Source organism: Eubalaena glacialis, chromosome 1, assembly GCF_028564815.1.
Source record: "Eubalaena glacialis isolate mEubGla1 chromosome 1, mEubGla1.1.hap2.+ XY, whole genome shotgun sequence".
Taxonomy (NCBI): Eukaryota; Metazoa; Chordata; class Mammalia; order Artiodactyla; family Balaenidae; genus Eubalaena; species Eubalaena glacialis.
The window spans coordinates 17216201-17360379 of record NC_083716.1 but is presented as its reverse complement, the minus strand read 5'-3'; the positions used below and the strand labels follow the sequence as shown (position 1 = coordinate 17360379).

The following is a 144179-nucleotide window of genomic DNA, read 5'->3' as shown; positions in this document are numbered from 1 at the left end:
GCAGAGAGAACTTTTCCTTTTTTCTTCTTTTCCTTTTCCCCACCTCCACCCCTGTTTGCATGCTCTCACTGTGTACCCCCTCTTTGTAGGCAAGGTCAGCCAGTGTACCCAATCACGACAGGAGGATTCCGTCACCCCTACCCCACAGCTCTGACTGTCAACGCTTCCATGTCCAGGTGAGTTCCAAGAAAGAGGGCGTTCAACCAAGGCCATGGGTCACTTCTCAGAAAGTTCTCTAGATGCTCCCAGACCATCCAGGGACTGCTGCTACGTGTAATTCTAAGGGTATAAGACCCACAGTGCGTTAGGCTTTCCTCCTAGAAAATACTGAAAAATTGCCCTGAACATCCCAGGTAGATGATGGCAGAATTTCAAGGTTGAATTTCTGAGTCAATATATTTAAAAAAAAAAAAAAAACTTAAGGAAGCAGGAAGAAGTAATTAGGGCGTGTAGAGCTTTTTCAAGTGTTACTTCTCTGTTGCCCTAAACCAGGTAAGAAAGGAAAGGGTTCAGGTAAGTTTATTATTATACAAAGAAGAATTTGAGGAAAGGTTATCAGTCTTTTTAAAGCTCCAGACTCTTAAGCATCAATAAGAAAGGACACCCTACTCCCCCCACAACCCAAACACACCTCTCCCTGAAGTAGCAGTGTCCAGTAGAAATATAAGGTGAGCCTTATATATAGGGAATATACATAGGGAATTTTAAGTTTTCTAGTAGCCACATTTTTTAACAGGAGGAAAAAAAAAAAACCCAGACAAAATTATTTTTAATGATATATTTTATTCAACCTAATAGAGTCAAAATATTATTTATTCTGACATGTTATCACTGTAAAGCAACTATTAATGAGATTTTACCTTTTTTGTATTTAGTTTTTGAAATCTGATGTGTATTTCACACGTACACCATATTTCAGTTTGGCCTGGACACAGTTCAAGTGCTTAGTAGCCACATGTGGCTGGTGGGGACCACGTTGGCCTGTGTAGCTCTAAACTTTTGAAAGTTAAAAAATCATATGCATGTGCACATTCACATATCTTTCAGCATATAAATGTATATATAACACATACACACATATACCTGCATATGTGCACCTAAATCTTTCTAATCCCCATGTTCTCCTTTTCCCCCTTCTAATTAATTCTGGCTAATTTTTCAGCAACTGCTAGTTTATTTACAAACTGGTTGGCAGCAGTATGTTTAAGTAGTCACTAATTGCTCCTAATGATAGTTTTATTTTCTGTTCATCTGATTTTCAGTCAAGTTAATTAAATCGGTGGAGGTTTAGACTTTCCTGATGGGCTGCAACAACTAATCCATTTTGAGGATGGCACCTAATTAAATCAGCACGCATTACATGGCAGAGATGCCATCCCCCAACCTCTTCCCCCAATCTCTGTAGCCAGCATGAGGACCCAAGACCAGAGGAAGGGTTGGAAAGGCAGGCCGAGATGCCTCTTTTCCTACTTACAAAACAGTGATTTTTGGTGGAGGAAAGAGTAAGAACCACAGTCGTTAAGAAACACCAACTGTAGCATCTCTAACGTTTGTAATTATGCCATGGGTATCATGCAGCTAATAAAGATCCATGTCCCATATGTGATAAATCATCTCAATTTCTAAATACACACCAGTATCGGTTAGGCGGGGAAGTGCTCGTGGGTCCTCTTCTCCAGCGAGAAGAGGAAGGTTATCCTCATTAAATAATGTCATCACAGCCTCGCAAAGCCTGGGAACGAATAGGGAGCCTCCCAGGAGGAGAGCTGCTTCTGAGCACCTTATAATCCACAGCTCACCCTCCTCCGAACCAGCATTCATAGAACGCATTGTTTTTCGTGTTTGTTCCTTCGGTGCGTTCCAGAGGTTAAAAGCGGTGCAGTAATCGTAGGATAGGAATTGAGGTTAAGCTTATCAATTGAATTATCATTAGGAGGTTAGCCAATGATTTCGAGGTGGGCAGGGGGTGGAGGAAAGAAAGGGAACGGTGGGAGGGAAGTTTAGGGGGCTCGAGGTGCAGGGGGGAGGCGGCCGATTCCCCAGGTAGGCCTTATGAAAGGTAGCTAGTTAAAAAGAGTATACAGCAAATTAAATACATTATTGTGGTAATGGGGCGACAGAAGTATGGGTCTATTATACTTATGGCAGTTATAGGGAATGTAGGCAGCTTGCCCTGTTCCAGAACACCCTTTGATATTCATTCTCTTCAGCAGCAGGGCCAGGGCTTTTCAGAATTAAGTGATGGGTCATTATACTTTAAACACCATGGAGAAGCCTAGATTGGCAATTAAACAGCTCTTGCTGACACTCACTTGTGCCACCCTGTGACCCCCTTTAGATTGAGATGTTGGAGCTCCGGGCCCTCAGCCTGCTAAATTGGCACAAGGCTCTTCTCCTGACGAGAGCGGGCTCTGAAATCCGCCGGCTTCAAAGGGAGCGAGATCATGTATAAACCATAATGTGGGTGCACCGTGGCTCACAAAAAATAAGGCAGGAAGAGATGAAATGTTACAAGTGCAGGGGGGGAAATGAGAGAATAATGACAAACCTGATGCAGCTCAAAGCAGGCTTGTTGCACAGGAAAATGCATCCCACTGCCTGTGCCTGAAATCAAGGCCTGCAGATGATATCCAGTTAACAGAAACGTGTCAACAGTGAAGGAAAGTGGGAGTGAGGAAGGCAGAAGCCCCTGAGACAGCTAGAAACAAAAATTAGTTGTCCTTAAGAAGTTAAGGTTCATCATTATATTCTGGCTTGGAGCCATGAAAGCAGATGGGGGGATATAATGAGTGGCTTGGAATTTTTAGGGTGTTTATTGCATTGCATGAAATAGTTGTCTGCAGAAAGGAATTTCTTTTTTATTTATTTATTTTTTTATTTTTATTTTATTTTTTTAGAAAGGAATTTCTTACACGAAGGTATGCGTATAGCCCATACACACACACACACACTCATAACACACACACATCTCTTTCTCTGCTATACATTTCTCAGGTATAGGAATATGTATGTAGGTATGTGAACTTGGAAGTGTTTGGTCTTCATGGCTACACTGGAAATCTTTCCCCACCCCAGAATGTACTCAGACTGTGGTGTCTCCCTGTGGTGTTTGGTGTACACACACACACACACACACACACACACACACACAGTGTTTTTATCCCCCCACCCCCACCCCGTACACACATTCTCATTCAGCAGGAAGGGAACATATGTATTTGAGGAATGTCAAGCCTTAAAAATTCACAGTAAAAGCTGCCGTTCCACCCACCGCTTCACCCAAGGGCTTCGAAGAACACATGTTCTTAACTTATGTTTTCTCAGAGGCCTTCAAGCTCTGGGAAGGAACAGGGTGTAACTTGGGAACCCAAGTGCCTCCCAAGGCTTTACTTTTCATTTTTTGGGGGGCGTGGGATTGGAAGTTCTTTTTTTTCTTTCTCTTATTTTCTCGCTCTCTCTCAGGGTTTTTCTTTTCTTTTTCTTGACACCCTAAAAGAACTCGCATGGTTCTTATGAAAAAATGCCATCGTTACCAAACTTTGATACTGACTTAAACTGGGAAAGGCAGCCATGGGAGAGGGGCCACATCAGGGTAGAAATTCTGAGTCGAATGTCCACTCTGCTTCTGGGCCCCCTTCAAAAATCTGCATTATTCATTGACATTTTCTCTGTTGATCGATGCAGAGTCAGTGAGGACTTTAATTTTTCATAATTTTTCAAATGGACATTTGCTGCATTCTTTTGGTAAAATGGAAGCTACTTTCATTTCCAGTCCATATATGAAAAGAACCTTGTAGATAAGTACAGGATCCTCGTGAAATAACTGTCACAGCAAAGTCTCATTAGCACCTCAGTGCCCAGCAGAATTATTAGCTTCCTAAAGAACAGGTGCCCATTCCCTGTGGGGGGTACATGGGGTTGCTGTGGTTTGGATTTATTCTGAAAGCAACAGTTGCTTGATCTGGGATTCCCTTCACCTGAACTTGCGTGAACTTGCGTGATCTTGCCAGGGCGGAACCTGGGGGCCATTTTGTTTTCTTTGGGGGAATCTCCCCTTGTAGTCCCTCACCCCACTTTTCTCTACAGTAGTATTCGTTCCTTTAAGAGGGTGGTTCTTCTAACGCAGAACAAATCATGGTGACTCCAAGCATATCAGAAAATGCGAGAGCTGTTTGTCGGATCCTGTTGTCAGTTTGCAGATGGACCGAGAGCATTTTAAAATTAGCTCTGTATGTCCTGGCTAGTCTGCATGGTTGAGAAATGCCAATTCACGGCCTAAACTGTGTTTTAAAAAAACTTTCCTAAGAATAAACAGTATTAGAGGAAAAAACACAAACTTTACTTCTCTTCGTTAACAATTCTCATCATCATTTATAAGGCCTTTCAATGCATAGGCAGTGTTTCAAGTAAAAGTAATTTAGGAACCCTAGAATTTTAGAATGGGAAAGGACGTACAAATCAGAATTCAAAGCTTTATTTGTGGGTGTGTGTGTAAAATACTGCTTTGGGGTCATCTTTGATACAAACTTATTTAAAACGTTCCGTGACCTATGTTGAGAACCAGATAGGAACTATTTGGATTTCCCCCATCTTTCTGCCTCACTCTCTCCCATTCCTGTCAAAACGATGGGGGCACAGCAGCAAAAGAGAAATAAAAATATTACTGCACTCCCATCAACAGCATGAGGCCTAATGAGGCATATGCAGCATTGTCAAAAAATGTGTGTATACTTCAACTGCATTAATATTTTATTTAGCTGTCTATATGCAACAAAAGATTTCACCTTTTATTCTAGTGCTGATTAGGACTTAGGAAATAGTCTTCTTAGATGTCACTAATAATGTCCCCCCAAACCTGTGATCTCCAGCAGGTAGTCCAAGCCTACTTTTCCACCCAAGTATATGGGCTGAACTTGTGTTTTGCTAGAGATGTTAAAAATCATAATGTCTCATGTCAGTAGCAATAATGAAGGGGGAGATTGGCTTTAATGACATTATAAGAATCATTATGTTTAATTTATCGCTAATTAATGCTGACAGGTTTCATATGCCTTGGGTTGCTTTCATGTGAGTGTTACGTGCTGTTTCTTTTTCTTTTTTTTAAATTGTGTGTACACATCCCTCCCCATTCATTCATTTTGATTCTGACGATTTACACAGCTTTCTGTCTTCTAGGTTCCCTCCCCATATGGTCCCACCACATCATACTCTACACACGACCGGCATTCCCCACCCGGCCATAGTCACACCGACAGTCAAACAGGAATCTTCCCAGAGTGACGTCGGCTCACTCCACAGCGCGTAAGTGTCCTCCTTCTGATCGGTTTCTCTTTTGCCGCGTGTTTAGCCGGTGGCTCCTGGGTGGTGGCGCTCTGTCCAAGGTTGGCTGCGCTGGTGTGACTCCAGGAAACACCCAGCTTTACAAAGAGGGAGACACGCACCATGCGGGGCTTCACGGCTGGCACCCACTGCGGGGGAGAACACAACTCTTTCTTTGTGTCCTCGGATCGACTGGGATTTGCAGCCATTTCCCCGTCCCTGACCCCTCTCTGTCCTGCGAGCATGAGAGACACCAGCTGAGATGGAAACGGCCACAGTGTGCTTTCCCCTCCAGCTTGGGACAACTGTATATTTGTGAGCCTTGAGGAAGTGATAACAAAACTCTCTCTCACCCCTCCACGCGCCTCCCCAACCTATTTTTGTGCCATTTTCCAGGATGGAGAAGACCCAAAGTGGGAGCGCGCTTCTCCTTCCAAACTGCTAGGGTATCGAGGAGGCGAGGAGGTGGGCTTTCTGCTGCGGAGGAAGTTGAACCTTGCGATTGTTTATCGGGTGGTGTCTGTCTCTTTTGTCTCCATCCAGAAAGCATCAGGACTCCAAAAAGGAAGAAGAAAAGAAGAAGCCCCACATAAAGAAACCTCTTAACGCATTCATGTTGTATATGAAGGAAATGAGAGCGAAGGTTGTAGCCGAGTGCACATTGAAAGAAAGTGCAGCCATCAACCAGATCCTGGGCCGAAGGGTAGGTGGCTCCCCCGCTGGGAGAAGAGGGCCAGAACAGGACGCAGTGGGTGGGGTGGCACATGTCCCTGTCCCCACTGCTTTGGAGAGTCCTTTCCCTTTAGCCACACTCTGACTCCTTCCATGGCCAGCGTGGAGTTGGGACCAGTAACCCCGCGCTCGAGTGAGGGTCAGAACGGCCACAGCCTGGTCTTCCCCACCTGCAGAGAGAGCAAGAATAGAACAGCATAGGCAGAAAATCAGGTTCTGGCTGAGCCCTCCTGTTAGTGCCGGGCCCCTGCAGACCGTCGGCACCTGCAGATGATACCATTTCTGATGGAAGCGCTATCCATCCCCCAGCCACAGTGTGTGGTTTGTGACGATTCTGCATGTCTCTCTCTCCCCCCACTGTGTCCCCTCCAGTGGCACGCACTGTCCAGAGAAGAGCAAGCCAAATACTACGAGCTGGCCCGGAAGGAGCGACAGCTTCACATGCAGCTGTACCCCGGCTGGTCCGCACGGGATAACTATGTAGGTGGTTTCTTTTTCTCAGGACTAAGAGTCTGTAGAGATGTGTTGGTTGTCCATCTGGACAAAGGGAACACAACCTGCCAGCTCAAGTCAGACCTCAGTACCATTCAGTCTGCCGAGTCCTGGGACCGTTAGCATCTTACCCGAGCACCAGATTGGAGGATTTTGTCTGGCTTCCTGTAGGGCTCCCATCAGCATGGGATAGTTCTTCAAGGAAGAGGGGTGAGGCTGGTGTTCTAATGCTCCAGCTCAGGGCACCCGTGGGGTCAGTTTAGGGCTGTTCACACCTTCTTGCCCATGTCTTTGAAGAGACGTGGCTCCAGGTATACACCCAGTGCGGCTCATGTGCTTCTCAGCTGTGAGGGTGGCCTTGCAGAGAAGACCAGTGCGTAGGGGTGGAGGGAGGGCGTTTACTTCCTCACAGCTGTTTTAGCAGGGCCTTCACCCTTAAGAGGGAAAAATGAAACAGTTGCCTTAGGCTGTGGTACAGTAGAAGTTGGAAGCCTAGTTCATCCTGAGAGGGGCATGATGGAAATATCCCTGAAAGTAGCCAGTAGAAGTCATCCTTTGGCAGGACGGATGAAGTGACTCAGGGCCAACAGGGTAGGGAGAAAGTGTGTGTGTTGTGCCGTGTGTGTGTTCCTGGGCTCTCTTTGTTGGCTGCAGGATTTGCCTCATTTCCTCCCGTGGGTTTTAGAAAACACTGTAGGGTTGTTGTCTTCACTAATCACCGTGATAGTGACACTCAGCATTCTTCTCCTCCCGTAAACTGGCTCTCGTCCATCACCTCTCGCCGTTCTTTCTTATTTTGTATTTTGCCCAGGAGCTCAAGTTCTGGGCCCGCTCTCCTCGCTAAATGGATGAAATGTCTCTTATTTTGCCTCATACTTTATTACATGGCATTTGGTCTCATGAAGTGATTTTTACCATCCACTCTTCGGGGAAAAACAGAACCTGTCTTAATGCCAGTAGCAGCCTTCCCCTCCCAGTTCTTTCTTGTCAGTGGCACAGAGCCGTGGATGATTCTTCTACCCATCAGTGCTCCCTGACCTAGCTCTCCCCTGGCCGTCAGCCGTGGTGAGGAAACTCTCTGTGTATGTGGCTTGAGATCCGTTCAGTGATTGCTGATTGTGAACTTGACTGTGCACACAGATTGTGGAGCTTCAGAGTTAAATCAGAACTCTCTCAGAACTTACCAGCCAGCCATCAGGAAGTCACAGACATCTGCGTGGATATGTGGGTCCTGAGTGAGGCCTGTTTTCTGCTTGCTCTGAGTAGCTGTTTCATCACTCTTTAGTCTCATACCTATAAACACACGCTCGCTTCTCTGCTCTTTGCCATGTGGATGGGGGAGGACCGAGACGCCCATGTCTCCCTCACTGCTGCCACCCATATCCCCGTAGGTCCCATGCCTTTAGCTGGTAGCACTAGACTGTATTCCTCCTGGGAGTTGAAACAGGAATTAGTGCTTGTACTTCTCAGTGGCACGTTTGCTCTGCTCAGAGCCCTTGTCACTCACAGATGGTCAGGCACAGGGTCTTAACTGCTTGGGACCTTTCCATTTGTCCTCAGCATGTGTGCAGTGGGGAAGCCTTTCTTCTGGAGCTGAAAGGAAGAGGATAAGAAAGTTAATGCTCTCCCACAGGCTTGCTGCTTGCCCTCGCCTGACCTCGAGGTGGAGATTGCCAGCAGCAGGCAGGCTCTGCTGCCTCCACATATACAGCCATCTCATTTCAGGACAGCTTGCTCTCCTGGTTTCGGGTCAGAAGTTCTTAAGAGTTCATCTCCAGCTTCTCCCTGCTACAGACCCAATTCTTTGAGTAATCTAGAATGGTACCACAGAGAGGAATTCAGCTACACTATAGGTATCCTATCCCCGGTAGACATTTTGGGTCATAGTAGGGCCTTCATGTACAGCTGTGCAGGGCGTGCACTGCACAACTTTAGAGCGTGCCATTTACACTACGGTCGATGTACATGGTGCCCCCTGGAGTTGTGCAGGGTGAAATCTCCACAAAGGTACAAAGCTGACTTTGTGAGAGCTTCGAAAGAATGCTGCCATGGACTTTCCTGGAGTCAGACAAGGTATTGCCCAAGGTTTTTTGTGAAGTGCTTTCTAGGTTTCAGAAGAGTCATGAGACGCTTGCAATGACTTTAGCTCAGTTTTACATTTGGATAAGGTTTGGTATAGTAGGGGAACCCCTGAAAAGACTTGAGAGAAGTTTAGAGGTAGATCTGGATTTGGGGCTGTAGGAGCTTTACCTCTTGTAAGGGGTACTGTCAGATTCCTTTATCAGTGGCTCATTACACATGAGTTTGAACACACACAGCCCTCCTTTCCTCCCTCCCTCCCTCCCTCTCCTTCCTTTCTTCCCCCTCCTTCCCTCCCTTCTCCCCTCCCCCAGGAAATGGTCTGTGGAACAAGAATTAGAGTTAAACTGTTTATAGATTTGATTGTGGTGGGAACTTGTTAGTATTTTTTTTTAAACTGACTTGAAATAGAAGCTTATATAAATTACTTTGGGTACTGTAAAGTTTAGAAGGTTCTTGTAGAAAAATTTTCTGAACTAATCACCTTATCCCTCTTTCACGTTACTGCTTTTCCAGCCCAGTGGTGACAGAAGCCTTTATACACTATTTTAGTAAAATAGAGTTGAGTAAAACAGTCACATTTGGGTTGTTGGACTTGGTACATTCTGGAACACAAGAAGAAACATTTTGGTCCCATGGTGATATCTAACCTGTGGCCTTGTAATAGAAGTTATTTCCTTTCTAGCTCTTCTCCGTTAGGTTAACAAGATAAATCCCAGGCCATTTACATATCTTGAGTCCCCTCCCACCCCCCCGCCCCCACCATATTCGAGGCCTTTCCTTTCCTTTGTTATATTTAAAGAGATAATGGGATGGCCGCTTCCCTTGAAATGCATCTCCCTCTTCACTACGTAGTGTTCATTTCTTCATGTCCTCTTCCGATTAAAACACAACCCCTGTCCTCTAGAAGCCTTTAGTCTAAATGATCATTTCCTCAGTCATGAACATCTTAGTTATGTATCCTAAACAGACAGCTTCCCGGGGTAGCGGATATTTTCACGTGCCTTTCAGAACATATTGCAGGAGATTGGAAATGGGTGAGCCCTGTATTACAGATGACTGGGAAGCCCTTGGCTACATGGCTGCTGACACCACCTGGAGTTGAACTGTTTCTGTGCCCCGTTGAGATTTTCTTTCAGGTTCCTAAATAAACTGAAACTAGACCCTCCTGCCTGTTCCAAGATGGCCAGGTGGCACTTTGCTCCTGACACAGGAGAGACACAGATATGAAGATGGGCCGCTGGGGTTCATGAGAAAGCACACGAACTCCTTTTCTTTTTTTTAACTGGATGCCAAGGAACATGAAATGTTTCTGATGGAAACACTGCACTGAAGGCCCAGAGAGATTTCCCAAGAGGCATAGGCCCCCAGATCTGAGAGGCTTTCTCTAGAGCTGTTGGTTCTCAGCCCTCAGCTGGATCTAAAACTCAGTGGCATCTCTGCCTTGGGGTTCTCCTTACAGGGCCTTATGGATTCTCAAGTTTTCTACCAGTGGCTGTTCTTGTCTCTTCTTGAGTTGACGTCAACATACCCTGAGAACTTTTAGGCAAAGGTTAATATTTAGATATTCTGAAACAAATAGACATGTCAGACCACCAGTTCCTTTTGTTTGTGACACTTCATACATACCAGGCAGCTAATTCATCTGGGTGGGACTGGAGCTAACGGTGTGAGGGAGAACTAGTTTCAGATCTGGAAGGGGGCGGTTACCTCTACAGAGTTCTTCCCTACTCCCATTCCAAATCCACAGATGGGAACAGACCGTCAAGATATCAAGGAGGGTCAGATTGGAGAATGTGAATCACTCCATGCGGTGTATCACCCGTAATCCATTAAGAGCCTTCCTCAGAGGGCAAGGCAGTAAATAGGTAGGCAGTGTAGCCTAGCGGATAAGGGCTATGGAACCAAGATCGCCTGGGTTCCCATCATGGCCCCATCATCTGATAGCTCTGTCATCTCAGGAAAGTGCATGCACTCCTCTGTGCCTCCGTGTCCTTGTCTGTAAAATTGGAATGATGATCACACCTGGTGTATAGGATTGTGTGAGGATAAATGAGCCACTAGGAATAGCACACTTAGAATCATGTCTGGCACACAGTATGTGATCAATAAATGGTAGCTGTTATTACTAAGAGTATTATAGTCGTGACGTAAGTGGAAAACGGCGAGAGCCGAATGTTCCCCTTTATGGATGTCCACTCGGCAGTTTGAAAAGGAGCTCAGATGGTTTCTGGCTCTGTTTCACCTTTTTTCTCCCCTTCCGTCTTTAAAACCAAGGCCCACGCTATAGCGCCAAGAAAATCTCCTACTAAGGCTTTTATATTTTGATTCCGAATGAGGACCAGTTGGCCTTAATAAGAGATTTGTGCGGGGCAAGGAGGCTCTCACAGCCATCTCAACATCGTTCATTTGTCCCTTGGCTCTTGGGCCACTTCCAACCCTGTCTCTCCACACCTCCCTGAATCTTTGCCATCCAGTTCTCCTCTTCCCTCTTATGGATGCTTGGGGTCAGGTTTGAGGATGGACATAGATGTATGGGAAAAGAGGTCTTTCTTCTCCACCCTGCTGATCCCTTCCCTTCTGCTGGGCGCGCGTTCCTTCAGCTGGAGCACAATTGAAGGGCGCTTGGATTAAAGGGGGGTGGGGGGTGGGAAAACACTCAGGAGCCGGTGTGGATGGAGATGGCAGCCAGTGCCCCTCCTCCTGCCTCCTTTCCAGGTGAGCCCAGACGCCCTCCTCCCATCTGCTTCCTGAAATAATTCCCTGTGTTTCATCTGTTCATCATCTAGGGGAAGAAGAAGAAGAGGAAAAGGGACAAGCAGCCCGGGGAGACCAATGGTAAGTTTGAATAAGCAGGATGGAGAAAGGGAGCGGTACTCTGAAGACCACTCTTTTTATGTCAGGCTTCTATCTGGGGGAGGCAGGAGAAATTCAAGGCCAGGACATTGTGGGGGCGGGGACCCATCTTAGCCAGCCTTTTTGTTTATGCATTTTAATTAATTGCTTCATGACTGCCCTTTTAAAGCTAGTAACATTCATTGTTGCATGAAAAGCACATTGTTAAGTCTAGTGGAATGTGTTTTAAAATAACTGCAGAGCCTGTAAGTGGAGAGCGGTAGGCATGCCTAGGCGGGGATTTATACAGTCTGCTTATTTTGTATGTGTCTGAGTAGGGATAAGGAGGGGGCTAGGGGAGCAGAAGGGGTGTGTGCGAGTGTTTGATATTAACTGGGCTGTTCCTGAATGTTCTGATGCATGCCTTTACAGTGGTCAATTGCACCCAATTTAAATTAAGGAGGTTTGTCATTCTCTAGAAGAAATTAGAAATACTGCATAGGCAATCTCAGAGGTCCCTTCGAGAAGGCCAGGCTTTTACAAACAACGACAAAAACATTTTGAAGGCTTTGTATAATTTGTTCTTTTTTTTCAGAACACAGCGAATGTTTCCTAAATCCTTGCCTTTCACTTCCTCCGATTACAGGTGCTAATGTCATTTTGAGTCATTAAAATAGTTGATAAACTGTTTTTTTAATTTTTCTTGCCATTATAGTTTTATTAACATGAAACACGTATGACCTTTGAACATTCTTTAAAATGACCATCTACACGGTTTCGTATGTTTCGGTAGATTTTTTTTTCAGTTGCTTTTGTTGTTTTTTTTAATTTAATTTAACTTCTGCTTTGTTTATTTATTTTTCCCGTAACAGTTGTTTAAGCCGTGATGACAGTGATTTAGAGTTGAACTAACTGTGCAAATTGAATATGCAGTATTTCTTTAAAAGAGACTGGTAAAAAAAAAAACAGAAACCAACAACAACAACAAAATGGAAGGAATTCAGTAATAAACCTCCTTAATCTAATGGCATTTTTTTCATCGCTCCCACTAAGTTTTCTCACGCAAGCATGCATCCGCAGTATGATTATTTTTTCCTTTGCTTTTTTTTATTTTAGTTTTTTTTCCTTCCTTTTGCTTTTCTGCTCATAATTTGCAAATCCACTAGCATTTCACTGACTGTACCTGCTTAAATGCTGCTGTGAGCTTCTAACTAACTCCTAACAGCTCATTCACACAGCCTGTTGACCTTTATCTGTTCCTCTCTTAATATTAATGAAAATAGATTTACAAAAAGAAAAGATGAACATTCCAAAAGCTGCAATATCCCAGTACCACAACCCCTTTCTTTCTTTATTTCTTTCTGTTTTGTTTCGTTTTGTTCTGTTTTTATTTGTAGTTTTTTTTTCTTTTTTAAACTGTTGTACTCTGAGAAGAAAAAAGCATGTGACAAACTTAATTCCCTCCTTTGCTTTATTTTCTTCTTTAAGAAAAACAAATTGAGAGAGAGAGAGAAAAAAAAAAAGCAGAACCAAAAGAGGAAAAACATTATTTAAAACTTAGTTCTTCAGTATCTAACTTCCCTTTATCAGTTCAAACCGAATCGGAGAGACAGTCCTTAAAGAAGGGATACTGCAGCTTTATTTGCAACAGCTAATTTCACAAGTTGAATAAGAATGTGATTTTTTTACCTTTTTTTTTTTAAATTAAAGAAAGTTAAAAACGAAAGTCAATATTATGTAATTAGTAACCAGGTCATTGATTTATTCCCTTTTTTATTTTTATTTTTTTCTTATTTGTATCTTTCTCTTCCCCCTCCTCTCCTTCCCTCTCTCTCCCTCCCTCCCTCTCTCTCTCTCTCTCTCTCTTTCTCTTCTCTCCTCTCCCTCTCCCTCTCTCCCACGTCCTCCTCTTCCGCTCGCTTCTCTCTTGAACTCATTCAGACCTGAGCGCTCCTAAGAAATGCCGAGCGCGCTTTGGCCTTGATCAACAGAATAACTGGTGCGGCCCTTGCAGGTGTGTATAGATTTCCCAGATTCGCTGTGCTGGTTTGCAGCTGGTCTATTTGGTCCTTTCCCCCCTTCTCTGGCCTGTTGCTTTGTAGCTCTGTGTGTGGATCTTAGGAGACAGGAGGGCGCGGGACACTGCTCTGTGAGGGACGTGCTTGTCCTCGCTGCTGCTAGCCAAAATGCCACTGTAAAACAGCATCATTCGTGCCTCCTCGGGTCAGCGACAGCAAACCCCAGCGCGCCCCCTCCCAGGGAATGTTGCCTGCCAGCCCCTTCCTCCCGACAGCCCAGGATGGGGGCTCAGTGACATCCATCGTAAGCCTGGCCTAGGTAGAAGCAAATAACGTCACCTTTTCCCCTCCTCTTCTCTCTCTGTTTTTATTTTTTTCCTTGTTGTTTTTTGGTTTCTGGTTGTTGTTTTTGTTTTGTGTTTTATCGTTTTATTTTTTTTTTTTCTTTTGACGCATAGAAGTCCTTTCCTTTCATGTCCTTGGTGAGGGAAGACAGTCAAATAGAACCGAGGTGATAGCGAAGACAAGTCAGCTGTAGCTGAGATTTCACATCCAACTGAGCACGACCCACCATTGTGTTGTATTTTTTGTGTTTACCTTATGCTAACAGATGCAAATACTCCAAAGAAGTGTCGGGCACTGTTCGGGCTTGACCGACAGACTTTATGGTGCAAACCGTGCAGGTATATTCCCTACTGCGAGGCCTTTGGGAAAAAATCAAAGCATTCTGTCCTTCTGGTACCTTAGTGTGTCAATATATTTTGACCTCGTTCCCATCTACTTCCCCGCTGGCATCAATGACTAATGATCCTCATTCTTCAAAATTTCCTTGCTAATTTTATGCCGTGTCCTCTCCCTACTTTTCTCTTTCTCTCTTTCCCCTGCTCTTACAAGTAACATATCCCTGGTGGTAGGACCTAGACCACAGCCCTCACAGACCAGGACGGGCACTTATCCTTTTGCTTTGAAAGCCAGCATTCTGGAACTGGCCCGGCCCTGTCAATGCTTCCGTGGCATGTCTGTAGGACAGAGAGACAGCCACCATGTCCCAAGGTTTCAATGAGCTCAAATTGGCAGCAATAGCATTCCCATGCACTTGGAGTCCAGACACTTGGAGAAGGGCTCTGGGGCAGGCTTTTTTTGGTTTTGTTTTGTTTTTTTGTTTGTTTTCTGTTTCAAAACCACGTCTCTGGACAGAGGAGCTTGGTTAGCTGACATTGTTTTACAGTGCTGAAAAGAAGCGTGGCATTGAACGGCATGCACCAGCTACAGGGCTGCAAGCAGTGAGTCGTGCAGTCACGTACTGCAGTGCTGCTAGCCTGCAGAATGAAAAATATATATCTATGCATATATTTAGAGAGACAGAGAGAGCGCTGGTTCCAAAGTGAATCAGAAGAGTCCAAATTAAACGCCTGTGTTCCACCTGCAGGTTCCATCCAACCTGTAATTTCAGAGAAGGTGTAGGTACTTCCTTCTTGGTGGAGGGATACCAACTAGTTCCTGTCTCATTTCCTTTCCTTTAATGACCACCTTTGGTTAAATTTGTTGTTTCTTTGTTCTGATACAAGCAGTCTTTGAATTTGGAATATTATGATGGTAGGTATCTCAACACCCAAACACGCTCCCCTGTCTGTAGTGCCTCCCTTGTCACGTGTCCCTCTCCTCCACGCCCTGCCATGTGTTCTGTGTTTAGACGTTAGCTCAGATGTCCATTCCATTACGTGCATGCCCACCAGTCTCCTGTGTCTCTTCCCCCTCCCCTGACGCCTAACGAGAGATGGGCGAAGTGCCTCGCGTTGACCAAGTGTTGAGGGGAGAGAGGGCCCAAGAGTCTGTCTTGAGAGAGGCTGCCCTCCACAGGCGACCCTCATGCCCATTGAGTGAGGACCGGGGGCCTTGGGTGCACGTCCAGCAGGAGAGGGACCCCCCCACCCATTCTGTGAGTTGACAGTGTCCACGGAGGTGACAGATGGCCTTGCCACACAGTCCCGGGGTCTTGTCTGTGCAACAGAAAAGAGTTTCACGATGCAGTTGGTGGAGGGCGTTAGGCGTTTCATTAGGGCTGGCCTGGAAGATGGGAACTCTGCCGACCCTATCAGGCGGTGAATTTGTGTCAGATTTTTATTTGCACTGAGTGGGAAGATAATTAGCTATGGAATCCTGCTCTGAGTCGCCTGCCGTGGTGAAGGGTTAGCTGATCGCAGGGCCCACTCCTAAGGGAGGGTTTCTCATGCTTTGTAGAAACGCATAGCCGACACCATTGTGCGCCCCTCGCAATGTGGTTTGTTGCCTGGTTTGTGTATTTTATTTGTGGGAGGTGAGTGGTGGCTTATGAATCCCTTTTTCTGCTTTGGAAGCAGGTAACTGCAAGTTAGACTTGGCACTTTGGGGGATGAAAGTTAATCATGACCAACATTGACCAGACAGACGGTCCTTTCTCACACCCAGCTGCACCTTGCTTAAAGCGGAGTGTGGAGTCTTCCTCAGAGACGAGAATTTTCATGACATTTTTACAGAACAAAAACAAACCACCCCAAGCCTTCGGAGCCGCTTCATCAACATGGTTCTCTACAGTGCAGCTTGGGGGCGGGGTGTGGGGGGCCAGCTGTCAGTGTGGCAGCGCAGGTGCTCAGAGGTCCTTCCTCTCTCCTCAGCACCATCCTTCCTCTTTCCCGCCTCAGCACCCTTAGACCTTCCGTGGTGGCCATTCTTCCTCTGTTGGGGATGTCATTTCATACTCTAAAAGCTTTAGCAGATGCGTTTCTGCTCCTTTAAGTGCCTAATTCCAAAATAGGGTCAGGAAGAACTCTTACTTTCCTTTCAGAGTGAATCCATAGGAAGCTAAAAATGGATTTTTAAGGGGCCACCCCTTGCTGAGAGATGGAGCGTAGGTGGGGGAGGGTAAGAGAATGGGTTTTGTCCCTTTTTCCCTCAATGTTTCTTCTTGACTTTGCCAGGATCTAGCTTGATGCTAAATCAGTAAGACAAAATGTGCTTTAAAAAAAAAAAGAAGTTGCAAAACGAGGCATTTTCTGGCCTGTCGGAAATGTACGTGTTCGACTGCTGTCTGCTCTGCCACCTCTTAGAAGGAGCGGTTGCCCTGTCAACATAGTCTTCGTGTCCCGTGTTCAAATGCCCCCACTCATCCCCACGACACGGAAACTTCCTATCATGAGGAGGGCAGGAGGGGGGAGGGGAGCACCAGAAATGCTCCTAGCCAATCAGGGCTCCTCGCTCCCTGCACAGGGTTTCTAATTTTATTTGACATTTGAGGACATTTTAACAAGATTCTGTTTTGAGCCCACCAAGTTGCTTTTCCCGTCTTTTTCACTCTGCCCTAATATAGCATGGAACGCTGCTGGATGTCATTCCCTTGTTTCCTGTTATTTTTTCCCCTCTTTCTCTCTTTGTCCCTGTCCTCTCTCCCATTTGTCCCTGTTGCTTTCTCAGTTTTGCTTATGCCCCCCTCCCCACCCCCTTTCTTCTCCCATTTTTAAAATGCATGGACATAGTTTTTTGAGCATGTTTTGATCTGCAGGCTAAGGTGGTTTAAAACTCTGAGAGGCTTAATTATTTGTCTTGAGTTTCTGGGATGGGAGCAGAACCCACAGTCTATTTCAGTCTATCCCAGAGGAGAAAAAGGAACCTTGTCAAATTGAAGGTGAAGGGGGGCGCTGCCCTTGCTTTCCTAGAGTTCCTTTCGACCCAGAGCAGGGATGGATAGACCCTGAGGCCACCAGTCCAATGGGTCTTGGCCTCTGGGAGTCAGGAAGGGCTGAGCATGTGCCCTTTCACCCCCCCTCCTCTCCTCCCTCCTGCCATCTTGCGGAGTCCACACCCCACGCACTGAGGGGCATCATCAGACAGCTCTGGGGCACAGACCCAAGGAGGAACTCATTACACCCACTTCCTTTCAAAGGCCAGTGACATCTGACAGTGGTTGCCTTCAACCAGGCAGCATCTTAGTTGCTTTCCCATGACCGGAAGCCAGCCGGCGCTTACAGACAGAGTGTTATCAGCTGTAGTTCTGACTGTATTCTCCTTAGATCAGCACATTCCCTGTATCTGCATTACTTTTATAGCATGTGTGGGGTTGATCGCCAGGATCACTCTTCCTACCAAATATTATCCCATCAGACTGGGATGAATAATAGGAGAAGCTTTGAGGTCACATGCTCAATGTCTTGAATTGATGTCCCCAACTTTAGATGATAAGCAAGAGAGGCTCTGAAATTCTCATTCCTATTTCTTACATAAACAGGAAATGGAGAGGGGAGATTCTCGTTTTGGTGCAGGGCAAAATTAGTCTTTCTGGTTTAAACACTAATCCTGACGACCCCCATTCAAGAAGGTCCATGCTGTGATTCCCTGGCACTTCTTCTTTGTCATCACTTCCTTGTGACAGGCTGTACCCTGCATTCACTGGCCCCGGCATGTGGACCAGGGCAGGATGCCCCTCCATCCCATCCTCACTGTCTCTCCTTCTAGCCTTCTCACTATGGGGTGGGGGAGGGGAAGACCCCAAATCTTAAAAAAAAAAAATCAAGTTTGATTCATAATTTAATCCACAACCTGCAGGCCATACAACCAGTTATTCTTGTTCCTTTGGATCATTTTCTGTTTTTCTTATTCTTCCCCCTCCCCCACCTTTGTTTATCCTCTTCTACCTGTTTTTTGGTGGTTTTTTGGTTTTGGTTTTTTATTTTTTGTTTTTGTTTTCTTTTTGAGTTTATTTGGTTTTCTTTTCGTTCCCCTCACCCCTCCCCACCCCCGATTCTGACCTCTCTTGATTTGGTGTGGTTCTTAACAGACAAGCCCGAAAACTCTCTGGGCGCCAGCAGCCTCTGGTGGTGGTGGTGATGGTGGTGATGGTGGTGATGGTGGCGGGTTAAAACCTTTAAGCCTCTTGCTAGCACTGCCTTCAGCTCTGTGGGCTCAACAGTCAGCATTTTGAGAGTTTCAGATTGATACGAGGCACCTGGGGTGGGAGCTCTGTCTTTCTCTTTCACACACACACACCCACACACACACCCACACCCACCATTGGCGGGGTAGGGGTGGTAGTGGTGGAAATGGAGGAGGGTGGTTATGATGGGGAGTGAGGGCGTGTCTAAGCCAAAAGAGAAATAACAAGCTTTTGAGTTCATCTCAGTTTGCACCTAGCCACCTTCTGGCAAATCGGTGCCGCCGTCTACAGGTGGTACCCTTTCGCTTGCTGGCTTATATTTGGGCACGGGTGGGGCGCTGGGTGTTTAGTGGGGGCAGGGGAAGCAGGTAGGTAGGGAGTTCTGTGGTCTGACATACTTGGTTTGCTGGAGCAGGCTTAGCTCAGTGAGCGCCGCACCCCAGCGTGACTGTAATCGTCCCCTGGCCGCTGGGCGTGCCTCCGCAGGGCATCCGCTAGGTGACGTCACCTCGGCTCTGAGCGTTCGAGAACTCTCTCCCGTGGCATCTTTGCCCTTTATTCACAGATAACTCTCTTCCCCTGTTTCTAGGAGAAAAAAAAAGTGCGTTCGCTACATACAAGGTGAAGGCAGCTGCCTCAGTCCACCCTCTTCAGATGGAAGCTTACTAGACTCGCCTCCTTCCTCCCCCAACCTGCTAGGCTCCCCTCCCCAAGACGCCAAGTCACAGACTGAGCAGACCCAGCCTCTCTCGCTGTCCCTGAAGCCCGACCCCCTGGCCCACCTGCCCATGATGCCTCCGCCGCCCGCCCTCCTGCTTGCCGAGGCCGCCCACGGCAAGGCCCCCGCCCTCTGTGCCAACGGGGCCCTGGACCTGCCTCCTGCCATCCCTCCCTCATCTCTGGCGCAGCCGTCGACATCTTCCTTACATTCCCACGGCTCTCTGGCCGGGACGCAGCCGCAGCCGCTCTCCCTCGTCACCAAGTCTTTAGAATAGCTTTACCCTCCTCAGCGCCGGTTGCCCTGTTGTGGAGTGTTGCGTTCTGCTTTTCTTTATTTCCCGCGCCCCCTTCTGCCAGGTTTTTGTTTTGTCCTCTTTTCCGTTTGTGCCACGTGGCTACATTAGTTAATGTTTATCGAGTTCATTGGTCAATATTTGACCCATTCTTATTTCAATTTCTCCTTTTAAATATGTAGATGAGAGAAGAACCTCATGATTCTACCAAAATTTTTATCAACAGCTGTTTAAAGTCTTTGTAGCGTTTAAAAAATATATATATATACATAACTGTTATGTAGTTCGGATAGCTTAGTTTTAAAAGACTGATTAAAAAACAAAAAGGAAAAAAAAGAAGCAATTTTGAAACAGCCCTCCAAAAGGAGTTGGTTCTGTATTATTTGTATTAAATACGAGCTTGCGAACCAATCATTTTACATCTGGTTTTTAAACCATAAGGGCACAATGAATGCAGTGCCATTTACTTTTTTTTTTTTTTTCCTGTGTGAAACAACTTTTATTGTGATGTTACTTGTTATTGTTTAAATGTACAGAAACAAAGGGTTAAAATGTGTTAATATACCTTGTTCCATGGTGTTGTTCTTTTGGGGGGAGGGGGATGCTCTTCAACAATTAATGGAATCACAACGCTGTTGGACCAGTAGTATTTATTGCTTTAGAGGTTGCTTGTCAAACCTGTACGTTGTCCCTTTTAAAATATGTTTTCCTTTTTCTTGAAACTGTATAAAGTTTTTTTCCCCTTAGCATAAGCATCTTATATATAACAACTCATTTGTACAAGGTTTTTAAGTTTATATATAAAATGTGTATATATATATTTTTTGTTTCCCTTTTGGACATTTTTTTTTTTTTTTTTTTTTTTTTTTTTGCCGTATGAAACCCAGATGCCGCCAAATGGACATTAATAGTTGCATTAAAGGATCAGTAGCATTAACAAAAGTTGCTTTAAAAGCCATTATGTAAAACAAGACTTGAAAATTAGTGAGGGAATTTTAGCGACGCTGTACGAGCAGCAGTGGAAATTGTCCCGTTTCCCCTGTGAACTCGCAGGCGAGCGCCCTGCACCCTGAGGACATGGACTGACCATGTGCAAAACTTTATGTGCCAAAATTCTCAGTGACTTTAGCTTTCTCTCTCTTTTTGATGCTGTAATTTTTGTTCATCATGTTTTGCTGTGATGTTACATAGGTAGATTTGTATGTAGTTTTAATGTCACCTATAACAAGATGTGTTTGGTAGCAGATTGTCCAGAAAGCATTTTAAATGAAGAGGTATAAACCCTTAAGGGCCAAAAATTCTGTATATTAGATTACTCTTAAAGGAAAAACCAGCTGCCGCTTTTATGTACACGTATGACATACAAGTAGGTAGCAAACTTTAAAAATAAAAAAAACCTAGGCATGTTGATGTTACAAAATGCTGTATAAAGCTGAAACCTGTTCATTCAGTGCCATTGTAGTTGACATGAAGCGATTGTAAAACTGTCTCCGATTTTTCTCTGGTTTATTAAAATGCTAACTATAACATTTTTTGTGAATACTTTGAATGTTTCCTAACAGTTGTGATGTTACTGTTCCGTTTTATGCTCTTATTCCAATTTCATTTTTAATGGTTTGGAAGCCATTTTTGTAATGAATAAATGTTCATGCTGTACAGTATCTGTAGCATGCCGTTCTGGATTAATAAAAGCAACTTAGTATGTGCAGATAAAGGCTGGTCACTTGTTTCTGTAATTTGGGTTTTATTTCTGGGGAAGCTGGATCCGCCTTAACCAAGAGAAATGTGTTCCCAAGCTGGAACTTGAGACCCCGTGGTTGGTGTGGGTGGTGGGTGGTGACTTGGATACCAGAAATGGGCCTTGAAATCTTAAGAGGGGTTGCTTTCTGACCCTCCCCCCCGCCCCCCCATTCTTAATGTCCGTTTGCCATACTTTATGTACCTGGTTAGTTCATTTCTGAAAGCAAATGTCACTCTTCTGGCTATAAGACTGTCACTCTGCTATATCTCAGTCGGCCCTCTCAGAGTATCAAGCAGAAATGATTTAATTCCGGTTAATGAGACTTAGTTCACCAGGAGGGGATTTAAGAAACCGCATCATTGCCATTTAAAGGATCATTGATGTGAAAGTATCCTTATTTCTTTCTAAGAATTAACATGCAGGGAGAGATGCCAGGGTGAGCAATTGTTAAGCAAGAAGGTTTTTAGAAAATTGGATCAAGGTGCTTCCGTTACAAGTTTGCGTGGAGGACTCTTGCCATCTCTTGAGACTCAAGTTCAGGGCTCTGCCCTGGCCGGGGTGCGCGTTCATCCCCATCGTCAACCAGGGGCCACAGTAAAGATCTTCCTAAGGTTTCCACTGCATTCATTCCTCACGCTGGCTAGGACGGACAGATGGATGGATGGATGCATACGTGGTTCCACGTATCTGGACAGCCTCACCTGCAAAGGATGTGATTTCATTGGGCATGGAAGCGGTCTGTGTCACTGCCCTTGTTACATACGGTTACACGGTATTGTCCTTAAGGACTTTTCTTGGAAGCTCTGCTCTGCTCAAGTTGATTTTTGTTCGGTAAAATCTTGATATTTTGTTTTCATTTGCTTTGTATTCCCGGGAAGGAGTGATTCTGGTTGTCCTTCCCCATTTTATTTTGCACGCTGGGACCAGAGTGACCTTTGAAAACACAAATGACAATATCTGTTCTTTGTGGCAGTGGGCTAAGCCGCTGATGGGCATTTTCTCATTTCATCCTAACGCCTACCCCCTGAGGTAGATATCATCCTCCCCCTCCACTCTCTGCTTTATTTTCTAAAACTGGGTTTGGGAACTCAGAGTGTGTGTCTTGTCTAAAACTACACAGCCTGTAGGGTGGTGGAGCTGGGATTTAAATTCAGCCCTGACTCCAAACCCGTGCTCTTAATACCAAGTTATGCCTCCTTGCGTAGTAAAGATGGTCCTTCTCCCAAATGGAGTGATGGGATGGTCCTTTTGATGGCTTCCTTGTTTGCTCCACCCCTCCTCTGCAGCACACACTCGCTTTCCCCTAAAAGCATTTTTGCCCCGCTTTCAAAGATGCAGTTGCCCTCTGCCTGGGAGGTCTGCTCTGCTCCTGCAGCCTCATTCCTCCTCATCCTTCAGGTCTCCGCGTAGATGATAGTGACGATGTCTGTGATCTTCCAGCTTCCTGTCTTTCCCTCTCATTAACATTCTCATCCGCCATCGTGTCAATGGGGGTGGCCTTGTTAGGCCACTAATAACACCCCTCGGTTCTGTGGACCTTTGGGACTGGATCATTCTTTGCTGTGGGGGACTGTCCTAGGCATTGTAGGGTGTTAGCATCCCTGGCCTCTACCCACTAGATGCCAGAAGCACCCGCTTCCCGCCAGTCATGACAACCGGAAATGTCTCCAGACGTTGCCAGATGCCCCCTAGGGGGCAAAATAACACCCAGTTTAGACCCATTGCTCTAGGGAACCCCCCAGGAGAGCAGGATTGTGGCTCTGGTGATCTCTGTTTTATACTAGGGTTCTGGTTCAGTGCCTGGCACATTGAGGGTGCTCCATATATATTGGGGGAAGGAATGAACAAGGTTGGCCAACTCCACACCTGTATTGCGGGAAGCAGGAGAATAGAAACTTTCCATAATGCTTCCAAATTTTGTGTTCTCAGAACTTCCAAGGTCTCAAGTTACTTCCTTAATCCTTTCAGCCATGCTGGAGTATGAGTCATTGCCCTTGTTACAGAGGCCGAAAATGCCAGGTGGAAGGGGTGCTCTTCCTCCATCATCAGCCAGCCTGAGTACAGATCTCTTCCTAAAATTCAAAATGCGATCACCTAGCCACGTGCTTACTGCTCTTGAACATTTGAGCAATGCTTTGGGGATCTTCTCTCCACCCTAATATGGAACTTCCTTTCCCCCCAGGCTTGTCTAATTCTGCACAGCCCGGGTTCCAGTCAAATGGCAGGCCGAGTCCTTGCCCCTCAACTCTCTTCTTCTTCTTTTTTGTTTTTTTTAAAATAAATTTATTTATTTATTTATTTTTGGTGGCACTGTGTCTTCACTGCTGCGCGCGGGCTTTCTCTAGCTGTGGCGAGGGGGGGCTACTCTTCGTTGTGGAGCACGGGCTATAGGCACACGGGCTTCAGTAGTTGTGGCACACGGGCTTAGTTGCTCCACGGCATGTGGGATCTTCCCGGGCCAGGGCTCGAACCAGCGTCCCCTGCATTGGCAGGCGGATTCTTAACCACTGCGCCACCAGGGAAGTCCCTCAACTCTCTTCTTGACATCGGTTTGGTTTCTTCGTACCTCAGGAAGTTTATTTTCAAACTGAACATCTTTCTATTTCATCCATGAAAAGGATCTGTGGATTTTTTGTTGCTAAGGGACCCTAAGACAACATCTAGGAGCCCATAACCTCATCTCTGAGCCGTATCATTCCTGACCTCTGTTGGGACCTGGCCAAGGAAGTTTGCATGTTAGGAGGGTGTATTAGTTACCTGTGGCTGCTGTAACAAAGTAACACAAAGTTGGTGACTTCAAGCAATAGCTCTCACAGCTCGGGAGGCCAGAAGTCCAAGAGCCAGTGCGTGCTTTCTCCAGATGTTCTGGAGCCTCTTCCAGCTTCCGGTGGCTGCCTACAGTCCTGGGTGTTCCTTGTCTTATAGCCACATCACTCAGATCTCTGCTTCCATCTTCACATCGCTGCCTCCTCTGCATCTGTCCTGAAAGTCCCTCTGCCTCTCTCTTATAAGGATACGTGTGATTGTGTTTGGGACCCCTGGATGATCCTGGATAAGATGCTTCTCTCTAGGTCCTTAATCACATCTTCCGCCATATAAAATAATATTCACAGGTTCTAGGATTGGGATGTGGGTATATATTTTAGGCGGCTACCCTTCAGCCCACTACAGAGGCATTTGCCAATTCTGGGACAATTGCAGAGTCTTAGCACAGAATCCTCCAGAATGGACAGTTGTTCCAGTGTTGGTGGTGGTTTTGGACAAGTCTGTGCTGAAAGTGATTATTATAGTAGGTGGTTTTCCATGTCAGATAATGGAAGGTTCCCTTTTTATTCTGATGATGTGGATGCATGTTGGGTCAGAGGGCCTTTTGTCTGGACCCAGGGTGTGAAGAGAGGAAGCACCTGGGAGCAGCAGCGTGAACCTGAGCCTGGGGAATCCTCCATCTGACTCCCTCACTGTGTGTCCTTGGGTAATGCCTTCATCTCTCTGAGCCTCTCTTTCTTCAGCTAACACGTAGTGACAATATGTCATTTTGTCAACATGATAAGTGTCATTTTGACAGATTCTTGTGAGGGCTAGAATGCAGAGTGCCTGGAATAGTAAATCATAGTGTTTATTATGATCACAAAAGCAGAAGGTCAGTCATAATTATTTGTTTTCCTTATTTCTCCTTGGGATTCTGCTAGTCCGGGTCTTTAAACCCAGGTTAGAGAATAAAAGAGGTCTGGATGTGGCAGACATGTCCTCATTGTGGAGTCGAGGGACCATGGGCCTGGGATGCTGTGACTACCCATAGTCAGCCATTCACCTTATCTGGGACTTAATGACCCCGTAAATATTTTTTCTACCTTTTGGGGCACCGCAGCTGTGGCTGGCATGCTTTCTGTGGTATGTAAATATGTTTTAATTAAAGCCCTTTGGAAAGAAGCTAAGAGCCTAAAAGTCTCTTGTGCCTCAAGGCAAGTGCCAGAAACCGGAGCTGGGAATCACTACTAAACAAGGCTAGAGGTTTGATTCTCTAGAGGGTTCCCATCTGGAGTTGGCATCCTCATCTCCCATTTCAAATCTGGTTCAGCATTCCCAGGTGTGTGGCAATGGCAGAAGCCTGGGTGAATCCTGGTGTGGGTATGATGGGCAACACCAGTGCATTCTGAGTCTGGAGCATGGGGTTTTTTAAAGCTGGCATTTTGTGAGTGCACCTGATGGGAGCTGTAAGCACACTGATTCCTTGATTCATTCATTCATTTAACAGCTATGTTTTGAGCACCAATTTGCACCAGGTACTGTTCTAGGAACTGGCACATAGATCTGGGGGGAGTCAGGTTGGTCTCTGGTTTTCCCTTTGAGCTCAGTCCTGCATCGTCTTAACAAGACAGAGTCTTTAAGGAAAGGGGCCACCAACATTCCTGAGGCCTGGGCAAGCCACTCACCTGGAAAGTGGCTTCATATAAAGATAATGACCAGAGGATGTGCTAAAAACTCTACCCGTGTTGCCTCATTTAATCCTCATGGGAATTGAAATTGCTTTTATGTTCATTTCACAAGTGTAGAAAGTGAGGCTTACCGAGGTAAGTGGCTTTCTCAAAGACACGTATCTGGGAAGTAGTGAGCCCAGGATTTAACCCAAGGCAGCCCGACTCAGGAGCCTGCACAGCTAAATACCATGCTGTACTCCTCCTTGCGAAGTCACAGACCATCTGAGTAGCTGGAGAGAGGCAGAGGACAGAGCTAGTTTGATTCATGGCCTTGGGAGAGGCTTTCGCTATGAGATCACAGGGTTCTTTCCCTCTCTGTGTGCAGAAGTTTTTTTTCTCATTCTGATTCCTGTGCCTGGAATAATAATAAAGACAGTTAATAATTACATGGATTGCACTATTTTGTTTTTTAAAAAATGTATTTATTTATTTGGCTGCGCCAGGTCTTAGTTGCGGCATTCAGGATCTAGTTCCGTAATCGAACCTGGTCCCCCTGCATTGGGAGCGCGGAGTCTTAATCGCTGGACCACCAGGGAAGTCCCTGGATTGAACTATTTTGGACTCAGTGCTAGAAGTTGTAGAATCCTAAAATTAGAAGAAAATTAGAAGTATATGTATTATAATATTGTATATTATATTAGATGTGTTTCTCAGATTGTGGGTTGCAACCGGCTAGTGCATTTAAGTCCCACTTAAGAAATATATTGTCACTCCAAATCATGAGCATATTTTTCTCTCTTTTCTTCTAGATGCTTTATTGTTTTACCTTTCATGTGTAAATCAATGATCCAGCTGGTATCAATTTTGATATATGATATGAGGCAAGGGTCAAATTTCATTTTTTTCTGTATGGGTGTCTGGTTGACCTAGCATAATTCAAATGACAGTATGGTTGTGGATCTGTTTCTTGACACTTTCTATTCCACTGATCATTTTCTAGCTTGGTGCCAATAGCACACTGTTTTAATCACTGTATCTTTGTAATAAGTCGTGCTATATGGCATGTAAGTCCTTCAATTTTGTTCTCCATCAAGATTATCATGACTTTATTTGCCTTCGCATCTCTATATAAATTGTAGGATTAGATTGTCAACTTCCATCTACACATACACAAACACACAACCTGCTGGACTTTTTATTATGGTTGTGATGAACCTGTTCTACAATTTGGGGAGAAATGACATCTTAACAATATTGAGCCTTCGAATCCATGAACATAGTCTATCCCTTCATTTATTTATGTATTCCTTAATTTCCCTCAATAATGCTGTATTCATTTGCTAGGGCTGCCATAACAAAATACCACAGATGGGATGGCTTACACAACTGAAACTTATTTTCTCACAGGTATGGAGGCTTAGCAGTCTAGGATCAAGGTGTTGGAGGTTTGATTTCTTCTGCGGCCTCTCTTCTTGGCTTCCTGATGTGTCCTCACGTGGTCTTTCCTCTGTGTGTGTCGGTATCCCCATCACCTTTTCTGATAAGGACACTGGGGATATTGGACTAGCGCCCACCCATATGTCCTTTTTACCTTAATTATCTCTTTAAAGGCCCCTCTTTAAAGGGGCTTAGGACTTCAACATATGAATTTGGTGGGGGATGCAATTTAGCCCATAACAAATGTCTTATGGTTTCATGTATAGAGGTTTTGCATGTCTTTCATTCAACTTATCCCTAGATATTTTATATTTTTTAAAATTATCATAAGTGGTATTTAAAATTTTTTACATACTATTTGATTATTGCTAGTATATCGAATTATACTTGATTTTTGTATACTGACCTTTTATCCAACAGCCTTGCTAAATTCACATATAAATTCTAATAGATTAGCTATAGCTTTTTTGGATGTTTCTATCCACACAATTATGTTATCTGAAAATACTGATAATGTCATTTCTTCCCTTTTCCTTCCCTTCCAATCTTTATACTCCCTCTTCTGCCTTCTTATTTTCCCTTTATTGTGCTGGCAAGAGCCTCCAATAGAACGTTGAATAGGAGTGGTGATATTGGACTTCTTTGCCTTTTTTCTGAACTCAGGGAAAAACATTCACGATTTCACTATTGAGTATGTATAGTGTCCGCTGTTTTTGTAGATACATGTTATCAAATTAAGAAGATTCCTTTTTAGTCTTAGTTTGTTGAGAACGTTTCTCACAAACTCAAAGGGTGAAAAGGCAAGCCACAGGTAGGAGATAATATTTGTAACACATTTATTTGATGAAGGACTGATATCCAGGAATTAAAAAGTTCCTAAAAATCAAAAGAAAAGATAGCTTAATCAGTTGAAAGAGGGCAAAACCCCAAAGTAAGTGAAAATGAGACTAGGTAATTCACAAAAAAGGGATATCCCAATAACATAAGTTTACCTTAGTAGATGATCATAGCAGCTTCATTCATAATGGCTCCAAACTGGACACATCCACATTGTTCATCAATAGTAGAATGGATAAATAAATGGTGGTTTTCACACAATGGGTAGTTTTCATCCAAAGCCCTCAAGATCCCTCTGGACTTTTCTCATAGATGATATATGCTCCATTCCACTGAAATGCTGGGAATGATATTGGGTAGGTGAGGGGGACAAAAGCCCTCTCAGTTGTTTGTCTTGCATGGAGCAGGTATTAAAAGACTGTAGCTATGATTGCCATGTGGTCTACAGCCTAGGCCCTGAGGAGCGAGTCACCACAGCCAGAAGTCATAAACCAAGCCTTTTGAAAAAAAATGTAATGCCCCCCTATTCATTTGTTTTATGGAATTATGAAGAATTCAGGTTAAGCGATGTTAACTTCCTCCGGGTTCTCAAGGTAGTGGTGGTTACTACTTATAACAAAACAAGCTATGCACTGCCCACTCACCCACGTCCCTGTTAGCTTTATGAGACCAAGTGTGGAAGGAAATTCACAGTGAAAGATGCGGATGGAGTGGGGCTACTGGAATGGCCTCTAAGGATAAATAATATAGTAAAGCATTAAGTTCCTATTAATAACTTTTCACATAATACCCTACTAGAAACCACTCTGGTGTCTGTATTTGCTTTTCAGGGTGCAAGGGTTGAGGCGGAGGGTGGAAATGGGAAATCATGGGCTTGTTATGAAATTAGAGCCCACCCTTGGTGTCAGGGTGTGGGGGGGCCCCTGTTTAGGCCCCCACCCCTACCCAGGGCATCAGAATTCCCAAGAGGGAGGTGTGGAGACATGTAAGTACTAACCTTCCAGGTAGGAATTCCAGGAGGGCTTTGTAAGGCAAGAGCAGCTGCTCTAAACAGAGTCAGACTGTCTCCTCTCCAAGAGCTGGGAAGAAGGACCAGAGGAAACTGTAGCCCAGGGAAGGGGACCCAAGCATGTCTTGCTTGAAGCCGCACAGCTGGGTCCTGGCAGGTTCTAGGCTAGATGCCACGATTCCTTGCACTCTAGACCGGGGATCTTTCCAGTAACTACCCCAGCTTTGAATCCTCTACTGACTGGCTTTGAGGATGGGGAATTTGCATCCTACTGCCAGCTCCACGACTTGTTCCCAGTCTTGGGTCGGTGTCCAAGTTTGAGGACTCCAGTGCGATGGAGGGCTGGAGTGTGCAGCTCACAGGAATACAGAAGCCACCTGTTAGCGGACGCCCCTGACATGTTAGGCACCACACTAGGCTCCTGGGCATCTCGCACGGCACGCATTATTTTATTTGTTCTTCACCCAAATACTGTGATGGGAGTCTTCCTATTTCCATTGTCATAAGAAGGAGCTAAGCAACACATGCAGCATCAGTCAGCCGAAAAGTGGCAGAGCTGGAGTTAAAATTAGCCAATTCTCTTCAATTATCCTACGAATGAGAATCTTAAAGAGAAACTGAGTCCTGACATTTCTCTGAGGTTTTGGAAAAGCTGTTAGGACTAAGCTGGACTGGGACATCTGTCCACTTGGGAGAAACGGGGCTACCCCATGGGGAACCCTATGTCCTGTGGCTGCCATGCCCTAGGGTTAGGGTGGTGTGTCGTGGGGAGGTACTAAGTGGTCCTGACTCCAGGGCTCAGGACCTGGATGTTCTCTTTCTCTTGGTTCCAGGAGCTGTGACCTCACCTTGTACCACCAGCTGTGGTGAGCAGTGAGGTGAGTCCAATCGGACCCTGAGTGCAACCCCCCGATGGTCGATCCTGGAGGCCAGGTGGGTGCTGGATGGATGTCTGTAGTTACCAGGGCCCAGCATTTGAGGGTTCCTGAATGCAACTCACTGAGGTGGTACTGGGAAGTCTCTCGGGTGCCTCAAGGCTGGTTGTTGGGCATCTGAGGAGAAGGGCTCGGCCTTGGGGGCAGAGAGCCTGGCCTCTGCAGACAGTCTCTGTTCTCCCCAGGAAGGGGCTGCGCCACCGAGCCGCATCCTCCTGCCCAGCCCCCTCCGTTCCACCTCCACCTTATATAATGGCACATTATACAACATTGCAAAGCAGGTGGTATTTTTAAAGACAGCAAGTGAGCATTTTTTTGGCCTAAATTTGGGAATGAAACAGATGGATTTTTAAGACTCTGGGCTTTTCCTATGAATAGTAACCCTTGTTCTCCTCTGCTTTTAAACACCAGTTTCAAGACCACCTCTAGCAACCAATCAGCACTCTATTTAATTATAACAAAATTCTTAGCTCTGTCTGTTGCTGCTCGGACAAGTGGGGGGCACTGGATCAATTTCTGGAGCCAGGCAGACTTGCCAACAACAATTTTCTTTTTCCCAGAGGGCCTCGGAGGCCGGCAGCAGGTTCCAAGCCCTTCCTCTTCTGCCCGCTCGGCGTGGGCTCCCTGACAGCGAGTTTGAAAAGGGTTACAGAGAGGCAGATAAATGCTAGGCTTGTTGCAGCCTTCCTGACTGTGCAGACCCCCGCGCCAGTGAGCTCATGCCTGCCTCATTACACTTGGTGCCAGATTTTTTCCATTAACAGGTAATTGAGTAGAAACTAAAATAAGCGAAGTTTGTTTCATCCCCTGGATTTTCTTGCTGGGGTTTAAAAGAAAAACACTTTAGCTTCGTTAGTGGAGGAGTGTCCTTGAAAACGTATTTATGTTTTCCAAGTGATTTGTCGCTTGGTAGGTGTAATGAGCCCGTTCCCCCCGCCTCTCCCTTCTTGTTTTTATTCTTTAAGGGCCATAATATTCAGAGAATAGGAGCTGGTTTCCTGGGCCCCTGGCTGTCTGACACCCTGTTTTAAGAGTGGATGGTGAAGTATGTTCTGTTCATGGTAGAGAGCTAATTTTTCTCTCTCCTCTCTCTCTAGCGCAATCGCACCACCGCGCGCGCGCACACACACACACACACGCACGCACACACACACGCACGCACACACACACCTGGAAAATCACCCATAGAAGCCTGTTGATCACCCAGCCTCAGCCCGCAACCTACAGAGCCCAGGGGGCAGGTGCCCCCGGGCCAGCCCCGCCCCCGTCTCTGTGCCCTGCGCCTGCGCATGAGCTCCAGGTGGATGGCGTCGCCGGCTGCCGGAAGCAAAGCGAGGTTTGGTCTCCTTTTCTCTCTTTGCGGCTTTCTTTATGCGTGCCCAGCCCAGGTTCTAATTTCACAATTTGCTATAACAGGAACAGATGTTGTGTGAGCCCTGAGGTCTCCAGTCTTCCTGTTTCCCATCTCGCCGGGCTCCTATCTCAGCTGGTCTGTTTTCAGCTTCGAGAAAATTCCTCATCACTGCCCAGACGCAAGTTGTCCATTAGGGTTGGAGCTTGGATGGTGTGTGTGTAGTACTTGAAATCCAGAGAGAGAGACACAGAGACAGAGAGAGACAGAGAAGGGGGCACGGCCTCCGTACTTAGGAGTCTTCATCTTCATTTTACCTGGAGCATCAGAGAATCATGGCTTTATTTCCATCGTGAACCCTTTTGAAATTCTGGTGAGTGCGAATGCCCATCACCCCCCCCCCCCCCCAGTACACACACACATGCACAAATGTATATGCTTGATTACAAACAACAGGCTGCATATGTTTTCAGTAGTTAATGAGCCCCGGTGGCCCTTAGGATAAGAATCACTACAGCAGGCAGGCAGGGCCAATGAAGCAATGTCATTAAAGCAATTTTTTTTTCAGGAATTGTTCGCTCCTCCACACACCTGACATAGAAGTCTTTGTGAAGGAAAGGCAGCTCCAGAAATTTGTGACTTCTGGATGAACAAACTTAGCTCACATGCCTGTGTTCATTTGGCATTCTACCAGTAATAATAACCATAGCTAACATTTTTACATCTCTGCTTTGTGCCAGTGTGGGGTGTCCTTCTAACAGGGATGGTGTAGATTAGGTCCCTGCCCGCCCAGAGCTAACATTCCAGAGGAGGGTGGGGAGACACACAATAACCAAGTAAACAAAAGGGCACCTTGAAATTTCAGTAAGTGCCGCAGGGAAATATACCCGGTGACATGCTGGGTAAGAGCCTCCAAGCATTTAGGAGGGCCCCTCAGGGAGGTGCTGTGTCATCTGAGGCCTGAAAGTTGAGGAGTTTTTCTACCTCCGTCTCACTCTCCGTGCCTGACTCATTGCATCCCCACAGCCTCCCAAAGCTCTCTTAGCAGCTCCATTTCACAGATGAGTACACTGAGGCCCAGAGGGACCTGCCTGGGCCATGCGAGTGAGGGAACCAGACTGGAGCCAGGTCTCTCAGGCAGATCCCTGAGCCTGTGTTCTTCCTTTTTTTTTTTTTTTAATAGCTTTATTGAAGTATAATTTAAATACCAGAAAACTCACTTGTTTTAAGTGTACAACTCAATGACTTTGAGGAAATTTACAGAGTTGTGCAACCGTCACCACAATTCAATTTTAGAACATTTCCATCACCCCAGAAAGGTCCCTCCTGCTCATTTGCAGTCACACCCTGTTCCCACGCCCAGCCCCGGGCAACTGCTCATCTACTTTCTCTCTGTGTACATTTGCCTTTTCTTCACATTTCCTATACATGGAGTCATACATTATATAGTCTTCTGTGTCTGGCTTCTTTTATTTAGCACAGTGCTTCTCAACCTTTCTTTCATTATCATCCACACCTTCCCCAAGGGGAAAAATTATATTTAATTAAAATTCTCCCTAAAGACAGAAATTAAGTACTAAGGATTTTGTGAGGTAGGGTTGAACTTTGGAAAGCCACAAACTATTGTAATAGCTAAGAATTTTTTGCCCCCAACTTTCACCTTTTATTTTAGGGCTTATATCATCCGGCGGAGAATGTAAGATTTAGCGTAATATTAGGGGTTTTTTGTTTGTTTGTTTGTTTGGCCGTGCTACATGGCATGTGGAATCTTAGTTCCCTGACCAGGGATCAAACCCGCATCCCCTGCATTGGAAGCGTGGAGTCTTAACCGCTGGACCACCAGGCAAGTCCCGGCATAATGTTGTTGAGGTCCATCCTTGTTGTGCTTTCCTCTTGATCGTGTGTAGTATTTCATTGTATGGACTTGCTGCATTTTGTTTATCCATTCACCAGTTAGTGGGCTTCGGGGTTGTTTCCACTTTTTGGCTATCAAAGTCTTTGCCTTTACACACCATACTGAATCCCTCAGCCCGCTCCCCATTTGAGGAAGAGCCCTTGGGCATCTCAGTGCTGCTTTGGGAAGATGAAATCACCCTCATTATCTCAGTTTCCCCATCTGTAGACTGGAGGTAATAATCCTTAGGCCACAGGATTGTCATGGCAAGGATCTACTGCCACTGCCTAGTAGATGGCAACAGCTCAGTGTATGTCAGTGACCCTGCCCACCCCCTCATCCTTTCCGTGGGGAAAGGTGACCCCTTTGAAATCTCTCCCGCTGTGTTCCTTCCAGCTCCAGCTTCCATCTGTGTCTCCACGGATTATGTAATGTCTGACATTATTATTTCCTCCTTTTTCTCTGGTGTTATTCAGGTCAAACCCAACATTGTTCCTTAACAGGAATCTCAAGTATTTCTTTCCTCCTAGCACTTGTCTTCTGGTCTCAGCCGTTGACACATTTCCAGGGACCAATTGATTTCATCTGCTTCTAAGAAACTAGGCCTCCTGCAGGGGACTGGGGGGGAGGGTAGTGCATGCGGATGCTGCAGTAAAATGAGCACTGGACCGCGAGTCCAGAGGCCGTGCTTCAGACCAGCTGGGCTGAGTGGCCCAGGCCCAACCCCAGACGCATTTGTATTAACTTCCCTTTCCGCAAAAGGTATCCTCGTTAAACGGGCTGGCCTCACAGGATCATGAAGAGCAAATAAGAAATTGACTTGGAAAGTGCCTTGTAGATGGTGAGGCCGTTGAGAAAAAAAAAGACTGTGGTATATCCCCACTGTTGTTGGGGACCTGCCTGTGATGCTCTCCTGTTTGGGGGCCGCGGGCAGGGGGAGAGAGATGTGCACGTCCAGTGCCCAGGGTCTCGGGCTCCTGCTGCTGCCCCTTAAGACCTGAAACAATTCCACGCGAGCGTTGGGCCCAGTGTGTCGGGGAGGAGGGACATTGTAGACCGGGCCTGAGCGAGCCTCACCCTGCAGGGAGTGTGCAGCCCTGTAAACTCCTAGGCCTCGAGGGCCGAGCGAGTACCCAAAGTGAGGCAGAGGGGCAACAGCCATGTCCCCTGCACACTGGTTTTTCACCCCATTTCGGGCCTCCTTGTCCTCAGCCCCTACCCTCCTCTCCTGCCATTTTCCTGTTTTCCATTGGCCAGACCTGGGTGGTGGGGAGCCAGCTGGGTTTGTGTCCTTTGGGTCAAAAAGGATACTTCCTGGGAACCAGTTGAGCAGAGTGGTTAAGAGGGAGAACTCTGGAGTCAGCCTGGCTGGGTGTGAACCCCCGGTGGTGTGGTTTCCTGGCTGAGCCTGTTGGCCAAGTTAAGGAACTTCTCCAAGCCTTGTTTCCTCAGCCATAATGTGGAACTAAGACGCTGCCTATTTCTGGGAGGCTCAGATGAGAAGTGCTCGGGTCGACGTTTGACACTTGGGGTCTGTTCCATGACCACTGGTTATTATTACTGCTCCTGTTGCCCTGTGTTCTCTGGGGCAGACATTGGAAAAGATTGTTCATAAAAGGTCTTGGAATTGAAAATGATTTATTTTCCTAATGCAATATATTTTTTTTGAGTGAGAGACAGAAAAGAGGGGATGGATGAATGAATGCATGAATATGGGGTCAAGAAACTCAGAAGCACTCATGCTTTCATACAGTTTGTCTTCAAAGCCACGCACCATTCCATCTCTTCTCCCACTTGTTTCAGAGGGAAAGTGACTGGGTCTAGTGACCGAGGGGCTGGGCCAGACCACCCTGCAACCAGTGTACTGGTAAATGTTTAACTAATGCTTCAGGGGGGAAAAGCCCTGATTTGTAGCATTTGCCAATTTCTATGGTGTAATTACTCTACCATGGCCAATTTTAATCTATCCATGTGACACCATTACATATGGAGTTAGAAACAGATGCCCAGAAGCATGCCATTATACAATATTCCCATCGTATAGATACAGTAGATATACATCACCACAAGAGCATAGATAATGGTAAAATAAGTGATGCTTTGAGTGTTTATCACCTTTGCTGTTAATATAATTTATCTGGTTCTAAGTTTATACAACTTAATTTTAAAAAACTGACTCTTGGCACGCAGAGGGACAAACATGTGAAGTGTACAAGCTAAGAAGAGAAGCCTCAGGAGAAACCAACCCTTCTGGCATCTTGACCTTGGACTTCCAGCCTCCAGAACTGTGAAAAAAAATACATCTGTGTTGTTTAAGCGGGGAAAAAAAAAAAAAACTGGCTTAAAATCTGGCTTGCAAAATTACTGGAAATGAGGTCTCCCAAGCCAGTGTGTGCTGGATCCAGCATACTACTGCCTCCACCCCATGGCCAATAGAAGCCCGTGGAAAGTTCTTCAGACCAGCTCTGAAGCCTTCCCCTGGCTGGTCTCTGAAGCATCCACACTGCAGGCCCAGCCAGGATGGCTGTCCTGTTGTCAGCCCTTAGAGTTCTGAGCAAGATGGGAAGTTGCCAACTTAGGAAAGTATCCTTTGTCATGCACCATCTCCTCCAAGGAAGCCGGGTTTGTCCTGTCTGAGACTGGACTGCTTCAGAAAGAGGATTCAAAGATACCCAATTTTCAGCCTATTCGATACTTGAGAAAATTCTACCAACTCTCACAAAGGGACGTTCCTGTGAAAGGAAAAGTGCTCGTAAGTCCAAAGAAATCAGTGTGGGGAATTCCGGTTTCCTTCAGGGATATTGAAGAGAAATTCCAGAGGCCAAACCTATTCTCTTGACTTACCGTCAGGGCAGCGGGGCGCTATGGGTACACCCCCCCAGAACAAGAAGCCAGGTCAGGGCCGAGGCCCCCTGCAGGCTTGGGAGCCCCCCCTCCTTGCTCCCAGGCCCTGTGCTGTACCTGGCTGGAGAGCTGGGCGGTGGGGAGCCGTTCCTTTCAGAGGGCTGCCCCGCCTCGCCCAGGGCTCCCCCGCCTCGCCCAGGGCGCCCACCGGAGCATTATCCGGGAAGAAAGCCACCGGGCTGAAAGAGCGGCATCCGCTTTCAGCAGGAGCCCCTCTGCTGCCCCAACGCCTGCCTGGCTCCTGGCCCTGGGCCATTGTGGAAGGACAAAGCTGACACACACAACAATCCCACGACAATCTCCTCTCAGCCCTTTCTTCTTTATTATTGTTATTATTACCTTTCAAACACTCCAGCTTCTTGGGCTCGTTATCTCTGCTGAGGCCTTTGGCCAAAGTTCCTGGGAGCCACCTCTCCCTCCCCTGCACCCCCTTCGCCCTCCCAGGCCCAGCTTCACTGCTGCTGTCTCTTTGACAAAATACATAAAACCAATACGGATCGGTTAACATACATGACATCTTTAAACTTTAATCCCTTTACCCTCTCTCGACGCGGCGGGCCGGCCTCTGTAGAGGTGCCCGTGCATTGTTCCCTGTCAAAGCCTTCTTGAGTGGGTCTCCCACTGAGCAACTTTTGTGTGAGTCAAATCAAGATTATAGGTAGCAGAGAAGAAAAAGCCGAGAAGAGAAGGTTAGCCCCTCATTTTAGACTTTAAGAAAAATCTGCCAGCGGGGGCCAGTCGGAGTGGGTAACGCACATGAAAGACCAAGTCCAAGCTGAGTTGCCTGTGTCACAAGAGGAGTTTTTCAGGGAGAAGCACACAAAACACGCATTGTCGTGGTCGCACACAGAGACATAAATTTAGGAACATGTTTGCCCTTCTCCTGAACATAGTTAGCTCTGATAATGAGGAACAATGAGCCCGAACGAAACCTCCTGGATTGAGTTAGAGCATGACACTTACTCATTCTCCCAGAAAAGTGGCTTCTCTCTTCTTCCCCATCTTAACTCCTGCCCAGGGCCAAATGACCCTCTGCCACTCTCGGCTGTCCGCCGGCACCTTGCTTGGTGGAATGGGGGACAGGTCAGGTGTCCAACAGGAGGACAGAGGACCTCTGTGGCTTAGCTGGCTCTTCCACACTGGAGAAAAATCCTTTGGGGTAGCCAAAGTCCCTTTGAGGAAAGCTCCGTAGAGGTTACTGCTTAGACAACGGACAGGAGGTGCAGCTAGTAATTCTTACTCTCCAGACGGCAGCGGAAAGTTGAGATGGGGGTACCTGGGTTCAATCCTGGCTCTCCTGTGGGATCCTGGTAAATGACTTCATTTCTAAGTGTCTTATTTTCCTGTTGTATTAATGAGATAGTACCACCTCAAGGCTTGGGAGCAAGCTTAGATGTCTGTAAATTGTGTAGCACGTCGTAAGTACTCAAGAAGTGTTGACAATTATTATCATCACTGGCAGAATGAATCAATCCCCCGAGATAAAGCAGTTGAATTAGATCATGAAGATCTAAAACTCTAGGTTCTGTGATTCTCTTTTAATCTCCCCATTTTCATCTAGAGGTGGGTGAAATTGTCCGCTTCTCATGGATAAGGAAACGGGGGTCTGGAAGGAGTGAATGACATACCCAAGCTGACACAGCAAATAGTGACAGAGAAAGGAAGATGACCAGGTCCTCCAACTAGGGGGCTGCAGCTCTGCACAATTGTCAAGCATAACAGAGTTAGTGACCTGTGTACTAAGATATGATAATATTTTCAGATAACTGAAAAACATTTGTAGCAAGGGGGTTGAAAAAAATGATTTGTAGATTACCCTTCAGTTAATTTTTTTTTTTAAAAAAAGCTGTCTCCCCAGAACCTACTGTTCTCTAAATATCCTGGGGCATCCAGGTCTCTAAATGAAGGAGGCTTGGACCAGATGATCGTCAGCTTAGTGGTGAAAAAGCTGGTATTGAATCTCGACTGTGGCACTTCCTGGCTGGTTGCCTTTGGGCAAGTTACTTGATCTCCTTGAACTTCTGATTTTTTCCATTAAAAAAAAAAATCAAGGTTTAATTTGCAACTAGTAATGCCCTTTTGAGTGTGCAGTTCTGCTGGTATTGACAGACATACACAACGGTGGATCCACCACCACAATCAAGATATATAGAGAACATTTTCAAAACCCTCCAAAAATTCACCCATACCCCTTTATAGTCAATCCCCTCCACCCACCCCCAGCCCCTGGCAGCCACTGATCTGTTTTCTGTCCCTATAGTTTTTCCTTTGTGAGAATGTCATATGAATGGAGTCATACAGTATGTAACCATTAGATTCCAGTTTTCTTTCACTTAGAATAATGCATTTGAGATTCATCCATATTTTCCCTGTATTAACAGTGTGTTTCTTTTATTGCTGAGTAATATTCTGGGGGATTGAAGAACTAGTTTATTTTATCCATTCCTCTGTTGAAGGACGCTTGGGTTGCTTCCAGTTTTGGTGATTGCGAATAAAGCCGCTATAAACATTTACATACAGATTTCGTTTCACTTGGATAAATAGCTAGGAGTCGGTTTGCTGGGTCATATGGTTTGTGTATGTTTAACTTTATAGGAAACCACCAAGTTGTTTTCCACAGTGGCTGTACCACTTTGCCTTCCCGCCAGTGACGTATGAGGGTCGCAGTTCTGCATCCTCACCAGGGCTTGATATTGTTAGTTTTTTAAACGTTAGCCATTCGAATAGGTGTGTGAACCTTGGTTTGTAATCTGTAAGATGGAGACCAAGGGGACCTTCATGGTATTCTTGTGCACGTTATTTGACACGGTCCGTGTAAAGCACTTAGCACAGTGCCTGGCAGGTAAGGGGTGGGGGAGTGCTGAATGAGAGTTTATTTATTATTCTGTCCAAGTGCAACATTCTTTCTTTTTATTTTTTAATTTTTAAAATTTATTTAATTAATTTATTTATTTTTGGCTGCGTTGGGTCTTTGTTGCTGTGCGCAGGCTTTCTCTAGCTGCGGCGAGCGGGGGCCACTCCTCGCTGGGGTGCGCAGGCTTCTCATTGCGGTGGCTTCTCTTGTTGCGGAGCACGGGCTCTAGGCACCCGGACTTTAGGAGTTGTGGCTCGCGGGATCTAGAGCACAGGCTCAGTAGTTGTGGCGCATGGGCTTAGTTGTTCCGCGGCATGTGGGATCCTCCCGGACCAGGGCTCGAACCCGTGTCCCCTGCATTGGCAGGCGGATTCCTAACCACTGCGCCACCAGGGAAGCCCCAAGCACAACATTCTTGCACGTGATGGATATTGTACATTACGCTTCTCGAGGCCCCCTCCCTGTGTGAGAGCATCAGTCTGTATTGGTCCAGATTGCTGCAGGGCTCCGTGAAGAGACCACTTTGTGTCTCTCTTAAAACCGGGCTCTGTTTTGTCTCCCTGGTTCTCTGCAGGGACCAGGCAGCAGCTGCTGGCACTAGGCCAGGTGGGTCCTCGGGAGCCCAGAGGCCAGGCTCTGGTGGCCAGGGCATCTGAACAGCCCTCCTGCCACCACCTGAGGCCTGGGGGTTTTTCTTGGCCCGCTTCCACCCCTGCTGCTGGCCATTCCTGTCTGCTTGCCCTGCCAACACTGAGCCCCCGGCTGGAGGCATCCCTATTAAGCATGGATTACCAGAAAAAAAAAAAAAAAGCAAAACGGGTACATGGATCAGTCTCTGGGGGATTTGGCCTTGGAGGTATCATACAGGGAAACAAACCATACAAACGCTCCTTTCAAAGCCCGGCTGAGCCCTTGGCGTAATCACAGTGGTCACCTTTGGAGGCCAGAGATGGGGTCATTCATCCCCCTTCCTGACAGCAGCCCCTCAGAGCAGCGCTCATGTCCCGGGTAGCCCTGATGCTCAGCAGCAGCCCCAGGGCTTTGGGCAGTCTGGCAGCGGGCCTAGAGATATGACACAACAGGCTTAAATCATCCAGACAGCAAACCTAAAGAAATGTGGGGTGGCCCCCAAACTTCAGGAGGCCAGCCAGGCATTGGGCAACGTGCCTGAATAGTGCGAATGGTAGGCTTAAAGATAATGGTGACAGGCCTATAGACCTCAGGCTGTGGGCTTAAAGAAACCAAGCAAGCTCAGAGAAGTCAGAGTGTCAGGAACAAGGAGTACAGGTGACACGTCCAAATTGGGGTCACATGGCACTGCTCATAGGGTGCTTTTGTGCGAATGAGAAAAAATCCGTCCCTCTGGGCAAATGCAAATGGAGCCCTGGGGGTGCCCTCCTTTGGCGAGCAGAGCACCCCAGTGGCTGGACACGTCATGGGCAACCCACATGGCAGCTCTGGGCCCAAGGCCGGGTTATGTTCCCCTGACACTCCTCTGGGCTTCTTTCCCAGTGCTGTTTCGTGGCCCTTGGACGTGCCCCACCTGTGAGTGATGCTTTTAGCAGGTCCCCTGGATGCCTGGGACTGTCTCCAGAGACCGCGGCCCTATGATCTGTGGGGAAAGGCCACCAAGAAGAGAGCTCGGAGCCGCGCCAAAGCAAAGCCCAGACTTGGAGAGCCTGGCGTGGGCACGCAGAGGAGCCTGAAGTCATGTTGTCTTGGGGAGGCTGTCAGCAAGGCATCACCATCCCCAGCCTCCTCCCGTCCAAGGAGGAATGGGGAACCGTGGAGGGGCAAGGACCTGTCGAGGGCCACGTCATTTAGTCATTTAGTGCCAGGATGCCAAAGGAGACCAGGAGAGACGGCACAGGAGCACTGGTCCGTGGGGTGGGTGTGGCACCACTGAGAACGGGAGAGCCGAGGGGCAGGGCGGCACCTTTACAGGAGGACACAGGGCGGATTAAGAAGATTGGGGGTGGCAGGGAAGCAGGATTACAAAAGAAAGACAACTTGAATCTCCCTTTCTTTGGCTTCTGGGCTCCACACTGCCTTGGTTTTCCTCCTACCTCTCTGGCTGTCTCTTCTTGGTCTCTTTGCTGGCTGGCTCCTTCTCTTTTGTGGACCTCCAACGCTGGAGTGCCCAGAGCTCAGGCCCAGGCTCCATCCTTGCCCTGAACACTCTCTCTCTTCAAGTAACCTTATCCAGACCCATAATGTTAAATGTCACCTAAAGCAGATGATCCCCAAATCTCCGACCCTGATCTTTCCCCAGAACTTTTGTCTTGTGTGGTCAACTGCTAAGTGACACTTTCCTTTAGACATCTAATAGGCGTCTGAAAATTAACAGGGCCTAACAAATCATGGTCATCTATCCTAAGCCTCCTCCTCCTCCAGTCTCCTCTCCCCCTCATAGCACAGGACACTCCCATCCACCCAGTTTCCTTGAGTCCCCATTCTTCCATCCCACCCCTATATCCACTCCATGCGTACTTACTATCAATTCCACTTTCTAAACATGAGAAAGTCCAATCAATGCTACTTTGCAGCATGGATCCGTCCACTTCTCTCCATTGTCACCATGCCCATCTTAGCACAAGCCAACATTACTCTTGCAGGGGCCAGCACACTAGCCTCCTATCTGGTCTCTCCACCTCTGCTCCTGTCTGCCCTTCCAACCATTTCTACATGGTGGTCAGGCTAGTCTTTTAACAACATGAATTATATCACATCACTCCCAGCTTAAAACTCTCTAATGGACCCCATTCCACTTGACTAAAATAGAACCTCCTTTTCACGATCTGCAAGGCGCCACACAAACTAGCCCCTCCCTGCTTCCCCAGCCTTATCTCAAGCACACTCTTCACCCATTGCATTCCATCCCACTGACCTTCCTTCTGTTCTCACCTCCCATTTAAGCTGTCCTTCTCCTGGAATATTCTTCCTACTGACACTCCCAAGGGGCTCTTTTTTTGTTTGCTCACTGTTTTCTTTCAGTCCCATCTCTCGAAAGGTCTTCCCCATATATCCAATCTAAAATATCTACTAGGTCAAGCTCTATCCCCTTAGCCTATTTTAATTTTCTGTGTAGGACTCATCCTTCTCAGATTATTATTTTCATTGTCTGGTATTTCCTGTCCTTTCTATCTAGAATGCAAACTCCCTGAGAACAGAGGACTTTGTCTTTTTCCCCACTGTATGTCCAGCACTTGACTGTGTACTTGGCTTTTGAAGATGTTCAACAAGTATTTGTTGCATGAATGAATAAGTGAAGGGAGGAATGAGTGAATGAATGAGCACTGGACTCGTAGATGGAGGACTGGGCCCCATCCTTCCACTTTGTCCCTGAGAAATATTTACTTACTCATTCACTCAATGCACATCTTCCAAGGCCCTGCTTGAAGGGAGGCTGATGGATAAGAAGTGGTCCCTGATCTGTGAGCTCAGAGCCTGAGGAGAGGCAATCATGGACATAGGACATTAGAAGAACCCAGTAGAGGGGCCCCTCTCCCAGCCCAGAGGAGGCGGTATCTAGGTTGAGGCCTGAAGGACAAGCAGGGCACAGCTGGTGTAAAGGTCCTGCGATGAGATAGAGAAAGCACAGTTTGTTTCAGGAATGGAGAGGAATTGTCAATGATTGGATCCATGCAGCACAAAGAAGGAAAGAAGGAAGAAAGAAGAGAGAGATGGAGGGAAGGAAGGAAGAAGGGAGAAGGTAAAGCAGATGGAGAAATTGGAAGCTTATGTTCAGGAGCCTTCTGTTTGGAAATGAGGAAGGAAGAGGTCCTGATTCTGTCCATGGCCTTCTCCTGTCCCAGTCCTCAGGCCCTGGCCACCTGAACAGTCCCCTTTTGATTCTCCTCTTTGCCTGATGATAGCAACAGAGGACATCCCAGGCTACTGTAATCCCCCACCCACCAGACAGTCCTTTACAGTTAGTTCACTAGGCTCTTTGAACCTTCAAACAACTTTCCTTTACAGGAAACTGAGTCCCAGGGCCAGAGGGATTTGCCAAGAGCTGCAGAGCTGGGATAAGAACTGGCTCTTTGGCCCTTGGCTGTAGTCCTTTAGCTGCACCATGACCCCCTCTCTCCTGAAATGTGTCTCCTCGGGCAGACTCTTCGCCTCCACCCAGGGAGTGTGCTCCGGAGGTCCTAAAAGCCTGACCCGGCCCCTTCCAAGGGGCCTCCTGCTGCGTTTCCTCTGCTCCAAAAGCTTTCTCCACGCTATTGGTGCCACCGATGGCTCCGGGCCAAGCTGACTCATGTGTTCTGACTTAAAGTATTTATTTCGAGAGTCAAGTGTAGTTGAGCTGCATGTTTCTTGGCAGAGCCGGGCTGGCAATGGACTTGGCCTGTGGTGATGATGCCTGGCTCCCTGAGATGATGCCCGGGCTGTTGAGGAGACCCAGCAGAGGGTCCTGTTTACACTGAGAAGGTCTCATCAGCCCTGGATGAAGCAGCTGCCTTCCTTCCTGAGTCCCTGATGAAGGGCGTTATATGCATGACATACTATCAAGGGATGTGAGATGAAGGGAACCAGGATGGGATCATTCCACTTCTGGCTCTTTCAGAATCATCCCGTATCCTTGGACAAATTTCTGTTTCTCTATTTCTCTGGGCCTTGTGTGCCACGTGGAGACAGTGCTGCCTGCGTCATGGAGCAATGGAGCGTTGCTGAGAGAGATCTGTGACGTTGGAGAAATACAAACTGCTGGCCAATCAGAGAGAGTTACAATGATGGGTCAAGTGATGGGTGTGGCCTCTGCGGGTTCCATGGCTCTTGCCCGAAGAGACAATGACCCACTGAGACTGGTCTGCGAGAACACTGAGCGGCTGTCACCGTCCTCGGCAATAAGAACCACTGATGTGAGCCTTTAATACTAATAACGATTTTAAAGGCTAATGTTGTTAGGGACCGGGGTGCCAGGCACTGTGCTTCGCAGGCGTTGTGTAATCCACACAGCCAGCCCCAGAGGTCAGGATACGAGGCATGTGTTCCAGATAAAGAAAGGTGGCTTAGAGAAGTTCAGGGATATAACCCAGGTCTGTCTGATCCCCAAACCCATGTTCTTAACCAGTAATTAAAAAAGCAAGTGCACCAGCCCTGACTGCACTTTACTGAACATGGGATGAGTGTTTGCCAGCCTAAGGATCCACTACGGATTGACAGATTGCGGAGTGCTGGGGTGTGCGAGGAAGAAGTGGGGACAGGTGAGTATCGGGCACAGGGGGAATGGAGCTGTGAACTGGGAGCCGCAGCTGCAGTTGGGAGGGTTGGAGTCCCCACTTGGCCGTAATCTGTTGACCAGCAACTGGCTTAACCTGGCTAAGGGCTTGGGCTTCGGAGTCAGACATCGCTGCATTCAGATACAGGTTCTACAGCTAGATGACCTTGGGCAATTTACCGGAACTGGCTGTGCCTCATTATATTGGTAAAATGAGGATGACAGTTCCTACCTTACGAGTAACTCCTCCTGTTCTAAGGCGTAGAATAAGGTACCGCGTGTTCAAAGTAGACCAATGGGAGAAAGTCGTGCTTGACTCAGTAGAGTGCAGCCCTAACATCGGCTGCACTGCACCCCGCCCTTCCCACCACTCTTGAAACACATACACATACCCCACACAACTGACGTGAACCTCCCAGACCAAAGCTGAAGATGATTCCTTCTCAGTTTCTCTGGGATACCCAGGGCCATGGGTTTGCTTTTTGGGCAATTCCCATCACACATCTGCATCAGCCCTCCAACGTGGTGGCACTGTTGCACTTTCCACATAGGTTAAGAAAACTGGTTATGGGGACTTCCCTGGCGGTCCAGTGGTTAAGACTCCACGCAGGCGGCCTGGGTTCCATCCCTGGTTGGGGAACTAAGATCCCACATGCCTTGCTGCCTGGCCCAAAAAAAAAAAAAAAAAAAATCAAACAAGAAAACTTGTTATGTATTTACTTACTGGAAGCAAACTTTATTATCTAGGGTGAGGGTGGCTAAAAGGGACATTAGGTTGAAGAGGGACTTTAGGAAAGACCCATAAAGTCTACTTTTGAGGTAAGGACTCTCGAACAAGCAAACTTGAGATGAAGGGTTGGAAACATGCTACATGATGGAGAAGAGAGAGGAGTGTTTGTGTAGAGAAAGGACTCAGAGGGTGGGCTGTGGACTTAAAGTACCTGGAGGAGTGAGTGGAGAGGGGAGGGCTCAGGCCATTCTTGAGGCTTTAGGGGATGCAAGGTCCAGAAAAGAGAAGGTTTTCCTTTGTTATAGTTGCTTTAGCTTGGGCTCAGGGGACACTCCCTGTAGTTTTCTTTGAAAACGCATCCATTCTTTGGAATCTTTACAACTGTCATTAACGTGAAAGTGGAGACAGAGGAGGGTGCCCTCCACTGTCCGGAGGGTTCCTGCTTCTGGACAAAGGCTGCATCAAATGATCTTTTAAATAGGAATTCACGTGGGTTACTTTCCTGCTCCCTAAAAGACGCAAAATGCTGTTTATTAAAACAAAGATATCTGGGCAAGGGGTATAATTGAAGAATTTGCATTGGCAGACTCAATGGCTTAGAGGGCAGGCTATCAGCAATGTTTGACCTCCAAGCATCTTTTTTTTAAAACATCTTTATTGGAGTATAATTGCTTTACAATGTTGTGTTAGTTTCTGCTGTATAACAAAGTGAATCGGCTATACGTATACATATATCCCCATATCCCCTCCCTCTTGCATCTCCCTCCCACCCTCCCTATCCCACGCCTCTAGGTTGACCTCCAAGCATCTTAAGGGCAGGGACCTGGCAGCTGTCTTGTTTCGTCCGCAGCATATAGTATTCCAGTGCCCAGCACAATGCCTGGCACATAGCAGGTGCTCAATGCATATTCACTGAATGAATGAAGTTATATCATTATGTAAACATCCTATGGATATGTACTATATACTTTAACAAGCAAAACTGGGGACAGCCTTTCTGAAGCACAGTTTGATAGCTATAAATGAGAGTGGTTGTTTCCACTCTCTAGGTACTCTCATCATCTAGGTATTCTTTTAATTTTAAAAACTACCAATTTGTTAGATAATAGAATGGATCCTGCTTTTATATCTCTGCATATTTTTTAAAAAATAGAGTTCTTTTTTCCTAGTGAACTTAAAATTTTCTTTTTATAACTTCTACCCATTGGTCCAATTCCACACAGGATAAATTTCATATTTCAAGAGAGCTGTCATCTTTAAAAAGAAAATTATGTTCTTTTAAATCATGTTCTTTTTTCCCTGGCTAACGATTCTCATTATTTAAATGTTGATCCTCAGCTATTATGATATTCCAGATCTTTTACCATCCTGATTATCATCTTCTGGATTTGATTCAATTTGTGCATGTCCGTCAGCTGTGTTTGGTGCTCAGCGTTCAGTATTAGACTATGCGGACACCCACATCATAGAGGAGGACAATTTCCTCCTTTGTCTTAGACCCCTTCTCTTCAGTGTGTAGCATAAGAGTGTGTTGACTTTATCTGGGGGCGCTTATCCATTTTAAAATTAAACATAAATACTTTATCTTATAAAAGATTCAGTTAATCAGAGTATATATAGCAATGTATTAAATTTCTCAGTAACCTTCCCCTTATTCTCAATCCTGCTCCACCGCTAGAAAACATTTCTCTTCATTTGTAGATCTATCTATCTACATGCAAACATATCTACACTTGTTTTCTATAAACATATTTTTGTATAGCCATGTCGTTCAGCCGTTTGTTTTTCATTAAACAATAGTCCTTGGAATTTTTCATGTCTGTACATGTATTTTTTTAAATGGCTGCATGGTACTCCCCAGTGTGGATGTGCTATAATTTATCTATTCATCAACTTCCTATTTATTGACACTTAAGTTATCATTTTGTATTTTTACTATTACAAACCATATTATAGTGAATACTTCTGACATACATGCAAACATTCCCTTATCCTAGATTTCCAGAGTGGCTGTTTGGGCCAAAAATGTCCATTTTTAGATGTTTGATAATTATTGCCAAATTGCCTTTCAAAAAGACACTAGTAACATATGAGAGTGGCCATTTAATTGCATTCTCATTTGCACAGATGTAATCAATGTTTAATTTTTATTGAACTGATTGGCCAAAATTGATACATTAATAATTTAATAATATTGCTAGTGAAATTGAGTATATTTTTAAAAATATTTTTTCACCATGTATATTTCTGTTGTATATTTTGTGTTCATATTGAAACATTTCTAATGACATTTCTCTTTCTCTTGAATTGTTTTTAAAATCACATCCTTAACATCTTCCAAATTGTTCCTTCCTCATTCTTTTCTCAGGTTTACCCCTCCTGAATCCTCCATGAGCCTAATAAATATAAACTTACAGCTCTATAATATTAAGGCATAGCTGTTACCCTAGGACTTCCATTTATTGCACTTTTTGGTTGGTTCCACTCTTTTCTGGATTCCGTATTTTTCTCTTTCTTGGCTTACTGTCTTGTTTTGTTAGAGTACAACTTCAAATAACTTCAAAGAAGAAATGTAAGAGGTGAAAATTCCAAGTCCTTGTATGTCTGAAAGTGTTTTTATTCCACTACTCACCCTTCAATGATAGTTTGGCTGGGTATAAAAAGATATGACTAAAAGAATTTCGAAGATATTTCTCCATCATCTCCTGGTGTCTAGTGTGCTGATGAGAAATATGATGCCAGTCCAATTTTACTTCCTCTGTAGGCAACCGTTTTAAAAATGTAACTGCCCCCCCACCCCCGCCAGCCTCATTCTTTATTTTTGATGTTCTGAATTTTTTTCATTTGCCACTGTGTGATTTATTTCCCATTCATTTTCCTTATAATCTGAAGATTTGTGTACTTCAACTTTGGAATATTATCCTGTATTATTTCTTTGATACTGTTTTGCCTGGTTTTCTCTATCTTTCAGGAATTCCTTTTAGTCTAATGTTGTAAGTAGACTTTTTATTTAAGTCTATTATCTTGTCTGTCATATTTACAATGACAAAATTCTCTTTTTGATTTACTTTCTCCCATATTTCTTCATTTTTGGCTCCTGGTCTTTCTGTTGACATTTTAACTTCAACAATCATACTTTTGATTTCCAAAAGCTCTGATTTTTCCTTTCCTCATATTTTTGTTCTATGGGTGCAGTGGCTTCTTGAAATACTAGTTGTAGGCTCTAGAGGTGAAAGCAATGTCCTGATCTCTGGGCCACACCCTCTTTCTCTTTTGGTCCTACAGCCCTTCTAACAATATTATAACCACTGAAATATTTGTATTAAATCTCACTCTGTTTGAACTTAAAAGTTATTTCTGTTTTCCTAATTGAACACTGACAGATGCACGTACCATTTACAATACCAGTAAAGTCTATCTATCATCTATGTATCTATCATCTATCTAAATATAAATATTACTAGAAAAATCTAACAAAAGATAGTGAGAAGTTTAAGGAGAAAAAATATTATTCAGCGATATTAAAGAAAGTCTAAATAAATAATTTTTGACTCAATATTGTACAAGTGACATTTCTTCCCAAGTTGACCTATTTGCTCAATACAACTAGAACAAAAAATCCCAACAGGGTCCCCCCACCCCCCTGCCCCGAGGAACTTGACAAGCTTGTTCTAGAATTTATATATAAAAAAAACAAAAGGCCAAGACTAGGCTGAAGAAGAAGAAGGTTGGATAATTTGCTCTGCCAGATATTAACACTTCTTATAAAGCCATAATAATTAAGATAGTATTGATGTGGAAATAGACAAATTGACCAAAGGACAAGTGAGAGAGCCCAGAAACATACCCATGTGTATGTGGACACTTCACATACAAAGGTACCATTAAAGATTGCTTGAGAAATGATGGACTTAATAAATAGTTCTAGGATTATCAAATATGCATAATAGAAAAAAGAAATTGGATCTTCTATCAGAAGCTTTCAGGTACACTTCAGGTCCACTCATCTCTCAGCCTCACCTGTCTCTGGGCATTTTGGGCACTTGTTCCAGCTGTGACAACTATCTGCATGGCTTCTGATTAACTTTACATATATACATATAAATACATCTCCTATTATTTTCAACACTTTTAATCTGTTTTGGTCTTGGTGTGTCTCTTATAAATAGCATAGAAATAGGTTTTCTTTTCTTCTTTTTTTTTAAATCACAATCTGAGATCCTCTGAGTGCAATTGTTGATCAACGGGGAGAGAGACTCTTGGTGCTTCCTAGTTCACCATCTTCCCAGAATCCTCTGTGTAGCCACTCCTTCTTAGATTTCAATTACATGATATTTGATATTCTCCCACAGATCGCTGTAGCTCTGTTCATTTTTTAAAAAATCTTTCACCTTTTTGTTCTTCTGGTTGGATTATTTCTTTTTAAAAAAATTTTTATCAGAGTATAGTTGATTTACAATATTGTGCTACTTTTTAAAAAAAAATTATTTATGTATTTATTTTTGGCTGCATTGGGTCTTCATTGCTGCACGTGGGCTTTCTCTAGTTGTGGAGAGCGGGCGCTACTCTTCATGCAGTGCACTGGCTTCTCATTGCAGTGGCTTCTCTTGTTGCGGACCACGGGCTCCAGGCGCACAGGCTTCAGTAGTTGTGGCACATGGGCTCAGTAGTTGCGGCTTATGGGCTCTAGAGCGTAGACTCAGTAGCTGTGGTGCATGGGCTTAGTTGCTCTGCGGCATGTGGGATCTTCCCGGACCAGGGCTCGAATCCGTGTCCACTCCATTGGCAGGCAGATTCTTAACCACTGTGCCACCAGGGAAGTCCCAATGTTGTGCTACTTTCTGCTGTACAGCAAAGTGAATCAGTTATACATATATGACTGGATTATGTCTTTGCTCTAACTTTAAGTTCACTTACTAATTCTTTTATCATATCCAATCTGTTGTTAAATCTATTTTAAGAAATTTTAGATTTTTTTTCAGTTATAGAATTTTGATTCTTTTTTATAGCTTCTATTTCTCTGCTGAGATTTCTTCGTTTTGTTTATTCATATTCATATGAGCATAGTTTCCTTTGCACCTTTGGGCATAGTTACAATAGATGCCTTAATATCCTCGTGTGTTAATTTCTACATTAGGTTTATCTTGTAGGAGGTCTCCAATGATTGCCTTTTCTTTTGGGTATGAGTCACATTTTCATGTTTCTTCACATGTCTAGTAATTTTGGAGAGTGACCTGGACATTTTGAATGATACATTTTAAAGACTTTGGATTCAGTTATAATCTTCTGAAGATAAAGATAGTTTTGCTTTAGCAGGCATTTTACCTGATCAGACTCAAACTTCAAATTCTACATCCCCTATGGTTGTTGGCTTAGTTGGACTGTGTGGAGTCTGCCTCACGGCAGCATAATTAAGGACTTAATCAACAAAGTTTATAGAGTTAAGGCTCCCTTTTTCTGATTCTCTCCTTTCTGAGCCTTTTCCTCTTTAGCTCCTGTGGTCATCATGAATTCTGTCTTATGGATCCTCAAACCAGTGAGACTGGGGGTTTCCATTCAAGTTTTAATTGTCCTACCAGGTACTGTCTGTCTTCAGGTGAAGAGCTATAAAAATGGAAAACGCACTCATTGCTGCTCCCTTTTTTTAAGTGTTGATTCTCTTCTAGTTTCTGCCTGTTTTTGGTTACTCTTCATTATATTTATATATATATATATATATATATATATATATAATTATACATATAATTATATAATTATAATACATATATTATATATAATTATATGTATAATTTAAAAAATATATTTCATCCAGAGTACCATTACCAGAGGCTCTCCCCATACACTTTTAACACAAGTATTTTACCTTTTATTTTTCTATTAATATCTAGAGTACACACACACACACACACACACACAATGAATGTTAGCTTGCTTTCACTCCCCCTCCCCATTTCCTTATGTTCTCATGTGAATATCATTTGAGATTTTCCAAATATTAATTTTTATACATTTATGTATAAAAATTATTTGTATTTAATTATACATTAAGTAAAACTGTTATGAATTCTTCATCTACTCCTTGCTCGTTTTTTTTTGAAAGTAATTCTTTCAGAATATATAAGTGTGGTAAGTAAAGTTTATGATTTTCTATATATATGTCAGAAAAATATTTATTTTGTTCTCCCACTTGTAATTTGAGTGGATATGAGATTGTAGGTAAAAAATTATTTTCTCAGACATTTAAAAATATTGCTTGACTTCTTTTCTTTCAGTATGTTACTGGGACGTCTGATTCTAATTTTTTTTTTTTTTAACATCTTTATTAGAGTATAATTGCTTTACAATGGTGTTTCAGTTTCTGCTTTATAACAAAGTGAATCAGTTATACTGATTCTAATTTTAGTCTTGTTCTTTTGTAGATAAACTATTTTTTTTCTCCCTGAAAGCTTTATAGGATTTTTTCACTTTATACTCAGTTTTATAAAGTTTTACCTGATATGTTTAAAGCCATCTTATTTTTCTAGGAACTTAGTGGGTCCCTTCAATATAAATGATCATCTCTGTAATGGTTTTCTACTAAAATAATTTATTTTCTCTGCTTTATTTCCTGCACTCTTTCCATCTAGAAATCCTATTAGATGAAATTTGGAACAACTGAATGTTGACTCCACATATCAACTGGTTTTTTTCGTCATATATTTGTACTTGTTGTTTTAAGTTGTATTCTGCCCAAATGCTTCCTCTCCATTTTCTACATGATTAAATTCCTCTTCAGCCATTTCATGCTGTTTTCCAGCCCACCTACTAATTATTTTTGTTGTCCAAATTTTAATTTTCAAGATTTCTATCTGATTCTTTTTTGCAGACCTTAATTATACAAATTCTAAAATCTTTTTCTGTTGCCTGAATAAATTGTGCTTTAGTGTTAGTTTTCGTGTTTGAGATTGATACCTCTCAAATATTTGTTAATTCTCAATTGTCTGTTTTCCTTTATGTTCAGCAGGTTATGCGTGTCTGCTTCTTTTTTCAAATGTGACTTGGGAGTGGGATTTGGGAGGCCACTATGCTAATGCCTTATCTTGGTTTTGAAATACAGAAGCTATACTGTAAACTTGAGTTATGTCTTTGACACAAAACTTAAAAGACCTTAAATGTAGACATGTGAAACTCTACTGTCCAAAGGGCGTCTAGAAATTATGCGTTTTGAAAAATATCCGAAAATACTCATTTTTTTCCCCATATTGGGAAAATGGCACAGAAATGAAGTTCCCTGAGACTAGGAGAGGCAGCCGTCAGGATGTACTTCCAAGAAGTAAAGCTCTGGCCTTTGGCCAATGGTCTTTCTTATTTAGGATCATAACAGATTTTAATTCCTCGTTTGTATATGCTATTTAATTCACCAGCCCAGGAACATAGCGTAATTGGGCACAGCTGAGCATTGCTGGCAGGACCTGAGAACTTGATTGTCTCCCAGTCCCTGCCCTAGCATCTGCATTTCCCAAGACCTAAGAAGCATTGGAAGTGAAATGGGTGCTATAGTTGAACATCGCAAATTGTGGTCCTGCCTGAATTAGCATTATTTCTCTTGGCCCAGTTTCCCAGGGCATACTTCTGGGCCTATTTCTGTGCTGACATATTGTGCTGGGACTGCAGACCCTGAAGAGTACGGAAAGAACATAGGCAGTGTTCAGAGCATGAAAAGCCATTCATCACATTGATGCTTCTCCCTTATAAGATGGTCTTTCCCCCAGGATAGCATCTAACTGCTACTTGAACGAACTCACTGTCTTTACCTCAACAGCCTTGCCCAGTAGGCCATAGCAAACATTTATTATTCTTTGAGTGACAAAGCTCTTCCCATCTGTCTCTTCTGAATTTGTTTTTTTTGAACTTCCACTTCTGCCGCCACTCCTGTCATCGAGGCAATATCAAAAGTAGCAACATGCATTGATATTATCCACTCTGCTAAAGATCTTGTGTACTTCACTGATACCCCCTTCAATGCCCTTTTTGAAGTTGGAGAGATGGAGGATTTTTTTTTTTACCCTTTCAGTAACTTGTACAATTTTCTCAGGAAATCAGCATGATAGAAAATATTTGCTAACATCTGACTTCCCTTCAACCAAACCCACCTGTTCTGGAAAAACTGCCGGAGAAACACATTTCCAGAAGGTTCTTTTTGGAGACAAAATGGTTGTCTTAATTCCTTGACTATTTCTTGATGTGCTCAGAGGAAAGGAAGGAAAATGTCAAGTGTTTATTTTGATGATTCAAAGAAGAAGCTGAGGCAAGAGCAAGGGAACCTTGAAAATAATGTTTCTACCTGATAGGGATAGTTACAACTTATATGGAGTAGCTATAGTAGGCCAGGCCTGTACTATAATGTCTCATACACTCATAGTAACCCCACAAAGTGGGTCATATCATCGTTTTCCTTTTATAGGTGAGGAATAGAGGCCACAAAATAGAGGTAATAATAATAATACTGGTGGCTACCATTTACTGAGCATTCAAAACATGCTAGGCATCTGCCTTACTCTGTTCCTGTAGTCCTGGTCCTTGTAACAACTCATATGGTAGTACTTAATGTTATCCAGGGCTGTCTGGCTCTGATGCCCCATGCTTACCATTTTCCTGTCTGATTTCTTTGACAATTATTAAATCCTTTTGCATGGACTTTCTTCATTGCCTGATTTCCATTGACTTCTTAAATCCTTCCCCCTTTCCAGTGCACGGATAGGCTGAGAAAACCTTTAATTTCAGAAGGACTTGTTGTCCATTGTCTCACCTAAGTCAGAGGGGCTGGTCAAATATCAACTCCAAGCTCTAAGTTAAAAAAAAACAACAACCCAAATGTCAACCATGATGGCTACATCCCCATCTCAGGGTAGGATGCATGATCCTTGCTGGCCAATTAGAATCCTCCTTCTCCCCTGGCTTAGTGATTGGTTCAGGGATGGGCATGTGACCCAAAGCTAATCGGAATCCTCTTAGGACTTCTCTGTAGAGCCAACAGGAGGATAATCCCTTTCCCTTGGTTTTTTTTAAAGTTGGATGAATATGGATATGGGGCAGGGAGTTGCCATCTTCCTTGTCACCTAGAGAAAGTCTGTCTGCAGATTAAAAACAACATGGAGAAAAGCAGAATTGAAAGATGGGGAAAGAAACAAGGATTTAACAGTATCTTTTAAGCTTTTAGATCCAGCTATAGCTAAAGGCAATTCTATCCCTGGACTTCCTAGTTGTAACAACAAATACATATTCCTTCTTACTGAAGCTCATTTGAGTAGCATTTCTGCCACTTGCAACTAGTGGTGTGCTGGGAAAAAGAAAGAGAGAGAGAGAGAAAGGATTTGATATTTTGTGTTTACCAAAAAATTACCAATTACCATGGTGTAAATGCTCCCACTGTCGCAGATTTTAAGCTACCAAGGTTTAACAAGCAGCTTGCAGATTTCTGAATATCTAACAGTTGGCTTTTGTGAGCAGGTACCAGCCAGCTCCAGGACACCACTGCCTGAGACTAAGAGTCCGACTAATTTGCTTTCCTACAAGGCTATTGAGATGGGAGAAGTGGTAACCAGGGCCCTTGTCTAGGCTGCTTCTGCCCTTCTGCATCCCAGAAAGTTCTCACATCTCCACAGGTACTCCTCGAGGAAGAGGGAGAAAAGCTTAATAACACCAACCAGCGGACTTTCAATTTGAGGAATTAAAACTTCTGCGATTGCGTTTTCCAAAACATAGTTCGTGGTTACTTCCTTCTTCAGAATCACATACTGACGCAGAGTCTGCCCCAAGAGACTGCATTTGTAATGCGCTACAGCTGATGGATGTCCACCACACTCTGAGCCCTGCCCTTCTCCCTCTGGTTTGGTGCATGTGCTGTGAGCTCAAGGAGGGCTGAGATATTGTTCAACCCTGCATATGGCTTGAATGTGGCTCTTGAAAGAGCCCTAGGGTATTTTTATAGCACAGTGACCTCTGTCTCATATGCAGTCCAGAATTCCAAGGGGGAAAAGGATTCCAAGGGAGATGAGAGGAGAATGTGGTGGACCTTCCTTTCATAGATTCATATTTTTTCTCTTCTCATCCCCTACCCTCAACCTCTACCTCTGCTTCTTTGTGTTTTCCTCCTGGTTTGCTTTTCTTTAGCTTCTCTGAGACTCAGTCTCCACATCTATATGGGGATAGTAAGAATTGGATCAGAAGGTAATGGGGAGGAAACCACCATACCCAGCACCCAGCACCCAGTAGGTGCACAAGGCATGTCAATTTCACCTTGTCCTCCCTTTTTCTTCTCAGCCTTCTCTTGGTTACTCTCTGTCCCCTCGAGTTGCTATCAGCAACCCAACAGGCCTTTGAGCTGGGATGGACAGCTTTGAAATCGTTTCCAGGTTTCTAGAGGATGCACTTTCTGTGTTGATATTTGTGGACTCTGCAGTTGATTTTTTTAATAGCGACATCATCATATTGACCTATTTCCTGAGGATGTTTCCTTGGGCTCCACAGATGGTGAGGAAGGGGAATTGCTGCTGATAGACTGGGGGACTGGTCTGTGAGCCTGCTGCCCTTAGCCGTGCGGATCCCACTTCCACAAGGCCGGTGACTCACCCTGTATTAATTGCACTGCAATTATCCTGGGGAGCCTGAGTTTCCTCTTGATGTCTCCTGTCTGGTTGCCTTTTGACCTGCACAGCTGTCTAATAGAGATGGCTTTTGCGATTTCTTAGTTAATGTGGTTCATTATTTCCAGTGCTGCCTTCTGCCTTCAGTGGCGGGAGGTTTTACCGACTCTGACTTGGAGACTTTCATGAGTTGTGTCTTCAGTCAGGGCTTGGTGCTGCCTGCATTGTCTGTGGCAGAAATTGCATTTGCAAATCAGAGGAAGTTCACAGAGCGTGTCGCTGTGTTGCTTCTCCAGACAGTGTTTTCATCTTCTGTGCACCTCTCCCCAGTCACCTCCACGTGCCTCGGTTGAGGAGGAAAAAGTCCCTCTGTCCCAGACGTCAGCGTCAGCGAGAGCTGTGTAGACGGAGCAGGAAGCAGGAATCTGTTTACTCCTTAGCTGTGCTAATTATCTGCAGAGGGCGGCGGGACCAGGCGGTGTCTGTTCTCTCGACGTCTTGCCTTACGCTGGGTCATGCCATAGAGACCAAGACGTCTGGAGCCCTAGAAACTTCTGATGTCAAATGTCTTTAGGAAATCACAAAAATCAAACTAACTCACCTAAAACTTTCCATTCCCCTCAAAACTGAGCACAGCCTTGGGTGGCTTCAGGAAGTTTCTGCAGATCACTCTCATCCTTTACATGCTGAGGCCGAATATAGCCCTGAGCTTGTAATTTCTTGTTCTCTAACTACTTCCCTGAATCAAGCAGCCAGTTTTTATTGAAAATCGAACATCTTTAACTCTCTGCCAGAAACGGGAGGTCATTTAGAAGGAGGAGAGAAGCCTCTATTACCTTGAGGTTCATTGTCACCATCCAGAATGATAGCTGGCCTGGATGTAATGGGAAAAGGAGGCTTCTTGGGGAAGAAGGCAAAGGTGGCAGTGGTGACCGGTGGACACCAGCGGGGAGGACCCCAGATGCTGTGGATTGAGACGGACACCTGGTGATGCCTGGGGAGGTCACACATTTTCACATGACAGCCAAGGCAGTGAGAGGAGACAAAGGGAAAAGAGTGAATGAAAGGGGAAAGGGGCAGAGAGTGGCAGCAATCAGAAGCAATTACAGGGGCTTCTGGGGGTTTCGATGTAATGATGAGGGAACAAGAAACAGACTGGCACACAGTGGAGGCAGAAGTCAGGGAAGCAAGGAGAGATGCAGGATTGCTCTGTGGTGGGAACGCGGAAAGCCTTGCACACCTCAGTGGTCCCTGAAGATGCCAACTTCCACCACCTAGACTCTGCTCTGTGTCAGGACTCGAGGGCGGTTGTAGGACAGAGGTCAGAACTGGCAGCCTCTAAGAGTACCCTTGCGCCTTCCTCAAAGAGTTAAACTCTCAGCCACCCAGGAGACTCCTGAGATCTAGAACAATCTATTTCCCAACAGAGATAGCTAGCCAAACCTTTACTTCTGCAGACAGGATCCCTATCTTCAAGGGCCTGACATAAAATTGAACAGATACACACTAATAAAAACTATATAACGGCTGATTAGGGATCATTATCGAGTACCTCCTACATGTTCATCTTTGCGTTGGATGCTCTATTGACATTGTTAATGATTTATATACAACTTCATGAGGTAGGTATTGAATCAGCTGTGGGGATTCAGGGAAGGAAGTGATTATGATTGGATGGTGTGAGGATTTCCTTAATGGGATGGGACTTGAGTGGGATTTGAAGGATGAAGAGGACTCAGAGAAGGCTGGGCACACTTGGGGGTTGGTTTGTGGTAACTCTTAAATCATTCTTCCATATATCGGTTCTCCTCAAAAGTAGGGAGTGTATCCCACTCTCCCTGAGTGTTTGAACCACTACCTAGCTGGGTAATTTCTATCAGTCCCTCCTACAGACATCAGAGAATTGCATTTCTCTAACTTGGTGAAGAAGAAAGAAATGATGGGTGCTGCAGAAGTATTCCTGGTGGCAAGGCTACAGGAGGCCCGAAGAGACCGTCCTCGCAGCTGAGGCTCTTTGATGCTTCAGAGTTTTGGGTTGAGGTCCAAGTTGATGACAACTCTCGGGAAAGCCACTGACTAGAGATCACTGTGAAATTCCAGGCCAGACAGACGCTTCCTAGCTCAGGAACCAGGAGGCACAGTTTGAGTATTGGCTATACATCTATTACTTAGGTTTTCAAGAATGAGGATGGGTCTTCCCTGGTGGCACAGTGGTTGAGAATCTGCCTGCCAATGCAGGGGACACGGGTTCGAGCCCTGGTCCGGGAAGATCCCACATGCCGTGGAGCAACTAGGCCCGTGAGCCACAACTACTGAGCCTACGCGTCTGGAGCCTGTGCTCCCAACAAGAGAGGCCGCGATAGTGAGAGGCCCGCGCACCGCGATGAAGAGTGGCCCCTGCTTGCCGCAACTAGAGAAAGCCCTTGCACAGAAACGAAGACCCAACGCAGCCAAAAATAAATAAATAAATTAATAAATTAAAAAAAAAAAAAAAAGAATGAGGATGTTCTTTGTTTCTAAGGACAAACACTCATGAGGAAACCCTGAATGCCATCTTTGTATTCCAGGGTCAATACTGCCAAGTGTCTCTTGAACTTGCTAACAGGAAGAGACCAGAGGTGAGTTGGAGCTGGCTTCCTTTTCTTTTCTGAAGAAATGAATAGATGAAAGCTATTTGAGCTACTTCTTTTAAACCTAGTTCCCTGCAGAACTACAAAAAAGGAAGATGCGCTAAGATGTCCAGGATGGCTGCTGTAGACATGTAGACTATCCAGCTGCTGACCCTTTTAGTCCCAGAGACTGAGTGTGGCCAATTCAAGTAGAGAGCACTTATGGAGGCTGAGCTTTGTGCCTGGGCTGAGAGAAGACGCAGGCGTGATGCAGAGTTTACATCAGTACGAAGCAGAATGGGCCATGTGCCATGGCAAGGGCTCTGATGGAGAAAAAGTTACAACCAACTGGTGGAGGTCAGTGGTCAGGGGATGAGGCATGCCATCCAGAAAGGCTCTGAGGACAGGATAATGTTTGAGATGACACTTGAGCAATGGTAGGTTTCCTTTTGTTCACTGTTTCATAGCTAATGATTATTTATGGTACTTTTAAATGACACAAACAATACACGTTCATTATAGAAAATACTAAAAAACATAAAGAAGAAAAATTAATGTACTCATAATCCCAGCATCCAGAAGAAAACAGAAGTAACATCTTGGTGTATTTCTTCTAGACTTTTGTCTTTGTGTGTATATATGTTTATGTATATATGTCTATATGTTCACACACACACATACACACACACATACACATACGTATACACATACCAAGTTCACAAGATTGGGCTTATGTGGAATGAATACCTTAGACTTCTACTCACCTAACAGAATAATGAATTTTCACTTATCATTAAATATTCTTCAAAACTAAGGTTTATAAAGTCATTGCATGCTTGTTCAATAATTTATTTAACCATTTCAGTCCAATTAGACATTCTGTTTGTTTCCATTTTCTGAACAATAACAAGTAATGTTTTGCTGCATCTTCTTACCCGTCAATCCAATAGACAGATTTGATAGGCAGAGATCGGGGTCAGGGTGGGCTGAGGGTGGGCAGTGAGTGTTCCAGGAGGAGAATCAGCACGAGCAAGTGTGTGGAGGTGGAAAGCGCAGAAGTGTGTGTGAGAAGCATGACGTGTGTTTGGCTGGAGTATGGGTGAATTTAGGGGCACAGTGGGCATTAAGGATGAAAAGGTACGCTGGGGCAGACAGGTAATGACTGGCGGACATTAACAGAGGGGCGATGGGGAACCACTGATGGCTTCTGAACAGGATGAGGACAGAATCAGAGAAGTGTTTATGGTGGTGAATCTGAAAGTGTCATGAGGGTGGAGTAGAGGAGGGAAGAGGGGAAGAAACTGGGGTTTGGGAGATGGGTAAGGAATGAGGACACGGGCAGCTAGAAGGAAAAGGAGAGGGTGATTGGAGGCCACCACTCTGAGACTCAGAAACTGGTTGGGAATATGGCCGGTGAAGACCGAGGCATCATTTGGCCTCTGATTGTGAGGTTTACTAACTGGGAAAATTCCGAAAGCGTAAAGAAATGGAGGCCTGGCAGGTGGACTGACCTGTCCAAATTTGGGACCCAGTTAAAGGTAAAGCCAGGCGAGAAAACAGATGCTCTGTTTTCCCCGGTTGGAACAGCCTTTCCGCGGCGGGTGTCGGACATCCGGTTTTAGCTGTGAGACATGGTGGCTCCTGGAGCCCTGAAAGCAGGTCAGCCGGAGGTGAACGTCTGTCAGCTGTGGTCTTGGCCCTCATCTACTTGTTGGAACATGAGTTGGGCACTGTTCATAGATTAGGTAACGGGGGCAAAAATCAAAACAAAACAAAAACAAAAACATCAAACTTCTTACTTAGTTCTTCAAACTGAGTTCTTCACTAAGGCAGAATTGAGTGAGCAGAGCGGTAAAGAGCAAAAGTGGCAAAAAGGCCTGTTTGTCATTTCAAAGGTTGGACCAAAGCATGGTCTCCTGGCGTGGAAAGCCCTCTCTGGGCCCCCAGTCAGAGCGGCCCCAGGTTCTTGGCGGCATCTCCTCTCAAGGCATGCTGGGTAGCCGGAGCACATGGGGCCATCCTGGAAGGTGGTAAATAATTCGTTCCACTGGGTGGACATCTCGTCATGCATGTATGCATAGCTCCTTTTTATCTCACGTGTTTAAATTGTGGTTTCCCTCCTGTGATTAGTTTTGCCATATCAAATAGCTTTCAACAGCTTCAAAAATCAAGACCAGTGTATAATAACAAAAATAAAAATGAGAAAAAGAAAAAAAAAAAAAAAGCCCTCACCTGGTCTCTCCAGCATTTCACTGCTGCTTTGGAAATTGAGAGCCATGCGTGGGATATTGGCGGCTAACAACCATGGAAATACAAAATGATTTTTGATCTCAAGGCCTAATGTTATTCATATTTTTTCATAGCCTCAAACAATGTCTTCAGATAATTCAGGTAAAGGCGAGCCAGAAACAAAACAACATCATAAAGGCGTTATTACATACAGACACTTTCAGCTACGCTACATGCCTCACAGCATCTTTGAACCCTGTGTGATGAGAGAACTCTTTCACACTCCAGGGAATACTCTTGGAGCTGTTTTTACTTCAGCTGAGGGTAGCGAAACAAAATTCTCTGGCTTTAGAGACGCGTTCGGCGCTGGCTCCACTGAGCTTGATCTCTTCTTCTGTGTTTATCATCGGGACTCCATTTGGGAGGCCCTGGGAGGGGCTGTGACATTCCCAGGTGCGCCCCGCACCTGCAGCGCAGGGGCCTTAACCTTGGGGCCTGGAGGTTTGGGCCAGCGATGGGGATTACAGAGCTGAGAAGGAAAACGCTTTCATCAAGAAGAATTTGGCTGTGGAGCCTCTTCCAACCCTTGTTCCTCCCAAAATAACACTGACCAGCCTCATCAAATCAGACCAGGGCTGGGGACTGGAATGTGCTTAAAAAGGACAGAGGAAGCAAGAGAGGGCAAAGGAACTGTTCTCTTGGGAAACCTCTCACTCTTCAAACTGTCTCTTCTCTGGTTTGAAAGTGCCAATAGTGTCTCAGCCAAGGAACGAATTTTCCATTCCCTTTGGCCTCCTGTGTTTCCCTATTAGAGTTCTTTACCCAGGACAGGCTCTTCGGTGTCCTAGCTTTAAGTCCAAGTTTCATGTTCTTAAGTTAGACTTCCCAGCTGCCAGGACCCGAGAGGTCTACTCCTCTCCTCCCCTTCCATGGCATCAACAACCCCGGCACTCACCTGGTACCTACTGTATACTTCCTACGGTTGTTAGATTTGGCTGGCAGGGGTGCTATACATCCCGATCTTCGAGTAGACGGCCAGTTGCAAACGCTCATTTCACTACCTCTTTTCTTCTCATTTTCCAGCAGTATCTAACAGTGCCTTGCAGGGGGCGGACAGCTAGTTAATGTTTGCAGAGCATCTGAATCTCCTTCCTCCATCCCACAAAGAAAGCAAGGACTGAACTCAGTGGTATGAGTTCATGTAGGCAGTCACAGGTATGAGATTTTAGGAGTTTCGACACCCTCTAGTGTTACAGGCATTTCTAAAAGGCTGAAGACTTACCAGGACATGATTTCTCTAGCTGACATGTTTTTCAAGGTCCAGCTCAATGCCATCTCAGCTGAGAAGACTTCCATCTTGTCCTGAACCCAAAGCAATGACTCTGCTCTGAGCTCCTCATGTCTGTGCCATTCGAAAGGCACTTAACCCACCATCTCGGAGTCTAGATTTGCTCACCAGTCTCACTTTTGTTAATCAGCCTCAGGGAGATGAGGGCCAATTCTCACATGGTCTTCACACATTCATCCCACCATTATTCTTTGTGGAGCAGACACGGCTTTATCATGTTATATGCTGGCAATAACAGCGTGTCTAATGAATTGACCTGATCGCTTTAGTCTCCGAGAAGCCCACTGGGATTGCGTGAGAAGGGAAAACTCTATTTACCTAGAAATTTCTACAAACTCCTGGAAAAGCCAGAGAGACAAACAGTCTTGGTTTCCATTTCTGCCCTAGCCTTTCCTCCCCGAGTTGCCTACCGTGTCCTTCCTGTACCACTGGTCCGGCATCCAGCATCTCACTGCCTTTGCTCCTGGACAACATATTCCCTAGCCCTGGACTCAGTGTGCATTGAATTGGAACAATCCCTCTCTGGAATCTAATTTCTGTTCTACAGAGGTTAATTTATCCTTTTTCAGGCTATGTACTCATTTAAACCAAAATTACCCAGCTACTCGCCTTCTTGATAGCAATTACATCCCACGAAAGCAAACTACTGAGCTTCATGTATTGGTAATGGCCTTTCTTTCTATAGTTTTCCTTAGGGATAAAGTTGAATGGGGAAATTAGTCACATTAAGCTGGAAAAATAATGAACAAAATACATATTTTATATTTAAAAAAAATACCCTCCTGCTACCAATTACGGACTTTATTAGGAACAGGTATTTTCACATTATGGGGCTTGTCTTTATATTAAACCGAGCAAACCCAAATGAATAGTTACTTAAGAGGATCTTTTTAATAAATACTCAGGTCCATTTTAATATCTAATAATAGTGGCTGCCTCAAGTATTCAAATTTTAGCATAACCAGCAGGAAAACTGTTTGATGTTTTAATTATGTCCCTGAAAATGCTGAATGGGTTATAAAAAGCAATTTGAAGAAAATAAAAAAAGGGATTTTTAAAAAAATTATTAGTGGTTTGGGAGAAAAGACATTTTCCACATCCCATTAAAAACCTTTCTACATTGTAAAAATACTGTCTACTGATAAACGAGGCCAAATAAGCAAAGAATTTGCATCTGTTGTAAGTGTTCTCATTTGGGGGGAAAAATTTGGAAAATAAAAAGAGAAGACCTCAGAGGAACTGTATTCTAAGAAGGGGGGTGATGGAAATTGAGCATGCCTTGAAAGAAAGAAAGGAAGAAAATCTTTTAACTACATTTAAAATTAGCCAGAACCTTGTGCTTGTCCCAGGCAGATTCCTGGGAGGATTGGAACGTTTCTGATGAACGGGCTGCCCGGGCCATGGCTGATGTAACCACTTCAAGCCCCACCTGGAGGTCTGGACCTGAGAGGAGACTGTGGGGACGTTCCCGGGCTAGATCCTGCTGGCCCCGGGTCATTCTTCTGGGCAGGAATCAGGAAAGCTGTCCCCAAGGGGAGGGAAGCAATGAGAAGGGGAGACGTTTCCAAGGAACGGAACCAGATGTACGAGCCGCGGTGATGGTTGTAGGGCTCTGCAGTGGTGGACACATGAAAGCAGGGAAGGAAAGCCTGGACTGGGGCTTAATACTTCCTTCTCTCACGAGGTGGAGGACTGGCCTGGGTGCGCCTGGCTCTCAGACGACATGAGAGCTTCCTGCCCAATGGCCAGATAGGAGGTACCACGAAGAACTCAGGAAACTAATTTTCCATGTGGAAACCTAAGTCCTTTCCCTGCCTTGGCTGCCCCATGAAGGTCTAGGCAGGTCTCTCAAATGGGGCTGCATTCCCCAGGGATTATAATAATAATAATAATTATTATTTTTATTTTAATAATCACTTTGTCCAAGCTGCATTCCACACCAAACAACCAGCATCTTAGGGGTGGAATCCAGGTGTCAGTTTTTAAAAAAAAACTCCCCAGATGATATGCAGCCAACATGGCAGTAACTTGAGAACCACGTGGGCAGCTTATAAAACGCAGATTCTGCTCCAGCAGGCCTGGGGCGGGGCTTGAAATCCTGCCTTTCTGAACAAGCTCTCGGCTGATGCCCGCACTGCTGGGTCGACCACACTTTGAGTAGGAACGCCCTGCAGTTTTCTGCCATTTGCACTTGCTATTTGTGCCTTTTAGACTAAACATCATGTATTCTAAATGATTAAGTGGTTCTCTTCAGAACAGGGCCTTTGAGTCCAGTGGTCTGTATTTTTAGTACAGACAGATCCTGGGCCTGGGAGACATTTTATTCCATTTACCTGGAATGTAATTCGACCAAGCAGGCTTCTCACTGGGTACCAAGAAATGCCTCTGTACTTATCCTTAAGGACCTTAGTTTTGTCCATGGTGTCTTTTTGGAAGTGTTTTGGTTTGTTTGTTTGTTGCCTTGTTTTTGATTGTGCTGTTATTCAGAAAAGCAGGCTGGATTTGTTTCATTTATTTATGAACAAATATTGACAGAGTCCCTACTCTGGGCAGGCACTGTGTTGGGAGTGAGGGCATGACTGGCTGAAGCAGAGTCTGTCCTGGGTGTCACAGTCTAGCAGCGCGTGTCCTTTTATACGACGTAGATGTGTTGCTGATGAGTTCAGCTGCACATGTGGCCTGCGGGGCCATTTTCACCTTTACACAGAGATCTGAAATGCTTACCCTCTCAACACCACTTAACATTTATCTATTGAACCATGCGTACCCCAGAGATGATGGGAAAGAACCACCAATGTCACCTTCCTATCATATGCCTGACACTGTAAGAGATTTCTAGAATGCCATCTCTTGTAAGTATTACTGCAAGGTGGGTATTATTATGCCCATTTCACAGATGAAGTATAGAAGAGCGAAGTAACTTAAAGTCATGTAGCCAGTAAGTATCAATACTTAAACAGCATTATGTCATTATAACATTCTTTTTTCATTAAAGTAAGCTCTCTTCCTGCAGAGAACAGTTGAATATTGAAAGATGGTAAATGCTAGAAAGCACCTGAGAAAGAACTATTGCACCAGTATTGCCAACCCTCCTTTTTGCCGATGAGGTCATTGAAAGACATGCTCAGAAATATTTGTCAAATGAACAAACAGATGCATGAGTGAATTAAAGAAAACCAACAGTTAAACTCGAGAAGACATCATCCTTCCTGGACCCTCAGTCTGGTGAGCCTTCTAGATCATGAAAATCCTAAGAACAAATGATTTATTTTATTTTAATAATGATTATTATTATTAGGTTAATTGTCACAAATAATGTGCCCAGCACTATACTTTCTATGTGCCCAGCACTGTACCAATCACTTTATATACAGCACTCAATTTAATCTTTACTATAATCTTTACAGATTAAAAAAAAAGTAAGGTTCAGAGGGGTTAACTAGACCAGTGGCCCAGCTAGTAAGTGGCAGAGAGGAGAATCAAGCCCAGGACTTGCATTCTGAAACCAAAGCTCTTCCTGCTGTACCGCCACTCAAAATGCAGCTTCCTTAGTGGCCCCCAAGGGCTTTCCCCTCGAAGGTACATGAAGACTGTAGAGGATGCTACTGAGGTCCCCTGCACACATCCCTTGACCCCGGTGAGACCACCTGCAGACACTCTAGTGGCTTTGTGGGTCTCTTGGCCTGAGGTCTTTTCTGGCCTCCTGACTGCTTGGCCAGATCACAGGGCGAGCAGGAAGTGCCAGAGGATGAATGCCCCAGAGGGACCCTCAACCAGCGAGGGATGGGAATTGGTGAATAAAAACCCCAGCTCACTTGCCTGTCTGACAGAATATCCAGAAGCACGCTGCACCGTCTGCCGGGGTCTGCTGTGACATGGAGCCCCCGCCTCCCACAGAAGTACCCTCCTCACTAGCACACCCTTTATTGGTCTCACGTCCTCCCCCCTCAGAGAACTTTCTTGACTCATCTCTCAAATAAGCTGCTTATACCCAAATATTTTCCTCAGGGTCTACTTTTGGAAAAACTCAAGTTAAGAAAGGAACCACTTTTTCAATGTCCAGAAGCTAGGGAGCCCAACCATGGTGACAGTGGCCCAAGAATCAAAAAATGGTTGCAATTGAATGTCTTCTTTAATGGAAGAAAGATTTCCCTTTGCTTCTCCAGAGGAAAGACGGGCTGGTTAAGAGCAAGCACCCAGGAAGTCTCACCCCTTTGGAAGGGTGAATGGATTTTCCGGAGCCATGTGGCTTCTGCTGACATGGAGATTCCCTAGAGAGTTTTGGCAAGTGTACCCACATGCCTCTGCTCCTGGCGGCAACCACGTGCTGCGGATTTCCGTGTCAAGGCAGTCACTGCTGCAGTGCTTGTGAAGCCATGAAGTGGGGAGTGAAGATGCTCAGAAAGACCCAAGCATGAACCTGACTCTGCCGCCCTCCAGAGTGTGCAGAGAAAACACTTTATGCCAACTGGGGGGCGGGGTGGGAACAGCAGGACAAAGCAGAAAGAATAATTAACAGGGAGTTGATAGATCAGGGTTAGAATGCTAGCTCTACCATTCTTCTTCTTTTTTTTTTTTTTTAATTAATTTATTTTTATTTATCTTTGGCTGTGTTGGGTCTTTGTTGCTGTGCGTGGGCTTTCTCTAGTTGTGGTGAGCGGGGGCTACTCTTCATTGCGGTGCTTGGGCTTCTCATTGTGGTGGCTTCTCTTGTTGCGGAGCACGGGCTCTAGGCGCCTGGGCTTCCGTAGTTGTGTCACGTGGGCTTCAGTAGTTGTGGCTTACGGGCTGTAGAGCGCAGGCTCAGTAGTTGTGGTGCACGGGCTTAGTTGCTCCGTGGCATGTGGGATCTTCCCGGACCAGGGCTCGAACCCGTGTCCCCTGCATTGGCAGGCAGATTCTTAACCACTGCGCCACCAGGGAAGCCCTACCATTATTCTTTTAGTCACTCCATAATTATTAAGTGCCTACCATCTACAGGCTGGAGTGATATTCAAAATATTTAGCCATTATTATCCGAGTGCTGTGCCAGACATTACTCCTTTAGTCACTGGATTATGGGGTGGTCTGAAAGGTCCAGGGGAGGGGATATGGCTAGAATACCATGGAGCACGTGGGAGGTTTGGGGCAGTAGTTAATTACCACTGGATACAGAAACATTTCAATATTTTCACCACTGTTCTGGTCATACAGGTACAAATCACTGAATATATGCCTAGTATCTGGCACTATGCTAGGTGCTGGGTAAGAACAGTGAAACTAAGCAGACTTCATCCTTATTGTCTGAGGAAGTAGATTGTGTTCCTCACACTGATAAGCATATGATTATAAACTGGGATAAATATCCTAAAGGAAAGAAACTTTGCCATGAAAGCCTGACGCATAGGAGGCTCACCCAGTGTTGGGGATCAGAGAAGCCTTCCCTGAGGAAAAGCACAAGCCAAAACCTGAAAGAGAATTAAATGAGGAGTGGAACAAGAACTTTCCAGAGAGGGAACAGCATTCACCAAAAAGCCCTGGGGCAGAAGGGAACATGGTGGATAATATTTGAAGGATGGAAAGAAGGTCAGTCTGTGTGTCTTGAACAGGAGAGTTAGTGTGGGGTGTGGTTCACGGACATGCCCGGGGGGCCAGGCCAGGCGGGCTTTGTAGATATCAAGATTTGGGGTTTATCTCTAGGGTCACTGAAGGGTTTAAACAGGGAGGTCAACGTGATCGAATTCGGTTTTGAAATGATCGCTCTAGCTGTGGTCTTGAGAATGCCTGGGCCAGGGGTCATGGGTGGATGCTTGAGAACACTTAGGGATTGAGCAAATGATAGTGACAGCCTGCTCTAGGCTAGTGGCGGAGGGAATGGAGAGGACACTGGAGGTGACAGACTGGGGACAGATTGGATCAGGTTGGGGGGATGGGTGGTGATGGTGCATCTTGAGGTTGTTTCCTCGGTCTCTGGTTCCTTTATCTGGAGGGAGGGTGAGTGGTGCCCTTCAGTGGGATTGGAACACTAGAGTAGGATGAGCTTTGTGACCTTGGGGAATCTCATCTGCTCTCAGGGCTCAGTTTCCTCATTTGTGTAAAGAGGCATGGACTATACCATCTCCAAATGCCATTATCAAATGCTCCATTGCTGACATCCACAGACAAGGGCAAACTAACCTGCAGTGAAGGCTATGGTTGTCTTCAAAAGGGACTCTTGAGATGATGCAGTTTCTAGGTCATGGTTACCTAAAATATTAGAATATAAAAACCTTAGGTCTCCCTGTCCTGTCTCATCCCCAGAGGCAGACATACTAGAGATAGGATTCTTGAGTGATGCTGTTTCATTGTTTTCCTGCAGTGGACTCCACCTTCCGCAGGGGAAAGGAGTGGAATTACACAGCTTGACATGAATTGATAATGTAACCTCATAGAGTTGCTTAGCCTCTCTGGTTCTCAGAGTTCTTTTTTGTAAAAAGAGAGTGTTGGATCTGGTGGACCCAGAGGTCCTTTTCTGTGCTTGTGTTCTATATTTCTTTCACCTTGTTATCCCATAACAGTGCTCACTCGAAACTTCTAGTGCTTATAAACTTCTGGGAAGGGCTGGACCATTTTGCCAGGCAGGCTGGGAATCTCCCAGGATGCTTTGCTGCCTGAGAGGGGAGGCCTGCACCAGGTCTGGGTCAGAATCGTTGTTTGTGGGAGGCTGGCCAGGGAGCTACATGCCCCAGATTTGTGAGGGAACAGCTGCTACAAGTTCTTTGAGGATTTCAGAATGTGAAGGGGAAGGCAGAGTCAGGTCTGGCCTCCCAGGACCCCAGGTGTCCTTTGTCCTCACCGAGGTGAGGAAGGTTTTTACCAAAGCCTTAGTTCCTTACTAGTGCCTCAGAAGAAGGCTCTGGGACGTGCTGTTGCAATGCCTTGGGGCGGGGGCGGGTGGAGGGGGCTTTCCCCCTCTCCCTTTTTATGTTATTTAGTGTACAAATCCATTAGCATTACTTTTTCTTGAGCATCCAAGATGCTACAGCCTATCACTCGAGTCATTCACATGGCATTTCAGCCTTTCTTTGGAAGACAATTGTGTCTTCAGTCAAAGACCTCTTGACATGAGAAAATGGGAACCCTGGATGGAATAATGCAGCCAAGTGCTTGCTGTACACCTGCAGAACGCGACTCTGTGTGCCATTACGTCCCAAATTGTTGTGCTGAAAGATTTCTCTTGGTTACATCTCTTTATGCCCCAGCATTTAACCTTGGGCCTCAGCAGAATCAGTCCCCTCTACTCATCTTACCACAGCGGTTCTTTCCCAAGCAGCCTTCATTTTGTGTAATTATGTTGGGGCGGTCAGCATCATGTACATGTTTCCTTAGCGGCCGGGCAGGATGAGACAGCTGCCTCTGATTCTCTTCACTCTGGGAACATGATTTAGGTCATTTACTGATGCTAATATTTTTGGTTTCTTCAGAGACTGCATCCCCCTAATGAAAGGGAGAGGTTTCAAATGAAAGGTTTTTAAGTACCTAAAAACCTAGCAAACAAGAAGGCATTACAATTGACCACAGGTCATGATCTTATCCCAGAGGGCCCGTGAGGGTAGAAGTGACACAGACAGGTTAGAAAAAGTTGAAGGTGCCGACATGGCGATGATGCCTTGCTGGTTCTCAGCCTGTGAGGGTAGGTTTAAAACATTTTTTTTTTTTAAATTATGGAAAATCTCAAACATATACAAGAAGAGATGGAACACTGCTGGTGGGAATGTAAAATGATGCGGCTGCTTTAGGAAACAGTTTGCAATTTTTTAAACAGTTAGACAAAGTTAGCATATGACCCAGCAATTCCACTCCTAGGTGTATACCCAAGAGACATGAAAGCATATGTCCACACAAAAACTTGTACACGAACGTTCATAGCAGCAGTATTCACAATAACCCCAAAGTGGAAATAACCTAAATGCCCATCAACTTATGAGTAGATAAGTAAACGGTGGTTTGTCCATACAAGGGAATGCTATTCAGCCATGAAAAGAAATGAGGTAGTGATACATGCTACAACGTGGATAAGCCAGTCACAAAGGACATCATATTGTAGGATCCCATTTATACGAAATGTCCAGAACAGGCAAATCTAGAGAGGCAGGAAGTAGATTAGTGGTTGCCCAGGGCTAAGGGTGGGAATAGGGTGGAATTGGGAACTTATGACTAGGGGTTTAAGGTTTCTTTATGGGCTAGTGAAAATATTTTAAGATTGACTGTGGTGTTGGAGGTACAATTCTGAATATACAAAAGCCATTGAATTGTACACTTTAAATGGATGAATTGTATAGTACATAAATTATACTTCAATAGAGCTTTTTAAAAAGAAAAAGAAAAGGTAGAATAGTATAGTGAAGTATGGGTACCACCTCCCAACTTCAACAGTTACCAACTTAGAACCAATCTTGTGTCATCCTGCATTTTCACCCTTTGTCTCTCAGACATTAACATCATTTCATCTGTATTTCAGTATGTACCTCTAATGGGTAAAAGCACTTAAAGATATATAACAGCAAAATCATCATCACATCTGAAAATTTAACAGTTAAGTTCTTAATGTCATCAAATATCCAGTATTCAGATTTCTACTTTTCTTATATTTTTTACAGTTGTTTGTTTGAATCATGATTCAAGTTAAGTCTACTTATTGCAAATGATTGAAATGTTTTTGAGTGTTTTTAATCTATAATCTCTCCCTTTCTCCCTCCTTCTCTCTCTCTCTCTCTCGCTTTCCCCTTGAAAGTCATCTATGTAAGAAATCCAAGTCATTTGTCCCACAGAGTTTCCCACAGTCTGGACTTTTGTCGATTGCATCCCTGTGGTGTAGTTTAATGTGTTCCTCTGTCCTCTGTGCTACTTGTGAATTGATAGCTCCATCTGGGGCCTTGATCACATTCCTAGGGGTGTTGTGTTCTTCCACCAGGAGGCACTGGATGTCCGCTGTCTCTGTGATTTAGCAGCTCTCAATCACCAGGGCTTGGATCCATCAATTCATTAGTGGAGACAGGAATTAAAAAAAAAAAAAACATAGATGGATTCCCTCCCCATGTACTAAGTGAAGTCGTGCTTTCTAAAATCTCACTCTGCCCTGACTACTGATCTAGTGCTTTTCACACCAAGGTAGAGTCAGGAGCATGGATGTGCCTATGTTGGCTGCATGATCATGAACGCCATCAAGGAAGCATCTGTATCCTATTCATCTTTGCATTTTGTTTCTCTAATTTGCTAGATCTGTGATTTGGAGCAAGTTACTTAGTTTCTCTAACCTCAGTTGTCTTATCTGTAAAATGGGGCTGGCCCTAGGCCCTACTTTCAAGGGCTGTATCGAGGAGCGAAGAGCTATTGCAGGCATAGCTTTTAGCTACCTTTGCTGTGATCCCTAGGCTTAGTGCATTGCTGGACACTCACCAAGTACTTGTTGAATCACTGATGAGTTAATGAAATGGGATGTAATATTAAGTAATTGACAAATATAGTAAGTAAGATGAGTGTGAAAAGATAACAGGGCAACGTGGTGTAGTGAAAGGACTTTGGATCGTGAGCTAGAGGACTCAAAGATGCTAGATTCAACATTTGAACAGTGGGTCTCAACTGGGGTGATTGTGTTTCTCCCACCCAAGGGGACATTTGGTGTTGTCTGGAGACATTTTAGCTGTCACAACTGAGGGAGGTGCTACTGGCATCTAGTGGTTGGAGGGATGCTGCTAAAAATCCTACAATGTACAGGACAATCCTCTCTGCACTCTCCCCTCCCCCAATTAAGAATTATATATAGCCCAAAATGTCAGTAGTCCTGAGGTTCGTGAACCCTGTTCTAGAACCTTCCTACTCAAAGTATGGCTCACAGACCAGCAGCATCAGCATCACTCGGGAGCTTGTCAGAAATGCTGAATCCTGGGCCCTAGCCCAGACCTCCTGAATCAGAATCTGCATTTTAGCAAGATTGCCACAATGTGATGTGTATGCTCACTAAATCTGGAGCAGCAGTGTTCTAGAATGGTGCTTCTCAGTCTTGGATACCTGTCAGAATCGCCTGGAGGTAGTGGTGGTGGTGAAAATCCCAATGGCCAGGCCAATCCCAATACCGATTAAATCAGAACCTCTGCGGGGTGGAACCCAGGCACTGGTATTTTAAAAAAAATTCTCCTTATTCATTCCAGTATGCAGCCAAGGTTGAGAATTACTGATCTAGGAGCTCATAGGCTGATGGCGTAGAGGGAATTGTCAGTAGATTAAAGTGATAGGTCATTCTGAAAGAACAGAGCCCTGGTGGAAGAAATGAAGCCATCAGTGGGGACCAGTTTGTTGGGAGCTGTGGGAGCCCAGAGGCCCCACTAAGACAGGTGTGACCTTGAGCAAGTCATTCCCCACCCACCCCCATCTCCAGGGTTGTGCCAGTTTCTTTGTCTATTAAGAGAAGATCTTCAAGCTGGTCCATAGCATGGCTTAATGAGGGTTTGGTGAATGAAGGATCAAATGAATGACTGATCTTATACTAAGTAAAACAAGTGCTATAGAGAGCAGATGCTCCAGGGGTCCAGGAGCAGGACTCACTCATCAGTGATAGTTTCGCGAAGGAAATAGGATTTTAGTGGGGCTCTGGGGCAAGCCCTCCAGCGCGGGAAGAACGTACATCTCTTTCCTTTTGTTCCTGTTGGGAAGAGAGCCTCCTTGGGCTCAGTGCCTCCAAGGAGAAGCATTAGTCCCAAACATCTCCCACCCTGCTTTGTAATTAACGCAGGTCCCTATTTCAGCAGAGCTGTGAATCATTAACAGCCATTTTTAGAGGTCAGCAGGTAAGGGTTTCTTACCCCCCCCCTCACAGGGTTGGAGGAAAAAAGGTTCCCCAATTTTCCACAGCCCCTGCCTCCTGGTGCTGCATAAGGAGAAGGAGCCCAGTTCCTTGGTACCCCCTGTACATTAAAGCTCTTCACTGCTAAAAACAGATGATGGTTTTAAATGCTGGCTAAAGGGTTAGAAATGGATTTAACCTCATCAAACGCTTCCATATCTGATTTACCTTTGGAGCTTCGGATCACGGGCAACGTGAAAGGGTTCCATGTGTAGACCAGTTTTGAATGCGTTTTTCTCCCTCAGAATTTTGCCTGTCATGCCGGGTCAAGGAGCAGGATGGGGATGTGGTTGGGTGCTTGGTGATGAATGGCCCTCTTCCTGGTACTTGGGGAGCTAGAGAGATGGAAAATGTGCCCTCACGAGGCCTAGTGGGGATTTTTGCCAGCTTTCCTGGGAAAGCTATACTCTGGCAATAAACTGAGTTGAAAGAAGACATTTTCTTTTATTGGAGGCCAGCATCTGAAACTCCTTATATTTAGGGAATTTTCCACTCTATGAGTCTTGGAGGGGAGCAGAAGTGGGAAAGGGCAGTGCCCACTTCCTCAGTCCTCTTGGCAGCTAAGTATTGAGCACGTGACCTGGTTTTAGTCAATCAGACTCACCCGTCTGGGGAAACCCATTGGAAACTGTAGGATGCGGTGGCTAAGTCACAGCCACTTCCTCCCTTCCTCTCCCTCTACCGGGAAACCACCTTCCCCTCCAGCTACCACCTGGCTCAGAGCTGGCTCTGTCTCAGGGGACCCAAGTCTGGCATAGGCCACAGAGACACAAAGATCCTAAGATGAGGCAGACAGAGCTGGGACTAGGCCCTTGCTCACCCTCTTAGGACGTTTGACTTTTATCCTTCAAGCCGTAGGAAGCCATTAGAATGTTTTTAAGCGGGAGGGGTTTGTGAGTGCAGGTGGGAGATTTTGCCATCAAATCTGAATTTTAAGAACATTTCTGTTGGAGAGTGGATGCGTGGAGCAGGAAAGCCAGGGCAGTCATCTCAGTGAGCAGTGAGGTTGCCTGGACCAGGGTGGTGGCCCCTGCATCTCCCAGGTGCCTTTCTTCCACAACCTCCTCCAGACTCTTCCTTCAAACCTCCAGGTCTCCCTGCTGCCCCTGGGCATGCTTGTCTATCAGTGATGGATGCCCTAACCCAGAGGATGGGCCCTGGGAGGAGATTTGAGCCCTTGACCAGGTGGTGGGGGAGATTTTTGAAGATGGGGCCCACTTTGTCTTGGTAATGCAGACACAAACAAAAAGAACACCTGGCAAAATATTAGACTCTCAGAATCCTAAGATCTCCTAACTGCACGAGCTTTGAGTGTCTCTGAGCCAAGATGCCCAGGTGAGATCTTAGATGCCTAAGATCTCCCCTAACTGCACGGGCTTTGAGTGTGTCTGAGCCGAGATGCCCAGGTGAGGCTGGGCTCTCCCATGCCGCACCCCAATAATCAGTTGTGGAGTGTGAACGTGTTTGGCAACAGGAGCCCAACTTTCTCCCCAGACCATCCATCTCCTTTTAGGGAAATTCACATGGATTTTCTCCTTGCTTTTCTACTCTTCTGTGCCGTCCCCACTGTATAGCACTAACCCTTACATGGCTGCATGTATAGGTCTGGGGGCTGAGTCCTTTTGCTGATGGGACTGAGCCCAGGATTCATCTCACTCTGGGGTCCCCAGGCCATGGGATAGAGGGAAGCAAGCTCCGGCGCTGAGGGAGAATTGCCCATAGTCCTACTGCCTGGCCAAGGGATATCAAGGGGCACTGTAATCACCTTCCAAATGGCCCCTCCTGAGGTGCTAAACCTCCCCTTCTCTCAGGAGAAAGTGCTGACCAGAGTGAATCTGAAACAGAGGGGAGGGTGACTGGAGATGACCTTGGGCTGAAGATCCCCATAGGAAGCCATCAGCCCGTCAAATCACCTTCCTCTTTGGCTCAGGCTTTGATCTCTCCCGAAATCCAGGTCAAAGTCAGGCCTTGGGCATCTTTCCCGGAAAGCTGTGGCTGAGGCACCTTTGCCCACCATCCCCTAGGCCTCTGGACAGCATTGGGGACCCCTGGGTCCCCCCGCTCCTGCAGCGTGGCGGGGAGCTGCCCGCTGGCACATGGGCCGAGCAATTAAGAAACTGCATTTTTCTCCTCCTGGCTTCCCTAATTGTTATTTTTGTCCCTGCTTTCAAACCATCCTGGGTTTTCATTTCATCTTGCCCCAGCCCAGTGCGCCCGGCAGAAAAAGCCAGCTCGCTCAGCGGGGGGCAATTTTCCCAGCGTGTCCGGCGACAATTCCAGCACGACTGCTTTGTACATATAATTATAAAACCAGGGGCCACCAAAGTGCACCTATAGAGCAGAGTCTTGACTGTTCTTGGTTCTGTTTTAATTATTAAGCCTTAAAGCAAAAACGAGGTTTCAAAGAAAACTTTCTGTTCAGTCCTCAGTAGAGTTAAAGGAGGAACATTTTAAGCTGATGAGCTGACACTTGTAGAAGCAAATATATTAAATAAATCATGATTCGTTTTGGGGGCAAAGTCTGACTTACATCAACTCTGGAAAAAATGGATCTTAATGAGTGACAGTTGGGTGTTTTCTGTCACTTCCTGAGGTAATGGCCGCAAGCTGACTTTGCTCAGTGGGTGTCTCATGCTTCTGAACAAAAGTTTTTTGGAGTGAGATAGACAAGGTAGAAATCCCAAGGTGACTGAGAGGAATGTCTAATGAGTGGAAAGACATATTTACTGGCAGTCTGTATGTAAGCCGTGACAGTTGACAGGACTTGATTGTAACAAATATAGTTGATGAAGAAAAGGCTGACAGACCGAGAGAGGGGGCCGTGGTGAGGGGAGAGAGAGTCAAAAGCCCTGCCTCTGCTGAGCCCTGTTAATGGTAAGTTGGATACAAAGCTCAGAGTCATGAAAGGGAGCCGGGATCTTGCACTGATGTCTAAACACAGAAATGTGTTGAGCTTGCAGGAGGCGGTAATAGGTTCGGATGTGTTGACCTTTTTTGCCCATAACTTTAGAAGCTGATGTTTCTGGTAGCATCTGAGGCCAGAAGATGATCCCAGCTCTAGGGAAGTGTGTTAAGTTCTGTGACTTTGGGGCCCAGTGTACCCACGTCTCGGGCATAGGTGGGGCTTGGGGGCATAATTTATGGATGCCTCACCTGGGCAGCTACCGTGACCAAGAGCCACTGGGCTCTGGCCATTCCGCCCCAGTGGGCACCAGTGAGGCTCCCATGGGGGTGGGAGGGAGCTTGAGCCATAAAACATTCTGCAGTTGTCCTTTTTGTGTGCCCCTTACCCCCTTCATTCTTCTGTTCCCACCCCCCCCACCCCCCCCTCCCCCGCTACTCAATTTCTCCTCTGCACCGCACCTCTGCCCTCTCCCCAGCACAAAAGGAGTGATTGGCCTGGAAAAGGCAGATCCGACTGGCATATTAAATGATGACACTTTGTAACTGACTGGTCAGGGCTTCAACAATCGGCTTGCCGATGAGCTCTGCACTTCTTCCCCCAGGCAAATGTCACACTGAAACTAAACAGGATCTTTTTTCATCCTACATGCTGTTTTCTATGCCACATATTATTTTATAGTTGAAAATAGGCTAACTCTTTATTTTATTTTTTTTTTTTTAAACATCTTTATTGAAGTATAATTGCTTTACAATGGTGTGCTAGCTTCTGCTTTACAACAAAGTGAATCAGTTACACATATACATATGTTGCCATATCTCTTCCCTCTTGCATCTCCCTCCCTCCCACCCTCCCTATCCCACCCCTCTAGCTGGTCACAAAGCACCGAGCTGATCTCCCTGTGCTATGCGGCTGCTTCCCACTAGTTATCTATTTTACATTTGGTAGTGTATATATGTCCATGACACTCTCTCACCCTGTCACATCTCACCCCTCCCCCTCCCCATATCCTCAAGTCCATTCTCTAGTAGGTCTGTGTCTTTATTCCCATCTTGCCACTAGGTTCTTCATGACCTCTTTTTTTTTTTTTTTTTTTCCCTTAGATTCCATATATATGTGTTAGCATACTGTATTTGTTTTTCTCTTTCTGACTTACTTCACTCTGTATGACCAACTCTAACTCCATCCACCTCATTACAAACACCTCCATTTCATTTCTTTTTATGGCTGAGTAATATTCCATTGTATATATGTGCCACAACTTCTTTATCCATTCATCCGATGATGGACACCTAGGTTGCTTCCATGTCCTGGCTATTGTAAACAGAGCTGCAATGAATATTTTGGTACATGACTCTTTCTGAATTATTGTTTTCTCAGGGTATATGCCCAGTAGTGGGATTGCTGGGTCATATGGTAGTTCTATTTTTAGTTTTTTAAGGAACCTCCATACTGTTCTCCATAGTGGCTGTATCAATTTACATTCCCACCAACAGTGCAAGAGTGTTCCCTTTTCTCCACACCCTCTCCAGCATTTATTGTTTCTAGATTTTTTGATGATGGCCATTCTGACCGGTGTGAGATGATACCTCATTGTAGTTTTGATTTGCATTTCTCTAATGATTAATGATGTTGAGCATTCTTTCATGTGTCTGTTGGCAATCTGTATCTCTTCTTTGGAGAAATGTCTATTTAGGTCTTCTGCCCATTTTTGGATTGGGTTGTTTGTTTTTTTGTTATTGAGCTGCATGAGCTGCTTGTAAATCTTGGAGATTAATCCTTTGTCTGTTGCTTCATTTGCAAATATTTTCTCCCATTCTGAGGGTTGTCTTTTGGTCTTGTTTATGGTTTCCTTTGCTGTGCAAAAGCTTTTAAGTTTCATTAGGTCCCATTTGTTTATTTGTGTTTTTATTTCCATTTCTCTAGGACCTGGGTCAAAAAGGATCTTGCTGTGACTTATGTCATACAGTGTTCTGCCTATGTTTTCCTCTAAGAGTTTGATAGTGTCTGGCCTTACAATTAGGTCTTTAATCCATTTTGAGCTTATTTTTGTGTATGGTGTTAGGGAGTGTTCTAATTTCATACTTTTACATGTACCTGTCCAATTTTCCCAGCACCACTTATTGAAGAGGCTGTCTTTTCTCCACTGTATATGCTTGCCTCCTTTATCAAAGATAAGGTGACCATATGTGCGTGGGCTTATCTCTGGGCTTTCTTAGGCTAACTCTTTAAAATGCACAGAGCCTGCTGTACTTTTATCGTAGGCTCACTTTGGAGGAGAGGCTGGCTGGGGAGGGGCGGGGGGTAGTGGGAAGAGTATGTTGAGTGGGGATGAGGGTTTGGCCAACATCTTGACCTTGACCTTCTTATTGGATGAATAAGTGAAGGTAAAAATTTGAAAATTTTAAAGATTGCAAAGTGGATGGAGGTGATTAGAGCAAAAGAGACTAAAAAGCCATGAACTTCCTATATCAAGACAGGAAGTTGATTTGTCGTGATCATCATTTTTCTTGTTTTAATTGAGATTGCTTATTTCTGTGTTGATTTTATGTCTGCACTGTGATTTGGAAAATAGAATCCATGCCTGTGGATTCCTCAGATCCAAGTAAAGTGTCAGTTCCCTGACTTATATTGCCCCAGTTAAATGGAAAACTCTTTCTAATAATTTTGGCTAACATGACCCACTTTCTCTAGGTTGGTTCTTGTTAACTTGATTCACTGCCTTGGGAGGAGAGCTTGGGTAAGACCAGGCTAAATGGAGTCCTTCCCAGGCCATGAGATGGGGCCTGGCTCAGTGTCAGGGATACGCATTGACTTCAGCTCAGTGGGTTAGGACTTCCCATATGGACCAACAGCTCCTGAAAATGTCCTCAACGTGGCCCAGTCATGAGAGATGGGGAATTATGACTCATCCAGAAGCTAGGACTTCTGATTAATTGGATAGCAACTTTTAGAATAAGATTTGGGGAATGGGAGGAGGTGGAGGATTGAGGGGAGAAAGCCTTGTAGCTCAAGAAAGAGGATTTGATTTGAGATGGTTTCAGATGAGCAGTTATTTGGGGGAGAGAGGAGACACAACTGTCCCTCCCCTTTACTCCAGAGGCATAGGTTTATCATTATTTTTACATTTTCTTGAGCAAGTTGGTTTCTCTTTCTGAGCTTCAGCACCCTCCTCTGTAGAATAAAGTCAGTCTAGATAAACTTGGATGTCTTCTCCTACCCCCAATCTTTTGAATTTCATGACCTACCAAAGCAGGTTTCAGGGTCTTCTGCCAGAAGGACTTTTTACTTCCATTAATAACATCCTCATGGCCAGCTAATCAGCCTGGGGCTCCAAAGCCATGAGGTCAGACTCAAAATAATTTAGGGATGAGCACACCCCACAATATCCACCCGAAGCTGAGACCACCTGGTGTTGGCTCCCCACAGCTAACGGCCACCCCTAGATGTGCTTCCAACGCTGATGGCTGGTGCGGGGCAGGCCTGCGAGGCTCCTGGTGAGAAGGACTGGAAGGGGGGGCCGTCTCCAGGAATGCGCGTGGCCCACTTTTCTCCTGTAGAGGATACGGCAACCATATTCACCTAAGAGACAGAGGGGAGGGTCAGTGCACCTGTATTTAGTCCTACCTTTCCTAAAACAGGAAAGGGAAAACTTTTCTCAAGTCTCCTCTGGCTCAGTGATTTTTCTCTTCCCTCCCAGAACTGTTTTCATATGCAGATCCCACCTTCCAAATCCACCACTCAGTAGCCCCAATGCTGGAGTAGAGCAGTGCCAGTCGGCAGCGAGGGGCTCAGGTTCTGGCCTCTCTTCAGCTGATAATTAGCCGTGCAGGGAGGTCTCAGAGATTTCTGTGAGTCTCAGCTTTATCTTGAGTAAAATGAGGGAAATGGACAAAACCAGTACTTCTTTACTTTTAATAATAACTTTTAAAAAGTGACTTTCCACCCTCAAATAGAACCCTCTCTAGAACTCCTATATATATATATATGAATGACAAAATTGTAGGGTTCTGATTGAAGTGGAGGAGGGCCCTGTCAAGCTCTCTGGACACCCTCAACTGCTCTGAGGTGTCCCTCCAGGGCCCCCCAGCTCATGGGGAGGGGGACACGATGTGTCTGGATGGCAGCCAAGACCCCTCGGGCCCACCCCTTGGTCACACCTGATTCCCCCTCACCATCTGCCCTAACTCATTCTGGGGCGAGGAAGGCCCCCCTGATGGAGCTCAGGTGATTAGCAGGCAGACCGCGTTTTCCCAGTCTGTTGAGAAGTCTGCAAGGGGCCGCAGCGCGGACGGATTTTTCTCTTTACTTGGTTGTTGGCTGAGGAAGAAACCAGATTTCTGCTTTAATCCCAGATCAGCACGTTCTAGCCATTCGGGCTGTATGAGATTGCACCCCTGTCCCTGCACCCCACGTGTGGAGAAGGGCCAGCACCTGCTGGGATTAACCCTTCGCTCGCCATGCCTTTGTCTTCTCCAGGGAGAGCAGGCCTCAGAGGCCTCAGAGGTCTGCACCCGGGGCCTCAGGTCTTCTGAAAACCCTCCACGTTGGGGAACAGCATCCCTCGATCTGGAAAGCAGAGGTGTTGCCTCCAGCACAACTCGTCCAGGGGCGGTGTGGAGGGAATGCCGGAAGTCGAAGGAATTCTGGACAGAGGTGCCCTCCTCTATGCAAACAATCTGAATTCACTTCGGAAGCGTCGGTGGCTGTGAATATGGGAGCAAGGCAGCTCTGAAACGTGAGGCTTCGTGCGGCTCCTTGCACCGGAGCGAGAGTGACACTGGCATGTGACTTTAATTATAACGCTAAGAGCTCAGCCATACTGAATACTTAACTATGAGCCATGCCCTGTGCCAAGTGACTTAGGAGGTTTATCTCACTTAATACTCACTGCAACCCTATGAGATGCATCTCTTATCATCCTTGATTTGTAGATGAGGAAACTTAAGACCCAAGAAGTCCAAGAAAATTGTCCACGATCACACAAATACTAAAGGATGGAGCCAGAACTCCACCCTGGGCTTCTGCAACTCCCTGGTAATCCCATTCACTGTTCTTTCTCAACTGCTATGTGCCTTTGGCCCAAACACAAGCCAAGAAGATGGATTCTAACGGATTCCTGTCCTGCTCAGACGTTTGCTAGCTGTGCCACTCTGGCACAACAGTTCCTGCCTTATGGGGTTGTTCCAAGGACATGTGATACACGGAGAGTGCCTGTGCAGTGTTCACCAGCCATCCCATAATAACAGTGCTGGCCACTGGGCTGCTGACTGTGCATCAGTCCTGTCCCAGCTGTTCCACGTACATCATTTCATCCAAAGCTCACAATGGTTCTATGAGTTACTCATTTTTATCGCCTTTTTCTTGATGAGAAAGATAAAGCACAGAGAGGTTAGGGAATTTACCTGAGATCGCATGGCTAACAGCAGAAACAGATATGAAGTTGGGCAGTCTGACTGCAGGGCCTGCCTCCAACTTGTGTTCTCCTTTCACATTAGGTAATTAGTTCAACACGCATTTATGGAATATTTGTTATGTGCCTAGCACTGTCTTGGGCACGGAGGCTAAAATGGTGAGCAAAAAAATCAGACGTGGTTTCTACTCTTTTAGAACTTAATATTCCAGATGGGAAACAGCTCGTAATTAAATTATATAAATATATAACAAATGTAGAATTGCAACCATAGGAAGAGTTACAGAAGAGAAGAGAATGGTGCTCTAAGACTTGACCCGGTTGGGGAGGGCAAGGAGGACTTCCTGGAGGAAGTGACAATTCATCTGAGATCTAAGGGGTGAGTTGGAGTGAGATAAGTAGTGGGCAGTGTCAATGGTGGGGATGGGGTGTGTAAAAGCATTCCATGCAGAGGGAACAGCATGTGCGAAGGCTTCTGGCAGGAGGAAGCATGGGAATGTGTGTGGAGCATGGTGGAAGGCTACGTAATTTGCAAGGCCCAGTGCAAAATAAAAATGTGGATCCCTTGTTAAAAAATTAAGAATTTCAAAATCCTGAGAACAGGAACCTTCTGCATGTGGGGCCCGATGTGGCTGCAGACATCACAGGCCCATGAAACCAGTCTTGGCTGGAGACAGAAGGCTGGGGAGGTAAGTCAAGGCAGATCATAAAGCCCTCAAGGCCAAGTTCAGGATTTTGTCTTGCTGGATCTGTTTCTACAGGGTCACTCTGCTGGGTAGAGAAACATTTGGAGGGGAGCCAGATGGGTGGCTCTTAGCAAGGGGTAAGGGGCCAGGCAACGTGGGGAGGCCTGAAGGCTTCAGGGCTGAGGCGGTTTCCCCCCTCCCCAGACCTGGCCTGGTTTCTCCTCTGAGGGAAAGGGAGAGTGACGCCCACCCCCTTGATGACCAGAACGAGTGGGCAGAAATCTGAGCCTCGGAGCCTTTTCATGGTCAATTGCACGGGCCTCTTACAAAGGCTCCGCGACTTTCCCCCTGACCTCCCAGAGGCTGGTGGATGAACGTGACTTCCTCCAGTGTCCAAAGCCAGGGGGTGGGGGCCGGTTGTGTGTGGGAGTTTTTGAAGAGCTTTTTAAAAGGGGGACCCCAGACCTGAGGACAATGAGAGCTGAATCCCCGAGACTTCTGCCTTTGTGTTCAAGTCAATTCGAAATGGCTGCCCTGTGTATGTATGTATGTGTGTGTGTGTGTGTGTATATATATATATATATATATATATATATATATATATATATATATATATATATTCCAAATAAAGTCAAACCAGCCAGAACTGTTTCTGCTCTGAGCCACAGAGAACTTTGCTGAACACCAAACTCAATGGCTTTCCTCCAACCTGGTGTGTTGTATGCAGACAGACATTTTACTGTAACAATTATAATAGCTCAGTTGGAAATTACTGTCTGGTTAGGCAGCTGAATCCACGGCTGGATCCAGCTTCAAACGCAGGTGTCGGGGCCAAATTAGCACCGACATCAAGTTTTGGGTTTTCTAAAAAGTGCCAGGTTGGGAGAATAGAAGCATTATTGGTCCTGCAGCCGAGGGTGAAGGTTACTACTCTGGGCCTTGGCTGCCTGCGTCCGGGGCTCCCCTCTACCACACAGCACACTCTGAAGACCGCCAGGCACACTGAAGCTCATTAGATTTTCTGTCTTCACAGTGCTCCCCTGGAACACCCATCCTGCCTTTGACTGCTGTGGAGAAGGACCAGCCGTGAGTCCCAGGGTGCTGGAGACCAATCTTTCCCCTCCCGATGCTCCTCTCACTCTGAGGGAGGCCCCTGCCTCTGCCCAGGGGTCTCTGGGTCCGGATGGCTAAAGACCCCGGTGTCTTTGGGGGGCTCTCAGTTAAGGTTAATTACACAGACGACAAAGCATCGATGCCTCCTCTCCGGGATGGTTGGCAAACTTGACTAGACTCAAAATGAACCTCTTTGATTCCATCTGCAAAATTAGATCAGATTTGATAAAGTAAAGATGTACCCTTTGAAGTATTCCCTATCAACATAAGTGCTAAGAACACTTGAGTGAAGGAATTTGAACAGTTTTGAAAGCAGCAGCATGGAAACTTCAATGAGGATTGCAGCTAAGGGCATGCCCAGAAGGCACGGGACTAACTGCGTCTATCCTGCAGGCAATAAGCAATTGCTGAAGATTCCAGACTTCTCAAAGTTCAGAGTTCAACGCGTAAAAACTTTGCTGAACTTGTGGTAGGCTGGGCTCTGTGTTTTGCATCCTGTTTTCAGAGGCTCTCAGAGTCCCGGCAGTTTTTCTGTTTCTGTGCCGTCTCTGCACGGCGGGAACAAGGCTGATTTTTTTCTCTTCAGCTTCCATACCGAGGAGGTATGCATTAAACCCTCAGCTGCTTTCCTGGGGTATGGTCTCTCCAGAGCTGGAGGGCAGGACATCAGCAGGTGAAAAGCGTCTGTTTATCGAAATGAGAAGCAAAAGATCTGCGTGGAAGCCCAGCTCTGTCCCCGTCTTGCTGTGTGACGTTGATGGAGTCCTTCAGTGTGTCTAAGTCCCAGCTTCTTCCTCCGGCTTCTACTCCAGCTACCAGTTACCGAGTCCCTTCTACGTGCCAATAATACCTACCTCTCAACGGCACTGCACCCAAACCCATGACTGAGCCCATGCTAGGTGCTGGGGAGAGGATGCTAAATTACTCACTGTGTGGTCCCTCTTGGTCTAGCAGGCCACAGAGAGACCTGAACCAGTGCTTTAATGGAAAGTGCCAGGTGTGTTCATAGGGGCACATACCACGTGCTATGGGAGCTCAGAGAAGGGAGCAATTCATTCTTCCAGGGGGGGATCCAGGAAAGGCCCAGAAGTGAGAGGAGAGGATTGGAGCTGATGAGCCAGTGAACAAGAAAGCATTTTGCAATTTTGGGGGGTTAGAAAAGGTAAGCTCTTTTGCATTCTGATTTCAGGTAATACAAAATAGTGTGCAATCTGGATTCTTTTCTCTTAGCTTGGACTGTATTGATGGTAACTTGGGAAACTCTTTAGTTTCAGAAGAACAAAGGGATGCAGTGAGGGTTTAAATCCAATAATCAATGTTGAGGGGAAATTTATTCTTAAAAAATGAAAACGTGTGGGAGAGGCCTCAGACTGAAGTGCTGCCATCTGGGCAGCCTAGATATCAAGGGTGGGGCCTTGGTGCTGTATCCTTGAGGCCTCACTTGTCTTGAGGTGAGCTGGAGGTCCAGATGTTGGCTCCTATTGTTGGGAAACACAGGAAGGCTCAATAAGTACACCATTACCTTCACCCGCCGCCCCCACGCCCCGTATTATGTTGAATAAGAGTAGCAGGGATAGGTATCCTTGCCTTTTTCTTGATCTTGGGGGGGGAAGCATTCAGTCTTTTGTCATTAAGTATCATGTTCGTGTGTAGGTATAGATGCTCTTTATCAAGTTGAGAAGTTTCCCTCTATTTCTAGTTTGCTGGGAAATTTTTTATCACGAATGGGTATTGGATTTTGTCAAATGCTTTTTTCTGCATCAATTGATATGATCATATGATTTTTCTTCCTTAGCCCATCGATAAAGTAGATTACATTGATTGATTTTCAAATGTTGAACCAGCCTTGCATGCCTGGAATAAATCCCACTTAGTCATGGTATACAATTCTTTTTATAAACTGCTGGCTACAATTTGCTAATACTTTGTTGTGGATGTTTGTGTCTAAGTTCCTGAGGGATATCTGTATTGTCTTTGTCTGGTTTTGGTATCAGGATAATACTAACCTTGTAAAATGAGTTAGGAAACATTCCATCTTCTTCTATTTTCTGGAGGAGATTCTGTAAAATTGGTATTAATAACCCATTTTACAGGGCAGTTCTGATTTTCTTTAGTTAATCTTCTATACCCAACCCAGAGGTACCTTTTGGTTAGTGTGGTAGGGAGGATGGCTTTGTACCACACCCTGAAACCAGGGGACCATAGACCAGGTTCCCGCCCACTCGAGGAGTTGTTCTAATCTAACCCACCTTAACACGATTGCTCCTTTATTGTGCACCCCCCTTTACAGTCATCAGTTCTCATCTGTGTGTTGGTTCCTTCACTGCATCTGGCGCGCTGGGCTGGACCTGAAGGCACCGTTTGGAACGTGCCACCTAACCAACGAGCTCTAACCCCTCCCTCTGCTTCCTCTCCCTTCCTAACCCCCTTCCCTTCTTTCTCTATTTTTTCCTTCACCTCAGGTACCAAGCTGAGTATAGCACACTTCTCAGCACAGGGCGTAACATCACCTTTGGTCCATGTATGGCACTCCCTTCCTTTCCAGTCTTCACCTCCATTCCTTTTCCGCCTCTGGTACCCAAGCTAACGTGTTTGATGCTGTATGTTTCCTATTGCCTCTGAAACAAATGACCACAAGTGGGGTGGCTTAAAACAACACACATTTATTATCTTACAGCTCTGGAAGTCAGAATCATGAAATGGGTCTCACTGAGCTAAAATCATTTGTTGACAGGATTGTGTTCCTTCGAGAGGCTCTAGGGGAGAATCTGTTTTCTTGCCCTTTCCAGCTTCGAGAAGCTGCCTGCGTTCTTTGGCTCCCAGCCCCCTTCCATCTTCAAAGCCATGGATGGCTGGTCTAGTCTTTCTCACCCGAATCACTCTTACACTTGCTCTCCTGCTCCCTCTTTCATGGCTCTTGTGATTATGTGGGGCCCACTTGAATAATCCAGGATAGCTGCCCATCTCAAGGTCAGCTGATTAGGAACCTTAATTCCCTCTTGCCATATAATATGCCATATAACATGGCATATTCACAGTTTCCGGGGATTTGGATGTGGACATCTTTGGGTGTCATTATTCACACAGACATATACATTAGGTACGTGTGTATCACTGCAAAATAATACAATGTTATTTTGAATGTGTAAGGGTTCGTCATTTAAATGAATGGACTTGGGCTATAGAGCTCTTCCTGACTCTTAAATTTTACTCCAAAACTATGTTTTCAAGTTGTATTCATGTTGTATATATAGACAGTACATTACCCCAAACTCCTACAGTGTATTGCATAATAGACACCCCTCATAATCTTACTCATTTCCAAGTGATAGACATCTAGATTGCTTCCAACTCCCTACTGTTACAGACAGTGCTGTCCTGAATACCCCATGCCCATCTGCATGTGGACCTGGTTGTATTTCCTTACTTAATTTTCACTAGGTAATGTTAGAGTGGCTAACATTAGCCCCACAGGGGCTGCCCCTGTCCACACACCCCACCAGCCTCCTTCCCCATGCACTTTGTGCCTTTTTTGACTTTGACTTGCCAGCTCCCATCATTTCCCAGCTGAAAAGCAGCCAGAAGGGGGAGGGAAAGCAATATTAACTCATCACCTACCACGTGCTCTACTAGATGATGCTGTGTTGGATGCTCTATGTACTTTAACCCCTTTCATTCTAAGACAATCCTATGTGGTTGATATTATTGAACCTATTTTAGACATGGGAAAACTAAGGCTGAGAAAGATTAAGCTCTTAGCCCAAGGTCTCACATTTAGTAAGTGCCTGATCCAGAATTTGAATCCAAGCTGGGCTAAGTGTCTACTGTCAATGCTCCCATCATGCGCTGGGCACATCTTACTCTCCATATGCAAAGTAACTCTAAGCTAAATTCTCAGTCTAGGAGAGTGGTTAAGAGCATGGGCTTTAGAGCCAGACCTCACTTCAAACGCTGGCTCCATCACTGATTAGCTACATGATTTGGGGTAAGGAGCCTAATTACTTTAAGTCTCTGTTTTCTCATATGGAGATGGGATTATGTATGTCCTTGGATTATGTCTGTAAACCTCTTAGCAGTGTGTAGTGCATAGCAGGACTAAACAAATGGTAGGGATTGCTGCAGTATCAACCTATGTTGCCTCCTCTAGCCCAGACTCTGAGCTCCTTACAGGTAAGGACATCTATCCATTCATCTTCATTCATTCTTCATTGATCTGTGTACCAACTTCATGGCAACTAGAACAGTGTCTGTCATCAATAACTGTTCGTTGAACTACTCAGCTCCAAAGCTCATTCCAGTTACGGCTGGCAGTTTCCACAGCCCTTGGATGAAGGGTCTTGGATCTCCAGGTTGCTTATCAGGGTAGGGAGAGATGAGGGTTTCTGACCTCCAAGCCTTTAGTGATCTTTCTAGACCTTGCTGCTACCCTCTTCATAATATCTATTACTCCCGGTCCCCATCACTCTCTCCCGTCTCTTCTCTCAGAACCCTCTTTCACTCCCCTTGGGGAAACCAAAGTGTGATTCTCCTCTATGTTTCCCCCTTTGCTGGTGAGGTGGGGTGCACATTGCCATCAGCGTTGCGCCTCCTCGTCTGGAGGAAGGGAGCTCTACACAACTCGTGGCTTGCCTGTCAATTAGGCAGTTCTGTACCTGTGTGATTTCCTTGAGCGCTTAATAAAAATTGGGTGATTAGAGAACCTCAGGCAGCACTTTCTTAAACAGTCATTAAACAATCATTACAGATAGAAACAGCTACAAGCAGCTGCGGAGAGGGAGTGTGTGGCTCCTAACAACATAATTCTTTTTCAAGTCAGAACGAATATGTAATCAAAGCACAAATGGGAACAGTTTCAAAGTTCTGAGGCTTCTCAGGCAAACCTATAATACATCAGCCAGCCTAAACTGGTGTCCAAAATGTTCAGTGAGAATTGACACATGGTGTAGGGTTCTAAGTAATTCACACCTAAGCCAGGTTTTGTTTTTCCTCTCTCTCTCTCCTTTTAGGGGTGTCGTCACAGCCTTTCAAGTTTGGGTGCTGCTGCCTGTCTTAGCAAAGTTGGAGACGTTGTGGTTGAGACGGGTTATAACTTGGTATTGGAAGTAAATCCTCAGGAGGCTTTCTTAAGGCTGCTGGGGTTCAAGTGCTAGACGCAACATTTAAGAGCTGTGTGACCTTGGGGAAGTTACCTAATCATTTTGAGCCCCAGTTTCTGCATTGTTAAAATGTAGATGATTGCTGTATAGAAGCTGTATAAAAATGTTATAAAAATGTATTGTGTTGATGGAATTTCTCACCCCTGTTTTTTGATGTGGGTGCTCCTGGAGTGAAAAGTGGTCCTTTAACTGTGAAGCCTTCTCTGCTCAAAGATATCAACTCCTTCATATTCCACCAGTTATCAGACTTCAAGGTGCACAGGAATCAAAGGGGCTTGTTTAAAATGCAGATCCCTGGGGCCTACCAGGAACGATTCCGATTCTGATAGGAGTGGGGCCCAGAAACCCATAATTGTAACAGGCACCCAGGTGATTCTAATGCAGATGATTCAAAGGCTACACTTTCAAAAAGAATGAATTAGTGTCATTTAAAAGACACCCACAGGGAGAGCTAGGGCTATAGTCATTTATATCTTAATGTGAATAATTCAATCAGATTGCTTTCCTATCAATGCCTCTAACCAGCCATTCTTGAGGGAGTAGTATTTTTCATAGCTTGGGAGGAGAGAGGAGCAATTTTGGTCACTAGACATACCTGGAGAGAATAAGTTCTAGATGCTGCCCCTTGGGCAGTCAGAGGCATCCGTAGTCCAAGAGGGATCATGGTGAAGGTGGAAGTTCTGAGAGGTAGAGTGGCTAACTCGTAGTTATTGCCAGGATTTGCTTTGCAGCAAAGACCACCCTTTATGCCACTAAAGACCTTTTTGAGTCCTTTTGGTTGGCAATGGCTCTTTGAGATCAATGAGAACACTCTCTAACTTTCTTTATGGTTTTTCAGGCATATAAGGTGACTTAAGCAGAGATACCATTCTGGTTTATTTTTTTGTGGCCTGTCTTCCTGTAGGCATCACTTTCTCAGTACTGGGGCTGTAATTCCCAGGACCTCTCTGGCTTCAGATGTCAAGTCATTTAGAAGTGTACTATGAGGCCATTCATGGAAAAGTTCTGCCTTGGTCAATCCAGCAAGATGCTCTACAGGAGGGAAGTGATGGCAGTTGTGGTGGTAGGGAGAGCCCTAGTCCTTTAGGTTTCAGGGCAATATCCGTCCCAAACATCAGATGTGCAGATACATGTATTTTCTCACAAGGGAAGAGAATGAAGACTATTCCATTGTACTCATAAAATTACACAGTACAATGTGTATGTGATAAAACTAAGTTCATGTCTTGGATGAATTTTGTTGATTTGGGGTATTGATTGGACCGCATCTGATACTTAAGAAAAATTTTGTTTGAGAGCTGAGAGTAGGGCTGAGATGATTATATTATAACAAGAAAAGGTACTATTTACTCCATTATCTCTCTATTTCATAGCTGAAGGAATTGATTTCGTTTCTTTAAAATTTTCATTTCTGATTATAAGAGCAATGTATAGTCATTGTGGAAAAATTTGAGTATAGCCTTCAAATATATGTTGTTTTTTTTTTAACATCTTTATTGGAGTATAATAGCTTTACAATGGTGTGTTAGTTTCAGCTTTATAACAAAGTGAATCAGCTATACATATCAACACACATACCCACAAAGATTTTTATAAACATGAAATAATACTGGAGAAGTTGTTTTGTAGCCTGACTTCCTTTTTACTTATAATTATATTATGAAATTTCTCATTTTAATTTTTAATCCCCTATTTTCAATGGCTCTATTGCAATGTTTCACTATATTTAAAAGTGAATTCCTATTATTAGGGTTTAAGTTATTTGTATTTTTTCCTATGATACAGAATTGCTGTAATGAAAGTTCATATATGTAGATCTTTGTACACATTTCTGATTATTTCCTTGGGGTAAAATTCTTAGAATTGCTGAGTCAAAGAGTATGCTCAATTGTACGGTCTTTAGTACATATTTGTCAAATTGCCATTCAGAAAGGTCATTTCAATTTTCATTTCTACCAACAGTCTGGGAGAGCACCCACTTCCCAGCTTCCTTGTTGCCACCACTACTGATTTCTTTTAAAATAGCTTTAACTTCTTTAGACAACTCGTATAGTCAACTTATCATTCGCCACCCGATCTCCGAATGGTTGTCAGCTATAGTTTGAATGAAATTATGCATCATACCAGTTTCCTGAGGTGTGGACACGACAGCTTATATGAGAAATACTAATTTTCTCAACCTGGAGGAACAAGCATTTAGAATCATCCTGCCCCCTCCCTGATGAAGAATAACACATCTATCATCTCCTGATCCGCCTTGGACGGTAATCAGATTAAGCCATCCCTAACTGGGGTGGGAAAATTCTTTATTTGCAGAGGGGTGAACAGTCACGTAGACAGTGCCAAAAATAACCCTTGCATCTCAAAACACAGGGACAGATGCTCAGATGGAGTTTTAAGTGGGGTCAAGCAGGGTGTGACAAGAGTTGTGTAGTTTTCTCATCTTTACCGAAGTTCCCGTTTTCCAAATTCCAGACTTTGGAATTTGCTTGGAAAAGGGGTATTTGTGGCACCACAGGGTCCCCCCAGACTGCCCACATTGAACCCTGCCCACTCTGAACTGATAAGTCTTGGGTACCATGTCGATCCTGGCACCAATGGGCTGTGAAAGGGGATTAACACTCAGGACGAGCTTTCCCCTAGTCCACAGGAACCAAAGCCGACTATGGCAGCTAATGTCTGCACCCGCCTGTGATACAGAGGGTTAGCCCAAGCTGGCCTTCCTGAGGATGCCTTGCCGTCCTTTTCTAACTAAAGCTAAGAGTGGCAGATGAACGCAGAAGTGGTCCCACCCTCCCCTCTGGTTTTGGATGCATGAAAGCTGTAAGTTCTCCTACTAGGATATATTCCTGATGCCCTGGTTGTTCAGATTGGTAGCCTGGAAGTTCAAATCAGCACCTGCTGGTCAGCAGGGGAGAGAGAAATGAGATCAGGAGGGGGTGAGAACAAGTTCTAAAGTGCAGGAAGCCGGGGAAATGCCTGCTTCAAGTCAGAAAGAAGTTGGAGGAGACCTCAGTGGGGAGCCAAGAGGTCTGAGTTCTAATCTTAGCTCTGCCCCCAACCCCAGGGCTGTGTGACATCAGGTAAGTCATGAGACCCTAGGGGCCTCATTGGCCTCAGTGGTCAGCGGAGGACATTGTTGGCCAAGGTAAGGGACCTTACAGCTTTGACGGTCTAAGCATGAAAAAAAGGGATGAGGGAACATGTAGAACAGGAAAAAAGGAGACCTTTAGGGCAGTGCTCCCCAACCTTTTTCATGTCCTGATGCACATGAAGATAATACAATAACTGCCATGCTGGGGACACTGCTAACTCAGGCACACAAAGGCGACACTCGGTCACAGAGGAATTGAGTCCTGAAAAAATGGTGCCCACCTCCGACTACACTCCAAACAAATAAAAACTGTATTAAACCATGAAATAAGGGCCGGATAATCCAACTGTTTGCTCATAGTGACTCCTTTGATGACCTTTTGGGAAATATCAAATTCTCGCACTGTTTTAAAAGTCCCTGCCTGCTGCTGCGGCCTACTGGTGAGGGTGAGGTGGGGTGGCCAGGAAATAAGGTCCTTTGGGAAGAAGGGGGAGGAGGGAAGCCCAAAGTCCAAGAGACTTACTAACTTCATCTGTGCTTTCATCCGGAGAGCACCCCTAAATCATCTCCCTGCTCCCTTCTTGGGGATCGGCTGGGGCAGATCCTGTTCTCGAAGCCACAGGATTGATTAAAGGAATCAAGCCTTCCATTTGGGGTCCTGCCTGTCTCTTAGGCTTTTCCTATTTTGTCATAACAACCTTTTTAACGTGCCTTATTTATTTTTTCCAGCCACCCCAAGAAACGGTGAGGTAACTGGGCCGAGATGATTGCCAAACACCTGCAAGATGCAGGCCTGGTGCCGTGAGCACGGAGGAGCCCGGGTAAGGCTCGCGAGCACGCGATCAGCTGGCTTTCCCTCCCCGTCCACCCCCACCACCTCCCAAACACCTGCAGAGGCCTGTCACTTGGGACGAGAGGGCCTATTAGGGCTCTTGTAATTGAGATGGGGTGAGGGAATTTACAACGGCTCCGGAGTGGGAAACAGGGAGACGGCTTAGATGACAGGAAGCCGTCTCCTACGCTCTGTGGAGCAGACTGAGAAAGGTGGCCTGGGTAGTAATGGGGTTAGCTAACGCTGATAGTAAGAAGGGAAGGAGAGGCCGTCACCATAATCACGACTAATGGATTCCAGATGGAGAAAGAGAATTGTCCTCATTAGCGTGGTTGTACACACACACGCTCACGCACACGGACACGCACGCACACACACCCAGAGAGACCCATTCCGCCCGCATCGCAGACTTTGATAAGCCCTGCCAGGTAAGAATAGCCCACACCGCAAAGGTAGATGGAGAGCCTTGTCAATTACTTCTTCCCTGTTTTCCCCCCTTCCGTAACATCCTTGCATATGTAATGGTTTCATTAACCTCGAGACTTCTGCAGGTGGGTTGAAAACCCAGCTTACACGGCCAATTAGTTGGCAACGCGTCCTGCACAGAGTATGGAAGTGCCTTTCTCTTCCCCTTAAATACTGCCTGACTTTTTGGCTGTATTTCATAAGTGTTAATGTAATGTTGCTGAAAGGAAATATGGCCAAAGCAGGAAACTTTTCCCCCCTCTCTGGGATGCAGCTGTTCGTTTGGTTTGGGTTGTTAATTCAAAACACTCCCAGGTGTCTATTTCATATTATCTCTTGTTTAGAACAAAATAAAATGAAACTGTCAAAACCTTTCTGTCTTGCTTGGTCCTCGGCTCAATAGCCCCATAAAGAGACCGGTGCAAGGAAGCAACTGCTCACACTTGCCTTTCCTCGGTGAGAAGTGCGGGCCTTCCGGGTGAGGCCGCGACCTGCAACCAACCTACCTTCCCTCACAAAGGTCTTGTTGGAATCCTGCTTCGGACTCCCTTCCCGCCGCTGGGCCTTTGTTCCCAGCCTTCCTTGCCAGGAGTGCCATTTCCACTCCATTTCCAACTCTCTTGCAAAGCCTCCTGTCTGAAGCTTTCCCTGAGCACCCTGGTTTTCCAGTTTGAGCATGTAGTAAGTGCTCAATAAACGTTAGCTGTTATCAATATTTCTACTTCATGAAGCAAGTAGGTTGTTTGGTGCTCATGAAATATTGAATAGAGTGAGAACTCTCAGGTGGCTTTGCCTATGATTTGCATATATCCCAGTATGCTATTTATAGCCATGCACTTGCTTTTTATATAAGGAAGCCTCCCTACCATGGACGTTTATCTTCTCTGCTGTCTGCCCTTGGCTACTCTGCCCTCGTGCCGGAAGCAGGCACTGAGCTGAGGCTGGGGGTCCTTGCTCGGAGCCCCAGCGTTCTCCCCAGGAGAAGGGCGTGTGGCTTTTAGGAGCTAAGCTGTTAGCATGTTCACAGTGACTGCTTCTTTTTTTATGCAAAGTGACCTGTCATTTCTAGCAGCACAGGGAGAATGGCTCCTTTGGCTGACTTTATTTTCACAACCGGAATTTTCGGGGCTAGGATAGGTGGTACCAGGGACAGCAGGATTTCACTCCCTCTTAGTGAGAAATCGTCTCTTACTGAGTCAACAACAGTCTTGACTCCAGCCCCTGGTCCACTCGGGGCCTCTGATCACGGGGGTCCGCACGTGTCCCCAGCACGGCCCTGGCAGACCTTGGTCGGCTGTTGCTTGACAGGAAGGCGGTGGGTTCATTCTCCTTACTTGGTGGCTTTCTGGAAAGGCCACCCCAAAAGAACCCTGTTTCCATGCTCCACATGAGCCCCTGGTTCTCTCTCTCTCTCTCTGAAGTCCCCAGCTTCCGTCCTGTGACACATTAAGCAAGGGGAGGGTGAGGCCGATGTGGTCACAACCAGGCTCCATAAATGAGGGAGATTTCTGGAAAACGGGGTTTCAATAAACGGCAGCCTGTACATGCTAAGTGAGACGCCCCTTTGTTATTGTTGTTGTCATCTTCGAGGATCCTTAAAAGGATCGATCCCCTCAGACCGATGTCTGTGCTGTTCCTTAAACTGCTCAGAGACACGGAGCGTCCGTGCTCTGGAGAAGGAAGCTTGGCACCGTGTTTTGAGAGCACGTTTTGTATTTTGAGCCACTTTTTCTGTAGCCTGGGGCCTGATTGATTTTAGGTGCAGCCTAACGTCTTGGCCCGATATCCCGCGGAGAGTTGGAGGGACTTAAAGAAACAACAATTCAGACCCAAAGTCCTTGTTTTTACAGAATTGACCTTCCATCTGTTGACAATCAAATACTGAACCTATTAAGACTGGTGGTCCCCGAGCTGGGAGAAAGGAAGGAATTTCCCGGGTTCCCTGGAGACAAAGGACCTTTTGACTACACCTGGGGGTGAAGGGTGGCCAGCCCAGGTCACACTAATCTGGGGATCAGATGAACGGGAGAGCAGCTGGGGAGATGGGGGCCGGGGGTCCCCCTACCTGAATTCTGATTTGCCAGAGAAGGGGGAGAGAGGAGGAGAACATAATAGAGAGTGATTAGCCACGAGAGACTCCAGAATTCAGATGAGTGGCCCGTCGCCTCCCTGCGCCCTGAGCCCCTGCTTTTCCACGGTCCGTGTGCCTGCTTCTGCTCTAGACCTTCAGCTCCTCGAGAGCAGGGACCGTGTCTCCCTCTTCTTTGCACAATTGCATGACCTGGCCGGAAGCAGATATTCCTGGAAGAGATGAGAGTAGAGCACCGGAAAGGGGGCCGCTTAAAGTAGGGCTCATCGCCTTTGCATGAATTAGGAAGTCAGCCCCTGAAGGCAGACTCTGCCCGATGGGCACATGGCTTGATGGGTGAAGCACCCCCTCTCTTGGCTGAGTGTGCTCGTACAAGGCACATTCTGAGCAAGGACAACAGTGGCCAGCCCTAGATTTAGGAACTGGGGCTGATGTCCCAGGCCCCCGCCTTTAAGGCACCCTGGTCTGTGCTGGGCTGGTGGGTGGTGGTCTCTTGGGGAAGCAGGACGTGGCCAGAAGGCAACGTCCTCCCCCAGGTGGCAGTGCCCCCCAGACCTTAAGGTCTGCGTGCAGGCAGTCTCTCCCAGCAGGCTTGTCCAGCCTCCTCTTCTAGGGCTTTCCCTCTGTCCTGCCCCTTTACGCTGTCCTCTTAGGTCCCCATCGGGGCTCTCTTTGATGTCTCTTTAGCTAGAGAGCTCACAGTAGTCTTTTGGTTCACACAGACCTGGGTTGGAACTGCGGTTCACCCCTCGCCCACTGTAAGCCCCTGGGAAGATGTTTTAATCTCACAGAAGCAAAGTTGCCTCAGCCACACAATGGGGATGTGGTGAGGTTCTGCAGGACAGGGTTAGACATAGAAGTCCTTTCTGAAGTCTTGATTGGTCTGTACCAGAGGAGATGGCGGTCCCTGGAACCCACCGTGAGGGGTTCCCGCACGACCGTTTCTGTAGGTTCCATGTCTCAGGGTGGCCTTTACAGCAATCCTTTTGGAACAAAATCTTCCTGAGAACTTGAGTCATTTGCCCTAGACAGATCTCTCTGGTGGATGGGACAGGATGCTCCCCAAACTTCAGCAGGCTCCTGGAACCAGATGGGGCCACGGGAGTGGCTAGAGCCAGCTGGTCCTGTTGAGGTTGGGTCCCTGCCCCTGGATCTTGGTCCACCCAGCCCAATGATCTTTGTATTATGTTAGAAAGACTAGAGTTAGCTGATTTCATAAAAGGAAGTGAGTTGAAATTTACAGTGAAGATATTGGCTCTACGTGAAGGAAACCTTAACTCATAGTCATGCTGAGCCCAATACGTCCTTAGGAAGCATGTAGTCCTTCCCCCTTTGCTTTGCAAATGAGAAAACAGGACCAGAGGGGTTAAGGAGCTTGTTCAAGGCCCAGTATACCTTCTGTTACATCTGAGGGTCTCCCTTGACCGTGAGATTATTTAAACTCTAAACTTGCCCAGCTGTGGGAGTGTGTTATAGGAATTGTTGGAAATTCCATAGCAACCAGTATCTGAGATTCCTGAGAAGTTGGCATGCAGGAAAGCCCTGCCCAGCCCAGCCTCTCTCTCATGACCACATTTATCTCCCACTCTTCCCCCGCCCCTGCTTCTAGACCATCTCCAGTCTTCACATGCAAAGACACCACTTTCATTCTTCTTTCTAGGTATTTGCTCAGGATAGCACAGAGCTGGGACACTGGGAACAAAGGGACCCAGCGTTGACTGGAGGCCCACCATGTAATAGGCGTCACCCTGGGCTCCTCATACACATAAGTGTTCTCATTTACCTCCCACAAGAACTTCAAGGTCGTTTGAGAATTGTAACAGATGGTTATTGAATGAATGATTGAATGGATGACTAACTGTTAATTATACTTCTTCCTTTTTAGTTATCTACACATGGGCCATATCTTTTGCATCACCCTGAAGAATCCTTGTTCTTTTGCCACTTCTCTGTTTTCTTATCCCTATGGTGCCCATTCAGAATGACCCATACCTGTGAGGATCCACTGAAAGAACTGCATTCATTTCCCTGTCAACTCAAAGGAAGTAAAAAATCCAAAGCTCAGAGTACAAAGAATAGATTTTGTGAATTTCTCAATCCAAGCCCACAACCCTAGCGTATAAACAGTAATCTGTATATTTATATTCTTAGCTTTCCAGAGAGACTGTGGGACAGGGGATGTGCGATTCTTGTTCCTTCTTCATGGGAGTCACATTCTTGTCAAGCGTGCAAATGGAAAATAATCCTATACTCCAGTGACAAAGTAGAATAACATGCCGTGTCTGGGTAAGAATTTGTTTCTATTTCTCTCTTGGCCGGCTCTTTGTGTGATTTATCCCAGGCACTGAGTGACCCTTCCTGTTTCAGTTTATTCAGCTGTAAAATGGGGGTACACTATCTGCTTAGTTGGCTTCTAGGCTAGGATTTTTAAAGGATTGGCCTGTTTCAGCGGACCTTGTATGGTGCCCTGGGAACGTGTGCAGGGGAGAAAGGTAAATTGACAAGCCTCAGTGCTCGTCTTCTCTGATGCCAACTTCATACCTGATCTTCCATTTCCTGACTCAACTTCTCAGGGAGGACACTAGGGATTTCTTTCCAGAAGGCTCCCTGAAGAGGCCCACCCCAAGACATGGATCTGCCATTTCTTCACTTGCAAAATGGAGATAAGAACAATCCCTAGCCTACTTCCCTTTGGTATGGCTGTAGAAAATGAAATGAGTTGGTAGATAGGGAAGTGCTTTGATAAGATAAAGTCTTACTCAGACCAAGTTAGTTATAATGACATTCGCGGCCGTTGCTCATTCTACTACAGTTTCTTTAGTTTGTAAGTCAGTTGAAAATGAAAGTTTTGTTGTTCTGTTTCTCTGGTTTATATTTCGTGATTTATTTCTCAATCTGGCACGGGCAGATGGTTCAGGAGCATCCAACTATTTTAAACAAATCTTATTTCCCAAAGCCCTAGTCTCTGGCAGTTTGAAATGTTGGTCCAAGTTCACCTAGAGCAAGAGCATTCAGTGATGTCAGAGGGAAGAGAACCTTTTCCTCAAGGTGGGCCTAGGGTACAAGAAGGAAAGGGAGACAAAGGAGAGGAGGAGAATAGTGCCAAGTATTGTAGCTTGTCCGTGGAGTCAGGCCAGGGATGAATGAATCATGACATGCTGGAAAAACCAAACAAACAGAAGAACTCCACACCAAACAAAAGGGCCTGGCTTTCATTTAACAGTCAATCAAGTGGCAGAGAAACATTAGGCCTCCTTATGATGAGAAAGCCAAATATTTCATCTGGTCAGGTCTGCAGCGAGTCAAGAGGAAGAGGCAGCGTAATGACCACGCTTGTCCGTGACCGTTTGGCTTGTAGCGATCAGCAGAGCCTAGGACTGTGGGGAGGAAGAACCCGGGGATGAGCGGGGAGCCACACGCACGGCCCCGTGCTCCGTGCAGTGTAAACAGCCGGGACATCTGGGCGCCTCATGTTCTTGTACCTTAGAGTGGGGGAGAGACGAGGCCTCTGAAAGATGAGCTAAGCCTGGGAAGTGAGTTGGAAGAAGCAGCAGATGATGAAAATGTTTAGATAGTGCAGTGTCTCCTCCAGCAAGGGAAACAGGGCTGGATGGGTTGGATATCCCCACAGACGTGAGGTTTAAATTCTTTCTAAGGCAGCGTGCTCTGGCTCCATTCACTCTCCGTTGATGGTGGGGTTGAGTGGCAGGGGTGGCGGTAACAGCAGTAGCCACATGTGGGGGGTCTGTTGCTGCTTGGAGGAGCCATTTGACCAAGGCAGACAAAGTGAATGATGGTTATTGCTTCTGTCTGCTGAGCACACATGCTTTTTCCTCCTCTCTCTTTGATAACACAAACTGCCTTCTGTGCCATTGAGTCTGCAGCAGTCCTAATACTGCCTCTTCCTGGCCACATGATTGGTTAAGGAATTAGCATATGGCCCAAGCATGGCCAATTGGAGTCCTTCCCTGAGACTGGTCTATGGATGCTGGGAGAAGGAAACTGGCCCTCCTTCTGGTGGGATAGCTGAGCTTTGACACCGTAGTTTTGGAGTTTTGGGAGTATCTTTCCTACTTCGTGGAGAAATCCTGTCCACTGCAGGAAAGAACTGATCAACGTACAGAGAGAAGCAGAGCTGAGAAATGGAGAAACAGCCTAATGACATCATTTGAGACCCTGGATCCAATCATGATTGAGGCCAGATGCACCCTTACGTTTCCAGTTAAATGAGCCAAAACATTCATTTTGTTTGTGTAAGCTAATTTGAGCTGGGTTTCTGTCACCTGAACCTGGATAGTCTGGAGGACAGTGTAGGGGTGGGGTCAGGGGTAAAGGCAGAATTGAGCAAGTAAGAGGTCAAGAGAAAAAGGAAAGGAAGCAGAGGGGAGGAAACATGATCCGATAGCTCTCTTAGGGAGCTGGGAACCTGCTCTGGTTTTCTGAGGCTACGTGAAGCCTGGCTTCTGAGAAAGAACACTCACTGTAAAAGGCAGATCTGTTCTCGTTGGGGAATCAGCCCCATGGCTCCTGGAATGTGAGTGTCCACATATATTCAGGCCACTCCAGGGCCAGCCAAAAGAGACGCATCAGTAATGTCATTAGATATGATGCTGAAGTTAAGCTTGGGAGTCAGACAGACTTTGATTTCTGACTTCAGTCCTTACTAGCAGAATGGCCTTGGGCTCTCTATCCTCAGTTTCTTTGCCTCTAAAATGGGACTAATAATTATATCCATCGCAAAGAATTGTTGTAAGAGTCGCATCAGCCAATGTATGCGAAGAACTGTGTACTACCACCAGCCCATGGGAAACACCCAGTAGTAATGGCTATTCAGTTTCTCATGAGCGGGCAATGGCGAAGTAGATGGTAGGACACCCGCACTATAGATGAAAACTGAGTGATTTAAAGTATGAAGGTGATTTAGAATGTGGGAGAACCACATTAGTACACCAAGGTTTTCTTAAGTGACATAAACTTCAACAAAAAGTTAAATTTTTTAAAAAAGGGAGTTAGAGAGTACATACTCAAAATAATTGAAAGCAGGAACGCGAAGAGATATTTGTACACCTATGTTCATAGCAGCATTATTCACAACAGCTAAAAGGGTGGAACCATCCACAGAAGAATGGATAAGCACAGTGTGTCTAGGCAGCCCTCCGTATCAACCAACTGTAGATCGAAAATATTCGAAAAATAATTCCAGAAAGTTCCAAAAAGCGAAACTTGAATTTGCCACGTGCCTGCAACTACTTATATAGCATTTACATTGTATTTACAACTATTTACATAACATTTACATTGTATTGGGTGTTATAAGTAATCTAGAGATGATTTAAAGTATACGGGAGGATGTGCATAGGTTATCTACAAATACTACGCGATTTTTAGAAAAGACTTCAGCGTCTTTGGATTTTGTATCTGTGGGGGTATTGGAACCAATCCCTCACAGATACTGAGGGCGACTGGATCGATAGATAGGTAGATAGATAGATAGATAGATAGATACAGATTATTAAAAAGGAAGGAAATGCGGACATATGCAGCAACATGGATGAATCTTGAAGACACAATGCTAAGTGAAATAAGCCAGTCACAAAAGGACAAATACTGTATGATTCCACTCATATGAGGTATTTAGAGTAATTAAATTCATAGAGACGGAAAGTAGAATGGTTGTTGCCAGGGTCTTGGAGGAGGGGGAATGGGAGTTATGGTTTAACAGGTACAGAGTTTCAGTTTTGCAAGATGAAAAAAGGTCTGTGATGGTTGGTGGTGATGGTTGCACAACTATGTGAATGTACTTAATGCCACCGAACTGTAAAAAATGGTTAAAATGGTAAATTTTATGTTGTATTTATTTTACCACAGTTTAAAAAAGAAAGAGTCGTGTCTAGTAAGAATGCATTTTCATTTTAGCAAAAGTATCAATATATAAATTTTGTATATGTGTGTTGATGGAAGGAAAAAGGAAGGATGACTACATACCAAATTGTTTACAGTGCTTCTTTCTCTGTGGGGTTTAGTGGGACAGGAGGGGTCGGGTTACTTTAGGCCCTTTAGTACAATCTAAATTATTACAATGACCAAATGTTATTCTTGCCATTTCAATCAGTAATATTAAATTGTAACCATTTGCGTTATACTTTTACACTTTCAAAGTGCCTTTGTGGAATATATCAAAATAATGGTGCAGCCATTTTGGAGAACAGTTTGGCAGTTCCTCAAAGGATTAAACATAGAGTTACCATATAATCCAGCAGTTTTACTCCTAGTTTCATAGTGGAAACACATAACCACTCAAAAACTCGTGCATGAATGTTCATAGCAGCATGATTCATAATAGCCTCAAAGTGGAAACAATCCAAATGTCCCTCAACAGATGGATGGATAAACCAGTGATACATCCACAAAATGGAATATTATTCAGCAATAAAAAAGAATGAAGTGCTGATACATGCGACAACGTGGATGAAACTTGCAAACATTACGCTAAATGGAAGAAGCCTGACACCAAAGACCACATATTGTAGGATTCCATTTTTATGAAATGTCCAGAATAGATTATAGTTATTGAACATAGATTAGGACTGGAGGTGACAGATAAGGGGTGTGGGCTCTTAAAAATTCCAGTAATAAAAATGTCCTAAAATTGATTCAGGTGATGGGTGCAGAACTCTGTCAATATTCTAATAAGCCATTGAGTTGTTCACTTTAAAAGGGCGAACTGTATGGTATGTGAATTCTCTCTCAATAAAGCTATTATACAAGAAAACAAGACAAAAAACAAAGTCTCTTTGTAAGTCATGCAATTAGTTATTTACACTAAGTTTGGGAGGAAGATATTACATGAAGAAACAGACCTGGAAAGCTAACTTAGATCTCTTGAGGAGGAGAGGAATTACCAAAGTCTGGCTGGGCTTACTGTTTTTGTAATCCCCACCGATAAAATGTTCCACAAAAGACAAGATCAAAAGGACATGAAAGAAAGCAACCCAGATGTTCCTCAACTAAGGAATAAACCAACAAACTATGATCTGTCCACACAGTGGAATACTATTCAACAATCAAAAGAAACAAATCCCTGGTAGGTACAACCTGGATGAATCTCAAACACGTTACGCTCAGTGAAAGAAGCCACACTCAAAAGGCTACATGCCATATGATTTCACTTATATGACATTCTGGAAGAGGAAAAACCATAGAGACAGAAAACAGACCAGGGGCTTGATTTTCAAAGGCTCTCAGGGGGACTTTCTGGAATGATGAAAATGTTCTATATCTTGATAATTATAATGACTACATAGTGGTATGCATTTATTAAAACTCGCAGAACTGTACACTAAAAATGGTTGAGTTTTACTGTGTGTCAATTGTAACTTAAAAAATGTAATTGTAACTTAAAAAATTAACAATGTGTAAATTGTAACTTAAAAAATGGGGTGGGGGGAAAGGACATGAAGAATGCACTTGGATGTTCAGGTGGATGGACGGGCACTGAGAAGAGGTATGTGGCCAAGGAATGGGGGCTGTCACCATCCAGTGACCCTCGTGTGACCCATAGACCACCTTGGGCTTCCCTGTCCTTTGGAGATCCAGGGCTGCAAATCCTCAAAACCCTTGAGGTGATGTCTGTTCCTTCACCTCCAGCATCTGCACACATGTGGTCTTTTTGCCCCACATCCGCCTGCAATGGTCTCTTCACTGGTTTGCCCCAAATCCACCCACATCCACAGCCAAGCATCCAGGGCTTGGCTGACTTCACGGAAGATTAGGAGAAGGCCTGGGACCGTGCCACCCAGCTGCCATCTTTGTCTACCTCCTCTTCTCTTTCTGCCCCATTCCCTCCACCTGCTTTGCTCCTGGGAGCTCTGTATTCTTTCCCCTTTGTTACAAAGAGCAGTTGGGCTCTTCCCAGCTCCTTTCCAAAGAAGCTCTCCAAACTCAGGTCCTCAGCAGAACCAGGGCCTTCTTTTCATTAAGAATCTCTTTGGAATTACAAATAGCAACTGTTTCCCCTATTAGCCCTGATATTTGGGACCCAGATATCAGCTGGGATGGGCATGCCCCTTGCATCTCTGAGCTCTAGTCTGCCCAAAAGCATGCAGAAAGGACACAGCCCTCGTTCCGGCCTCTGCTTGCTGCTGGGGCTGCTTCCATAGACATGGCGCTATCGGTCCATGTACCTCCATGTACGCAGCCTCAGTGATTGTCACTTCCCAGTGTACTGAAAGGAAGGTCCCAACACAGGCTCTGTGACACTCCAGTGTTCTCCTACCTTGAGAAGGCTGCCTTTAAAATTCATTACAGCAGTTTGTACTCGGTATTTCCTCTTGTCCACGCTTTCCTTTATGCTCACCCCCCCAACCCCCCACTTCCTCCCTTTGTTATCTCTGTCAGAAAACAGGCCCTGATTGTTTCAGGCCCAAAGCTTCAGCCAGAGCCGCTCCAGCCAGGGCCCATTACTGGGCTAATCAACAGCCGCGCTGCAAGATTTCCAAGGTGCTCCCCGGGGAGGGCTGGCCTGCTCCCCATAGAGGCTGCTCTCTCTGGCCTGCTCTGCGGGTGACGCCGCAGCACCCCAAGCCTAGGCCTTCTTCCTGCTCCGAGCCCTTTCCCCTTGTCTCTCGGTGAGCATGAAACAATTTCCTCTTTTCACGGGGCGTCGATGGCAAGCAGATTAATGAACGCGAGCCCAGCCCAGAGGCCAGCCTGCCAAAAATGTTCGCAGTGCATTCAGCGGTCCCCATGCTGGGCCGCACGAGGGACATTCCCAGGCAACCAAAGATGCGGGGCCGTGCCGTCGAGTCCCCGGCAGCGGCTGCAGCTCTGATCTGACCCGGAGTTCCACTGCGGAAACGATCTTCCACCTCCTGCGCCTCCTTCACCCCCGTCCAACCACCCTCCCACACCCCCTGCAAGCATCCCACCCCCCAGCAGCCAGCTCTGAGGGTCTCTGATGCTTTGAGAAATAAAGAACCAGCCGCAGCCAGTGGCCCATGCCATAAACACCCAGGGGCTAGCGGGGTCCCCACTAAGACTCAGGCATGGGGCCGTGACAGACGGGAGCTCTCGTTAGCAGCACGCCGTTGGGCCCACCAATGCCATGTGCTCTGTGATAAAGCCACAGGTCCTGGGCAGAGCTAGCTGGGTGTGTGTAGGAGGCTGTTTCTTTTCTTCCCTTCAGAGGAGTTCTTAACGAACTGGTGTGTAGGACTCACTCCTCAAAATGGGAAACAGATGCAGCTAGCTAGTGTGGGCCTCAGGGATATTTGCTTTGGAAACACCCAGCACGACGGGTCTATGAAAAAAACTTCTCTGCAGCTGGGGTCCCGCAGTGCCCAGCCAGGTGTCCAGGGAGCCATTTTCTCCCTTAAGGGGAGCTGCCAGCTCTGGGGGTTCCCTGGAGGGCTTTGCAGCCCTGACCATGGTATCAGCAGCAGAACTTGGTTCTGTGAGCCATACTTCTCGATGGAGCGGAATTGTTCCTCCCCATTTTTGGGGTAAACTCCTCCCTCCCAAGGTTGATTTCTATGCCGAGCTCTCATGAGTCGGCTTTCTCACTGGCAGGATTCCCAGCTTCTTGGGATGGGTGCTTTTCTGTGTAGACACCGGTGGCTGAGTTGTCCAGCTTAGATGGTCAGCTCCAGGGGGACAGTTAGCTAAGGCCCAGCATAGCACCATAGCTGGGTGTTTACAAAAGGTAGTGGGATGGACTTACTTCCAAAAGCATTTTGATCACGCAGTCATATATGTGTGTTACACACACACACACATACACGAGCACCCCAACATAAACACATACTTCACAGATATTTCCATTATATATTTGCCATATTGATGTTCCTGAGCTAACATGTATTTTGACTTTTTAGAACCACGTAACTGTTTTCAGTAGGAAAACAGCCAACCTCCCTCCCAATCAGATTGTCTTATTTAATGCTTTTCATTTTGAATTCTTCTTTTGTCTAATATCAATATTACCATACCTACTCTATTTTTATTAGCATTTGATTTGTTTATCTTTTATCATTCTTTTCATTTTTAACCTCTTGGTGTCATTTTGTTTCTAGTTTGACTTGTGGATAGCATCAAGCTAGATTTAAAAAATCTGAAAATATTAGACTTCCCATAAAATAATTTTATCCATTCACATTTATTGTGATCATGGATATGTTTAGGTTTTTTTTCCTGACACTTTATTTTATGTTTTCTACTGGCTGTAAATTCTTGATGTCTGTTATTTTCTTTTTTAATATATTAAAATAGAATTTTTGAGTTTGGTTCAACTTATTTTTTTCCCTAAAGTTTGGAAATTATGTATATTATTTCTTATCTTCTGGTGTAGGAATGACAGTGCACTGGGAGGCAGGAGATGGGGCTCTATTCTTAGCTTGGTCATGAACTCATTGTTTGACTTGGGTAAGTTACTTCTTTTTGAACTTCAGGTGCCTCCCCCATAATGAGATAGTTGGATGAAATGATTTCAAAGGCCTTATGCCTGCAGTGTTAACATGTAGGATTTGGTGGTCGATTGAGGTCTAGAGCTTCCTAGGTCTGTCCACGGAATGTGCACCTTCAAAACGGGAGGGACCATTTCCACCGCCAGGCTTCAGTGAAGCATCTGGCTATCAGGCGAACTCAAACTTGAACCTTGTTGGCACAGCTCAGCTTTTCAGGGGAAAGTCAGGCTCAGCTCTTCCCTCTTCTGGGATGATCATGAGTGGGATGTTTCTAACTCAGCAGTGCCTGTGTAAAAATTCTCACTCTTGAGTATATTTTATTGTGTGATAGAAATAGTTATTGCTCGCCACCTACAATGTGCTCCCACGTATTTTCTTGCAGTTAGGTGGGTCATGGGACTCAGCCTTGCCAATGCACTGTGAGCCAAAGTGATTTCACATTGTGAAAAGTGTTTTACTTTTAGGTCAAAGCATTTAAGAGCTAGTACCTGATCCCCTAGCTCCCTCTTCTCCTGCTGCAGTGACCAAGGAGACATACAGATGGTGCAGCTCCTCAGCCTGAGTCCCTGAGTGACTGTGTGAACCAGAGGTCTCTGCTGACCTCCTTTGGACATGTAGCATTAGCAAGATAGAAACATGTTAAGCCACCGGGATTTCTGTTTTTAGCCACAGGTAACCTAGCCCACTGTAACTAATACAAAATATACTGAGGCCATTATTAAGCACATGCATTTTCTGTCTTTTCAACTTGGGTATGAGGGTTTGAGGACAGAAGATGGCTAAACTATGAGACTCATTCCTCTTACCCTGGCACTGGTGGCTTAAGTTGCCAGGACCTAGTCACATATACGTAAAGTCCCCCACCTCGGAAACCTCAGATTTGTTCAGAGCATTAGCCCAGGGCACTTCTCCTTTGGTTCTCCAGAATCTTCACTCAGCTTCTATTGCACATGGAGTCAAGTTCACAGTCCCTGATGTGGTCACTGGGCCCCGTGTGGCCTGGCCCCGCCTCCCGCTCCAGATCATCGCTCACTGCTGTCTCCCACACTTGCTTTGCTCCACCACACTTGTCCTCTCTCGGTTCCTCACACATGCCTGCCTCAGGACATTTGCAAAAGCTGTTCCCTGCGCCTACAATGCTGGATCCACGAGGGTAACTCCTAAGCATCTTTCAGGTTTTAGCTTTCTTCGGGGATTTTTTTTTTATGACCTCCCCAGGCTAGGCTATATGCTCCCACAGCATTCTCTGTTCCATGCCACCCTCATGGCATATCTCAGTTGTAATGAAATAATGAGTTGTGCAATCATTTGCTTAATGTCTGTCTCCCCGTTAGACTCTAAATTCTCAGGGTGCAGGGATGATGTTTATCCAGTGCCTAGGACAATTTCTGGCCCACAGAGGGCACAGAAGCATGAAGTATGACTAATGATGATGAATGAATGAATGGTCATTCTCAGCATCTGGAGCAATTATCCCCAGACTTTAGTGTACATCGGAATCACCCAATGGGCTTTAAAAAATATTTATTTTTAAATTGTGGTAAAATACACATCAAATAAAATTTGCCATCTTAACCGTATTTAAGTGTACAGTTCGGTGGCATTAAGTACTTTCACATTGTTGTACAAACATCACCACCATCCATCCACAGAACATTTTTCATCTTGCAAAACTGAAACTCCATAAACAGTAAGTCCCCATTTCCCCCTCCCCCAGCTCCTGGCCACCACCATTCTACTTTCTGTCACTATGAATTTGCCTGCTCCTAGAGAGTTTTTTAAAACACAAATTTCTGGGCCTGACTCACAACATTTCAGACCGGGGCCTGAGAATCTGCATTTCTACCAAGTTCCCAGGTAATGCTGACTCTGCAGGCTCAGAGACCACACTTTGGGAACATGGCACTGGAGGATCCCGAAGTTGATACCTCCTCCTAAGTTTTGTCACATCTCCTGCAGCCCCTGCACACATTAGGAGTTCAGAAAATGCTGGTGACAGATGGGTTGATTACACTCAACTGCCTGTGGAAGAAGTGAGTCCTTTTGGTTAAGGCAGAGGATCTCAACCCTGATCATTATATTCATCTGGGGAGATGTTTGCAAAATCACATATGCCTGGGTCCCACTGTAGACAAGTGTACTAGAACTTCAGAGTGTGGGACCTGGGCATTAGTATTGGTTGACACTTTCCAGGTGATTCTATCTGTGAAGCCGGAGTTGAGAATCACTGGGTTAAGGAAAAAAGCAGAGGGAGGAAGATCAGAAGAGGCATTTGGAAATCAAAAATACAAACACCTCCAGGGATGGGCACCCCTTGGTTTCTGCAGAAACACCTTTGTGACCTCAGCGTAGAAATGATTCTTTGCCCAACTCCCTAGGGGGAGGAAAGACACACCTTCCGAATGCAAAACCCAGTTCTCTGGGGACCAGTAATGCTGTTCTCAGAGATCCAGAGTAACAGGAAGAGATTTCGACACAGGAGCTGACCTCTTCCTAGCCGCTTCCCCTTGAGCTATTATTTCTGGACATCACCTCATATTTCCACATGTGTACAAAGGTATCTTCAGGTGTACGCTGTAGCTTTCTATCTCTGCTCAAATTCACAGGCATCACCTTGGAGTTTTAAAAATTTATCTATTGATGTAAAGTAGGGAAACCCTTGATTAACATGTAGCCCACGGGGCCGAATGAAACCTGGGTAAGGCTTCATTCTGCAAAGGACTCTACTTACCAAGTCTTCCTACTCCGGACACTGACTCCTGGCAGCGTTAGTGTGGTCCACAGACTGGTGTCAGCCAGGAATGGGTTCCATTCTGCAATGAGATGGATACAGAATTGGAAACTAAATATTTAGAAATTTGTATGGCAACCCAACAATATGCAGTCCCAGTGTGTGATCAGCAGACTTTTCTTTGGTGAACAGGGGATTGACCAATTTAGGTATTGTTGACCTGCGTGGCGTGTTGCCTGTGGTTGAGCTGTGGACAAGTGCTGCGTGGGTGGGCCACATGTCAGTCTGCAATTAAACTCAGCTGATCTTTCCCATTTATATATCGTAACCAGGATGCATGGTCTTTTGTTGTGAATTTCTTTGGCATTTCCTTGATGACTGTTGAAGTTGAGTTCCTTTGCTTATGTTTATTGGCCTTTGGTGTATCCTTATTTTTTTAAGTGATTGTTCAAGTGTTTTGCCCATTTTTCTATTGGATTTTCAGTCTTTTGCTTATTGAAGAGTAGGAGTTACTTTAATATTCTGAATATAATTCTTTTGTTGGATATATGTGGATGGAAAAAAATTTTTGTAAAGGTCCTTCACCCAGATAACTTGAGGAGCAAGACCGTGAAGATTAACGCTGTGGTCCTATCCATGACAATGTATGGCAGATTTCTTTCCAAAGGTCAGAGAGAGGAGTTAGGAATTTACACTTGATATCTTCACTCAGGACTATTAAGGAATAAGATGCCCAATTCAAGCTAGTTCAAGCAAGAAAAGGAATACATCAACTGACATAACTGTGATAGATTCATGTGTGGCTTGATCCAGATGTTCTCTATGTTGGCTTTATTTTCTGGCAAACTCTCTTTCTGTTGGAGAGAATGGATCCCAGAAACTCCAGACTTACATGATTCTTGTCTCAGTTTGAGAGATACCCTCTGTTTCCCAGTGTTTATATAAATTTCCCCAAAGGACTTTGATGGGCCATGCTTGGGTTATAAGCCTACCAAGGGACCAGTGTGAGTTCTAGACAACCCTATAGCAGAGGACACGGAATCCTGAGCCTGAGATCCCTACCAGAAAATGCATGGATTAAAGGAAGGTCAGTAGCCAAAGGGAAGGGATGCAGAGTGGACTCACAAGTAATAGGTGTCCACTACTTCAACTAGGAGGGCAAAGAGTGGAAAGCTTTCGAGTGAGGCTTAGTGGTGTGTATGTGGTGACAGAGGAAGAGGGAGGTGTAAAATGATTGTTGCTGTGCTGGAGAAAGATGTATCTGACATTACTGGATGGTAGGGAGCAGCAACTGACTAGTGTCAAGGAGAAATATTAGGTGACTATACTTTTAGATATATGGTTCTCTCTTCATGGTTATCTAATTCATTTATTCATCCACTTATTCATGCAACAAATATCTGTTGAACACTAATTCTTTTGCCAAACTTTCCTACGTAATTATTACTGTAATACATGAGACAGATGTAATCCCTGACTTCATAGAGCTAATAGTTCAGTTATATAAACTCCTCAAAAGTGTTCTTTTCTAAAAAAGATAATGCAGCCTTGTTCCTATGACAGGATACTGAGCAAAACAAGTGAGTTGGGCCATTCTAAGAATTCAGAGATCAGCAGCTTTTATCATGAGTAATATTTTCCACCAGAGACTAAGGATGAGGTAATCCCTGCTAATAGGTATGGAATTTATCTCTGAGCTTCCTGGCAGCTAAGGCAAAAAGGAAAATCTGTTTAATGACCTCACTCTCATTGATGCCAATTCATTTTGGAAAGACAAACCTTTTCTTGGGTCCAAGTACTTGGAGGAATTTATTAAATGGACCCATATATAAAATATATTGAGTAACATCATAAAATCATTATTTCCTAACCTGACAAAATGACCAGGGGTCCCACACAAGTATTTCAGACAGCAGCATTTCGTGTCTACCTGCCTCAAATTTCTCCCCAGATCAGCTTCAAACAACATGGAATCAGAATGACATCACGTTCCTGGGGAGGAAATGCTTTTAGGAAAGCCTTTTCTGACTTCTTCAAATAGAGGTTTGGTTTTTCTTTCTATTGTTTCTATATCCTGTTCTATATACCTTTGGCTCCCCTTACTTATCTGCATGACCCCAAATTCTGATTATTTATTAACATACCTATTCTCCTGATCTTCCCTCCCCACTAGATTTCAGTTACTTAAGGCAGGTCCCATACCTTTAAAAATTCTGTGTTCCTGGTATCTATCACTGTATCTGAGTAAGAGAGTGAGTGTAATGGGAATGGGAGGAAGGAAGAAAAGGAAGGAAGGGAGGGAGGGAGGGAGGGAGGAAGAAGTGAGAGGGAAAAAGGAAGAGAGAGGAGAAGGTGTCTCTTCAAGGATGGGAGAGAAGGGAAACCTATCAGAAAGGTCCCATATCTGGGCTGAAATAGGCCAATTTGGTCTAATCAAGTGTAGGCAGTGAGTAATGCAAGGGAACTTGTGGGACAGCCATTTAGGGATGTGTGAGGAGTCAATGAAAAGAATAAATGAAAAATTGCTTCATTTTAAGAAGACTTTAAGAACTTAGCATGTTCCAAAAAAAAAAAATCAATACCTAATGGAGATTTCCATTAATCAATTATGATGAAGATGAGAAAGTCCTGTTTTTACCCACGACATCTTTCTATTGCTCCCAAGAGTCGCGGTGGTCCTGGGGGTCGCTGCTCAGGGCCAGGGAAGGCCAGGCCTGTGGGAGTGGCTGTCTCCGTCTTGTCACCAGGCTTGGACAGCGTGCCTTAGGGTGGGGCTGATGAGCACCGCGGCGTCACGTACAACCAGAGCCATCGTATGTCCCAGGCATGCTCTAATTTTGGTAGTCCCACCTTCCATCATGTCAAAGATGTTAAAAGCACCCACGTTATAGCAAAATTTATTTTTCGCTATAAGAAACTTCGAAGGATTTTTATGATTTTGCTTTGGAAACGATATGGCTCCAAGTAACTCATTTATTTTGTAATTAGTCATGGTTTCTCAGGTTTCACAGCTAATTGTGCACAGCAAAGCAAGGAAACATAACCTCAAATTGTATTCAAATGCTGTAAAACTTTAATGCATACTAAATTTAACATGTAACGACATTCGTATATATTAATTAAGCATTTGCTTGTTTTTACTTTGCACTTCTCATTTAGCATTTTGGAGCCAAAGATATTTCAAATCTCAAGCATCTTTGTGAGCCCTTGCAAAGAGTGCAGGCCATGGGCACAGTGCCTAGAATGCTCCATGGCCTCACATATGAAGGGCTGGACAAACATCTCTTCAGATGTCAGAGATTTGATGTGGAAAGAAGGGCACATTCCTTATGCTTTGAATTCAGGTCTCACTAATGCCTTCCTATCAGTTCAGGGCCTCATTAATAAGGAGTGGTAAGCTTTGTAGCCACTGTCTTGTTATAAAAGAGTTCCGCCGTGGGGACAGCAGACTTAGCATTATAGACCCGAGTTCACATCCTGGCTGTGCTGCATGTAACTGTGTAGCATCAAAGAGTTATTCCAATTCTCGGGGACTTCGTTTCCTCATCTGTGGAATGGGGCCAATGCTATCAATCCATCATCATTCCTGGGGTTGAGTTTCAAATGAGATAATCTACAAGAAAATTTTTTATTGAAAAACATAAGATATTATGACAGCTTAGGATGGTTGTTCTCATCCCTGCCTACACTTTAGAATCACCCCAGGAGCTTTTAACAAGTACTAAAGCCTGGGTCCCACCCGAGACCAATTAAATCAGGACTGCTGGGGAATGAGAGCAATGGTACTTTTATAAAGGCAACCCCTTCTGGTGATTCTAGAGTGCAGCTGATGTGGAAGACAGAGATGCCCAGAGAGGACAGCTGTGTCCACAGCTGGGAGCAGCAACCAGGTCGGCGGCACCTTCCAAGTTTCAGTGGCGGCAGCAGCCACGCCCTAACCGGACTTGTTCTGTTGCATGACTTTGGCTTGTTCTGGTTGCCCAGCCTCTTGACAGTTGGTTCTTTGAACTTGGCAGAGACTCTTAGGGCTCACACATACACGTGCTTTCCTGACACACAAAGCCAGGCTTTGCTTCCCACACTTGCAGTTATATGGGGCCATGTGGGTGCATTTGGGCCAATGGATGTGAGCAGGAGGGATCCGCACTGCCTTCTCTTGGCCTTACCTGATGTATCAGTTTCCCAGGGCTGCCATAACAAATTACCAGAAACAGTGGCTAAAACAATAGAAATGTATTTTCTCACAGTTCTTGAGGACAGAGGTCTGAAATCAAGATGTCAGCAGGGTTGGTTCCTTCTTGAGATTCTGAGGGAGAATCCGTCTCAGGCCTCTTTTCTGGCTTCTGGTGGCTCCAGAAATCCTTGGCTTTCTTTGGCTTGTGCTTGCATCTTTCCAATCTCTACCTCCGTCTTTATGTGGCTTCCTCCTGTGTCTCTGGGTCTTAACTCCTCCTCTTTTCTATTATAAGACACCAATCATCAGATTTAATGCCCACTCTAAATCCAGGATGATTTCATCCAAAGATCCTTAACCTAATTACATCTGCAAGAACTTATTTCCAAATAAGGTCCCATTCACAGCACCAGGGGTTAGGACTTAGACATATCTTTTTTTTTTGGGGGGGGGGGGCGGGGTGGTCGGGAAGGGGCGGGAATACTATTTAACCTAATACACCCAAAAGCAAAACAAAACAACCCCAAAATCCCTCAGTTGTCATCTTCTGACTCTCTCTCTTCCCCCAGGTGCTAGCTGAATGGAGAGCACTATGAGGTCTTAGAGGAGGGCAGAGCCACAGAATGGAAGGAGCCTGGGTCCCTTCATGACTATTGAACTGTGGTGCATGGGAGAAACTTTCATGTACTGAGGCCCTGTGATTTCGAGTTATTTCTTACAGCGGTTAGCCCATCCTGACTATACAGCCAGCTTTGACATCCTTCCAGTAAATTTATTTTCTGCCCAAACCAGCCTATTGAAACTAAGCCTTTATAATTTGAGACCAGGAATCCACACTATGATACTCCCCTAACTGCCTCTCCTACACCCTCCAGCTAGAGGCTGCTCACCATTAGCACAGGAAAGAACCTTGGAGACCATCTATTCCAAGTCTCCCATTTCAGCGATGAGGAAATTGAGGCTCAGAGCCAAGGTTCAGTAGTGAAGGAAGGACCCTGTCGTACCCCCTGTATTAGTTTCCTAGGGCTGTCGTAATAAATGACCACAAACTTGGTGGCTTAAAACAACAAGAATTTGTTCACAGCTCTGGAGACCAGAAGTCTGAAATCAGGGTGTTGGCAGGACCATGCTCCCTCCAAAGGCTCTAAGGGAGAGTCCTTCCTCGCCTCTTCTAGCTGCTGGTGGCTCCACGCATTCCTCGGCTTAAGACAGCATCACTGTAATCTGCTTCGTCTCCACAAGGCTGGCCTTCTCCCCTGTGTTTCTCCTCTTCATATTTTCTCTTCTTCTTCTAAAGACACCTGTCATGGGATGTAAGGACCACTCCAGGATGATCTCTCCTTAAGATCCTTAACTTAATTATGTTTGCAAAGACCCTTTTCCCAAATTAGTTCACATTCGCCGGTACTGGGAGTTAGGACTTGGACATATATTTTGGGGCCACAGTTCAACCCATTACACACCCAGATCATCTGACTTTGAGGCAGATACCCTTTCTACCATCATCTGTTTAGCACTTCTTCCAATCTCTTGTTTCTCATCCATGTGCTAACCTCTCATGGCAAGGAGAACGTGAAGGATGCTACAAGGATTGGACTAGACATTAATATTCACAGAGGGATAAAGGGAGGATTTGTTTTACATCTCATATCAGGGTGTGCTGCCTGGCTTACAAGAAGCCCACATTCCCATTGAGGATGAGTGAGTCATGCGTCTACTAACCTCCCGCCGTGCTGGTACTGTCATACGTGTTACTTCACTTGGCTCTCAAAACCACCAGCAGGATGGTCGCTGCTATCACCATTTTTCCACATGAGAAAATCAAGAATGAAATAGTTTGCCCCACAGACCCTAAGTCAGCAATTTGAGTGTAAGTTTATTTGGGTAGTGATTCCACAAAGAACTGGGAAGGGATTGGAGAAGTAAGATGGTGGGGGGAGCTATGGGAAGCGGGGGACAGAGAGGAAGCCAGTACGAAGAGCGATAATGGGCAAGTTACTGCTATGCACTCAGGGTTCAATTCAACTGGGGACGTCTGGGAGACGGTGTAGAGCCCACCTGAGACGGATGAAGAAGTTGTACTAATTCACCATCAGATCCCATCTGATATCTGTCTAGGGTTCTTTCCAAAGTGTTAACTCCCTGACTCTTCCAGCCTGCCTTGCTAATGGGCAGAACAAGATCTGATGGCCAGAGAGGCCCTCAGACAAAGAATTGCAGGGGCTCATGATAGGAAGCCACTGGGGCCAAGGGAAATGGACAGGGGCTGGGGGGATAAGTGTGGGGCACCAATGCTGTTTGCCTCCAAAGCCTTTGCTTTTTCCACCAGGGTCCCCAGTACCTTGTACCAACTGGGGGGACAGACCTGTGGCCTAATGCCCACCCCACTCCCTGTCCTCAACCAGTTCTCACCAAAATCCTGTGCTATTTGCAAGACTTCCTGAAGCATAAAGGCTTTGAGATCAAGTCCAGAAGATTCTTCCCTTGGATGCTTCCGCAGTGTGTGTTTTTGTGTGATGGGTTCTGTGTGACCCAGTGACATGCATCATACTTGAAATACTTCCACTGCTGACAAAATAAATCAGCTCTCCCCGCCGTAGCGCTCAGCTTATTAGGGGAAAATGGAAAAGGGACATTAAATATTAATACTGCATATTTTTCTCTCCCTTGGCACCTTCTATGCGGCTGATCACTGCCCAGCCAGAGCAGCCTTCTGTCTTTCTTCTCCTGATGATGATAGGGGACAGAAGGGACCTTTGACAAGGCAGTGAGGGACACGAGCATAAAATGGGGCTCCAGCTGACTTTCTAGCTTCCTGCTTGGGAGCACCCATGTCTCTATCAGATGCCAAGGACCACAGCACCATGAAACTTCGTCTGCAGTGGAAACCCTGCCCCTCTGCTAGTTTGGCTTGGAAGCATTCACAGTAAGGAGAGAGCGCAGTTTCTTGAAGGAAAGGTGGTTTCAGAGGAGGCGGCTTGGGAGAAATGAAGCTTGGAGAAGCAGTTAATAAGCCCTGAGCTAACTGACAGAAGAGATCACTGGCTTTGCCTCTGTGTTTGTTCATTTTCAGCAAACATTCAATAAAGGAGCCCTCATCCATTAGCCCAGGCCACTGAGGAAGTGTGTGTAGGCACCTTTCAGGCCTCAGAAAGAAACTCTTCCAGAAATGGTGGTGTTTCATTTGGCTGATTTGTGGAAACCTCTGCACAAAAATCAAAAATTAATCCTTAAGAGGAATTCTCTTTTAGAATGCTGGGAATATGGATTTCTTAGGGTTTATTTTTTCCAATTAATTTTTCATTACACAAGTAAGGCATTAATCCAATTTTTAAAAGTTAAGTCATTATGCATAAGGCTAGAGTGGCTTTGCCACTCCCCTCCCAGGTTCCAGTGCCCTCCCGCACCTCGGAAGTAAGTACCGCCAGGACCACAGCACGGGATCATGGGGAGGAGCGCTGAAGTTTCTATGTTTGTTTTCCATGCTTCTTCCCCCGAAACGCTGCTGTTGTTTTCAGGTGAGCTCTACTGGGATTTGGTCCTGTGACTGCTCTCTTTTGTCCCCAGATGTCCTCCTTCCTCTGCTCACACCATCTGCACACGGGCTCAATAAATTTCTTCCAATGGCCATTTTAATCCTCTGTGTCTGAGCTCAGGAGCCCTCGAGGGACCTATGTCCCATGGCATCAGGGCGAGCGGCCGCCTGGCTTTCAACACTGTCCAGCCTGCCCCTCCCTGCCCCCTCCTGTCTCCCTGCCCCTGTCCTCCTGTCTCCCTGCCCCAGTCCTCCTGTCTCCCTGCCCTGTCCTCCTGTCTCCCTGCCCCTGTCCTCCTGTCTCCCTGCCCCAGTCCTCCTGTCTCCCTGCCCCAGTCCTCCTGTCTCCCTGTCCCTGCCCTCCTGTCTCTGGCCCTGCTCTGATCCTCTGGGGCAGCTTAAACACACTCCGCGGGGCCAGCCTCCGGACATTTGCTCATGATGTTCCCTTCTCCCTCCTTCCCTCTTGATGACCCTCTTGTTTCAAGACTCAGCATCCTTTGTGAACCTTTCTGTCTGTGCTGGCACCCTGGGTCTTTCATCTTAGAACTCATCTCCAGTTAGCACTGGAGCTTTGGGAGTAAAAGTTCTCTGGGGGTTGGGTTTGTTCCTCTTTTCACCCTGGCCACAGGAACTCTTTTAGGCCAGGCTCTATTCCGCAGTCAGGTACCATCATCAGAGCTGTTGTTGAGACCTGCTGTTGGCCAGGATTTGTCTCTGGTGCTTCACATCGGCCACTTCTCTTTTTCCTATTCCTGTGTATGGCTGAGGATCTTGGACCAAGAGAGCCTGTGTCCCTTGTCAAAAGTCCCATAGAGGGTACAGGTCAGAGGCGGGATTCAAACCCAGGGCTGACTCCCAAGTGCTTGAATGATAAGCACAAACATGTGAGGTGCACCTTCCCTAATTTTGCTTAACCAGTGGCCCTCCTCTGAGAAACCCCGTATCCATATCCATGGAGGAGTCCTGAAGGGCGGGGCCTTGAGTGTGTGGCCCCCTCTGCCTGCCCTTTGTCCGGGCACTGGGAGAGCTACGATCTGGGATCTGGAGGGGGCTGGGGGAAGCTGCCTCTCAGGCGGGCGTGGGCCTCCAGGGACCCCAGCGGAGCCCACAGCCATTTAGGTTAAATGAGCATCCAAAGGCCGGCGCAGAGGAGAGATCATGGGAAGACATTATCCATAGTTGTTTACAAGTGACAGTGAGAAAGTCCTTGGTGACTTTCTTGAGGAGGGAAGACACGTCCCTTGAGGGAAAATTAGGCAAATCGTGTGCCTGTTTGGGTCACGCAGGTTCAAATCCTCATCGGGGAGATTAACTTGTCACCGACTTGGCTGTCACTTTTGCTTTTTTCATGGCTTCCTGGGTTTCAGCATCATGTCAGCCGCAGGGAGATGGGGATGCACGAGTCCTCTCATTCCACCACCGGCATCAGGGGCAATGGGGCTGCATCTAGGGCGCTTCGCCGGCTGCTGCTCGGGTTGTTCCCACAAAGAATAATAATAACTGTCCCCTCTCCTGCACCTGCCGAGGCCTCCGTCATCCTTGAGGGTCCATAATCTCCCCTCTCCTAAGCTGCTCTCTGTTATATCCGCCTCTCCTGATCAGAATGAAGTGCTGTGACAGAGCGTGAGATTCCCAGGTTCCAAGAGGATTTGCAGATGGTACGCGAAAATATGGTTCAGTGGTCCAGTAAGCGTGGAAGATGCTCTTGCAAGAGTCTTGCTGCAGGACCTCTCAGAGCCCTCGATGTACTACTAATGTGTTGAATAACTCTCCTAGAGGGGGTTGAGATCACTTTCTTGAAATCTTTGATCATGGAACTGTTTTCAGAATAGAACATCTGTTTCCAGAGAGTGATGGTCCATTCCTCACACCATAAGACCCACTGGAGCAGAGGAAAGATGAGACTCTAGAGCAGAGGAGACCTGGGTGAGGACGTTTCCTCCCCTGACTGCTGCAGGTCCCCGGTCCTCTGGGCCTCTGTTTCCCCATCTCAAAGTACGGAGGACAGAACATCCTCCAGGAGTTGTTGAGAAGATTAAGTGAGCTATGGTTCTTGGTGCCTACCGGGAGCGTGCTCAACTTTGGACTCTTTCCCCTCCCACCCGACCACAGTATTGTACCCCGAAACACTGCACACCCTCTAAGGGGGGCCTCTGAGGGTTGACCTGCACAATAGCTACTTTTATATGCATTTCCCCTCCCCGACAAGATTGTGAGCTCCATGAGAGCAGAGGCTGTATCTTGCTTCCTTTAGTCCCTTTCTGTCTCAGCCAGGCACCTGACACAGAAGGTGCTGACATGCAGTCAATACATTCATATTGAACATTGTCACTTTTTCAATTATGTGGAATCACAAGTCTATGGATTTCTTAGAGAGTCTTCAGGGTGGGGTGGGGCCTATATAGGAAATAATTTACCTAAGGAGGAATAAGTGGGTCCTCTTTTACTTTTAAATTCACTGAAAGTTTGCTGTGCCTAAATTTTAAACAATTTTTCTATAAAAGAGCTGCTCATTGTAGAAAGTTTAGAAAATATGGAAAAGCATAAAGAAGAAAATTAAACTTACCCATAATCCCAAACACTGCTAATATTTTGATAGTCTTTTGCCATTGACTTTGTGTGTGTATGTGTATGAATATATTATATATATAAACAAAAATGGATCACTTTGTTCAAACTGCTTTATAACCGGCTTTGTTCACTTAACAATATATTGTAAGCATAGGTTGATGTTATTAAATATTCTTATATATCATTTTAGATGGCTGCCACATATTCTGTGATGTGGGCATAACATGATTTATTTAACTAACCCCTTATTTTGGTTGTTTCCATTCTTCTCTATTATAAACAATGAACATCCATATAGCAATCCCTATCAAAATACCAATGGCATTTTCCACAGAACTAGAACAAAGTAGTTCTAAAAATTTTATAGAAATGCAAAGATCCCAAATAGCCAAAACAATCTTGAGAAAGAACAAAGTTGGAGGCATAATGCTCCCTGATTTTAAACTATACTACAAAGCTACAGTAATCAAAACAGTATGGTACTAGCACAAAAACAGGCACAAAAATCAATGGAGCACAATAGAGAGTCCAGAAATAAACCTGTACACATATGGTCAATTAATCTATGACAAAGGAGGCAAGAATACACAATGGGGAAAAGACAGCTTCTTCAATAAATGTTGTTGGGAAAACTGGACAGCTACATGTAAAAGAATCAAACTACCCCATATACAAAAATAAACTCAAAATGGGTTAAAGAATTAAATCTAAGACCTGAAACCATAAAGCTCCTAGAAGAAAACATAGGCAGTATGCTCTTTGACATTGGTCTTAGCTATAAATTTTTGGATCTGTCTCCTCAGGCAAGGGCAACAAAAGCAAAAATAAACAAATGGGACCACTAAATAAACCAGAAAACTTTTGCATAGCAAAGAAAACCATTAACAAATGAAAAGGCAACTTATAAAATGGGAGAGGATATTTGCAAATGATATATCTGATAAGAGGTTAATATCCAAAATATACAAATAACTTAGACAACTCAGTATAAAAAAATCTGATTAGGGCTTCCCTGGTGGCGCAGTGGTTAGGAATCCGCCTGCCAATGCAGGGGACACGAGTTCGTGCCCCGGTCCGGGAAGATCCCACATGCCGCGGAGCGGCTAGGCCCGTGAGCCACAACTACTGAGCCTGCACGTCTGGAGCCTGTGCTCTGCAACGGGAGAGGCCACGACAGAGAGAGGCCCGCGCACCGCGATGAAGAGTGGCCCCCGCTCGCCGCAACTAGAGAAAGCCCTCGCACAGAAACGAAGACCCAACACAGCCAAAAATAAATAAATTAATAAATTAATTAATTTTTAAAAAAATCTGATTAAAAAATGGGCAGAGGACCTGAATAGACATTTTTTTCAAGAAAGCCATGAGATGGCCAACAGACACATGAAAAAATGCTCAACATTACTAATTATCAGGGAAATGCAAATCAAAACCACAATGAGATATCACCTCACACCTTTCAGAATGGCTATTATAAAAAAAGACAACAAACAACAAGTGTTGCTGAGGATGTGGAGAAAAGGGAACACTTGTGCACTCTTGATGGGAACACAAATTGGTGTAGCGACTTATGCAAAAAAGTTTGGAGGTTCCTCTAAAAATTAAAAATAGAATTACCATATGATCCAGCAACTCCACTTCTGGGTATTTACCTGAAGAAAACAAAAATACTAATTTGAAGATATACGCACCCCTGTGTTCATTGCTGCATTTTTCACGACAACCAAGATATGGAAGCAACCTAAATGTCCATTAATGGACGAATGGATAAAGAAGATATTGTATGTATGTGTATACACACACACACACATGCATGCACACACACAATGGAATATTACTTAACCAGAAAAAAGAATGAAATCTTGCCATTTGTGATAACATGGATGGACCCTGAGGGCATTTGGCTAAGTGAAATAAGTCAGACAGAGAAAGACAAATACTATATGACTTTCACTTATATGTGGAATCTAAAAAGCAAACCAAAACAAAGCAAGCAAACAAACAAAGCAAGACAGAAACAGATGCATAGATACAGAGAACAAACTGGCGGTTTCCAGAGGGGATCAGGGTGGAGGGCTGGGCAAAATAGGTGAAAGGGGATTAAGAGGTAGAAATTTTCAGTTATAAAATAAATAAGTCAAAAGGATGTAATACACAGCATAGAGAATATAGTCAATAATATTGCAATAACTTTGTACGGTGACAGGTTACTAGACTTACCAAGGTGATTAATTCACAATGTATAAATGTTGAATCACTATGTTATACACCTGAAACATAGAATATTCTATGTCAACTATACTTCAGTTTTTAAAAAACATCTTAAAAGAATTTTTAAAAGGATAGCTATTTTGTCTCAGTTACCTGTCCCAGCATCTCTTCCTTGTCTACCTTCCTTTTAAATGATGGTGTTCCCTGGGCTCTTTTATTTCTATTCTGGCCTCTCTTTGGTTGAGAATTAGCACTCAACTGGCTGAGTGCCACCCCTGCCCCCATGCCGGTTTCATATGTAATCTGTGTATAGGAAACATCTATAAATTTCACATTATTACTTGGGGGCCAATAATATCCCAGTTTAGAAACTCATGTAAACTTTTATCCAAAGCCATCCAATGACTTTTAAAACAAACGTTAACTTTCCCCTTGCAAAATCCAAACTTATAATAAAACTTCTGCTTTCAAAAAACAAAATTTCTGTTTAAACTTACTCTCTTATTCCCTGCCCCCTACTCACCCCCCCCAACACACTCCCCAGCAGGTCTCTATATGTAGATAATTTCAGATACTTTCATAGGATTTAAATCTAACAGGAAAAAAAATGAGTCCAGTTCCTCCCGCCCAAAGAGTGTTTCCAGAAGGTTTGAGGCTGTATCAATCTCATCTTCCAAATCGTGGATCATCCTCCAAAATATTTAACTGCAATCAATTTTTGAGTTTTGAAATCTGGTTTGATTTTTCCTTACTTCCTAAAAGAAACAAGAAACAAAAAGGGAGCACACACACACATATTCCAGGAGAGTTGGCGCTTCTTACTGTGAGCCATTTATCATGATCCAAAAGATTTACTCAGAGGCATAATTAATTGGAACTTATTTCAGTGGAAGTTATTTCCCTTCATCTCATTACAGAAACAAAAGAAGATTATAGACCAGGGGATCCATGAGGTTTCAAGAGAGTCTATTGATGAATGAAGTTGGAAGGAGTTGACACACGGTCAGAGATGGTTAACAACCAGAAATTCTTACAAAGAAACAGCAATTCTTTTCCATTAATCCTGCCTTGCTTCTTTGATCTTGAATGGTACCATGGCTGTAAGTTAAGTGCAGAGTTACCCTGGCATTAAAGGCCCCCAAAGACCTTGCCTTGGAGAAGCATTCTTCGAGAATTTGGAAGATTAAAAATAACAATGATAATAAAAACAAACAAACAAAACAGAAAAAAATGTGAACAAGCAGAGACTCGGGTAGAGAGATTTTTAAGCTATTATACTGTAAATCTGCCACCTGTGCTCATTAGGACAAGCACATCTGCATTAATAGGGAAATGGATGATGTTGGGCCTGGAAAATTTGAGTTACGGTTGCCTTTTTCTGTAAGATGAAGTAATTAAAAGAAAGAGGGAGTTGGGAAAAGATACAACTGGAGAGACACTTCAAGGATTTTTTAGCAAATCACCTACTCATTTGTCTTTTTCCTCTTTTCATTTTTCCTATGGTTCTCCGAGCTTCTCCGAGGCTCTCAGAACTCCAGTAAGGGAACACGTGGATGTTTAAGAGCCCTAATATTTTCGGCAACTTTTTGAGATGCAAAAACCAAGACGGGGCTCAGGGGACCTGTCCTCTCAGTTTGTATCCTCTCGTGACCCAACGGACGGAGCCCCAAATCTTTTAACGTTCTTTTAACTCTGGAAGTGGCCCGAAGCCATTAAACATTCCTTTAATTCTGGAAGTCGGGGGAGAGGGGTGAATGTGGCTGGAGAGTGAGGATGTTATCACCCAGCACGGCTGGTGGTCAGGCTTCATGCTCAAAATTGTCCAATTAAAGAAATAAAAATGTAGGCTCTGTCGGGAAAAAATGCAAATAAGGTGGCTTGGGGTTAAGATTTTGAGTGGTTTGGTGGTTAAAATTACGCTCTTGTTTATGGGGGAAATGGATTTTTTAAAAAAAAAATCTATATACAGTGGGTAAATTAGGCAACCATCTATTATGTAATTGAGTAACAACATAATCCTTCATAATGATGAGGCAGGCCAAAGCCGGTGCAAATTTCGGGGACTTTTTCATGCTTCCTACTTTAGCTCTTAAAACAGCAACAGTTTTGGGGAATTAAGTCTCTCTTTTTTCCTTTCAGAGGGTGATATCTAACAGTGCTTTCTTGCAAATTGGAATTCTTAGGGGGTGGGGTGAGGCTGCAGGGACTCGGACAGGACCGGGTGTGTGTGTGTGTGTGTGTGTGTGTGTGTGTGTAATCCTGCATGTGCGTGCACCTGGGCACGTCCTAAAGTCTATTTATAGTGGATGCTATGGTGCACCCCCAGATTCCTCTTTAGAACGGGGGTGCTTATGAACTCAGCTGCTGGCAGGGATGACTGCTGGCAGCTCACAGCCAGGAACTGTCCTCAGCCAAAGGGAGCTGCTTGTTTGACTGTATGCCTAGTCCCTGTGGCATCTTGAGTTTAATGACTGGTCCACGTCGGGGTACACAACCTCGGCCCCCTGTGTGGGTTCAGGACAACAGCGGGGGGCCATCCTGGCTCCAGAGCCCCCGTGGGATCAGCAGAGGCCCCTGTAGTGACTGTGCAGTGGCCCAGCCTCTCCCTCAGTCCAGTCCCGCGTCCCTCCCTATGCTTCCAGGTGTGGATGGCGGAGCATGCCGCAATATGCCTCCCGCACAAGAACACCTGAGTCTCAGTCTGTTGTCCAGGGAAACTGCCCACTGACAAGTGTCTTCTCCTCTTCATTTCAGGTGGGTGGTAGATGAGAATTGGTGGATCTGCTGTTGTGTAATCACAAAGGCAGCTTGATTCCATAACTTCACCAGATGTTTCTGGAAACAAGGCTGGTCTTGTCGGGACCCCTGAGATTGCTGACTGTGGTGGAGCAACCTCAGGGGGTTTGCGATGTTGGAACGTTTCCTCTCGTGTGGCCTGTTATCCTGCCTCAAAGGCTACCTTTTTTCACTTGTTTCTTTTCACCAGATTATCCTGTCGCAAATCTCTTAAAGATGCAGTGTGGCTCTGTGGAGAGAGAGATCATGTCCGAGGCCCAGCTCTGCCACTTACCTGCTGTGTGATCTTGGAATTGACAGAGCACCTGTCTGGGCCTCAGGAGGTGGGGCTTCAGGGATGAGACCTGCCCACCTTACAGAGCAGCTGTGAAGTCGAGGAGATGCTGTGTGCAATACGGGGAAGGGACAAGGCCTCAACACACACCTCAGTTAGCATCTCAGCTGGACCTCAACAACCAGCCCCAGCCAGGCCCTGCCAGAGAAGGGCTCGGAAGAGAACTTAGGAGGGGCCCTGGGCAGAACCTCCGATTTGGGGACCAGGCAGAATCGAGTTCACATCTCACCTCTACCATCCATTTGGGCAAATTATCAATACTTAGCCTCTTCTGATTCAGCTTTCTTATACATATTGATATATTAGTGTAACTATTATAGGGTTGCTTGTGAAGAGGAAATGAAGGAATTTAGACAACGTGTCCAGAGCACAGTTTATGAACTCAATAAATGCTGGCTTTTGTTAGTGGCAGAATGGAGTGGATCTCCAGCTCTGTTACTTACCAGCCCAGTGACTTCAGGTGAAATAGTTAATAACTCTCTGAGCCACAGCTTGTTTATCTGTAAACTGCAGTGATGCTGCGCATTTTATATGGTGATTTTGGGGGCTAACAAGAATGTATACAAAGGGCGTGGTACTAACAGGGGCTCAGCTATTATTATTCATGTTGTTATTTGGAGGAAGTTTATCTTTGATTGAGGGTCCCAGATAAATAGCAGCAAAACAATGGGCCAATGGAGAAGTTAAGTGGACCATTATGTACAGAGAGCCCCAGACAGAACGGGTCACGGCTTTCTCACTGATGGTGGGAAGTTCCCCAGTGGCTTCGCCTGCCAAGTTATTTGTTTCCTAGCAGGGAAATAATACATGGAACTTGGCCACCGTAGGCTGGAGTCTCACTGTTTTCTGGGAATCACCTGATGTCAGGATTTGCAACCTGAGTGCCTGGTCCAGAACAGGGAGCTCTGCCAGGCCACAGACAAAGGTCCCTTTGGTCCCCAAGCTGGCATTAGCCACTGCCTGCTGAGGGGCTCGCAGGCATCATGTGACTATCCCTACTTAGATCCTCAGATAGAGACTTGGGCCATTTCTGGGCATTGTGTCCCATCCACAACTTTGTGAGGATATAAGAAAAATTATTTTTATACTACAAAAATACGTGGACAGATCTACTTAATACTAAAGAAATCTGCCTTATCCCAAGGGAAGAAGCAGACATTGTGGTGCCACAGAAAGAGCCCTGGGCTGGGGGTCCACCAGGCAGCCTGCGCCCTCTCTGGTGACTTGGCTCAGGGATTGCTGGTTGCAGAGAAAAAACCTCTTTCAATTTAGTTCAAATAAAAAACATCGGCCTTATTGTAAGTATTCAGGGCCAGCTCCTGGGACCCCCGCTGTAGGAAGTTCAGCTTGACCTCACAGCAAGTGGGAAGGCACCACCTCTCCCCGGCACACAGGGAAGCCTGTTTCCACAGCATCCCAGACATCCCAGCTCAACTCTCCTCCTGTGTATGACTTTCCCTACTGGGCCTACTTTCCGCTCCTCCTTAAGTTGTCTGCCCATGGCTTTGGCTGACCTCGGCAATGATTCCAGACTCGACACTCTCGATTCCTCACAGCTCACAGACACAGTTAAGACCAATGATCACTTGGTCCAACTTTAAATACTGAGGAGAGAGAATTTGATTGGCTTAATTTGGATCAGGTGTTGGCTCCTGGTCGGATCAACTGTGATTAGGGACAATGGTCCCATGAGGCCGTGGGCGGTTCCTCCTGGAACTGTGGACAGAGCAGGCTCTCCAGTCAGGGGATGTAACAAAGCAACCATGGACATATGAGAAAATTCCTTCAACTTTATGGGTTGTATTTTCTTCAACTGCAAAATAATAATAATTATTATTGTATTAGCCATTAAGTGTCAGATTAAATAATTTTACATATGGAACCCAGTTGACCTCCCCTCTTTCCTGCCAACTCCCATACCTGTTCAGTCATCTGTGGCCACATAACAATAATCCAAATCCCCATCTCATAGGATAAAGGAAGTCCACTCTCCAAGGAAGTTCCCTTCTCTAGGGTATTTCTGGGAACCCTGAAGAATGTGTGTATGTATGTTCCACAATCCTACCCAGGTGGTGGCTTGTCATCCCTACCAGCCTCCTTGCTCTGCATTATTGCTCCCCTTGAGCTCAGCTGGCATCTCTAGCATCGTGTTTTCCAGGCTGTTGACCCTCACCCTTGTATATCTGCATCCCTAACATGGATTTGAGCTCCTTCCCTAAGTCCCCAAAGCACAGCTAAGGGAGGATGGAAATGGTATAACTGCCCTCTCCAGCTTTATTGAGTTATAATTGACAACTAAAAATTGTATATATTTAAGTGGTACAATGTGATTTTTTTAAAAAATGGAAATCTTGTAACTTTACTGAATGTTTGGGGACAACAGAATTTAACAAAAAGACTAAGCTTGGGCTTGCATGGCTGTTCCTGGGCCTTCCTGAGGCTAGAGGACCCAAAAGGTACCCTCAGAATATTTCTGCCGAGGAGTTCAGGCTATTCTGAGAGAGAGGAAGGACTTCTTCCCTTCCAGTCCAAAGGCCACCTCATTGCCTTCACCAGGATTCAGCCCAATTGCAGGAAGTCTGAGAGTGGGAACCTCCTTTCCCTCCGGGGGAAACTCCCACTCCCACCTGTCAGGTTGCCATCTGACACACCCACAGTCACCACAGACCTTTCTGGTTTCATCAGGTCCGCTTCCTCAGCTTAAACAGTCCTGCTGGGGCAACTCAACAGCCTCAGCCCAGTACTGGGGGCCAAGCCTGCACCTCCCTCCTCATCGGGGTAGGTCCTGGCACTGGATCGCTCGTGAGCTCAGTTTTGGTCAAAACAACAAACTCATCTCCCAAGAGCACACAGTGATTTTTTCAGGCATTGGACACTGAAGTTCCAAGTTTTACATAAAAAAATTTCTGATTTTAGGATTCATCTGGAGAGTCTCCAATTGACATTTGTAAACGGTATACATTAGGATGGGAGCTGGCCTTACCAGTAGGACCAAAATGACTCAGTGATGTGGCCCCTCCTTAAACAAAGGGAATGTCTGTTCCAAAGACAAATTTACTTTTTTTCCCCTCATAAACTGCAGAGACTGTCTGAAATTCCTCAAATGGCCACTTTCCAGCCTCAAATATTTAAAGCCCTAGTCTCTTCCCGGTGCCTTGTTCTAGTAAATTATCTCCTTTGATCCTCCCAACAAATTTAGGAGGGAAGGTATGGTTTCCTTTGTTTCACAAATGAGGAAACTGAGGCTCAGAAGTGTGGGATAATTAGCCTACAAGTGGTAAACGGTAGGGTGGGATTCAAATCCAGCATGGACCTTTGTCCTACAGCACCCTCGTCCCATGACCCTTTCTCCTTCCGATGGTCTGCAATTCCGAGGGCCTTATGATACTGGGAGGCTCTGACCCTGGCCTGGGGGAAGGCAACTGTGACTCCCAAGACTTGACCCCAAAGGACAGTGCAAGCTGCCTAATTTGCAGGGCCCAGTGCAAAATGGAAACATGAGCCCTTATTCAAAAGTGATGAAGAATTCAACACCATGAGAGCGGAGCGTTAAACCAGGCACAGGTCCTTGTGAATGCCGGGCCCTGCGCAGGTGGCAGGCCTGTGAGCTGGCAGCCCGGACGAGTCGCCTAGCTCCTGGGAGAAGCCTGGGCCGCGGGGTGACCTGGTGCTGGAGGACACTGGGATGTTTTCCAGCAAGCCTGCTCTGCCCGCTCCCCCGTAACGTGGCATGATCGTCAAAGGAAGCAAGAGACCCATGGGTTGTGTATACCAGATAATTTTTGTAGTTTAACTGCTTTGATTCCTCCCCTATTGTTGTTTTGAATAATCTATGTGGCTTTTGAAGAAATTACTTGAACTGATTTGAGCCTTATTAAGATATGAAAAAGTCGCAGGCAAAGGGGGCCTGATGATGAAAGAGGAGTGTTCATTTGGCGCTGCAGGTGTCGGGAGCAGAGGAGCCCCGTGCTGGGTGCTCAGCAGAGGTTGGGGGGCTGTGGGGGACAGAGGCAGCTGTGAGCGACAGTGCTCAGCTCTAGACAGCAGAACGACAATCGGAAACATAAAAGCCCAGGTGGAAAGTGAGAAAGAAGCGAGCAAAACAAACCCTCAACTCAACTACAGCCGAAAGAGGGGGAACTTAAGAGAGGAAATGGCTCATCAGTATTGCAAATGGGTAGCAGCCTCTGCTGGAAGACGGGACCCCCCAGTTGTTTTCCCCAAGGGCAGAGGCATTTGGGCACTTGGCTGGGTTTCCCCAGGAGGTGGGGTTTGCTAGAGAGAGTCTATTTCTGGCCAAAGCCTCCCAAATTCTCAGGTAACTGGTTTGATCTCAAGTTTTGAAAGCCTGCTTCCAGCTTTGTGACTCTTACCAGGGTCAATGAGCATCCTGTGTGTAGTCTGGGGGCCAGCCTTGGAGTACAACGGCTAGCGGTCAGGTGTGGTCCCTGCCTCCTAGAATTCTCAGTCTGGAGGGGGAGTCAGGAAAATGAGCAGGCAGGTGGGCAGGCAAGGGAGGTGTTGGGGGGAGCACAGAGGAGGAGTGCCTCACCAGAAAAGGTCTCTCCCCAAGAAAGCCACGTTCATACAGAAATCTGAAGGATGAGCAGCATTTATCCAAGTGTTGGGGATGATTGAGGTGAGGAGGGGATCCAGGTTAAAGGGAAAGCATGTGCAAAGGCCACGAAGTAAGAAAGAGGTGTTGCATTTGAGTGATGGACATTGACTGCTAGGAGAGACCTCTCCATCCACACATGTTAGTTGAGTGGCTACTACCTGCTCAGTGCTAGAGAGCCATCCTATACACTTGATTGTGCCACTCTCCATCTGTTGCTTTTCCCATTGCAGACCCTTTCCTGCTTCTCTGTTTTCCTGATTCTTTCCATCTCATACTTTGATTGGCTCTCTCCCTTGGATGTATTCCATGTATTAGCAGAATACAAGTTCAGCTGCTGTTTCAAAGATGAAAATAACATTGGCTTAAGCAAGAAAGATGGAAGTTAATCTCACTTTCATGAGATTGCCCAAGAATAGGCAGTTGGTTGTTGAGGTGGCTCTGCAGAGGTGAGGACCCAGAATCTCTAGCTCTTTTTCTTCCACCATCCCTGAGGTATTATTCTTGAGGGCATGCTCCAAAGTGGCTCTCTACCATGTCAGATTTCCATGAGGCAAGATAGAGACAGAGGAGCACACGCTCCTTTCTTTAAAGGTCATGGCATGGAAATTGTACATATCATTTCTGCTCACATCCCATTGGCCAGAGCTTGGTCATGTGACCACACCTAGATGCAGGGAAGTCTGAGAAATGTAGTCCAGCTGGTGCCCATGCTCAGTGAAAGCTCAGAAGTAAGTGGATATTCAGATAACCAGCAGCCTCTATCCTATTCTATTTCTGGTTTGTGATCTTGGAGATCTGTCTTCACAGACTAATACCCCAGTAATGGCTCTCCTATTTGATTCAGCCCTGGGCTCCCCATCTCTCATGTAAACACTAGAAAGGCAGAGGACATCAATGCTGGAAAGCTAAATATCATCCTGTGCTCAGCTAAAACTTACAAAAGACAAATCAAGGGGTAAAACATTTATGGGATGTGTTAGGTCAATAAAAATTCCTCTTCTAAGGCCAGGACAAAGGAGGTCTACTCACTTTATTTAAAGAAGCTTTGTTGGTTAGATTAAATGCTGGGTTAGTCCTCTTTTGGGCCTTAAAAGCTCTCCATCCAGAAGAGATGATGAAGCCACAGACTTGCCCATAAGCCCTTAATCAAGGCTCAGCCTGAATTCCTCAGGCTTTGTTTCTTCGAAGGGCAAGGAAGGAAAAAAGTGACGGATTGACAAGGAAAACTGGTAGGTGGTGAATGTGTTCCCTGCAAAGAGCCTTTCGGAGCATGAGAGTGCTTATGAGTGAATGGGTTCAACCTGACAGAAGATCCAGATAATCCAATAAAACACTTCTTGTTTTTGTGACTAATCCAACTGTCATACTCCATTTCCAGGAGCTCGAACCATCTAAAAGTGACTCTGAGCCTTAAAGTTCACTTTCTGGTTTGTGCAGGATTAGATTTTCATCTCAGCCCTATCTCTAAGCCATCTACTTATATTTTAGGCAATAACAGACTAAGTAAGAAGAAATTAAGATGGGAGTAAGATCATTTTGTACACTCCAGATCTCAGTGCTTGTAATTTTGGGTTTAGCTGCTGTTTTGGATTATGAATGTTTCACAGTTCCCTGTCCTCTTACTCATACTGGATAACACAAAGGTTATTTGTGTACATGTCTACCTCGTACACCAGGTTAAGAGGCTTTTGAGGAACAAGTCTCCATCCCAGTTTGTGTGGCCTTTGCAGCATGCAGGTTGGTGCCGGGCACATGGTAAGTATTGAATCAGTGTTGTTGAATTGCTGACTTCATTCAGATAACCAACGTTGACTGTGGCTCTTTTTAGTTAATCTACTGTGCCATTGTTGGCAACATAAGTTATCAGAATGCCATATTTCTATCATATTTGCATGCTTTCAAGCTGTGACTCCATCTTCCCCTCCTTCCACCTTCACTCTAAGAGTCCACTGCAGTCTTTAAAAAAGGAAGGAGTGCTTAACAGAGGCTGGAAGAATCTATGCATCATAAAAATTAATGATATGGGAAAATTGTTTCATAGTTTCTTATCAACTAAACATACACTTACCTTAAGATCCAGCAGTCACTCTCTTGGAAATTTATCCCAGAGAAATAAAGACTTATGTTCAGACAAAAACCTGTACATAAGCGTTCATAGCAGCTTTATTTGTAATAGCCTAAAACTAAAAACAATCCAAACATCCTCCAATGGAATGGTTAAACCTTCTCATATATCCACAGAGTAGAATACTCCTCAGCGATAAAAAGAACAAACTTTGCAGAAATGCAATGTATTGGTTAGCTAGTTGCTGTAACAAAGTATCATACAAATGAGTGGCTTAAACAACAGAAATTTATTGTCTTAGTTCTGGAAGCTAGAAGTCCAAGATCAAGGTGTCAGAAGGGCCACGCTCCCTCTGTAGGTGCTAGGGAAGGAACTCTTCCCAGCCTCTCGCCTAGCTTTTGGCAGTTCCATGGCTTGTGACAGCATAACTCCAGTCTTGACATGGTGTTGTCCCTGTGTGCCTGTCTGTGTCCAAATTTCTCCTTTTTATAAGGATACCAGTCATATTGGACTTGGGGCCCACCCTGCTCTAGTATGACTTCATCTTAACTAATTACATCTGCAATGACACTGTTTCCAAATAAGGTCACATTTTGTGGCAGTAGGAGTTAGGACTTCAACATATAAATTTGAGTGGGACACAGTTTAACTCATAACATGTAACAACATGGGTAAGGGCATCATGCTTAGTGAAAAAAGCCAATCTCCAAAGATTTCATACTGTATAATTCCATTCATGCGACATGCACAAAATGACAAAACTACAGAGATGGAGAACAGATGGGTGGTTGCCAGGGGACAGGGACAAGAGTGGGTGGGGATGAGTCTATAAAGGACAGCATGAGGGAGTTTCTTTGTGGTGATGAAATAGTCTGGATCCTATTTGGTGGTGGTTATATGAATCTATATGAGGGATCAAATTGCACTGGACTACACCTCCTTCCCCCAGCACACAGGCGTGCGTATAAAAACTGGTAAAAACTGAACAAGGTTGGTAGTCTAGTTAACAGTATTGTATCAATGTCAATTTTCTGGTTTCAATATTGTACTAGTTACACAAGATGTCACCATTGGGGGAAGCCGGGTGAAGGGTTCATGGGACTACTCTGTGTACTATACTTACAACTTCCTGTGAGTCTGTACTCTTTCTAAAATAAAAAGTTACAAAAATTTAACAATATTGCTATGTCGGTAGATGGGAGGCAGGAAATGAGAGACTGGAGGTGTAGATTGGGTTAAAAAGTTTCTCTTAGGCTTCCCTGGTGGCGCAGTGGTTAGGAATCTGCCTGCCAATGCAGGGAACACAGGTTTGAGCCCTGGTCCAGGAGGATCCCACATGCCGCGGAGCAACTAAGTCCGTGCGCCACAGCTACTGAGCCTGCGCTCTACAGTCCACGAGCCACAACTACTGAGCCCACGTGCCACAACTACTGAAGCCCGCACACCTAGAGCCCGGGCTCCTCAACAAGAGAAGCTACCGCAATGAGAAGCCTGTGCACCACAATGAAGAGTAGCCCCCGCTCGCCGCAACTAGAGAAAGCCCACACCCAGCAATGAAGACCCAACGCAGCCAAAAATAAATTAATTAATTAAAAAAAAAAGTTTCTCTTGATATGCTCATAATCCTAAAAAGGTTCTTTGCTTCCTAAATTCCATGACATTTGAAGTCACACCACCTTCCTTCTCTAGAACAAAATGAGGAGCTATGTTTAGGTGAGATGGCAGCGGAGGGCAGAGGCCAGAGCACAAATATTTATTTATCTCCCTGTAGACTTCTACCCAGGACTTGATTTTCCAGATTTTCAGAAAGATCCTCTGACGGGACCTTGGCTTCTCAGATCAGCAATTGCCCAATGCCCACCTCTTTCCTTGAAATCCTTGTGCCTGGGGAACGCCTCACCTGCCCTGAAGGCCTGGGGGCCCAGCTTCATCAGTCAGGCTGGGGGGTCTTGTCCAGTCCAGCCCGCCCCCTGCCCACTCCCAGCTTCACTCATGCACAGAGGAGGGACACACTCCCAAGGCAAACTTGCTCCTGGTCTCACCTGGATCAAACCAACTCCCAGAAAGTTGGCTTTGCAGGTTCCAAGCCTTGGTTCGGATGACCCAGGTTCCAGACTGGCTCTGCTGCATGCCCTTAGGCAAGTTGCTTCTCCTCTCTTAGCCTCAGTTTCTTCAGCTGTCCAGTGAGAGTAAAGCCCTCCATCTAATATTGAAGTCTAGAATATCCTAAAGCTTAAACATTATAAATGATGGGAAGGTTTCTTGCAAATGCAAGGTTCTGTTATAATGATCTCATAATAATTTAATAGTTGTTAATTATTTAAGCATCTTCCACATATATTATATTATATATATAATATTCCACAAATATTACCTCTTAATTCTCATAAGTGTCATGGACCTCTTGGGATTATACCAAGCACATTCCATGCCTGCCCAGGAAATGGCCTCCCTGACCCTGTTCACCCTGGCTGTACCTCTAAAAGCTAAAGGAATCTTTGTCTCTGAGTCTTGATGCAGAAGACTTGGAGCTTTGTTTGCTTTCAAGAGCCCACATCAACCTTATACCAAAGATCCCTTGGGCAGTGGTGTGACTGAGCCAGCTTGATAGGCTCACGAGGGCTGAATGTGCTAGACCTCTTCCTGGGTCTGGGTCACTGACATCACGTTGGGGCTTGAAATCAGCCATGGTGAGAGCATTTACACTGTGCAAGTTGGCAAACACTACAAATCAAGGCTCCGTGTTTGTTTCTCCAGAAAGCCAGTCTTCCTGTCTAGTCAGATCCATTGCAAATGAGATTTCAGGTGGTATATTGGTAGATATCTACCAATTCCCAAGGTGGATGGGAGGATTTGGCCACCAACATAAAATAGTAATTATGAACATAATTGAGGAATCTGCTCTAGAGCTTACTAGCTGTGTTCCCATGGGCAATTGACTTATTGTCTCTAGGTCTTTGTGGTTTTTTTGTTGTTGATTTTTGGGGGTATTTTTATTTTATTAGTTTTTTTGTTGAAGTTGATTTACAATGCTGTGCCAATCTCTGCTGTACAGCAAAGTGACTCAGTACATATGTACAGACAGTCTTTTTCACGGTAGGACCTTGTTGTTTATCCATCCTATATATAATAGTTTGCATCTGCTAATCCCACACTCCCAGTCCTTCCCTCCCCCACCCCCCTTCCCCTTGGCAACCACAAGTCTGTTCTCTATGTCTGTGAGTCTGTTTCTGTTTTGCACACAGGTTCATTTGTCTCTAGGTCTTTGTATCTTCCTCTATAAAGATGAGGGTATTGACAGAGTCTACCTCCCACTTGTAAAGTACTTCTCATGTTAGCTTTTCTTTTTTTTTTTAAGATTTTTTTTTGATGTAGACCGTTTTTAAAGTCTTTATTGAATTTGTTAACAATATTGCTTCTGTTTTATGTTTTGTTTTTTTTTTTGGCTAGGAGGCATGTGGGATCTTTGCTCCCCGACCAGGGATTGAACCTGCATCCCCTGCATTGGAAGGTGAAGTCTTAACCACTAGACCACCAGGGAAGTCCCCAGCTGTTCTTATTGTACTTTTGGTTGCTACTATTTTTATTATGAGCTTCCTGGTCTCTATAAGAAGGTAGCTTTAAAGCACTTGACCATCCCACTCTTCTGAGAGATAATGCAGTATAATATTGAGAGGACAGACTCTGGAAGCTTCCACCTGGGTTCAAATCTTCACTCTACTACATATTAGCTATATAACCTTAGGCAAGTTACTTAACCTCTCTGTGGCCCAATTTCCCCATCTGTAGGGTGGAGTCTATAATAATACCTACCTCTTAGAGTCATCCCAAGAATAAATGAGTCAGTGTGTGTAAAACACATAAAGCAGTGCCTGATTCATAGTAAGTACTATTAGGAGTGCGTTATAATTATTCTGAAAGTGATTGTACTTGGGGTTGATTAGCATCCCCGAAGAATTCATAACCTTCCCAGAAGCTCCGAATGTGATCTTATTTGGGAATAAGGTTGTTGTAGATATAATTAGGTGAGATGACATACTGAAGTGGGGAGGGTCCCTCATCCACTGTGAGTGGTGAGAAGAGGCAAGGCACAGAGCTAGACACACACAGAGGGAAGGGATGTGAAGATACACGGGGAGAACACCATTTGATGACAGAGGCAGAGATTGGACTGATGCAGCTACAGGCCAAGGAATGCCAGCATTGCTGGCAACGACCAGGAGCTGGGAAGAGGCAAGGAAGGATTATCTCCTAGAGCCTTCAAAGAGCAAATGACCTTGTCAACACCATGATTTTTGATTTTTGGCCTCCAGACTAAGATAATACATTTTGTTGTTTTAAGTCCACCAGTTTGGGATAATTTGTTATAGCAGCCGCAGGAATCTAACACAGGGATGCTTCTGGAGAGGTTGGAGAGGTTGCATACAGATTTCCCCCACTCTCCAAAAGTAGAGAGTTCCTATGAAACTCGAAGTAAGCCAAAATGGCATAAAGTGAAGAAGAAATTACCTTTTTTTTGGTAAAAGTAAAAACAGGTACTCAAGTAGGTCTTTTGTAAAAGCAAAGTGGCATAAATCGAACTTTCGAAGAGTGAGGGATACCTTATCCACTGCCTTGCTTTTGAACCCACTATTTGTGTGTATTTTACGATCCTTTCTGTTTTTGCTCTGTTGGCTCTTTCCCCAGGGTCTGGGCTCCAATAGCAGCTGAACCCTTTGCAGCTACATAGTGGGGCTTGGGGGCAACTTGGCCCTTGCCACCAACTGTAATCAGCTAGTTGCTTGACCTACTCATGTTGCTCTTGTATTAATTACTTTAAAGCCTTGTCTTGTTATGTGTGTGTTGTATTGTTAGCTGCATATATTTTTTATTATGATTAGAAGAATTCTGGTATCTAACATTTTAGAGATTCTTACAGACTTTCTTTTTAAAAAATAATTTATTCAGGTGAAATTCATATAACACACCACTGACCATTTTAAAGTCAATAATTCCACGGTATTTAGTACATTCACAATGTTGTGCAACCACTACTTTTTTTTAGTTCCAGAACATCTTCATCACTCCAAAGTAAAATCCCTTTTACCCATTAAGTAATTTTTCTACATCCCTCCTTCCCACGCCCCCCAGCCCCTGGCAACTACCAATTTGCTGTCTGTCTCTACGGATTTATCTAATCTGAATGTTTCATACAGATGGAATCATACAATATGTGTATGTATCTGACTTCTTTCATTTAGCATAATGTTGTCAAGGTTCAACCACTATTGTAGAATGTATCAATATGCCATTCTTTTTTATGGCTGAATAATATTCCTTTGTATGTGTATACTATGATCTGTTTGTTCATCCATTGATGAACATTTGGACTTTTCTGCCTTTTGGATATTGCAGAGAATAGCCAGTGGGCTTTCTTGTATAGCATTCTGCTTGATTTATTTTCCACCAGGGATGTTACCAATGGGGAAGACTAAGTCTCGGAGAATCAAAGAAACTGCCCTTTGCATCAATTAGGGAGAAAGGAGGAAACAGATGGTCCACGTCTGGGGGGTGGGGGTGGGCAGGGAATGAGGAAGAGTTGATGAAGGTGCCATTGATGGAAGATGCCAGCAGGGGCAAGGAGACCAACAGGGATGGGGCAGCACCCAGAGCTGGCAACAGCAGGAAGCCATGACTGCCCCTAGGCCTGCAGGGTCAGAGGGAGAAGCTATAGCTGGCATCAGGAGAGGGTTGTGTGATAGGGCTGCCTGGCTGGGACCAAGCCCTGCAGAAAAGAAACCCATCAGCTAACAATCCACAGCCTGGAGGTGAGGGAGCTGGGGGCATAAATACCAGCACTGCCCTCTCCTCACACCCAGCAAGCTCCTACCTCCATTGGCCAAATCCAAATGGAAGCCGAGGGCAAGGGAGCCAACCTCCGGCATAGAACAGGGTGGGGAAGGACAGAGAGTGTCTGGGGGGCAAACAGAACCTATAAAGAATAGCTTTTGTCACACGGCCTGAGTTGGGACTTGAACTAGGGTCTTGGTACCCGGATCCCACACTCTTTCCAGTCCCATAGGTAAGTGCCAACTGGCGCATCTCAATGCATTACTCTCGTTCCTGCATTTCCCCTCCGCTGCCCTTCACTTGCCCCATCCCTCGGGGGCCCCCGGGGAGACGGGGGTCTGCAAAGGTGCCTGGTCTGGTCTCTGGCCCCTCTTCTCATCTTCCCTCTGCCTCTGCCCGCAGAGGGCTGCTCTCAGCGTCCAACCTCTGGCTGTGCTCCCGGGCTCTGCACACCAAGTGGGGCAGACAGGGGGCCCCTGGGGCCGGGGGCTTTTCTTCTTTCTCCCTTGTTCGCGGTCATTCCAAAGCCATAAGAGAGCTGTGGAGAGAAAGAGCTGAGAAAATCAGGGGCCGAGAGTCTGTTGTGAAAGGAGTCCACGAAGACAATGCAGCGAGTGCTTAGCGAGGCCTGAATGCAGGGCTTAGGGCGCAGAGCCCTCCCGAGGCCTTTGTGTGCCTCTCTATTGACTGCTCCTAAGCCCTCAATGTGCCCCCATTGTGCTCAGAAGAAACCCAAACCCACCCAGGCCCACAGGGTTCCGGCCACGTCTTGTACCACTCGCCTCCCTCTCCTCTCCACTCACTTTCCTGCAGTCCCCGCACACCAAGCCGATCCCACTTCCAGACCTTTCCACCTGCTGGATCTGCGGCCGGGGATGCACCTTCCTCTCCCCGGGTGTGGCTCCTGCTCCTCCTTTAGATCTCACACGAAATGTCACCTCCTTAGAGAAGCCTTTCTTGGCCTAAGCGAGATCCCCTTCTTCCCCAACCACCAATTTTCTCTCTTGGACCTCTGCACTGATCTATCTGTCTCCCCCACGGGGCTAGACGCGGAGCTCGCCGGTCTTGTTCACTGCTCTGTCCGCAGAACCCAGCAGAACCCAGCACAGAGCAGGCACGGGAGGTGTGTTCATTGGATCACAAAGTGGATGACATTTTTTTCTAACGCCTCCACCATTTAGATTTGACCTCTATTTGGATTTCTGCTTTCACATATGAACAACATACAAAAGCATCTCTGAACATTTGACTTGGGGGCTGCACACTGTGTCTTTTGTCAGCAGAGGTGCTGGCTTTTCCTCTGTGGTTTCCTCTATACAGACCCTCACTGACTTAAAATAGGGGTCTGGGCTGATAAACCCATCATAGGCTAAAAATATTAGGTCATAAATGTGTTTAATACAGTACACCTAACCTACGGAACATCAGCGCTTGGCCTCACCTACCTTCAACGTGCTCAGAACACTTACATGAGCCTACAGTTGGGCAAAATCATCTAACACAGAGCCTATTTTATAATAAAGTGTTGAATATCTCATGTAATTTACAATACTGTCCTGAAAGTCAAAACCAGAGTGGTTGTCTGGGTGCAGACTGGTTGTAGGTGTATCGGTTGTTTACCCTTGTGATTGCATGGCTGAGTGGGAGCTACAGCTTCTGCCCAGCATCATGAGAAGAGGATTGGACTAGGTATCACTAGCCCAAGAAAAGGTCAAAATTCAAAATTCAAAGTACGGTTTCTACTGAATGCATATCACTTTCACATGATCGTAAAGTCAAAAAATCATTAAGTTGAACCATTACAAGTTGGGGACCCTCTGTAGCTGTTAGGATTCAGGAATATCCATTGCTCATGTATTGTAATAGCAAGACTACTCATCACGGCTCTCTGTGGGTCTGAATTCTGTTACTAAACAGTCATGGGACCTTTTGATTATTTAGATCAAATGATGTGATGTTGACCTTCATCTACTGTACTAATAAAGAGTATCTTGCTGGCACCTGCTGGTAACCGGTAGTTATTGAACACTGATGGGTAATTTGCTACTGATTCTAATTTCTCAACTCAGTTCATCTTATTGTTAGGATCTGAAGTCTCTTCTAATTGAACTTTTATCGCGTGAACAGTGACCTGAGGGTTTTGTAATGGAGAGGATGGCTTGTGGGATACGTCACTGCAGGGCCATGGCAGGGGGGTGCTCTGGACGAGTGGCAGCCTGGGGAAGGGTAGATCAGAGCTTTGTCACAGTTGTATCCCTTCCAAGCTGAGAGGTGTAGGCAATCTCTTCACCTCTTGGTCTTTAGTTGCCTTGGTTTTCTTATCTATAAATGAAGATGTCTAAATGTCCCTTCCAAGGCCAAGGTTTCATCAACCTATCACCACACTACTTTTGTGTGATAGCTCTGCCTTCTTCATCTAATCAAGAAACGTCCAAATAGAGAGCCACTGTCAACATATCCGAGGCAAAAACAGACCAGGTGGAGAGATGGAGAGACTAAAGCCCATGAAGCAACCCCTGTCCACCAATGAATATACCTTCCTTTTCTCCTCTTCTTTCTCTCTCTCTCTCTCTCCATCTCTCTCTCTTGCTCTCTCGCTCTCCCCTCCCTCAACTCCTTTGCTTTCTTCTTCTTCTCAAGACTCAACACTTCCATTAGGACTTGTATGATCTGTTACTTAGCCCCCAGGCATTTCAGACTCAACTTGTGTGCTTTGGGAAAAACCTAAAAAGGCCAGGTTATGGTCCATTTTGCAGTTTAGCTGTGCATAAAGGAGAAATACTCCTGTCCTCAATGAAGTGCAGCTATTGTAATCTTGGGTAAAAGAAACAATTGCTGTTGTTCATATGGGCGCAGTTGTTTATATGCAATTCATTCAGTGTGGCGTTTAGCATGCAAGACTCCTTTAGATCTCCTAGCTCAGGATCCATTTAGTTTTACAAGTTAAGCAAAGTCCTTTTTCCATAAGTGCCTTTTCTTATTCTTGGATTAAAAACAATAAACCATGAAATATCTCTATTGAAAAATGATATGACCAAGCCCTCCCTGAGAATTCAGGGGTTAAAATGTGGTTTGAGGCGTAAAGGCCCATTAAGGTAATATTGGACTATGGTGAAATTCTTCTGAACGTGAACTTTACTGTATTTTGACTTAGAAATGTAATCCAGCTCCAGGTCCTCAACATACAGACGCCAAATACTGCTTTTAGAATACATTAGTGCTGATGAAGGCCGCAGCTTGGCATGGCGGCTTTAAAATATGATTCTTTCAGTCTCTACTTTCAATGACCTGGAAAGAAAACCATTTCCCCACTTGGCACTGGGAGAAAATGGTAACTTAATTATCAGCTAGGGAGTGTTATGAAATTAATATATGACACAGGTAAATTACACATGAATTTTCTTAGGACGCCACCATCTTGGTTTTGAAATATACATCATAAGATTTTGTTTTGAGTTAGTGGAAACTTTATGTCATCAAATCGAGTATTCACATTTCACACATGTGGAAACCCGGGCCCCACGAGGGAATTGACTTGTCCAAGGTCTCCCACTGGTAACGTCCTGCTCAAACTGGTGAAACTGGAGTTCAATGAATGTGATGTTTAGTACTTTTCAGAAGGAAAGTTTTACCCCAGGAGATTTTTTTTTTTTTTCTAGCAGTGAAGGACTGTGTTATAGTGAGATGGGAGAGATCGTACACTCTGGAGTTACACTGTCTTAGTTTCGAGGTTCAGCCCTGTCACTTACAGCCCTAGGTAATTAGAAAGATTCCTAATCTTTCTAAACTTTAATTTCCTCACCTGTAAAATGGAAATGATGGGAATGACAACAGAAGCTGCCTTATGGGTAGTGGTGAGGATTTAGTGAAACAGAGTAGTCAAGCTTAGCTTCATACATGGCAGGGCATGTGATGAAGTCGTGGACTCATTGATAGCATGCTTCTCAGCCATATCTTAACTAATTCAGATTTCATAAATAGAGTCAACAGTCTCAGAGAGGAATTAATGCTCTACATTGTCATGTGCTGCTGTTAGTCTCTGTGTTGAATTTTTAGAGGTTAAAATAAGAAATGCGACTTTACTCTGTATAGGGAGTTCATAGTGAAACCCTCCAAATAGCAGCTCTCAACTGATGCAAGATTGATGTTCATAATGGCCAGATGGGCATGTCATAGAAATTAAAGAATTTTTGAATATAAATGCCTGGCACACAGAAAGCAACCAACAAACGTCTGTTGAATTAAATTACATGGAACAAGGAGGCAGGGAGGTCTTGCCACCAGATTTAACAGAACCCAGGAAACAGACGCTCTATTTAAACCTTCTGATCCCATGCAGCAGGGATGGCAAATACCACTTTCATATTCCATGCCCAGAGCAGACATCACTAATCCATCCTAGCACTCTTATTCCCCAACCTGATATTTGTTTCTATGTGTGACTCTCCCATAAGGTGATGAGCCCTTGGAGAGTGTTGACTGATTTCAGTTTCTTCTTTATCTTCCACAAATCTCATAGAATAGATGCTTAATGCTTGCAGAATGGATGAGCTCAGAGGGGTTTAAGAGGTTGCCCAAGGCCCCACAGGAAGTTTGGCACTCACTGAGTCTGACACCGATTGAGAAATAGACATAGGAGTAGGCAGATGGAGATGAAAACGCCATCTTTCTTCCCTTCATAGGGAGGTTGGAGGATGTGACTTGGGTCCCACGGAAGCCGGCAACAGTGAGCTGTCAAGTAGTGAAACCCAGATGGAGACAGACTTACCCTCTCAGACACAGGCAAGCCTGAGGTCCAAAGCACACCTCCACTTAGTGGTCCCCCAGGAGCAGAGCTTAGCAGTTAAACTCAGGGAGTGGAAGGACAGAGCTGAAGGCGAACGCTCTACAAGCAGGCAGATCCCAGATAAAAGCAGGGGAAGGGGCGGAGCCGCGCATGCTCTGTCCTTCTCCCCCCACGTCCCACGGCCACCAGTTAAGTAGCTCTTCGTCGAGTGGAGCGGGCAAGGTGGGAAAGGAGGCTGGAAATGGTACCTGATGAGGAGGGGTTTCCCTCCAAACACTAGGAGGATATCAGTGTTCCCCTAATAGGCCCTGGACAATAAATCGAATACTCACCTGAAGGATTTAGCACGGTACTGGGGGCACGGTAGGTGGCTCCAAATGTTAGCTCCCTGCCCACACGTTACTGCTCCGGAATTCTTATAAAAGGATCCAAAATGCATGCTACTTACTTGGAAGTAAATTAAGAGCTTCCAATATTGCTGGGTCCGGTCAGCGTTTCATCTTTTTTTCTCCCACTTCATCATCTATAAGCAAAGGTAAAGCGGCTTTTTGCGGAGCCGGACTCCCGGCGAGCATGAAGACACAGCAGTTTGCCAAGCAGATATCGACTTGAGCTGCACGGGCGCAGCCCGATCAATGTGCACCGACCGTCCCAGCCGCTCTTCACCTCGCGGGGCTGCCTCGGCTCTGAGCCGCCGGCTGCAGGGGGCACGGGGTCGGATTGTTCTCCACTCCACAGCGGTGTCACAGCCGTCGTCTACAGCGTGGGAGGCTGTACTTACAGAGCAAAGAGAAGCCGCGCGGGGTCAAGGAGGGACACAGCTTCTTCTCCAGCTGGGCCTTGGCGAAGATCCTCTTCTGGGCTTCCTTTCTTTGGCGGATCATGTTCTTCACTGGCACCCGCATGCGCCCCACCTGTGCTCAAGCCTGGAGAAATAACAGGAGAGGTGATGCCCTAAGCTATCTGCCTTGCGAGGATCCTGTCGTATGTAGGGTGCGTGTGCGCCTGCGCGTGTGAGCTTGGATGTTGCCGGCTGGCTGACCCTCCACGTAACCTATCAAGGCCAACAGCGTAGTAGGTAAGAACGACAGCCAGCCCAGAAGCAAGACTGTCAAAAGTCAAACTTGACCCTGTACTCCCGGGTAACCTTGGACAAGTACCTCTTTATGCCTCAATTTCCTCATCTGTGAAACAGGAATGATAATACATGTGTCTACAATGTTTAAGATGTATATAAAGCATTTAGTCCTCAGCACATAAAAACAATCAAAGTTTAGTTTTTCCTGTTATACTGTTAAGACTGTCATGTCAGAATGAATTTGAGATATTCTACAGAAAGTACACACAACAAAACATGTAATTAAACAAAAATTGCCAGTAAAAGAAAAATGGTAATAAAAATAAGGCATGAAGACTAAGGCAAATTAAATTAAAACTGGAAGGGTAGGCTGTGGTGGGAGGGGGTGGCAGAGGAGGAAATAAGGAAATAGAATTTTAAAAAATTAGAGTATAAGATCATATACAGTTGTTATGATAAGTTGTCAATTTAGTTCCGAGCTTCCTTGCAGCCAAATCAAAAAGGGAACCAACTCAGTCCATGTGGTGCAATCTTAACTGAAAAGTTAGCATATAGAAGGATCCAGCTCACTCACTTTCTTTCCTGAAAGATCAAATCACAAAGTTAACAACATAGGATTCCTCCCTATTTCCTCTCACAGACAGTTCCCCTAAAAAATTTCTTGCAGTTTAGTCCTATGTTGGTGTCTGCTTCTCAGAGGACCCAGACTAACACACCATCTGAAGAGTTGACTGGGCTAGACTTTAAAAATCACTCCTCACAGTTCTGGCAGCTGAATCTGGCTGTTGTTTGAGACCTGAGCTGGGTCCACTGATAGGAGTACCTGGAATGACATCTCTGTGTGGCTTGAGCTTCCTCACAGCATTGTGGCCTCAGTGTAATCAGACTTCTACCTTGATGGCTCAGGGCTCCAAAAGAGGAAGCCCCAGTGAATAAAGAAGAAACCGCATAGCCTTTTCCGACCTAGGCTCAGAAGTCATGCAGCATCACTTCTGCTGCATTCTATTGGTTACAAGTCACAGCTCTGCCCAGGTTCAAGAGAAGATGTAGACCCCACCTCTTGATGGGAGGTGTGTCAAGATTACATCACAGAACAGCACATGGAATAGAAGATATTGTTGGAAAAGACAATTTGACATACTAGAGAAAGGGTTATTAGTCAGGGCAAGAGGATTATTCTAGTTATCTATCGCTGGGTAACAAATCACCCCAAAACCCATGAAAACAATTCTTTTATTCTGATTACCTTAACTTTTTGGAGGGCTCAGCTAACAGGTTCTCACCTGGCCTCTTTGTACCTTTGCAGAGGCTGGGCTGGAGTCATCTGGAAAGGAAGGCTTCCTCCTGTATGTGTGTAGCGGAGTGTTCTGACGGCCAGCTGGACCCTCAGTTGGGGAAATCATCTGGAACACCTACACCTGGCCTCTCCAGTTGGCCTGGGCTTCCTCACACCATGGCAGCTGGGCTCCAAAAACAAACATCTTGAGAGAGAACCTGCAGAAACCGTGTCCCCTCTTAAGATCTAGTCTTGGAAATCACACAACATCACTTTCACAGTGTTCTATTCATTAGAAGCGAGTCACTGAAGCTTGCCCATATTTAGGAGGAGGGGACCCAGACTCCACCTCTCGATGGGGACATGTTTTAACCCACCACGAGGAGTGGTGCATCTGCCATTTGCAAGGAGTCTTGTGGTTCAAGCTTGTGGTGGATGGGCACCTTGAGGTTCCATGTTTGAGTGCTGACATACTTGCAGAAGAGGTAGGGAGGGCAGATGAGCTGAGGGTTGCTTTGCGGCAATCAAAGGTCATCTTGTTCCCTGCGTGCTTGTCCCTGCAAAGTGATTGGTGAGTTTGTTTTACTCGAAGGCTGAACCCCGGCCATGTGGTTTGTTGGTAGAAGATGCAGGACTCGAACATTTGTCTCGTCCTCGCTCTCATTCTGGGTCTCTTCCCGTTGTGCTGGGATTGACCGAGCTTTAGGCTTCTCCATCACTTCACCTTCCCAGTCTTTTCCAGAGAAAAACACCAGGCTAGATCCTGATTTGCTCTAGGCATCGAGACTCCTAATACCAAGTGCTGCTGAATTTTTCTTCTCCCTGTTAAAGCTGGCAGGTTCTTACCACCGACTATGAATGTATATATTTTTAAAACTCACAGCAGTTCCTTTGTTGCTATCTGTTTTCATTTTGCCTTTCTGTCCCCCAGGTCACCCATGAAGATGTTTTTCAAAAAAAAAAAAAAAAAGTGAAGAGAGTGAAATTAAATCACTGACATCTGCCACTCAGTCTCACTCAGCATCCTTGTTCCCTGGATTCTTCTGGATAGAACTTAAGACTCTTTGTTGTCACTAGTTTTTACTTTCTTTCCTTTCTGGGTGGCAGGGAGGGGACAGTAATGAGAGAGAAAGTAGACAGTTCAGCAATTCCATCAAAAGTTTCACTTCCCATGAGTGGTGATAACTACTTTCATTTTTCACTTGGTATAAAAAAGAAAAAAACAAGGTAATTACTAAGGTAAAATATATGGATGACAAAACTGTATTACTTGACTAAAGTCAAGAAAAACTCTGAGGATAGAATTATTTATTAATACAATTAAATTGAATAAATAATTATGTTTTTACACCCTCCTCTCCTAAAAGGCAACATCCTGACAAATCAAGTCTGGAATAACCTTTAAGTTCATAACTGGGGACACGTGAATTCAATTTTTGCATCAGGGCTATTGTTAGACATTCAAAGGCTGACTCTTCAATATTAGCAGATGTCATTCCAGGGGAAAAGAAGAGAAAATTGTTATTGTTTCTTTAGTTGTGACAATAATTCACATTATGTTAAAC

The 144179-nt window shown here is 45.3% G+C and overlaps 1 protein-coding gene and 2 long non-coding RNA genes across 35 annotated transcripts in view; all 3 read left to right on the top strand.

Annotated features, from left to right (window-relative positions):
* Positions 1-21108, top strand: part of TCF7L2 (transcription factor 7 like 2) — a 194873-nt gene extending 173765 nt beyond the window's left edge. For 4 of the 31 annotated variants that reach the window (XM_061193551.1, XM_061193408.1, XM_061193094.1 and 1 more), the window contains 8 exons: positions 90-176; positions 5176-5301; positions 5863-6022; positions 6424-6531; positions 11412-11460; positions 12053-12103; positions 13399-13471; positions 18971-21108. In XM_061193551.1, the coding sequence (XP_061049534.1) occupies positions 90-176; positions 5176-5301; positions 5863-6022; positions 6424-6531; positions 11412-11460; positions 12053-12103; positions 13399-13471; positions 18971-19376 (1060 nt within the window). In that variant the 3' untranslated portion in view covers positions 19377-21108. Of the gene's footprint in view, positions 1-89; positions 177-5160; positions 5302-5862; positions 6023-6423; positions 6532-11411; positions 11461-12052; positions 12104-13398; positions 13472-14085; positions 14160-18970 lie in introns of those variants that run through there. The other 27 variants (XM_061192895.1, XM_061193024.1, XM_061192689.1 and 24 more) reach the window with 13 other exon arrangements.
* Positions 21109-31074: 9966 nt separating this feature from the next.
* On the top strand, positions 31075-82715 carry LOC133093437 (uncharacterized). Of its 2 annotated transcripts, none has more exons than XR_009701273.1 (3): positions 31075-31107; positions 31188-31495; positions 82435-82715. It is a non-coding gene; the product is annotated as an uncharacterized LOC133093437 (long non-coding RNA). The 2 variants fall into 2 exon arrangements; XR_009701274.1 differs by lacking the exon at positions 82435-82715 and adding an exon at positions 35207-35905.
* A 72-nt stretch (positions 82716-82787) lies between these two features.
* LOC133093426 (uncharacterized) lies at positions 82788-142715 on the top strand. Of its 2 annotated transcripts, none has more exons than XR_009701272.1 (3): positions 82788-83676; positions 91494-91585; positions 142645-142715. It is a non-coding gene; the product is annotated as an uncharacterized LOC133093426 (long non-coding RNA). The 2 variants fall into 2 exon arrangements; XR_009701271.1 differs by lacking the exon at positions 142645-142715 and adding an exon at positions 96036-96122.
* Positions 142716-144179: the final 1464 nt, after the last annotated feature.